This window comes from Rana temporaria, chromosome 2 (genome assembly GCF_905171775.1).
Source record: "Rana temporaria chromosome 2, aRanTem1.1, whole genome shotgun sequence".
NCBI lineage: Eukaryota > Metazoa > Chordata > Amphibia > Anura > Ranidae > Rana > Rana temporaria.
In genome coordinates this window covers 452568582-452712760 of record NC_053490.1, presented here as the reverse complement: position 1 = coordinate 452712760, position 144179 = coordinate 452568582, and the positions used below count along the sequence as shown (strand labels likewise).

Sequence of the window (144179 nt, the reverse complement as noted above, 5' to 3'; positions counted from 1 at the left end):
GCTGGGAGTCAACAGTGAGAACCACAATAACATATCGCCCGTGGGGGTCTGTCACAACATGTTCTATATTACATTGCAGTTTCTTGTGTAACAGGATGACCACACCCCTTGCATACGAGGAATAAGTGGAGTGTACCGCTCTCTGTATCCAGTTCCTATTCAGGGAAAGAGTTTTACTACCAATCAGGTGGGTCTCTTGCAGGAGAACAATATGTGGGTTTAGAGATTTAAGGTACTGTAGAACTAGGGATCTTTTGTATTTAGAGTTTAGACCGCGGACATTCCACGACACTAGCTTAATATCATTCATCAGGTGGGGGGAGGTAACATGTTAATGCAAGGTGAATCAAGCATACGAGGAGAGAGGAAGCTGGACACAGAGAGCCATTGAATAGCATATCACAGCAGTTCAACAGAGTGTGACACTTAGAGCATTGCACATTGTACAGTGTAGCACATATGGAGCGAGGCCCAAGGGCCAACAGGGGGTGGAGGCACAGAGTCAGATCCTCATATAGAAAGACAGGGGAAAGGCAAAAAATGCCTGGGAAAAAAAGGAAAAAAATTAACAACCAAAAGTTAAAACAAAAAAACGTCATTAAAATCCCAACGCCCTGTTTGCTCCAGGCGAACCAAACTAAAAAACGGTATTACCGCCGGAGAAACTTTATACCCAAAAACTTAGAAATCAGGTGTGAAACGTCTCAACAGTTCATCCACTCCAAGAGAAAAAGTAAATGAAAAACAAAAGTTCCCAGGGGTTCCAGGGAAACACAGAGAAATTTCAAACCGTGCTTAACAGTACCTGTTGCTCCTGTCAGGAACGGATGCTTGACCACGCAGAATAGTCCATCCATCATTAGTCTACAAAGTTCAGCAGCCAAGAGCAACCGGAGTGCAGTAAGGAGGTACTGCGACAAGGAACCACTGCTCCCAGCAAGGGCAATCTTGATGAGGTAAGTAACTTTTCCTCCCTAGGCCGACTGCGCCGTCACCCAGCCTCCACAGGCCTCTAGGCCATCGAATCCAGCCAATCCACCGCCTCCGCCGGAGAGTCAAAAAATTTTGCAGAGCCCCTATGGATCACCTTTAGGCGGCTAGGGTAGAGCATGCTATACACTAGGCCTTTTTCCCGCAGGCGACGACGGACATCCGTAAAGGAGCGCCTTCTCTTCTGCAGCTCCTGGGAGAAGTCAGGATACAAATGAATCGCCGCATTTTCATGCTTCAGCTCCGGGTGTTTTCGGGCCTCTGCCAGGATCATGTCCCGGTCCCTGAAATTCAGGAGGCGGACCAGGAACGCACGCGGCCATGCACCCACAGGCCTCTTGCCGGTGGGGACCCTGTGAGCGCGCTCCACTACGTAGACAGGGGACAGATTCCGCAGGCCCAGGAGTTCTTTAAAGAATGTCTCCGCAAATTCCACCGGGTTGGCTCCCTCTGCGCCCTCTGGGAGCCCAACCACCCTGACGTTGTTGCGGCGGAGGCGATTTTCGGCGTCTTCTGAACGGGCCATTAGGACCCTGACCTGCTGTTGCAGCTCCCCAACCGAGTGAGCGGTGGAGGCCACCGTGTCCTCCACCACAGATATGCGGTGTTCTGCCTCTGACATGCGGCCTCTAAATTTGTCCATGTCCTGCCTTATCAGCCCACATTCTATGGCCAGGGTGTCAATCTTACCCTCCACGGAGGACTTGCTGTCCGCAATGGCCGCCAGGATCGCGGCGGTGGACCGACCTCCCAACATCCCCGGCGGGTCCTTCTCTTCCATCTGCGGTCCCTCCAGGTCCAGCGACTCGAGGTCCGCCATCCAGGATTCTGTTTGCGCTGCCCCCGAGGCCGGGAAGGATGGTGAAGGCGGCAAGATGGCCGCCGCGCGCGTGTTTGGCGGTGGGCGCCGGGTAGAAGAACTCACCGCCTTCTTGGCCGAGCCGCGCTTTCCAGTCATCGGGAGGACCGGGGCTGTCCCCCGGACAGGAGGAAGAAGCTTGCTGAGCAGGATGGCACCCTAAGGTAAGGATGGAGACGGATTCAGATCACGGATGGCAGGAGCACAGGCAATGCACGTCCGTCTCGCTCTACATCCCGGCCACGCCCCCCCACATTTTTCTTTTTAAGTGTCAAATTAGAACATTTTAAATAAAATTAACAATAAAACTAATTTTAATTTTTTTTTAAAGTGCCCCTATTCCCTTATGCTCGCACGCAGAAGCAAAAGCATATGCATGTCCCTCCCACATACGAAAACGGTGTTGAAACCACACATGTGAGGTATCGCTGCAAACGTTAGAGCAAGAGCAATAATTGTAGCCCTAGATCCCCTCTGTAACTCAAAACATGTAACCAGTAAAAAAAATTAAAGCGTCGCCTATGGGGATTTTTAAGTACCGAAGTTTGGCACCATTCCACGAGCGTGTGCAATTTTGAAGCGTGACATGTTAGGTATCTATTTACTCGGCGCAACTTCATCTTTCACATTATGCAAAAAAATTGATTTTTACATGTAGGAGAGAAATGTCAGAATTGGCCTGGTAAGCAAGTGGTTAATCTGTTGTTGTTCCCTCAAAGAATGTCCCATCCATACTGCTTCCACCACTGGTCTGCGTGTAGAATGCGTGAAAAAAAGTAGGTAAAACATTTTTCTTTTAAATATCAAGGTAGGCTTCAGAAAAACATTGTGGGGGGGGGGGGGGGCAGGTTATGAAAAATGCTGGAGTAAAAACAGTGACATAAAGACCAACTGTAGAAATTCCAGGCGCTGCACAGGTCCATGTTATCTTTCTCTTTCTGGGTTAGGTCTGGCAATTACATAGGTCAGCTGTTTTATCTTAGGCAGGGATACTGTTGTGTCAGCAAGCCAAGTATGTAATCTTTCTTTCAGGAAAATTATATGGAAGTATCAATTGCAACTTGGAAAAAGATAGCAGAGGATGAGGGCAAATATAATAGGTTAGTTATTAGGAGAGTAATTGGTTTCTATAAGTCACCAAGGTCACTTCTAGTTTGGGAAATTTGGCCATAAGGAAGATTGAGATAAATTCATGTGCCATTGTACCGTATCCTATCATAATATGACTGCATCAAAATCAGTCAAACACACATACAGTAGCTGGCTATGCAGGCTAGATGGAAATAAGATAAAGTTCCTTTATTTCAAATTTTTCACAAATTCTGCCACGCTGTATGGGTGGAGAGCAGTGATGGGGGGCAGGCGGTGAGAGATGATCTCATCTCTCTGCTCCCCTGCCTCACCTCCAACAGTATAGCAGGCCCGCTGTGAGGGCAGAATAGCGGTGATGCGGGCGGGTGGCGTGAGATGGTGTCATCTCTCTGCTCACTTCGCCGCCGCACGTCAGACAGTGCAGCCTTCATGTCTGCTGTCTTCTGCCTCTGCCGGGTATTCTCCGCTGTCTTTTTGCTCCTTTGCCGGGTCTTCTCTGCTGTCTTCTCTCTCTTATTTTTTTATTTTTTGCCTTCAACTGGCTTTCAGAGATGCAAAGAGGATCAGTTTGCCCTTCTGCTACACCAATCCCCCTCTACTGGTCACATCTGATTCCTCTGGTGCTTGGCCCCCCGACTGGCCAGGGCCCAGCACAGGAGGACCGGTACTACCCCCTTGTCAGCGGCCATGGTCACAAGGAGTCACAGCCGGCTTCGTACAGTAAGCATGCCAGCCCCAGAGGCTTCATGACCGGTGAATAACTGGCCCTGGTGAGTACCCTGGACAGGTAAGTGTCCTTTTATTACAAATAAGCAACTACAGTATTGGTAGCTGCTGATTTTTTTATTTGTTTATTATTATTTTTTTGCATATATAAAAGAGAAATTTTAGCAGGCTATGTGAAAACAGATCTGCTTCATTAATTGTCCCCAGTATGGATATAGTGGAAACCTATAATGTATAACATGTCCAACAAATCAGTAAACAGTATATTTCACTAATCCAAGTTGTGCTATCTTCTCACTGTAAAACCTAACCATTTGTTACAAATAGAATTTAAACGTAAGCAGTCGTGGCGGTTATTGAGGCAATATGTTTTGGAGAGCAGACAATGAATCCTTGGTTCTGTTTAATAATGCATTCCAGTGAGACAAAAGGATGGGTCTTCCAAATATCTCCACACATAGCAGAGCTAATTGATGCCATATACAACTCACACAAGGACAATTTCTCTGGATATAAATGATGTCTGCTTATACTTCATTATCATAATTAGTCACTTTTCCTTCATGGTTTCTCCTATTTAGTATTGGAGCAATACACCAACCTTATTGTAGCAGAAATAAACATAAAACATTTAGATTTCAGTTGTACCTAACAGTATAAAAGGTTTGTTTACTCATCAAACAATATGTAATTGTGGGGGTGCACAAGATTGCGGCAAGCTGTGTTAAAAAAATTGCTAGATCCAGAAAGTGATGTACACAATTTAGTATTGTTTGGCTTGGTGCCATGGGGGTAGATTCAGGTAGAATGGCGCTTCTTTGTGCAGGCGTAACGTATCCTATTTACGTTACGTCTTCGCAACTTTTACAGGCAAGTGCCATATTCTTAAAAGAAAGTTGCGGCGGCGTAGCGTAAATAGGCCCACATAAGCCCGCCCAATTCAAATTGTGAAGAGGTGGGCGTGTGTTATGTAAATCAGGCTTGACCTGACGTGATTGACGTTTTTCCCGAACGGCGCATGCGCCGTCCGTGGAATTTCCCAGTGTGCATTGCTCCAAAGTACGCCGCTAGGACGTCGTTTCGACGTGAATGACGTCCAGCCCCATTCACGGACGACTTACGCAAACGACGTAACATTTTCAAAATTCGACGCGGGAACGACGGCCATACTTAACATAGGATACGCCTCATATAGCAGGGGTAACTTTACGCCGGGAAAAGCCTAGTGTAAACGGCGTAAATGTACTGCGTCGGCCGGGCGTACGTTCGTGAATAGGCGTATCTAGCTGATTTACATATTCTAGGCGTAAATCAGCGTACACGCCCCTAGCGGCCAGCGTAAATATGCAGTTAAGATCCGACGGCGTAAGAGACTTACGTCGGTCGGATCTTAGTCAAATCTATGTGTAACCGATTCTATGAATCAGGCGCATAGATATGACCGGCCGGACTCAGAGATACGACGGCGTATCAGGATATACGCCGTCGTATCTCCTATGTGAATCTACCCCATAGTGTTTACTATATTAGTTAAAGTTGAATCTGATATTTTTATGGTTTTTATTGCCCCAGTTGGATGGGTGGGCTGGGGTAGTCCTGCTTGACCCATTCCCTGGTCCTACAATGTTGACCTGCAATATGGCCCCATTTTGGTCTGAACCTTTTTTGGAAATATAGCTTCATATTAGCGTTATGCTACAGGGGCCTCTTCATGGTTGATCATTTTTAAAAGTAGCTTCTCCTACCTGATTATGGATTTTTTATGGGTCCATGCTTGGACCACCTCATTCTCCATATAAGTTATGGTCCCCACTGTTTGTAAATTGACTATGCTCACAGTTCTAGTTTGTACTTGACTTTATTTACAATGTCCTATTACTATTTGAAAGCTTAATAAAAAAAGATTGAAACAAAAATGTAATAATGTTACTAACCCCCTGCCATTACTTCATCCCTCCTTCCCAACTGTAAGGGCTGATAATGTGCCCATTGAAATACAATAGGGTTGCACTGATATCGATACTAGTATCAGTGACGATACCGAGCATTTGCACGAGTACTCGTGCAAATGCTCCGATGCTTAATCCGATACCTCCGAATGAAGAGGCGTTGCGCCCGGAAGTCAGTGGGAAGAGAGGGAGTCAACACGACATGCTGGCAGCAGTGGCAGGTAAGGTGGCTGGGGCATGGGGCACAACCGCTATGTTCCCAATGCCGGCTGTTCTATAAGAATCTGCGACCTGTCACATTCAGTAAAGGAAGTGACGTTCTGTCAGAACACTGCCACGCCCATCTTGGTACACCGTGCACTCGGCCGCAGTAAGCCTGCAGTCAGAAGGTGGCAGCGGACATCTTGTTACACCCAGCCCATATACTTCAATAACTTTATGGGCTGGGTATAACAAGATGTCTGCTGCCGCCTTCTAACTGCAGGCTTACTGCAGCCGAGTGCAGGGTAACTATATGGGCTGGGTGTAACAAGATGTCCGCTGCCGGCTTCTGACTGCAGGCTTACTGTGGTTGAGTGCAGGGTATACCAAGAAGAGCGTATCACTTCTGTTACCGAATATAATGGGTCGCCGGTTTGGACAGAACAGGCACTTTTCTGTGTTTAAATGGCTAGCAAAATTTAATATTAGGTCTCATCATTATGCCAGCCAATTGCCAATCAGTGCTGCCTTTCTGTGCCTGCCCATCAATTCCCATCAGTGCCACCTAAGAGGGCTGCTCATCAGAGCTACCTCATCAGTGCCACCTATCAGTGCCACTTATCAGTTCCCATCAGTGCCACCTATTAGTGCCCATCAGTCAGTGCCGCTCATCAGTGTTGCATATCAGTGTCATCTATCAGTTCATTGCCCATCAGTGCTGCATATTAGTGCCACTACATTTGTTCCCTTCAGTGCCGCCTCATTAGTGCCACCTAATTCTATCAGTGCCCATCAGTGCCACATTTTAGTGCCTCCTTATCAGTGCCACCCCATCAGTGCTGCCTCATCAGTGTCCAAGGGTGATGCTTCCACATGACATTAAAAAAAAAGTATCGGTAATCGGTATCAGCGATTACCTTAAAAAAGTATTGATACTTGTACTCTGTTTCTGAAGCCCCAGGCCAAGTTGTAAATTCCCTGCTTCTGTTCTGCCAAGGAAATCTAACACACACACACAAGAACTGAGTACTGCAATCACAACAAATGACATCATTAGAACATGCGCATGAAGCAAAATCTCAGTTGGATACTAAGTACCATTAAACTCTGAGGCCTCGTACACACGGCCGAGGAACTCGACGTGCCAAACACATCGAGTTCCTCGGCCAGTTCAGCTCTGAAGCCGCCGAGGAGCTCGGTGGGCCGAGAGCTCCCATAGAACAACGAGGAAATAGAGAACATGTTCTCTATTTCCTCGCCGAGGTCCTCGTCGGCTTCCTCGGCCGAAAGTGTACACACGGCCGGGTTTCTCGGCAGAATTCAGCCAGAAACTCGGTCGGAAGCTGAATTCTGCCGAGGAAACTGGTCGTACTGGTGTACGGGGCCTCAAACTAACATTCCAATTCTGTGTATATTTAGGATTTTGATTTGTCCTGCAATTAAAAAAAGATAGATGGCGGGAATATAGGAATGAATGAAGGTTGCGGAATGCATGTATGAGAGGACAAATCCTTTTGGAGAATAAGCTTTATGACACTCAGCAGGCAGAAGGCAAAGATGTCCCCAGTGGTTATACAGATAGCAAAAATAACCAAAGCAAGGATCTGCGCCTTGTCTACTATGATAATAATAATTTAAATATTACTGCTAATAATTACAAATAATAATTAAAAAATATTGTTAATTAAAAAATAACCACTTTAGAACCAGGCCTTTTCTGACACCCTGGCCCAGATTCTAAAAGGACTTACGACGGCGTAGCGCCGTCTTAGAATCAGTTACGCATAAATTCGGCTAAGATACGAGCGGCGTAAGTTTCTTACGCCGTCGTATCTTAGTTGCATATTTACGCTGGCCGCTAGGTGGCGCTTCTGTAGATTTACGCGTTGAATATGCTAATGAGCTAGATACGCCGATTCACGAACGTACGTGCGCCCGGCGTAGCAAGATACGTCGTTTATGTAAGACATATGCCGGCGTAAAGTTACCCCTCATAAAGTAGGGGTAAGTCATGTTAGGTATGGACGTCAGAAACGTACGAACAGCGTCGTGTTTTACGTCGTTTGCGTAAGTCGTCCGTGAATGGGGCTGGACGTAATTTACGTTCACGTCGAAAGCATTGACTATTTGCGGCGTAATTTTGAGCATGCGCACTGGGATACGTTCACATGCGCCGTTCGTTAAAAACGTCAATCACGTCGGGTCACGATACATTAACATAAAACAGGCCCACACTAGCCTACTTTGAATTGCGCGGGCTTACGCCGGCACAGTTACACTACGCCGCCGTAACTTTGGCCGCAAGTTCTTTGAGAATACGGGACCTGCCTCACTAAGTTACGGCGGCATAGTGTATCTGAGATACGCTACGCCCCGCCTATAGATAGGCGCGTTTTTGAGAATCTGGCCCTCTTTGTTTACATGTAAAAATCTGGATTTAAAAAAAAAAAATTACTTAGAACCCCCAAACATTATATATATATATATATATATATAAAGAAAAAGTTTGACTTCTATTACTATCTTTTTCTGCCATACAAAGTCCAGGGGGGCATCCTCCAATATATATATATATATAGAGAGAGAGAGAGAGAGAAAACATGTGAATGAACAAAGTGCATTGGAGGATGCCCCCCTGCAATTTTTTAAGTCACACAGTATTTGCGCTGCGGTTTTTTTAAACAACATTTTTTAGGGAAAAAATACACTTCTGTAAGATTTTAATTTACAAAAACACAATATCATACCCAATTGTTTAGTAAAAAATAAAAAAGATTATGTTACACTGAGTAAATAGATTAGATACCAAATATTTCACGCTTTAAAATTGCGCATGCCTGTGCATTTACGGCAAACTACGTACATTTTATTATCCATAGGCGGCGCTTTAAAACCTTTACAGGTTACCACTTTAGACTTTCACAGGAGGTGTGGTACTAGAATTACTGCCCTTGATCTGACATTCGGAGTGATACTTCACATGTGCAATCGTTGTTTGTGCATGTGCAAGACCGACGTGTTCTGTTCCGCCTTTGTGCAGACACGGGGGGACAGGGCGCTTTACTTTTTTTATTATTATTATTTATTTATTTTAACACTGTCCCTTTACTTTTTTTTTAAATCACTTTTATTGTTATTGATAATATATATAAATATCCTCTGTGATAGGAATAGGCATTTGATGGATTATATGTATATCTAGGTTTTGTCTGGCCATTTACATGAAAGGTCGCGGGTGTACGTCAATTTAATATTATGTTTAATATGTTCCATTTAATGTTTGGGGTATATATAGTATCGCATGTTAGCCAAATGGTGACCCCATGGATAGATGTGTCCAAATACGGCTGACGTGTTGCGCTGTTTTATTCGGATTTCCGGTTGCAGTCGGCCAAAACCGTTGTGACGCTCTCCATGGTTACCAGGATTGTATAAATAGATGCTGGGTGACGTACTAGCTCCACCCACTGATGACGAAGTCCATACCGGACATAACGTGCGTACGGGGGAGGAGCTTCTTGCCGTGACGTCACACGCGTCCTTTCCACTGCCGCTCGCGGCTGATTGCTCTTATTTGTTTTTATTGCTTAATGCTTATCACCATTTCGGCCAGCTGTCTCCTGGCGGACTATTTGTGCATATACCCAGATTGGACTGTGGCTTGGTGAAGCTTTGTTTTTACTACTCTTTTTTGGAATAAATACAGTCTACACTGAGATCTTGTTTATTACCTTTATTCCATATCTGACCGTACCATCTACCACTGTGCTGGATTCATCTGTACTATCTCCCTCATGGTGAGAACAAGGTGTTTTGACCACTTGTGAAAGCAAATGGTCCACCCCATCTGGTAAGGAGGCATTCCCTTTGTTGGTGGAGGATATCATCACTTTCGTTGAAGATTATGCTGTATCACTGGGTGTCATCTTGATTTCTTCATTGATGGACTTTATTGCGCTGCACTTACCGTATTTATCGCGGTATAACGCGCTCCCGCGTATACCGCGCACCCCTAATGTTGCCCCGAATCCTGTGGAAATTTTTTTTTTTGTACTTACAGTTTTGGTGTCTTGCGTGGCGTCCATCGGCAGCCTCGTCTGGTCCGGCGTCCGTCTGCGGCTTCGGGTGTCCTCTTCGTCAGGTACGGGTCCATCTGCGGCTTCCGGGGATCCTATTCGTTGGGTCCGGGGTCCGTCTGCGGCTTCGGGTGTCCTCTTTGTCGGGTCCGGCGTCCTTCTGCGGCGTCCTTGCGTCCTCCCTGCTCGTTTCCCGTGCCGAGTTTGAATACTGCGCCGACATATACCGAGCGCAGTACACTCGTGTATCGTCGGGCAGGCTCTGCAATTCTCGCGCTGACGTCCTGTACGCTCAGGACATCAGCGCGAGAAGTGCCAAGACTGCCCGAAGATACACGAGTGTACTGCTCTCGGTATATGCCGGCGCAGTATTCAAACTCGTGGCGGGAAAGCGGGTATCGACGTATACCGATTTTGCCCTGATTTTCAGGGCAAAATAGTGCGTGGTATACGCCGATAAATACAGTATATTAATTTTTTCACTTGTATCTTTTGAGGCATTTGTGATTGCCTCCTTTTGTGTTCAGCCTGCAACTGTTTTAGTTTAATACTTGTATCATTTATGCGCTGATTGCTGCTTTTATTATTTGATGGATTAACAGTTTGATTGAGGAATGTAACTGTTTTTTTAAACTGTTAAGCCAGTGGATTTAATTCCACTTTATGGTTTACTGCTGACCAGGGGCTCTGGGCTTCAGCAAAATGGCAGCCTCCAGCAAGAAGAAACATGAGTAATGCTGGAGGCAATTTACAGCACGCACTAATTTTGGTAGCATAATTATTAATGTAGAATGTATGTTCCTTGCTAAAGAACATTTTTTTTTTTATCAAGTTTTAATGGGTAAAGTTCCACTTTAACCCACTGTGCCTAAACCTGTTTTTTTTTTTAGTTCTTCAGATACTTTCCCCCCCGACCACTACCACGCACAGTGCCGCCCATTAGGTTTAGCTTCACTCCAGCGATTGTCACTGTGTGGCCCTGCTCAGCCACACAGCCTTTCCCCTGAAATTGTCGTCACATACTGCACATGCACCATGTATTCCTATAGAAAAAACTGTACTCTAAACACCCGGTTGAGGCCTTTGTGAGTACAGCCTTCCCATAGAAATAAATGGGGCTGTGGCAACCATGTGAAGTAGGAAAGAGCCATTTTCAGAGGAAAGGCGGTGTGGCTCTGAGCTGAGGTGGGTTTCATAGTGAAGATTACTGGATCAGGTTGCAGGTGGGCAGGACTCTGAGGGGTGAGTGCAAGTAATTAAACTGAAATAAAATGACAATTGTCCCTGTAAAGTTAGTATCAAATTGAAACAAACTGCACTTCTAACACACTTAAACGATATTTAATTATTAACAAGTTTTCCATCCAAAGGTGATTCAGATAAACTTTTTCCAAATATGACTCACAATAACCTCCACAATACATCAGCATTTGGTGTATCTTATGAGCCCAGTGGGTCTTATAATAACGGCTTTATAATAATGTTTATTATACAGCAATCATCTGTGCCAGTAATTCTGAACAATGTCTTCTACCAGGCATCAGCTGCTTTCACATATCTCAATGGGACCTTACAGGGAATGATATGACTCCTACATTAAAGCCAAATATGCTGGTGGTGTTAAGGGAAAGTTACCCTGGACACACAATGAAAAGCTGACATACACCAAAGCTTAGAAAAACTACTCAACATTTTCACACGGCTCAGCTTTGTTTCCTTTAAACCTTGTGTATTTTTCTCTCTGTCCTAAAAGCAACAAGCTGCTGGTTGTCAGCTCACATTTTCTGTTTACACTCATCAGATTTTTTGAAGCAGATCAGAGACAAAAGAAGAACCTAAGGTTATAGTATATGAGTAATAGCATTAAATAATGTCATATACAGAATAATTCTGTTTTGAAATTCTCTGTTGAGAAAAAGAAAACGACAAGAATATTGATGGTCTTACCTAGAAAACTATTTGTAGATCATCCCAATGTAAGCCGGCAGAACAAAATGGAGTCACACTAGCTAGTCCTACAAAGGCCAAATGGAAATAAGTTCTTTGCGAGGTAAAGCAGATAGGATTTGAGTTTCTGATGGAGCCATTAGACTGTAGTCCTGTGTAATAGTATTTGCTCTGCAAACAGCGAGGTGCCGGTAAGAGGAAGCAGACAGGAACTGCAGAGCTGTGAGCATGCAGATTTGGGGTTATTTATGATTTCAGCTATCATTTGCTCTCCAAATATATCTTTCTGTACACGTCAACGAGTTACTGGAGCAGAACTTGTACAGCAAAAATGTATGCTAGAAATGATAGCTTCAGGCTACAGGCAGAAATATAAAAAGGTATAAAAACATGTTGGAGGAAATGTGGACCGATATCAACTTTCCTTGATGACTTCTCTGCCTGGCTACCCTACTTTCTCTCTTTTGAAATTCCCACAATCATTCTTGGTGACTTCAACATCCCTGTTTTACTAACACTGCTGCTACTTCTAAACTTCTTAGTCTAACCTCCTCATTTGACCTGAAGCAATAGGTACAGGCTGATGGCCACACTCTTGACCTTGTATTCTCCTACCTATGCACCCCATACAACCGCTCCAACATTCCTTTTCCTCTTTCTGATCACCACCTTATTAGTTTCGCTCTCTCCCTGTCTTCCACCACATTTCACGCCAACCGCCTAACAATTACCCGTAGAACCCTTTGGCACTTTAACCCTTCTCTTCTCTATTCTGCTACTGACCACCTCTATAACAAAATCTCACCCCTGTCCTGCCCCATTCTAGCCGCTTCTATCTACAATAGATCCCTGTCCTCCACACTGGATGAGTTTGCCCCACCACACTACACACAGAATCAGGCCCCGTTCTCTACAACCTTGGCAAACAGATAACACCAGAGGCGACCTGCAATTACCACATGTCATGCTGTATAAGAGAACCTATTTCTACAAGCTAGTCTGCTTTAGCTCCAATTTGCTGAAGACATACCTACTTAGATATAACAACGCACCACCCATTTGGCCTAGGCTTACATGCTTTATCTGGATTGCATCTGTGGTATACAACATCTATCTGGTTCTTGCATCTTAAGTTTGGATTCTTACACCTGATAATCTTTACGGATGGGAGTGGGCATTGGAGTATTGGATTGTGTTTCTCATGGACCTGGCGGACTAGTTGTTATCAGTGTTCCATACATTCACCATACAGTACCATTTAGGAATCCAGGGACCCGATGAAGCGGGCAGTCCACGAAATGCGTTATCACATACTGTATACTGGATCCCAAGACCAAGACAGAGATCTATATGGCTACCGTCTGTGTGAATATGTTTTTAATATATGTTTTTTAACCCTTATAATATTGAATAAAATAAAAATGTTGTATATATCGTATGAGTGTGTGTGACTAATATACCCTAGAATGTACATCTAAAGTCTCATTTATTTCCAGGGGTCTGTACATATGTTTATTCGGGACAGTACCTTCTAGGGGTAGATTCAATTGCACATTTATTCCACACACCCCCATTTTTTTTACTCCACAGTACAACCATCTAGAGAGGTCAGAGAGGGCTTGTTTTTTTTTTTTTTTTGTTAACTGAAAAGTTTTTTGTTTTATAAAATAAAACAAAGAAAAACAAGCAGGCAAAGATGAGACATAGAGCAGTGATGACAATTGCAGTGAGTACACAAAATCTCAAACATAATACACAATTATATGATCATCCATGCAGAAATACCCTCTCAAAGGAACAATAAGCAAGTAGTTCACATCTTCATATTAAATTAGTTATTCGGTTGGGCAATAACACTCGAGAGTACCGTAATCCCCGCTACGTGAAGTATGGGGAGTGTGAACCGGCCAAGGAACAGTTGAAGGGTAAAGGAGGTAGGGAGGGGTTCCCATTCCAGAGCAAAAGGGAAGACCCCTACTGCAGCACCCAAGGGTGCAATACAGAAGGAGAGGGGCGGGGGGGGGTCGTACATCACCCAACACAGGGGGAATCATGGCCAGAGCTAAACCCTAAAGACCCCTACATGGCTCCCACATCAATCGACTACAATATTGACAAAGAAGAGAGGGCTTGTTTGAAAGCTTACTGCGTGTTAGACGGCGCATATATGCATTTGAGAAATAAATTAGCAATATTACTGGCATCCCCTCAATACAAATGTGTGTAAAGTTGGATCATGATGTCTACACTCTTCATATAATGCTGTTATTTATTGAAGAATGTGGAAACACATATTGTGGTATTTGTGTTAGACCTTTTGTGTTAAACAGAGCACAGTAACATTTTCATTATTCTGCAAGTTGTAAGAAGCCCACAAGATACAACATACATATAGAAATGTGAACCTCTGGACCGATTTAAGCAGAAGTAACCTTACCAAACAGCAATGGTATAACTGAACTTTCCAGGACCCCAGTGAAAACTGCAAAACCAGGCACCGTAAAGTCATTGTAATAACATCTAACATACATACATTACTTTATTTGAACTAATTCATAAGTAGAAGTAGAAGTTTCGATTGGTGGAATGAAGGGAATAGAGACAGGCAGTGATGATCACCCATTTACATACACCTGTTGGCAGGTTCAGTCCCCTTTTATTTGTTGCCACTCCCCTGGAGAGCTGTGGGTGAGGCCTGGCAGGTTGGGTATAAGAACAGGTCACCCTTGACCAACATCAAGGGAGAAGGTGAAAGAACCTTGTTACCTCTGACCTTCACCTACAAGGTCTGTGGCTCTTTTTAGGGTGGCCTTAGGCTTAGGACTGAGGAACACCTTGGGGTAGATCCACATACAAATACATTGGCGCAGCGTATGTGAGATACGCTACGCCGCTGTAACTTACATTATGCCATTCGAATCCCCAAAGAATTTGCGCCGTAAGTTACGGCGGCGTAGTGTATCTCAAGCGGCGTAACGGCGCGGAATTCAAATCAGCGATTAGGGGGCGTGTTTCATTTAAATGAAGCGCGTCCCCACACCAAATGAACTGCGCATGCTCCGTTTCTAAATTTCCCGCCGTGCATTGCGTGAAATGACGTCGCAAGGACGTCATTTTTTTAACTTAGACGTGAATTACGTCCATCCCGATTCACGGACGACTTACGCAAAAAAAATAATTCAAATTTCGACGCGGGAATGATGGCCATACTTAACATGGCAAGTCTAACTATACGCGATGAAATAGCAGCTTTAACTATACGCCGGAAAAAGCCGACTACAGACGGCGTAAGAGAATGCGACGGCCGCGCGTACGTTTGTGGATCGTCGGAAATAGCTAATTTGCATACCCGACGCGGAAAACGACGCAAAATCCACCCAGCGGACGCCAAAGTATTGCATCTTAGATCCGAAGGCGTACGAAGACGTACACCTGTCGGATCTAACCCAGAAGCCGTCGTATCTTGTTTTGAGGATTCAAAACAACGATACGACGCGGGAAATTTGAAAGTACGCCGGCGTATCAGTAGATACACCGGCGTACTCGCTCTGTGGATCTACCCCATTGTGTGTGTGGACCCACCTTTTGGGACCTAATGGAAACAACTGGGACAATGGCTAATAGTACTGTGTTCTGCACAATGTATTATGAAGAGGATGTATTGCTGTGTGTGTGTGTCCATATCTTCTCAAATTCCCCTTTTTTGTCCTTCACTACTTGAATCTACCTTTCGGCTTCCATTATCTGATTGACCTCCTTTTTCCAGTCTAATAGAGTTGGGCAGGCGATCTGTTTCCAAAATCTGGGGATTAATAATTTAGCTGCATTCAGTAAGTGTGGTATAATATTCTTCCTGTAGGCTTTAATGGAGCCGGGCGTTTAATGGAATAGGAAGCATAGGGGCGTAAACTCCATAGGTGTAGGGGTCAACCTCTCAATCAATGGTGCAATTGTTTCCTGGGGCATTCCCACCACAAGTGCTCACACCCTCTCCAACACCGGGCATTTGCCGCTGGGTACATCTGATTTAACCTTACTGGTGTCCTATACCATCTTGTCATGAATTTATAGGCCATTTCCTGAACATACAAACTTATAGATGTAAAATAAGTTAATTTAATCTTTTTTTTTAATTTGTTCATCTGACAATTCCTTATTTAATTCTCTTTCCCATTCCCTGATAAAGTATGGGACTGTACTCTTTTGGGAGCCTAATATCAAGCTATACATCTGAGACAGCAGATGCCTAGCATCCCTCAAGTGCACACACTGGCCCTCAAACACTGTAATTGAGTTTAATGATCTCAGTAGGGGTTTCATCTTATTAAAAAAGCCTGTCATTTGATAGTATCTCCATCCTGATGTGGGTATATTCCCTAAAGCTGTAACCAGGTCCGGATAGGTTGCTAGGGTTCCCCGTGGGGCGAATTTACCACATGTGGTATCTCCATCCCGACCCCATGCCCCCAGGAATCCCACCCTCCCCCGGTGGGAACCACTCCAGTAGAGCTGGGGGGGGGCACCTGGGGGGAGCACTCTCCTGTTTTATTCAACTTATCCCATATTAACAAAGAGTTCCAAGTCAGGGGAACTGTCCATTTCGAAAGTCCTCTTGATATACTCGGGATCCAAGGGGCCCCTGCAAGGTTCCTCCCCGCTATTGTTTTTTCTGGTGGGGCCCACATTTTATTAGAAGAGTCATGGCACCAGTTCAAAATTCGGACCAGCAACATTGCTTGTAGTATACTGATATATCTGGCAACCCCATTCCCCCTTCTACCTTACTTCTGTGCAGGATGTCGTAGGCCAACCTTGGTCGTTTGTCATTCCACACGAATGCTACAAATACCTTCCGTATCTGTTTAAAATAGGTTTCTGGTAATTTAATCCGGACTGTATGTAATATGTAGATAATTCTAGGTAGTATACACATTTTAATGACACTCACTCTTCCAAACCATGTTAGATATTGTCCTGTCCATTTCTTTAGTTCCCCCACTATCCTGGCCATTAGGGATGCATAATTAAGGTCATATACATTTTTTTGATCTGAGGTGATATGTACCCCCAAATAGAACAAGGAGTCCTTCTTCCATAAAAAGGGGTACTCCCTCCTCAGCATCCTCGCCATCTCTTGAGGTACATGGCTGGCTAAAAGTATTGATTTTTCAAAATTAATTTTAAAATTGGACAGATACCCATATCTGTCCACTTGCTGCATAAGGGCTGTTAAGGATGTGTGTGGTGTTGAAAGGTAGAATAATAAGTCATCAGCATAGGCCGATACTTTGTGTTCCACATCCCCAATACATGTCCCCAGAGCATTTTTTCTCAGAAAATAGGTGCAGGAACTCAACCACGACCCTGTTCAGATTTCACAAACAGTAGAAGGGCCTTAAAGGGGCATTAAATACCAGGATTGCATTACATACAGAATGCAGAGTTCAGGTGGTTACACACAGAGTGCAGAGCTGTCACTTGTAAACACAGAAACCAGACTTCTGTGTTACAAGTGATTGTGGTGAGCGGGCACCAAAGGGTCTGAGCCAGAGGTGGTGGAACTGAGTTCCCCCAAGTTCCCCCTGAAAAAAATCCCTGCATGTCCCTGATATCTCCCCATTACTTCTAATCTTACAAAGAAATGCCTCTAATATTAAAGCAAATATTAATAGTGAAAGTGGGCAGCCCTGTCTTGTTCCGTTTCGTATCGTATATTAAGATAGTCCGGTACTGTGCCATTTACTTTAACCCTTGCTCTTGGATCTGCATAAAGGGCCATTACCCATACCGTCATGCGGTCACCCAGGCCCACCCCCTCAAGACTTCACTCATAAAGCCCCAATTAACCCTATCGAAGGATTTTTTAGCATCCATTGATAGTACGATCTTTGGGGCTTTCTCTGGACCATATTGCATCCAATGAAGAAGGTGAAGTGCCCGGATGGTGTTATCCCTTGCCTCACGTCCTTTCATAAAACCTGTCTGGTCTGGGTGAACTAAATCCCTGATATGTTCTTGTAATCGCAGAGCTAGGATTTTGGCCAACAGTTTAGTATCTGAGTTGAGCAGAGAAATAGGCCCGTAGTTGGCACAGTTATGAGAGTCTTTCTCTTCCTTTGGAAGTACAGTAATGTACGCCAACAGGGCTTCTGGAGGCAACAGATAAGTTGCATTAATTGTGTTAAAATAATTGCACAGCGGTTTTATAAGCTTAGAGGAATTTTTTTTATAATAAGTATATGTCAATCTGTCCGGGCCAGGACTTTTTCCTGTCGACAAGGCTGCTATTGCTCTGCTCAACTCTTCTACTTCAACTTTGTGTTGATCCCAGTACTGCAATGATCTCCAGCAGCATGGCGAAAATCCTTATGTGAATGGCCAGCTTAGCAATGACACACAATACAACAAATACACCTTGCATACTATCACATTTTCTTAAGAATTCTCTTTAATAACAAGTGCAGTCACATCAATGGAAGCTTGACAGATTGGTGGCCTGTTGACAGCCCTTGTGCTCTGTTATGATAAACATGCCCTGCAGTGGTTTCATGGACCTCCTGGTGACATTGTCCCTGTCAACAAATTCCAGGTCACTTCTGTCACCTCCCACCTGTGAGCACCACACCCCTCTGGAGGCAGATGTCACCTTGTATAAATAACACATTCCAGTACTTTGTAATCATTACTCTGTGGACACATTATAATTACATACTTGTAAAAGGAGATTTCTCTTGATTTGTGTTTGCTTTGCATGAGGCAATAACTAAAGATGAATTTTAGAGTGTTTTACTCTTCTCTGAACTGTCATCAGATGGTTTACAATGTTTTCCAGAGCACAACGGATTCCATTTATATGCTGAACACATAATATGGCCTTTATTGGGCAATTATTTTAAAGCTGATCTCTGGCCAAAAATAATTTTTGGTTATTTGCAAAATAAATAAACGCTGATGAAGTGTGTACAATGTGTGACCACTTCTGTGTTATGTAATAAGCTGGCCATACACAATTAGATTTTCTCTTAAACATCCTTTGTCATTCTTGCCAACAGTGGCCCAGATTCAGGTAGATCCGCGCAATATTTGCGTGGGCAAAGAGCAAAGATTTTTCTCTGCGCCCACGCAAATATTTCGATTTGCCCCCGATTCACGGAGCAGTAGCTCCGTAAATTGCGCGGGCGCTATGCTAATTAGCCCTGCGTAAGGGCGCCTAATGTAAATGATCCCGCCGGGGGCGGGAATCATTTAAATTAGGCGCGCTCCCGCGCCGAGCGAACAGCGCATGCTCCGTCGGGAAACTTTCCCGACGTGCATTGCGGCAAATGACGTCACAAGGACGTCATTTACTTCTAAGTGAACGTGAATGGCATCCAGCGCCATTCACGAATCACTTACGTAAACGACGTGAAATTTAAATTTCACGAGCGGGAAGGGCGGCTATACTTTAGCATTGGCTGCCCCTGCTATAGCAGGAGCAACCTTGCGCTAAAGTCGCCGTACGGAAACTCCGTACCTTGCGTGCGCAGGGCCCGCGCAACTTTTGTGAATCGGTGGTAGTATGCAATTTGCATACTATACGCCGATCACAATGGCCGCGCCCCCTAGCGGACAACGCAAGAATGCAGCCTGAGATATGAAGGCATAAGGATGCTTATGCCTGTCATATCCTAGGCTGCAGTCCGCGTAGCGATGTTCCTGAATCAGGGGCATTCGCTACGCTGGAGCAAAACAGCTATTGCGCCGCGCAACCTATGGTTGCGCGGGCGCAATAGCTTCTTGAATCTGGGCCAGTGAATCAACTAATTAAGTTTGTAAGGTCTTAAAATTACACCTAGATCTTCAATTACCTCCCAGACATATTAAACAGGTTTCATCACAATGTCGATTTTTCCCAAACCAAAAAAACATTCAAAGTTACATATTAGTTAATTACAGAAAATTTTCAATCGTGCTCTTTAGAATTTTCTCATCACTGTGGTTGTAAACAAGCATTGATTTGACTTCACTCACCACTGGAAAATGTAATGAACGTTCTGAAAAATGAAAACTTTTCAACGAAATTCTCCTGGTGTATGTCCATCATTTTCAGAGGAGACATGTGTGATGTTCTGCAGAGCTGGGAGAGGGGAGACAGGTGTGATGTTCTGCAGAGCTGGGAGAGGGGAGATAGGTGTGATGTTCTGCAGGGCTGGGAGAGGGGAGACAGGTGTGATGTTCTGCAGGGCTGAATTTAGTGAGCGGTAATGATATGCTGTAACCTCTTGCAACCAATGAGTGAGCGGTAATGATAGGCAGTAACCTCTAGCAACCAATTGGTGAGCAGTAATGATGTATAGCAGGGGTAGGCAACCTCAGCCCTCCAGCTGTTTTGAAACTACAACTCCCATGAGACATTGCAAGACCCTAACATTCACAGGCATGACTCCTAGAGGCAGAGGCTGGAGGGCCGAGGTTGCCTACCTCTGATGTATAGTAATGTGTAGTAACAAATCAGTGAGCAATAATAATCTGCAGTAACCTCTAGCAACCAATCAGTGAGTGTGGACCAGCTCTTTGATCACAGTATTAGGCCTCGTACACACGGCAGAACATGTCCGCTGAAACTGGTCCGCGGACCAGTTTCCGCGGACATGTCCGACCGTGTGTACGGCCTAGCGACCAGGTTTCCAGTGGACAAAAGTTTCTTAGCATGCTAAGAAACTTGTCCACTGGGTAGCTGTCCATCAGACATGTCCGATGGTTAGTACGACTCATTGGACATGTCCGCTGGTTATGACGTATAACCAGCGGCCCGAAATCCTGCGCATGCGTCAAATTGATTCGACGCATGCGTGGAAGCATTGAACTTCCGCGTTAGAGAACGTCGGTGTCTTCTACGTCACCGCGTTCTCTGTCCGCGGGGATTTTGGTCTGATGGTGTGTACACACATCAGATCAAAACCTCCCAGCAGACATGTCCGATGAAAACGGTCCGCGCAAAAAAAAAGCGTGCCCAGGGTCTAATCAATTATTTCTAAAGACGGCCCAGTGTTGAAGCTTATGGTTCCAGCTACACTACACAGATCACAGCACATCTCTTTCTCTGCAGCACATCCATTCTGAAAACATATTGTATTATTTTCAGTGCATGCAGGGCATTCTGTGATTGAAGGATCGAAGATTGTGCAATTAATTTGCACCTCCTCCAATCAAAGTGCTCCTTGCATTCAGTGAAAAGAGTGCAAGAATATTTCAAAAGGAGCAGATTTTATCAGCCCGCTGCCAGTGTGCCTAATTAATTGCTGCCAGTGTGCCCATCAATTGCTGCCAGTGTGCCCATCAATTGGCGCTACTGTGCCCATTAATTGCTGCCAGTGTGCCCATCAAATGCTGCCAGTGTGCATCCCCCATCAGCCCTCCACTTACCTGTCTTGGTGGGGCAGCGATGTCCTCCACTCTCCTTGATGTCTTTTCCTGTCCTCTCTTCCCGTTCTCTGCTATGATTGGACGCCTGATAGGCATCCAATTACAGCGCCTGTTGTTTCAGCCAATCAGGTGATAGGTAACAGACCCGAGCACCTGATTGGGGGGTGGCACCTGTGCGCCCTTTATGGAGGCACCGCCACTGCCTCATTAGATACATTGATAGCAGCAGGAGCCATTGGCTGTCAATCAAATCCAGTGACACAAGAGTGAGGGGGCCGAGTCCTGCTGTCTGTATCAATGGACACAGCAGCCGGGACTCATGAGCCCGCCAGCACGGCTGCCCCCCCCCTGGAAAGCGTTTTTCCGTGGGGGCACCCGATGAAGAGGAGGGGCCAGGAGTGCTGCCGGGGAACTCTAGAGGAGGAGGATAGGCAGTGCAACTTTTACAATTACTTTAAATGCTTGCTTTGGGGTTTAGGTATGCTTAAACGATTTCAGTCATTCTACAAGTCTATTGTAAGAGGAATTTAAGAATAAAAAAAATCCTATTCGGTACTCAGTGAACCGGAGTCACTTCATTTTATTGCCATAACAGCATTTTTTTGTTGAGATATTCTCGGGTATTTTTCTTATGGTTTCTCTAATGGTAGGTTTCACCTCCTATGACCTTGCTCTGTTGATCAGCATCCATCTCTATGTGATTTCCTAAAACAGTAACCTGGCTGGGATTCAATAAATGATGTTAAAATGCCTACACCCATAATATCAAATATTTATCTCCTGTCTCTCTAGGTCAGCCAATTGAAACCAGTTATTGTTAAATCCACATTCCACGGAGTGGGAATTCATGTATAAAACAGCCGGTATACTAACGATTACTAGAGTGTAAACACCCAGATTAATACAACATGAAGGCAGATGCTCAAATACTAAATCAAATATATAATTAGGCCTTGTTCCTCACCAATGAGTTTATTTTAAGGCTGAACTTCAGGCTAATGGCTAAAAATGCAGATGAAATACACATATGAAAGCAGTTTTGTATTTCTGACCATCCAGTCTGGAGATTTACAGGGCTCTACTACACAGCACAGTCCTCTCTGCCAAGGGAGGGGCCTTAGAACTTTCTCGACAGCAGTTTTACGTTCAGCCACAGGTAGCATCCCCACCCTGCGATTGGACAGTGAAAAGAGAAGCAGCAACCTGGTGCTTATGTCACTCTGCTCTCTTCTCCTATCAGCACTGCAACATCTAGTTGGCTCCCTATGCTGCTTCTCTCCCCCCCCCCCCTAATTTAGGTTGTACAGAACATTGCAAGAGGCTGATGACAAGTTAAATGTAATGTATTAATGAATACAGAACATTAACATGTCTTTTAAATCTGTCTAAAGTTCAGATTTAAAATAAAATAAAAAAACAAGTACAACTGCTGAGAGTTAAACAATTATCATTTTTTTTTAATTTTAAATTTAAAAAGTTGCAGAAGGAAGACCCATTGTCACACATCTCTACATTCTCATGGCTCTACCCAAAACATCTCTGTTTCCTTTATTGATATTAGGACATTCAATGAGCAAGTAACAAGTTCTTTGGGATGACTACTTCAACAAATTCTTCTTACTGTACATATTCACATGCAATTCCATATCTGCATTTGTATACAGTAAAACCTTGGATTGTGAGCATAATTCGTTCCAGAAGCATGCTTGTAATTCAAAACATTTGTATATCAAAGCAAATTTAACCATAAGAAATCATGAAAACTCAAATGATTCGTTCCATAACCATTTATTCATAAGTCCTTCAGTTTATAGTCCATATAAAAAGATTATAGCAATGTGGAAGCCTCCACAAGGGGGTTAGAAGTAAAAATCCAGCAGGAGCTACAGAGTATAAAAGAGAAGAGAGGCGCCTCCAAGTGTAGCAATATGTTAATAAATGTTGTACCTTCATTAAAGTGGGAGTTCACCCGAAAAAAATTTTTTAACATTAGATTGATGCTCATTTTGTCAAGGGGAATCGGGTAGTTTTTTTCAAAATCAAAGCAGTACTTACCGTTTTAGAGAGCGATCTTCTCCGCCGCTTCTGGGTATGGTCTTCGGGACTGGGCGTTCCTATTTGATTGACAGGCTTCCGACGGTCGCATACATCGCGTCACGAGTAGCCGAAAGAAGCCGAACGTCGGTGCGGCTCTATACGGCGCCTGCGCACCGACGTTCGGCTACTTTCGGAAAATCGTGACGCGATGTATGCGACCGTCGGAAGCCTGTCAATCAAGTAGGAACGCCCAGTCCCGCAGCCCATACCCGGAAGCGGCGGAGAAGATCTATCTCTAAAACGGTAAGTACTGCTTCGATTGTAAAAAAAACACCCGATTCCTCTTGCCAAAACTTGTACTCAGTTGTGACATGACGCTACTCTTATATCAAGACATCGCTTGTATATCAAGTCAAAAGTTATTTAAAAATTTAGCTTGTCTTGAAAAACGCTCTCAAACCAAGGTTTTACTGTACCTTCTAAACGTCTGTATTGTAAAACACTCAATAAACATGCAGTGTTTTTCCTTTCCATAAACAATTTTTTTATTGACTTGTGCTTCTGACATTTTACACTTTCAGTAGCACAGCCCCCTCCTCTTCTGGGAGTGTCTCTTTGCTCTCTGTGCTGACCAAGCTCCTCTGCCCTCACCTCCCTACATAATCATGATACACTATATTGTCAAAAGAATTGGGGGCCTGCCTTTACACACATGAGAGGTTTAATGGAATCCCAGTCTCAAGCCTCGTACACACGACCGGTTTTCCCAGCAGGAAAACTGCCAGGAGAGCATGTGGCCGGGAATCCTGGCCGTGAGTATGCTCCCTAGCAGTTTCCCTGTCAGGAAAACAGCCGGGAATCCCGACGGGAAAATAGAGAACCTGGCTCTCTATTTTCTCGTCGGGATTCCTGGCAGAGTGTTTCCTGCCGAGAAAACCGGTCGTCTATATGCTTACCTGTCCATGGTAAACCCGCGTATACTCGACACGACTTTGACGCATGCACGGCAGCATACAACGATAGTGTGGGATGTAGCAAGATGGCGGCGACGGCATTGAATGTGACAAACGCCGGCTCGTCATTGTCGATGACTTCACTGCATTCTTGCCATTCAAAAGAACAGCGGTTCTTTTGAATTGCCGTCTGTATGCGTGGCTTGGCAAGCCAAGCTTGCCAGGAATCCCGTCAGGAAAACCAACGTTTTTTTCCTGACGGGATTCCCGGCCGTGTGTACAGGGCTTCAGTCCATAGGGTTTAATATTGAGTTGGCCCACCATTTGCAGCTATATCAGCTTTAACTCTTCTGGGAAGGCTGTCCACAAGGTTTAGGAGTGTGTCAATGGGAATGTTTGACCATTCTTGAAGAAGCGCATTTGTGAGGTCAGGCACTGAAGTTGAGAAGTCTTGGCTCACAATCTCCACTCCACAGTCTTCTATCAGGTTAACATTAGAACTCTGTGCAGGCCAGTCAAGTTCTGCCACCCCAAACTCGCTCATCCATGTCTTTATGGACCTTGCCTTGCGCACTGATGCTCAGTCATGTTGGAACAGGAAGGGGCCATCACCAAATAGTTCCCACAAAGTTGGGAGTATGAAATTGTCCAAAATGTCTTGGTATGCTGACGCCTTAATAGTTCCCTTCACTGGAACTAAGGGGCCAAGCCCAACCCCTGAAAAATAACCCTGCACCATAATCCCCCCTCCACCAAATGATTTTTGGACCAGTGCACAAAGCAAGGTCCATAAAGACATGGATGAGAGGGTTTAGGGTGAAAGAACTTGACTGGCCTGCAGTCCTGACATCAACCCGATAGAACAGCTTTGGGATGAATTAGAGCGTAGACTGTGAGCCAGGACTTCTCTCCAACATTAGTGCCTGACCTCACAAATGCGCTTTTGGAAGAATGGTCAAACATTACCATAGACACACTACTAAACCTTGTGAACAGCCTTCCCAGAAGAGTTGAAGCTGCTATAGCTGCAAAGGATGGACCAACTTATTATTTAATCCTGTTGGCTAAAACTGGAATGCCATTAAAGTTTATGTGTAAAGCCAGGCGTCCCAATACTTTTGACAATATAGTGTATGTAGAAGCTGGGAAAGGAGTGAGGCCTCATACACATGACCGAGGAACTTGTCGTAAATAAAACATAGTTTTCCTCGACGAGTTCCTTGTTAGGCTTGTCGAGAATCTTGACAAGCTTTCCTTGCATACACACTGTCAAGACAAAATCTCGTCATTCTCAAACGCGGTGAAGTTCAACGCGTACAACGGCACTATAAAGGGGAAGTTTGATTCCACTGGCACCACCCTTGGGGCTGCTTTTGCTAATCTCATGTTACTGCGTGTTAAGTAAAAGTTTGGTGAGAAACGATTCGCGCTTTTCAGTCTGTTACAGCGTGACAAATGTGCTATCTCCATTACGAACGCTACTTTTACCGAAGGCACACTCCCATCTCATACTTTATTCTGAGCATGCGCGGGTTTCTAAGCATACACACGAACGTGTTTCTCGTCGTAAACCAGGCCGACGAGAAACACGACGAGGAAATTGAGACTCCCGACGAGGAAAAAGAGAACTTGTTCTCTTTTGTTCTCGTCGAGTTCCACGACAGTTTTCTCGACGAAAAACATACACACAACCGTTTTCCTTGGCAAAAAAGCTCTGCCAGCAAGTTTCTTGATGGATTCTGTCAAGGAAAACGGTCGTGTGTACTAGGCCTGAGGCATAGAATAATATTGAGTGACAGTTCTCAGTCTGCTGGGACTGTTGACATCACATCCAAGATGGAATCCAGCAGCAGTCTTAAAGCTTTTGGATGTCTACACAAGAGAGGATTTTACAGGTAAATATGAAGCATTACATATATAAAATACACCTACTAATCTATGGGAAGATTGTTGTTGAAATAAATGGCCTGGTGACAGGGTCTTTTTAAAATAAAGAAAAAGCAGCAGTCTGGCTGACAAATGGGCTTCCCCTTGAAGGGAATGGAGTCTACAATTTCTATCATCTGTGATGTGAGGCAGATTTAATAACTTGTTGTTCAGTAAAAGAAACAAGGGAGGCTATAATTAGAAAACCAGGGGCTTTATATAGATTTAGAGCAGTAACATAGGTCTTTTTTTTTCTAAAATCCACTGGCAGTGTAAATTAAACGTTAGCCGCATTGGTCCAAACACACAAAGGACTTTAGTTCGACTCTTGAGAGAAGTAGGGAAAATAAACACAAAAAGTGCACTTCTTATGTCATGGAGAGTTACAGCAACTATATTAACCACTTATCCACCGCAAAATAATGGCGGCAGGGTGGTTCCTTAACTCTGGGAGGATGTTATAAAACGTCCTCCCAGAATCGCACTCCCGCGTGCCCCCTGGGGCACGCACACGGGAGTGTCCGTGACCGCTGGGTCCAGAGGACTCGTAGCATCACGGATCACGGTAAATTACCGCTGATAGCGAAAGTTTACCACGTGATCGCCCCGTCAAATGACGGAGCAATCACTTGTAAACAAACCAGTGTCATGTCATGATGCCGGTTTCTCTGTCCCCTCTCTGTACCGATCTGTGGGCTGGATCTGTGACAACTGCAGTCACAGATCCATCCATCCATGCTCTGCCATGCCTGCAATACTCTGCCATCCATGTCAAAAAAGTTAATAAAAACGCACAGTTTTTGACAAGCCCTTTATTAAAGAAAAAAAAAAAAACAATGTCCCTAATGTAGATCCATTGTCAATCCTGATGAATGCTACGTGCCGACGAAAAAAAAAGTCCGGTCTGCACCCGACGATGGCTCTTGCTATCTGACAGCTCCACCGCCCCCCCCGCCGCTAAACAAACTGGGGTCCTGGTAGATGAGGTCACAAGGGGCGGGGCTATACAGTGATGTAAAATATTAGTGTTTTTTTAACCAGCTTTAGCAGTTTTTAGCTTCAAGTGTGCATGAAGCCTTAAAAAGAGTTCACCTCACTTCCTGTCCCGCTGACAATGTTTTATTAGACAGGAAATGAGAGAAACTCTCCCAAAGCAACACAGGCAGAGTAGAGAAAGGCAAGAACCCCATCAGATCTATTTCTGTGTCCCTGTTGCAGATTTCCCCTCACTTCCTGTCTGGTGAAACTGTTGTCAGTAGGACAGGAAATGAGGATAAACCTCTTTAACAGTGACCTAGATAGCAGTAAAAACCCAAGAGGATCGAAAAGTACAAAAAAGATTTTGTCATGACATACACTTTAATTTAAATGTCAGACAGATTTAGTCTATAAATACAAATATCTGCAGTTTAGTAAGTTTAACAACTTGTAAATATAGGCACTACTGAGATATCTCTGTGCAATATATACTATTATATATACAATATACTGTACACTACTGAGATATACCTGCATATACACGCACAGGGGATTGACAGCATAGTAATGGGGATACAACTATTCCTTATAAGGTGAACTATATATTGGTAAACTGATGGAACAGTCAGTAAGACATAGGGATACAAAGTACTTTCTGTGTAGATGTAGAGCCAAAATAAGAAAAGTTTACTCATTTACCCTTCAGGTTCAACTGTGAGAGTCCTGACTGTGGTTTAGAATTACACTTGGGAAAATATCAAAACTAAAAAGTAAAGAAACCATGGCTGACAAGCAGACAAGCTAAAATAACACTGAGATCGCTGGAGGCTTTGAAAGAGATATGTGCTTACTAGGGAAAACCTGAGCTGTGAGCTGTTTTGAAGAAAGTATTACCGAAACAAAAAGAGGAAGACTATCCATGTGTGGCTACCTTAACTGGACTCTGTAATGGTTTGAATGTAATGTTATTTTAGTCATTTCATTTTTATTTTACACATAGTTAAACTGTTGTTTATATCTATTTGTTTTCACTTTCGCTTTACAATCTGTTTTACAAGTAAACATTTATTAGATGATAAGGACTCCCAGAGCACTATGGGTCAAAAGGTGTAAAAGGAGAGCGCAGCAGAACAACTTTCTTTGCAGCTCCCTTTTTCTAATTGAAACCTCTGACTCTGATTAGTCAGGAGTCACTGCTGTGATGGCATATTCCACTTCTGTAAACAATGGGCTTTTTCAGCCTAGTTGAAACTTTTAACAACTTGCCCTCCGGAAGGTTAAGGCCCCTTTCACACGGACGGATAGAATGGTGCTTTTAGCTGCGGATTTTACCGCAGCAAAAGCACACAATGCTTTACTATGTCACCCTTCACACACTACGCTTACCTGCCGTTTTGTTACCCGCGATTTTGTGCGGATAGAAAAAATAGAATTAAATGCGTCCAGCTATCGGCACATAACCGCAGGTAACCGTAGTGCACTGTGTTAGCTGCGTTTGGTATGAATCTTGAGAGGGAACTCCACGCCAAATTTCAAATAAAAAACCGGCATGGGTTCCCCGTTTAGGAGCATACCAGGCCCTTGGGTCTGCTATGGATTTTAAGGGGAACCCTCGTACGCTGAAAAAACGGCGTGGGGGTCCCCCCAAAATCCATATATACCAGACCCGTATCCGAGCAGCAGCCCAACCAGTCAGGAAGGGGGGTGGGGACTCTTATGACATCACAGTTCCATCATGCTTCGGGTAGTGACGATTTAAGGGGGCGGGGTCACTGGGTGATATCCAGTGATCAGTGCTTAAAAATATCACTGTACTAATGACACTGGCAAGGAAGAGGTTAACATCAGTGGCAAAAAAAGGGTTAAATGTGTTCCTAGGGAGTGCTTTCTAACTGTTAGGTTGGTGCTTAAACTGTGGGAGGAAATCTGTTTTCCAGTCAAGCAGAAACAAAGGATCTCTATCTTCCCTACTAACAGAACGGTGATCTGCCTTGTTTATTTGAGTATGTTTTACCTGCATTAGACAATCACGTTAGGAAAAAATGTAGCCACTTACATTGCTGAGGTATCAACAGGTAGATCATGGCACCTGGGGCAATCGATCTCCATCTAACTTCCATTGGTCTCATGCCTGCAGCTATTACAAAGAGTAGGAGTCCTACCTGCTTGTGTCTAGAGGAGCATAGCTGAAAAGGTAGGAGTTGCCGATCTTTAGGACAGACACAGAGATCCTTGTGCAATGTTCAGCCTCTGGCATTGGGAAGAGAGTATATTATAGGCTTCCTGTTTGGTACTGTGGGCCAAGCAGCAGACAGAGAGGTTGCCTGTTTACCTAGGAGCAAGCAATATCCAAGATGAAATGAGATAATTTGCGGCACCCGCAGAAAGTGAAAAGGTGGGGAGGAGAGGAAAAAAAAAGGAGAAATAAGAAGAAAAAAAGGATGTGAGTGCTGTTTAAAGTGGAAGTCCCCAACTTTTCTCTCTAGGCAGGGTACCCTAGGGTGTCCTACGTCTTTTTAGATGCGAGCTACAACAAATCTTTTCTCCACATATCAACCAAACCGTCTTCTCTGCACCTCCCAAGACCTCCTGCTCTCTAGCTCCCTTGTCTTCTCCTCACATGCTCGTCTCCAGGACTTTACCAGAGCCTCTCCCATTCTATGGAACTCACTACCCCAATCTGTCCAGTTATCTCCTACTCTGTCTCCACTTTTAGACGATCCCTGAAAACTCATCTCTTCAGGGAGGCCTAGTCATCCTTCATAGTTACTATCTTTTGTTTCACCAGACCCTTCCAAATAGATTGTAAGCTCACAGGAGCAGGGACCTTCTAACCCTCTTGCATTGAAATGTATTGTTGCTGTATCGTCTCCCTTTATTTTGTACAGCGCTGCGTAAACTCTTGTCGCTACATAAATCCTGTATAATAATAACAATAATCTTGCCGTATATAGTCATGTGATCATGCATATACTCCAAGAAGCTTCAGTTCTGTTAGCGTCAAGAACATAAATAGTAATTTTATATAGCCAACTAGTGTATCAGGGTTGATGTCCTAACTGACAGAACGCGTAGGTAGATGAATAAACTGTTAAGATAAATCCTGACATATTATACGGTAAGCTATCCTGACATTTCAGACTCGCGTCACACTGTCTAATTCTACACATCCTGCTCTTTACTGCAGTTTTGTGTTGTTTGTTTTGTAAAGTCAGACATACATGTTTAGCAACTTATTCACTGCAGGCAAAGAAACAAAGTCTCAGTTGTTTCTGCCATTAACTGTTCTCAGGGTGACAATATCTAATCTATTTCCCATAGAAATGTACACCGAGGGTGGAGCAAGGTGTACTTACCACAAGAATATGTCACAGACGGCTCTTCATAGATGCTATTGTATGTACACACCAGTCTGCTGCACCTTCCTGTTTATAGAGCATTTTGAGAGGTTCAGAGCATAACTTCCCAATGTGTCACCCGGTCATAAGGAATTAAATCATGAACAATAGTCTATATGCCATACCAGTTGCATATGAGTATTTTTCTAAATGTTTTCACTCAAGATTCACAAAACTTTCACACATTTTTTTCAACCGAACCCAATTAGGTCTCAAAACCCTAAAAATATTTTAGTGCTAAGAACATGTTTTTCAGAGACCTGGAACAGAATAGATGGATTCAGCTACATAGCTCAATAAGCACAATTGCTTGGTATAGCATTGGCTTCATTGGTTCCAATTCACTATGAAGTTGTAGAAATGAGTCAAGTTTGACAATGTAGTCAGGTGCAATTGGTTTGCTACTCTTGGCAGGCCATGAAAAGTGTGAACTGGGCAAACCAATGTGGTCCTAAACCCACACATGTGTGCATTTAGAGCAGCCTTTTTCAACCAGGGTGCCCAGCCACCATGAGGTGCTTTCAGGTTTCTTCTGAAGAAGACGCCGTTTATGGGTCGAAACACGTCAAGAATTTGTATACATACAGATGCATTTTGATATGTAACGCTGTGTAACAATCTTACATAGTTACAAAGTTAGTCAGGTTGAAAAAAGACACAAGTCCATCCAGTTCAACCATAAAAAAAATGAAAAATAAAATAACAATAATAATATCATACAATCCCATATACCCACAGTTGAAGGCGAAAAACCCCAGCAGAGCATGATCCAATTTGCTACAGCATAGGAAAAAATTCCTTCCTGATCCCCCGAGAGGCAATCGGATTTTACCTGGATAAATTTTACCTATAAATGTTAGTACCCACTACCCAGTTATATTATGTACATTTAGGAAAGAATCCAGGCCTTTCTTAAAGCAATCTTCTGAGATGGCCAGAACCACCTCTGGAGGGAATCTAGTCCACATTTTCACAGCCCTTACTGTGAAGAAACCTTTCCGTATTTGGAGGTGAAGTCTCTTTTCCTCTAAATTTTGTGTTTGCATTTTTTGTATATGTATTCATTTAATAATTTTCTCTGCCAGAGCTCATATTTGAACTGTTATGGCCATAATATACATCCACATTTAATAAAGCCAATACTTTTAACCTATAACATTTTTGGTTATTATACTCTGCTGCTAAAAAAAAAACATTGCCCAATTTAAATTACAGCCGATAAGATGGCAAAAGCTCACGCATCTCCAAAGACTAATCAATACGGGGGTTCTGAAAGGTCTTATCTCAGAATTATATGAACAGATCAGTGATCAGTTAATAGAAAAAGAGAAGCTGAGCAGGAACAAACAGAGATGGGAGGAGGATATTGGACCTTTAACGAACGACCAATGGGATAGGATACTGGAATTAGGGACAAGGGTCTCATTAGCCCCGTCACAACGTGTCTCCCATTTATTCCTCATACACAGGGTCTATTATACCCCAAAGAAACTATATGGATTTGGATGGAAGCTGGATGATAAATGTCCCAGATGTCAAAATACAGGGGACCTCATCCACATGATGTGGAAATGTCCAAAATTGCATAGATATTGGGTAAAAATCTTGGATATTATAAATGCAACCTTCAGTGTTACGTTGGAACCTGAAGCTAGGGTTTGCCTGTTAGGATGCATTGAGGAGAGAATGGGGCAGAGGGATACATTAGAAGCAGTTATAAGATGCCTGTTTCAGGCGAGGAAATTAATAGCATTAAAATGGCAAGCACAAAATCCACCCACAGTAGAGGAATGGGTCAATGTAATGAATAGCACAATTGGGAAGGAAAGGGGAACATGGATTAGAAGGGGTAACCTCAAAAAATTTAACGCAATATGGGAGCACTGGTTACGTAAAATAGGCCGCTCACTTTAAATCAGGGAAAATTGGCAAAGAAAAATCTAAGGAAAAGAATGGAATTAAAAACGTGTAAGCACTTTAAAAACAAGATAGGAGGGAGGGAGGGAGGTGAGGGGAGGGGTGGGAACGGGATGTATGGTTATTTTTTATTGTTGCAATAATTTTTTTCTTATATGCACATAAAATGCACTAAGTATATAAAAAGAATTGATCTGTAAATTTTTATTTGTAACTGTATGGAAATAAAAAAAAGTATTGAAGTCAAAAAAAAAAAAAAAAAAACATTGGGGGAACCTTCCCATTTTGCATTTCTCGGGGGTGTGCAGCACCTCTCACCACATGTGTCTTTCCCATTCCAGGTTTCTTTGGGGTGCCTTGGCAAAATGCCTAAAATTTTCCCACAAAATTGTATACAAACCAGCAATTGTATACAAGCCAGGAAGTCTGCCTTTTACTTACACAAACTCACAGGTTTTCATTGTGCACATTACAACCTTCCAGCTGCCAGTGTCCTAACATCCAATGTCGTCATCAGTTGATGAGGAGGACATTTAGTGCCTGCACAGCATCCTTGTTTGCCCCTCCCCTGCCCCTCTCTGTCAGCACTGGGGTTTACATTGGCAGGGTGTGGGAGAGAAATAGAGAGTAGAGAAACAATGGATTACTAGTCGGTACCAGTGTGTGAAGGTGTATTTGCTTTGGAAGAATAAATCACCTCTAATGTTGGGTGTCCTACGTGTGTGGATGTTATAGAAACATAGAAAAGTGACCGCAGAAAATGACCGAGTAGTCCATTGAGTCTGCCTATTTTTTATAAATTTTTTGGGTGGGGGGAGGGGGTTGTTTTTTTCGTTAACTTTGTTGTCTGACTATATATACATGTTTATGAAGAATGTTTGAATCTTTTTAGACCCCGTTTACACCTGAGCATAGCGTTTTCAGGCAGACAGTCGCGATTTTACAGTGTATTTTGCTGTGTTTTTTACCGTGTTTTGCCGCGATTTTGTACAGGTCACAGGGTCACTAATGTAAAAAGCAGAAAAATGCCCAAATCTCCCTTAAAAAAAGTCCAAGAACTTGTTTGAGCTTCAGGCGCTTTGGAGTGGAGATGTGAACCATCTCCATAGAGAATAATAGATTTTTTCCCCTCCAGCGTTTTGTAGCTTCAGGCTTCAAGCTACAAAACGCTCAGGTGTGAATGGGGTCTTACTGTTGACTGTCTCACTACCTCTGCTGGTAGTTTATTCCAAGCTTTAACTAACCTTTCAGTAAAATAAGACTTTCTAAGATTAGTTTTGAACTTTCCTCCATTTAGTTTGAAGTCATGTCCCCATGTTCTCGATTTTGGTTTCATATTGAAAAAACTGCCTTCCTAAAAACGTATTCACCCCCTTGATGTATTTAAAGGTTTCAACCATGTCTCCCCATTCTCTTCTTTCCTCCAGAATGTACAGTTCCTCAAGTCGCTCTCGATATGTTTAATCCCCCAAACCTTTCACCATTTTTGTTACAAGTCTCTGGACTCGTTCCATCCTAATATCTTTTAGTATGTTGTTGTGTTATGTAAAACTATTAGTTGGATTTTTTACATTTTAGAATTGGGTGCCTCGAGATTGTACATCATTTTAAAGGGTACCTTGACTGAACAAAGTTTGAAAAATACTGATTTAGAACAGTGGTGCCCAACATGTTGCCCACTACCCACATGCACCTCACCAGGTCCTTGGCTGGGCCGCCACCTGTTGGGCACCTCTGAACTGCAGAGTGGGAGAGGGGCTGTGGGTAATTTTTCAGCAGCTGGCACTGAATTAGACAGTACTGGGGACACACTACAAGTATAGTCCCATCCTCATTGGAGAGAGAATGTGACGAGGGAGCGTGTGAACACTAAAGAGATGGGTTAAATTGCACATCCTCTGCAATGAACACCAATTGGGGGGGGGGGGATTCATTAAATTTTACTTTAACTGTACTGACCACAAATGTGGCGATTATTTTTTTTTATGGTCACTGATACCAATGCTGGGGGTTATTACTGCTGCCACTGACACCAATGATGATTCCAGCTTCAGTGTGCATTGTGGTACATTGCAGCAGAGCCAACATTTCCAGGCATTGAGGAGCATCACATCCCATGTATAGAAGATATGGAAAGCAGCTTTATTGTATGTTAAAGCTGGAACAACTGTGACCCAGTGCCACTAGTGGGAGCAGTTACAGTGGATATAAAAACAGCTTTAATATCCATGGGAGAATATTTTGCAGTATGTTTGCACATATGATGGTCAGCTCAGGAATGGGTGGTGACTAGGGAATAGGAGTCACCATCCTGGCAGTAAGAGTTAACCCCTGTGTAGCATGGGCCCCAGGTGTTTAGTTGGACTCCTGGAACCCTAGCCTGGACTACATGAAATATAGACCTACAGGTAAAGTCTTCCGGGCATAAGGGGTTATTGTGGACAGTGACCAGGGTGATGTGATAGGAGGGTCTTGGACCAACATCTGTGCACATATATAGAGTGTGAGATTGGGCACTGGTACTAGCGGAGTGGCCCTGATGCTCTGTCTGAGAGACTGATGTGAATGTACAATATATATGTAAAGCACTGCATAAATTTAAGTACCTGTAGTCAATAATTACCACTGATGATACAGCATAATGTTTGTTGCCAATTCAGCACCTGTTAATGTACAAGCTTCTTGGTGGTCCACCTGTACTGGAGGGTTGATGCATTCCCTCATTTTTGCACCATTATTATAGCTGCCATATTAGGAGGGTAGTAGCCTGAAACCTGTCAGATAACTTTCCTGATACAGTGTTTCTTGTCACCAAAATAATGATTAATACAGTGCCATATGACAATTTTGGTTCCTTCCATAATCTGTGGAAGAACTAAATTTAGCCATAAACAGGTTTGTTTTTTGGTTCAACCAGCAGGCGGAATAGAACAAACTAACCTGAATTCTCCCTGCTGTGACCTTGTATTCTGACTTCCCCGCTGTCAGAATACATAGATACACTTTGCAGGACTGATCGAGAGGCTTTTTTCTATCAGGGACGTTAAACTGAAGTTGATTGGTAGATCGACTTTTGTTTAACCACCAAGGCCATACATGGATAGAAATTTAGCCGGTCCCTGCTGAACTGAATTTCAATCCATGTATTGGCAGCTAAAGAAGGAAATGTATGAACATTGGGCTATCAAGGACAATTCACTGTAGCAACCAGTATCCTTGTTTTAATTTCTAACAATGATTTGTTGAAATAATGGATTAGAAGCTGAATGGTTGCTATAGGCATCAAGAAAATGTCACATTTGGTGCACATTTCAAACACAAGTGCCTAAATGATTTAATGGTTTGGACACTTTCAGTATAGAAGATATTATAAAAGAAGCAAATGTTATATAAACTCTCTACTTAGTAACGTAGATAAAGCAAAGGTGGATAAAATAAAAAAAATAATGACATATTCACAGAATGAGCTGTCACACTGAGCTAACAATATCCACTTCCTCATTGTATGGGTTTGAGTGCATGCTGGAGGTGTAGGATCAGTGATCAGTAGACAAAACACACATTGTCCCTGCAGGTACCACAAATTCTCCATAGAAGCAAGCTGGCTCTCACTCCTAGTGAAACCAACAAGCCCAGAGGCAGCCTTTGTGCCTTTCTCTCCTTCAAGATTGTTGTGGCCTAAACATGCCTTGACTTGTTTCTTCAGTCCCCACTAAAAAAGCTATTGTTTCATATGCTTATGGCCTTTTCATAGTGCTGTTGACATTGACCTGATCTAAAGAATGCAGGTCAAGAGTGTCCTCAGTGATCAGAAACTTTGTGCATTTCAGAAAATGCTGAGAATTTCTCATTGATCCAGCTCTGATTTCCACTTGGGTGTAAATAAACTCATGGGTACTACAATGCAACTAAACCAAAACCCCAAAATAATCCCTAATATATATGTAAATGTCTCACACAATTCTCCAAAATCATGAAGCATTATCTGTTGAATCATGAAAAGTGTTTATTGAAATTTTCAAAGAAGAAAAGTCGCAAGCCAATATCAAAAGACAACGGTGTCAGGTAACAGGTGCCAATGAGGCAGTAGAGACAAGGGAAACAAAGGTAGTATAAAGGCAAATGGGTGGTGTAATAACAACCACCAACGGTATCTTACGGGATGCAACCGTAGGTCCATCACATCAGTGACGTCACATGGAGAGCAAGGAGCAGTCCAGGTTCAAGCCGGGCCTTACGGCGCTAGGGAACAGGGCGGAAAATTGACAGTGTCACTGTGTCAGTGTCTCTCTCGTCTCTGCGAGTCCCAGGATTACACACAGCAGGCATCTCCCGCTGTGTGTATTGGAGCTTAGTGTGTTAACTTTGGCCGCGCTGTGAGAAAAGTCCCGCCCTCCTCCTAGATCAGCTGGTGTGATAGGCAGAACAATGCGTCTATCACACAAGCTGATCTAGGAGGAGGGCGGTACTTTTCTCACAGCGTGGCCAAAGTTTTTACACTAAGCTCCGATACACACAACGGGAGATGCCTGCTGTGTGTGAAGTGTAGAGGAGGAGCGAGGAAGGGTAGCGCTGCAGCCACACTGGCAGTGTGTGTGATGAATTCTCTCTCATGTCACGCTGCCCCGGCGGCCCCTCCTCTCTTTTCGTCCATCCCCATTTGCTTGTGACATCATCTGGGATGGACGAGAAGAGAGGAGAGGCCGCCGGGGCAGCGTGACATGAGAGAGAACTTATCACAGATGCTTCCTGCATACTGGCTGCCAGGTAAACGCTGTGCCCCAATATGCCCCGATGTGTGCCAATATGCCCTGATGTGCACCAAGTGCCCTGATGTGCCATGTGTCCTGATGTCCCGTGCCCTGATGTCCTGTGTCCCAGTCTGCTGTCCCTCAATGTCGTGTGCCCTGATGTACTTTGACCTGTGCCCTGATGTGCTGTGCCCTTTACCCTGATGTGGCCTGGTGTGCTGTACCCTGATGTGCTATGCCCTGATGTTCACTGTGCCCTCATGTGCCCTGATGTGCACTGTACTCTCGTGTGTTGTGCCCTGTCCGTGCGTATGCGCCAGGGGGGCAGCAAAATGAATTTTTGCCTGAGTTGGCAAAAATCCTTGCACCGGCCCTGGGTTCAAGTGTTCATTATAGGCCACCCATGGTTCCCACACCTTCAGGAATTGGGTGTGTGTGACATTCAGAATAGAGGTGAGCTTCTGATGGTCCCCATAAAGCGATGTTTACCTCAGAAGAAGAAATTGCTGATGCCAGGCTTTAGCCAGTGTCTGGCGGGTCACCTAGCCGACAAAGTCCACCCACTTCCGTTGGTGTTTAGATAGAGACATAGAGATAGAGACATAATAGGCTTATGTAACAAAGCCTCCCATGGATTATGCACCAAAGAAAATTTCTGTATGATTCTAATCAATGTACATATTTTGGTCCAATATGGACAAGTCCACCAGATGTGGAGCAAAGTGCCCAATTCTCTACACCCTAAAAGCACATTGGAGAAACATTAGGGAAGAATCAAGTTATGTGATTGGGGTCATATACCAGCGAGAGAGCAATTTTAATGCATTTTCTTGGGTGAATATGTTTTAAGAGCACTAAGAGGAGATTTTCCAGATACTGGTCCGGAGACCTATCCAGAACAGCCTGCTATTTCAACACATAAGACAACTGACCCGAGCTTCCCAAGTAGGAATCTCTCTGGCACCGATTCCTACAGAGGTGTTTTGGGAGAATGGAGCAGTGCTTAAGGAGACCGCGGATGGGATGAGCAATCTGGAGTTGGCAATAGGCTTCTGAGGCTGGTACCTGCCAATGCTCCCGAAGATAGCTAAAGGGTTTTTTACGCTATCTCATGATAAAAGCTCATAGACATATTTAACCCCTCTCTCTTGTCACCTGAGAGCATGAGGCCATTTTATTAGCTCCCTATGAACCAAATCCCTCTTTCTTGCTTAGTTGTCCCTTTTTTAGTCTGATCTATAGAACTTGAAACAAAAATGTATGATTTAAGTACCAATAGTGTTATACCACCCCAAACCTTTCATCAAGCAACTAGATTATTGTATTTGTTATTTTGAAAAGCCAGATAAAAAGTAGGGGTGATAAAAAGCACTTGTGGGTTTAACCAATCATTCTTTGTGTATTAAAGTAGAACTTAATTAAAAAATGTATGTGCAGCAGCCCTAAATTATAAGTGCATCTGCACTTATGCCGCGTACACACGATCAGTCCATCCGATGAGAACGGACCGATGGACCGTTTTCATCGGTTAACCTATGAAGCTGACTGATGGTCAGTCGTGCCTACACACCATCGGTTAAAAAACCGATCGTGTCAGAACGCGGTGACGTAAAACACAACGACGTGCTGAAAAAAACGAAGTTCAATGCTTCCAAGCATGCGTCGACTTGATTCTGAGCATGCGTGGATTTTTAACCGATGGTCGTGCCTACTAACGATCGGTTTTGTCCTATCGGTTAGGAATCCATTGGTTAATTTTAAAACAAGTTGCCTTTTTTTTAACCGATGGTTAACTAACCAATGGCGCCCACACACGATCGGTTTTGACCGATGAAAACGGTCCATCAGACCGTTCTCATCGGTTTAACCGATCGTGTGTACGCGGCATTACAGTTTTCTCTTAGTCCCCATGCAAAGTTGCACAAATACCTGTTGATCCTGACAGTTAAAGGGTCACTAAAGGAAAAAAATTTTTTAGCTGAAATGACTGATTACAGGGTATAGAGACATAATAGTTAACTGATTCCCTTTGATGTACAGAGCCAATAGAGGGCAGTGATGCTTTGTAAAACTAAACTGGATTGGTGCTGAGGGGTTATAGACACATAGTAATCACACTTCCTTGATTAGTCACCACAGTGCGAAATCTCCCAGTACTGTGGTGATCAGGAAACAGACAACCAGGAAGTGTCCAGAACAGAGAGGAATTACAGCAACATCAAAGCAAAAACGAACAATGAGGACATGAAACCAGGACTGTAGTAAGGTAAAAAAAAAAAAATTCCTTTAGTGACCCTTTAAGTTCATCTAATGCAATGTCAGAAACAGCGTGGCAACAATGTTGCACTGCTCCTAAATTCAGAGCAGAGTTACCACTCCCATGTAGACTGGGACATCTAGCAGTACTTCTAGCAGACTTCTAGTGGTGTGATATAAAATGTTTCATGGTGGCTATCAGCATTGCCCCTGTAGATTCACAAGTCTGTAGCTTGTCAATTAGCACCTAGTTCTGCCCACTGCTTTCTGGACTCATAGCACTGCCTCTGTTGCTAGAGGCTCCATTGTAAGCTGCAGTGTTTGGGGAAGTGAGGAGAGCATGTGTGACCAAACTAAATGAGGATTCAGCTAGGAAAGTGAAGTAAAATACGTTTTTTGTTTACTTTATGAGGCTTGTACAATATATGGTAGCTAGATTTGTTACTTGTTTATACTGTCACGAACAAGACTTTAGTTGTATTTTTATTACTTGTGTTTTGTTTAACAGGCAGTGTGACAGGGTGTTTCCTTTGTCTACATACTTTATACTTAACGGTGTCCCTCCTCATCTCAGAATTACATTTTTAGATATACTGTATGTGTCTTGATTGGGATAAGAACAAGTACTGCATTTTAAGGCAAAGACATTTAGGGCCCTTTCACATGGTGAAATCAGTGTCAGTTTTTCTGGCGGACCCGATCCTGTCCGCTAAGAAGAGACGGAGTGGGCTGTGTCTGTGTCGGCTCTGCATAAGCAGGGTGGACATGAACCAGCCATCCGCCTGATCCAAACAGATTCCACACTGAGCAGTAGTGTTAAGTGGAATACGCCATATTCGATTTCGCGATATATCACGAATATATAGCCGAATATTCGTGAAATATTCGCTAAAATCGAATATTCGTGATATTTAAAAAAAAAAAAAAAATTGCGAAATTTCGCTAATGCGAATTTATTGCGAACATTTTGTGAATTTTTTTTTTTTTTCTGATTGGCTCTGATGCAAAAGAAGGGCTGAGAAAGTATTCTCGAATATTCGGAAATCGAATATTCGGAATATTTTATCAAAAAAAAAAATGTTGTGAAATATTTTGACAACTGTGGTAGGAGAACTCTGATTGGCTATGATGCAAAAGAAGGGTGGAGAAAGTATTTGCGAATATTCGGAAATCTAATATTCGCGAATACTTTCTCCACCCTTTTTTTGCATCAGAGCCAATCAGAGTTGTCAAAATCTCGCAATCAATTTCGCATTCGCATTAGCGAAATTTCGATAAAATATCACCAATATTCGATTTCCGAATATTCGCAAATACTTTCTCCGCCCTTCTATTGCAGCAGAGCCAATCAGAGTTCTCCTACCACAGTTGTCAAAATATTTCACAACATTTTTTTTTTGATAAAATATTCCGAATATTCGATTTCCGAATATTCGAGAATACTTTCTCCGCCCTTCTTTTGCATCAGAGCCAATCAGAAAAAAAAAAAAATTCGCAAAATGTTCGCAATAAATTCGCATTAGCGAAATTTGGCAATTTTTTTTTTATATTCGGAATAGCGAATATTGGCCGCGAAATTCGAGATATTCGCGAATACTCGAATATGCCATATTCGAGCCGAATATTCGCAATACGAATATTCGTGAGCAACACTACTGAGCAGGCGGACTCCTATGGATCCTGCCCTATGTGTAAGGGGCCTTATGGAGAGGCACAATATGTGGCTGTATTTCTGTGTCACATTTTCTTCTATTGCTATAGGACATACTTGGCTGGAGTTTAACATTACTGCTTTTAAACTACAGTGGAACCTCGAATTGCGAGTAACACGGTTAACGAGCGTTTCGCAATACGAGCACTGTATTTAAAAAAATCCTAAATCGGTTTGCGAGTGTTGTCTCGCAAAACGAGCATGATTCAAGCCAAAGTGGTGTGCAGTACCGCGTTTGGCCTGAGGTGGGGGCGCCCATCACAGCTGATCGGCGCTGTTCGTAAATGCACAGGAAAGGCCCGAGGACAGCTCGGCTGACCTCGGCAAACCTCGGGAACAGAGTCTTTCCGAGGTTTGCCAAGGTCAGTCGAAGTGTCCTCGGGCTTTTCTGCCCATTTCTGAGGCTCTCCGGCGCCCCCCCCCCCCCACCTCTGGCTGCATGCTGTATTGCATGCCATTGAAGTCAATGCGGAACGAATAATTTTTGTTTCCATTGACTTCAATGGAGAAACTCGCTTTGATATGCGAGTACTTTGGATTACGAGCATACTCCTGGAACGGATTATGCTTGTAATCCGAGGTTCCACTGTATAAAGATGTTTAAGTAACAATAATACTGATGAACATAATGTTATTTGAGCTAGAGTTATTTGTTTTTTTTAATGTTATGTATAGTACTATAATATTTTGCTGAATTAAAATGACAGAAAACCCAAAATGCAGGAAAAAGGCAGTTTTTCATAGTATAATTCCATACACAATTCTTTAGGTCTGCAAATGAACCTTTCTTTGGAATGTCAAAACAGCGCGTGCACGATATTTATGCCATAACATCATCCACAAACAATTCTCACAAGAATACTAGCATGGGGACACAGACAAAACATGAAAGTTTCTGTTATATGGGCATGAAAATAAAAAAAAAACTTAGAGAAAGAAAGAAAATGAAAGGCAAAATGCATTTCAAGTCACTTCCCGATTTGTGGTACATATATCTTTGGTTTGAGCGCAATTAATGTTTTTTTATTTTTTTTTTCCAGAAAAAAAGCATTAAAATAACTGCCTGAAAGAATCAAAATTCACACTGTTTTATATATTGATATCTGGGAGGCAAAAATGAGAACCAGCCAATCAAAAGTACAAGTTTAATCATGAAAAATGTGTCTCCCCTAAAAAAAACTGTTGTTCTGATCATTAAATATATTTCTGGATGGCTATTACTGGCCTCCTTCTGAAAACCAATGGACATCGGTCTATGGCTGGCTTCAATACTATATAATAGTTCCACTAATTTTTGTGTAGCTGCTGACTCTTAATAAACACACACACCTGTCCCACAGTCCGGCGATGCGGCTGCCCGAAACCCTGGCCGGGTGCGCTCTGCGCACGTGCGAGTCACGTAGCACCTCCCCATTGGTCGGAAAATCCTCTGGGACCTGCGACGTGTCCCAGAAGTATGAAAGGAGGGGAGGGGGAGACTTCTGCTCAAGCTGCCTAGGCGACCCGAGCTGAAATGGGAGCAGGTACCTGTTAAAACTGGGTACCTGCCCCCCCCCCCAAAAAAAAATTATATGCCAAATGTGCTTTAAGCGTAACTTCCCCTTTTGGGTGGCGCTACACTTTAATGATAGATGCTGGGGATTTGTTTTCTCCCCAGCCCGCAGTTGAAAAATATGTAAACCTAACAATTCATATTCCTAATATGTGCCTGCTGTACCATGTACTTGTATGAAAAAGTATCTTGTTCTCTTTGTATTACTTCCTTTGTGGGAAATCCCTGTAGTTTCTGCTAGTCACTCTGCTTTTCAATTAAAAGCTGACCACACTCTAAGCAAGAGAACACAGAGTGGTCAGTTCTCTTGCTAAGCGGGGAATTCAGCCTCCCCCTCCCACATACACACACACAGCCTTTCACTGGGAATTTCAGTGTGCCGTTGTCTACCCCCCCCCCCCCCAGTTCTGATGCAGCTGAGAACAGATCACTTAAAAAAAAAAAAGGGGGAAAAAAGGTACCGTATTTATCGGCGTATACCGCTCACTTTTTTGCCCTGAAAATCAGGGCAAAATCGTGGGTGCGCTATATACGCCGATACCCGCTTTCCCGCGCCGAGTTTGAATACTGCGCCGTACAGGACGTCAGCGTGAGAGAGGAGCCGAGCCTGCCCGACTATACACGAGTGTACTGCGCTCTGTATATGTCGGCGTAGTATTCAAACTCGGCACGTGAAACGAGCGGGGAGGACGCGAGGACGCCGCACCTGACGAAGAGGGCACCCGAAGCCGCAGACGGACGCCGGACCAGACGAGGCAGCCGATGAACGCCGGGCAAGACACCAAAACTGTAAGTACAACAAATCTTTTTTCCACAGGAATTTCGGGCAACTTTAGGGGTGTGCGCTATACCCCAATAAATACGGTATTTATACTGTGTTTTTTTTTTCATATCTATACAAAAATGTTTTAAATACATTTTTTTTTTTTACAAGGTGAGGGTTTACAATCACTTTAACTGAATTTCAATTCTCCATGTGCCCAAGAACCACCTTAATCTGGTATGAAATAGGGGGGGTTTGCATATGGCAAAAAAACCTGATATAAAGAGCCATAGGATGCAACATCAGCACACTCAACATCAGGCATTTTCAACTAGGGTTCCTCCTGAAGTTGCCAAGGGTTCCTTGATCTGAGGCTTATTGACCTCCAATTTGATGGATCCTGCATAGTTCCAGGGCCAATACCACTTGGCAAAGCCAACAGCATGACACAAATAATCTTCTTAGCTGTCTGTTAGGCCCTGTACACACGGGCGGATATCTGATGAAAACGATCCGCCAGACCGTTTCCATCTGATAATTTCTGCTCCGGATTTTGATCTGATGGCTGTACACACCATCAGATCAAAATCCCCGCGGAAAACATCCGCGGTGACGTGTCGCGACGTGGCCGTGCCGTCGCCGCGACGATGACTCGGCGACGTGCGCGACCCTGGAAGGTAAATACTTCCACGCATGCGTCGAATCACTTCGACGCATGCGAGGGATGGGGATCGGTCGGATTTATCCGGTGAGTCTGTACAGACGACCGGATAAGTCTGACGGACAGGTTTCCAGCGGATAGATTTCTTAGCATGCCACGAAATTTTTATCCGCTGGAAAACGATCGGCTGGACAAATGTCCGCCGAAAATTGTCCGCTCGGCCCTACACACGACCGGATCTGTCCGCTGGAACTGATCCGCGGATAAATCCCAGCGGACAGATCCGGTCGTGTGTACGGGGCCTAAGGGTGGCATTCTGATTGCCACTGTAAGAGGGGCATTCTTCCTACTGACCATTTATGTAGGGGGCATTTTTCCATTGAACCCTGATGAATTGGTTTCTAGAAAGGGTTCCCAAGACCTGAAAATTATTTCAGGGTTCCTCTGGGGTAAAAATGTTGTGAAAGCTGCTCTATGTGGTAAACCAGATTTGATAGGCTCGTGGAGTTTGGAGAGTAATTTCCTCTTTATCCCCAATCCTCCTTTGTACCCACACAGGCTTCTATAGCAGTTGTTTTGTTGTTGCCATAAAAAAAAAAAAAAAAATCATATATAAATGTAAAAATGTTGTTACAGTGTATTTTTAGTTTAAATTGTGTAAATTTCCTTCTATTCAAAAAATAAATAAAAAATACGAAGGGAGACAGTCACTTTAAGTGGATGTCCAGCTAAAAAGGCAGAGGGTAACCATCTAATTCTGTACCCACCTCTCCTGGAGGAAAGTTCCTTCAACTGAACTCATCTGTCAAAACTCACTGACCTAGTTCTTTTATTGTTTGGCTCTTTCATCTTGGGATTATCAAACAATTCAATTTTATAATGCCGTGGTTATGATGACCTTCTATAAAATGAATACCCTTTCACAATGCCATCTCTGTGTTCCCCTGCTTACTGGTGTGAGTTCTCTTCCTTTGTGATAAAGAAATTAGGAGTGAGGACAGTCATTTTTATGTTCAATTCGTTTAGGTTTTTTTTTGTATAAGGGTAGCTCCAGACAATATTTTTTTTACATTTTGAATGGAGTTGGAAGGAGATAAAACAATAGTGATGTATGGGCAGTGGCAGAAATCTATTATAAAAAAATTTCTTTATTAAAATTGTAAATTTTCTCAGGGTAACCTGGACCATTTTGTTGTTAAATGACCAGGCCACTTTTTGCGATTCGGCGCGGCGTCGCTTTTACTGACATTGTGCGATGTTGCGTCCTTTTTTCCCCACAAATAGACCTTTCTTTTGGTGGTATTTGATCACCTCTGCGGTTTTTATTTTTTGTGCTATAAACAAAAATAGAGCGACAATTTTGGAAAAAAAAGCAATATTTTTTTACTTTTTGCTTTAATAAATATCCCCAAAAAATACATAAAAAAAACATTTTTTTTCCTCAGTTTAGGCCGATACGTATTCTTCTACATATTTTTGGTAAAAAAAATCGCAATAAGCATTTATTGATCGGTTTGCACAAAAGTTATAGCGTCTACAAAATAGTGCATAGTTTTATGGCATTTTTATAAAAAAAATTAAAATGTTTACTAATAGCGGCGATCAGCGATTTTTATTGTGACTGCGACATTATGGCGGACACATCATAAACTTTTGACCCATTTTTAGGACCATTGTCATTTTTACAGCGATCAGTGCTATAAAAATGCACTGGTTACTGGGAAAATGACACTGGCAGTGAAGGGGTTAACCACTAGGTGGGGCTGTAGGGGTTGAGTGTGCCCTAGTGAGTGATTCTTACTGTAGGGGGGATGGGCTACATGTCACAAGACAGTGATCACTGCTTCCGATTACAGAAAGCGGTGATCACTGTCATTGTCCCGTTCTTACTTACCGTGAGACAATCGCGGGTGTCCCCGCGGCGGGGCTCACGGAGCTTGTGGTGGGCACGCACGCCCGCAATGCCGCGATCTGTCCGTGCCATGCTGCCGATGTATATAGTCGTGCGCTGGTCGGCAAGCAGTTAAACATTTGATATGTTTTCTATTTTATGTCGTGAATAAAATATGGGCTTATAAGTTTTGCAAGTTGTTGCATTCTGTTTTTATGTAGATTTTACACGGTGTCCCAACTTTTTTGGAATTGGGATTGTTGTAATTGTGCAATTATTTGTTTATAGGTGCTGTGTTTAATTAGTTCTTGTACAATTATTATCTTTTTTAAAGTAATTGTAAATGATTTTTTTTTTAACCATTTGACCTCAGGAAGATTTACACCCTTCATGACCAGGCCATTTTTTGCGATACGGACACTGCGTTACTTTAACTGACAATTACATGGTAATGCGACACTGTACCCAAATTACATTTTGTCTATTTTTTTTTACCACAAATAAAGCTTTCTTTTGGTGGTATTTGATTGCCACTACATTTTTAATGAAAAAAAAGAAAAAAAAAAGAAGACAAACAATGTTGAGGAAAAAAAACAATATTTTTCACTTTATGCTATAAAACATATCCAATAAAGCCATTTAAAAAAAATCGAATATCTTCTATATATCTATAAAATTTGGCCAAAATTTATTCTGCTACAAGTTATTGATAAAATAAAAATCCCATAATGCCACGTACACACGATCGGTCAAACAGATGAGAACGGTCTGATGGACCGTTTTCATCGGACCAAACCGATCGTGTGTGGGCCCCATCGGTTATTTATCCATAGGTTAAAAAAAAGCAATCTTGCTTTAAATTTAACCGATGGATACCTAACCGATAGAAAAAAAAACGATCGTTTGTAGGCACGTCCATCGGTTAAAAATCCACACATGCTCAGAATCAAGTCGACGCATGCTTGGAAGCATTGAACTTCATTTTTTTCAGCACGTCGTTGTGTTTTACGTCACCGCGTTCTGACACGATCGTTTTTTTAGCCGATGGTGTGTAGGCACGACTGACCATCAGTCAGCTTCATCGAATAACCGATGAAAACGGTCCATCAGACCGTTCTCATCGGATGGACCGATCGTGTGTACAGGGCTTTAGTGTATATCAATTGGTTTGTGTGATCGTTATAGCGCCTACAAACTCTGGAATATATGCAGGAATTTTAATTTTGGGGGGAAAAAAAAAACGATTTTGGTTTACTTTCTGCTATAAAAGATATCCAATAAGAAATAAAACAAACTTTTATAGATTTAGGCCAATATGTATTCTACTACATGTTTTTGATTATAAAAAAATCCCAATAGGCATATATAGATTGTAGGGTTGTCCCGATACCGATACTAGTATCGGTATCGGGACCGATTCCGAGTATTTGCTGGAGTACTCGTACTCCCGCAAATACCTCCGATACCGAAATAGAATACTTCCCCCCCCCTGCCGACGGACATGGCTGGATATGGGGGGGGGGACATGGCTGGATATGGGGGGGGACATGGCTGCATATGGGGGGGACATGGCTGGATATGGGGGGGACATGGCTGGATATGGGGGGGACATGGCTGCATATATGGGGGGGACATGGCTGCATCTGTGGGGGGACATGGCTGCATATATGGGGGGGACATGGCTGCATTTGTGGGGGGACATGGCTGCATTTGGGGACACATTTAAAAAAAAGTATCGGTATTCGGTATCGGCGAGTACTTGAAAAAAAGTATCGGTACTTGTACTCAGTCCTAAAAAAGTGGTATCGGGACAACCCTAATAGATTGGTTTACACAAATGTTTTAGTGTCCACAAACTATAGGATACATTAATGGATTTATTTTTCTACATACTAATAAAAGCAGAGATCAGTGACTTATAGCAGGGCTACGTTATTGCGGTGGACAATTGGACACAGACACTTTGTGGGAACCAGTGACACTAATAAAGTGATCAGTGCTAAAAATATGCACTGTCACAGTACTAATGACACTGGCTGGGAAGGGGGTTAAACATCTAGGGCAATCAAAGGGTTAACTGTGTGGCTGCAAGTGTTTTGCATACTGTATGTGCTGCTTTCACTAAGGGAAGAGAATGATTGTAGTCCCTGCTTTGCAGGAATACAGAATCCATCCCTTCCATTCTGTCTGAACTGAGATCTGCCTTGTTTACACAGGCAGATCCCCATTCTATGTAGTTTACTGTCGATCAATGCCGGAGGACATTGAGTGCCCGGCACCTGCAGATCGACTTCTGCCGTTAATATTTACAGCAGAGGTGTCCCGTGCACACCCCCTGCAGGCAGAAGTGCAGAATCACATATATATACGTACAGTATATATAAAACTGCTATGGGATGGGTGGCAAGTGGTTAAATAATGAACAGGTTTATACTTACCTGCTCTTTGCAATGATGATGCCTAAACATTTTTTTACCTTAATGCAATTACCCCCTTCATGACCAGGCCATTTTTTGTTATTCGGCACTGCGCTATTTTAACTGGTAATTGCTTGGTCATGCAATGTTGTACGCAAAATTGATATTTCTTTTGGTGGTATTTGATCAACAATGGGCTTTTTATTTTTTGTGATATAAACATAAACGTTATGCTATAAAACATATCCAATAAAGAAATTTAAAAAATCAAATTTCTTCATAAATTTTGGCCAAAATGTATTCTTCTACATGTCTTTGATAACAAAAAAAAAAATCCCAATAAGTTTGTATTAATTGGTTTGCAAAAAAGTTATAGCCTCTACAAACTCTGGTATATATGCTGGAATTTGTCTTTTGTTATACTACTAATGGCGGTCATCAGCGACCTATAATGGGACTGTGATAGTCCGGCAGGAAATCTGACACTTATTGCCACTGACATCACCAGTGACATTAATACAGTGATCAGTGATAATACTTTACACTCTTACTGTACTAATGACACTGGGTTAAGGGTGGTTAAGGAATTAGATGTGTGCTTAACTATTTGTACAGTGTGCTGCTTTTACTACTATATCCCTCAGTTTCTCATCCCTGCTATGCAGGGATGAGAAACTGACAGATCGCTCCCTCTGTACAGAGCTCTGTGTCGTTTACCAACAGAGTTCTGGGCTGTGCCCAGGTAGTAAGCAATACTGCTGCAAGTTTGAAAATGACTTGCTAAACTATTGCTAGACTTGCCAGGCTTCACAAGTTTGTTGCACAATTACAGCAAGTCCGCATTGCATGATTCGAGATCAATTTTCTTTTAGTTTCCAATATTTTTTTATTGAGTTTTCAAAGAAAGAAAATAGGGTATACAAAAAAAAAGGGGGGGGAGCCAGGGGAAGAAAAACACTTGTAGTCATCATCTGGAGGACTAACATACAGATACAAATTATTGCAAGTATACACATAACATTTGCATATCTTATGTCTTTGAGTGCTCCCTCTAGAACTATCTCTAAACAGGGATAACTTCGAACCCAGCTCGGGCTCGCCCATTTGGAGCACTATCTAGACCCGGAGGGCCAACAGACAACAACCAACTGTAGCTGATTTAGTATCGTAACAATGGGAAGTAACAATAGTGAAGCAGAGAAGAAGGAAGAAAAGGAGGAAAAAAAAAAGATAGAAGAAGAGGCAAGAAAAGAAAGGGAGAGAGGGAAAAAAGAATGGTGCATCCCTACCTTAACCCAAAAAGGGAAAGCCCTTGCGTTGATGCGGATCAATTTACATTCGTGAGATAGGTGATCCAGGGATCCCACACCTTGTCAAAAACCCTGACCTTATCGTTCAGAATGGCCGACAACCTCTCGTTCACCATAATCCATGACAGTTTAGACTTCAGAAGACAAAAGGGAACAGTGGGGGTTCTCCAAGACTTAGCAATGGAGATTCTGGCTGCCACAAATATAAAAGCTATCAGTTTTCTCAAGTGCTTTGAATTTCCCTCTGCCGGACGTCCCAGCAGTGCATGCAGAGGCGACTTAACAAGATTAACTTGGGTTAAAGAATAAATAAAGTTATAAGTGCGCATCCAAAATCGTCTCACCTTTGGACATGTCCACCAAATGTGGTACATGGTGCCATCCTCATTGCACCCTCTAAAGCACCGTGGGGACGCCCCCGGAACAAAAGTGGCTATTCGTGCAGGGACCATGTACCATCGCATCAACACTTTATAATTAGCCTATATTAGAGGGGTATTAATATAAGACCTAGAAGCCCCCAGTACCAGTTTACTCCATTCCGCAATGTCCAATTCCATGCCAAGATCATGTTCCCACTTTTGCATGTAAACCATCTTTTGAGTATTGGAGGACAACAAGCTATAGATTAATGATATTTTCTTTTCAAACATTCTGCAAGTCTGCTTCAAGTTCTGGTTCAGTTATGTTGTGCAATAGTCGTCCCACTGAATTTTTAAGCTGTAGAGTTGCTAGAGACTTGCCACGCAGATTTGCTACAATTAGGAAAAGTGTCAGCTAGAACCTGTGCTACAAGTGTGCTGCAAGTGTACAACTTGTCAGTGAAATTGTGCAGCAAGTTAACAAACTTACAATTCAACACTGCCACAAATTTCATTGTACACAGCCGATCAGCAGGTCCCAGTCGTGAATCATTGACTTGCATACAGACTCCCGGAGTGAACAATCCCAGCGAGTGTCGGGCCTGGGTGCACACGTGTGCGCCCTCATCCCAGAATTAGGCAGCGACGTACAGGTACGTTGCTTTGCCTACAATGGGCGCTCGCCCACAGTACATTGCGGGCAGGAATAAGTTCAGATAATAAATGTTTAGGCTTTATAACCATTTTAAGATCCAAGAAAGACTGATGTCCATGGACCATGCCACAATAGTGATCCTGTTGCTGGCAAGATTCACCAGCAACAATGCTTTGCTTGTCTCAGCTGTGCACTAAATACAGTAACAACATATCAACAGGAGACGTAACATATTTACGGTGTGTAGGACTTTTATCACCCCAGCATATTCTTCAATTGATACCTGGGTCCTGGTTGCCAGTCCAGTGTGTTATGCAGCAAGTCATCTGTGAACATGCCTGAGCATTCAGAGCAAATACAGATACATCTCAGGGGGCTCAGCCAGCATGAGGTCAACTGAGGCAACACAACCAATACGCAAACTGTGAAAACAGATGGGAGTATTTATTTCCTCAATAAAATAAATATACATAAAAGTTTTTAAAAACACAGCACAGTGATTTGTTTATAAATATCATATATAAAAGGCAAACTGTATACAGCACCAGACCAGGGTTATTGGATTTTTCCCCAAAAAGCGGCTTTCATTTCAGCAGCTCCATTTTCCAACCAGAATATTTGCGTTCTTCTATTTGTAAAAACAAGCACAACATAACACAGAGCAACTGGCTGTGCATGGTTTGATCTAGCCATGGAATCATAAGATTCCACAGCTATGAGACTCACCAATCTTCCTTGTATAATTAGTACTTAGTATGCTAACATTTTATAAAGTGTACAAGGAGAAGTCCAAAAGTTTTATTCGCACTTCTGGATTTTTCAGCAGGGGACCCCTGGTGCCAAAAAAAATATACACTAAAAATCCTAACATTTACAAAAAAGAACCAGAAATCAGATAAAGCTAGAAATTATTTTGGATTGCAAGCTCTAAAGACAGCCTTTTTCAGCCAGGGTGCCCAGGCACCCTGGGGTGTCTTGAGGTTTCTTTAGGGGTGCCTTTGGCAAAATGCCTAAAAATGTATAAAAAATGTTATACAAAACACAAAGCCATGGGTTTTCATTAACTAGTTACCGACCGCCCACCGTCGTTATACGTCATCACTTTAAAGATGAATATCTCGGTAACGGCAGCAGCTGCTGCCACAATCGAGATATTCATCTCTTCAGTGGGCGGTCCGGTACACGATAACGGCGGTCTCCGCGGCGGATTCGCCGCGAGAATGCCGTTATCGGTGGCGGGAGAGGGCCCCCCCTCCCGCGCCCTCTGCCACTTACCGTAGCCGTCGGTAGCGGCGGAGGCGATCAGGACCGTTCGGCAGCTGAGCGGGGACGAGACTGAAGGAAAAATCTCCTTCGCCCGTCCCCCATAGCTCTGCTGGGCGGAAGTGACGTCAAAACATCAGTCCCGCCCAGCGTCTTAAAGCAACATTTTTTTTTTTTGTCATTTGAAAAAATGACATTTCCAAATTTTTTTTTTTTTTTTGCATTTAAGCCTAAATATGAGATCTGAGGTCTTTTTGACCCCAGATCTCATATTTAAGAGGACCTGTCATGCTTTTTTCTATTACAAGGGATGTTTACATTCCTTGTAATAGGAATAAAAGTGATAATTTTTTTAATTTTTTTATTTCAGTGTTAAAAATTGTAAAATAAATAAAAATAAATGCGAAAACCAAAAAATTTTTTTTTTAAAGCGCCCCGTCCCGACGAGCTCGTGTGTAGAAGCGAACGTATACGCGAGTAGCGCCCGCATATGAAAACGGTGTTCAAACCACACAAGTGAGGTATCGCCGCGATCGTTAGAGCGAGAGCAATAATTTTAGCCTTAGGCCTACTCTGTAACTCAAAAAATGCAACCTGTAGAATTTTTTAAACGTCGCCTATCGAGATTTTTTTGGGTAAAAGTTTGACGCCATGCCACGAGCGGGCGCAATTTTTAAGCGTGACATGTTGGGTATCATTTTACTCGGCGTAACATTATCTTTCACAATATATAAAACAATTGGGCCAAATTTATTGTTGTCTTATTTTTTAATTTAAAAAAGTGAATTTTTTCCAAAAAAAAGTGCGCTTGTAAGACCGCTGCGCAAATACGGTGTGACAAAAAGTATTGCAATGACTGCCATTTTATTCTCTAGGGTGTTCGAAAAAAAATATATAATGTTTTGGGGTTTTAAGTAATTTTCTAGCAAAAAAAAAATGTTTTAGTCTCGTAAACACCAACTCTGAAAAACAGGCCCGGGGCTAAAGTGGTTAAGCACCATTACGACTTTCTAGACACTGGCATCCTAACAAACCATGACATCATCAGTTAATAAGGAGGATGTCTGTTGCCTCCGCAGCATCCTTGTTTGACCCTCCTGTGCCCCTCTCCCTCAGCACTGGGGTCACATTAGCTGATTGATAGAGATTGAGGGAGAAGAGAAACATTGGAATACTAGTCACTACCAGTGTGCAAAAGTATTTTTGATGGAAGAATGAATCACCTCTAACCAGGGGTGTATTCAGGTTTTGTGCTGCCCTAGGCCTGACTAAACTCGTGCACCCCCTAATATAAATATGACCCACCCCTTCCTGTCAAGGCCACACCCCTTGCGGTTTAAGACCCACCCTGAAATTTTCAAGTGGGGACACTAGTTCTGATGGCCTGGGGGGGGGGGGGCAATGGATTCCCTTAATTTGCATAGATTTCCTCTCACTTCCTGTTTGGCTATGGGACATGAAGTGAGATCTCTGCAATGGGACAAGGATGGTAAAAAATTAGAAGCGACGCCCCCCCCCCCCCCACAGTTGCAGAATGCCAACCGCCCGCAAACTGGAAGCAGTGCGGCCGATTTACGGGGGGGCTAAACTAATTTGCCCAACAGTGTAGCGCAAGCTGGCGGGGACACTGTCCGTGCTGCCACCCTGCAAAGTGCTGGCCTAGGCCTGGGCCTTGTTGGCCTAGGCCAGGATACAGCATTGCCTCTAACGTTGGGGGTTCTATGTGAGGATGTTAATGCATTATGTAAAACTTTTAGAATAGTATTTTACATGTTAGAATGGGGTGCCTGGAGACTGTCCACGATTTTTAAGGGTGCCTTACAGATTTTCCTGTATTGAATTGTATACAGGATTCAAACACTTAAGTTCAGTGGCATCGATGTCCAATAATTACATGGAGCACAATGCCTGAGCCACTATTGCTTTGCCTGTTGGCCTACACAAGAAATGTTAGGGGCACTTTGGTCCAGCAAATACAGATTTAAAAAAAAGAATAATAGAATAATTCTAATATATAATAATTATAAATACTACTATTAATCACTTCACACTCGGAAGAATTAAAAAAAAAAATGCAATAAGCGTATATTGATTGGTTTGTGCAAAAGCTATAGTGTCTACAAAATAGGGGATAGATTTATGGCATTTTTGTTATTATTATTTTTATTAGTAATGGCCACGATCTGTGATTTTTATTGTGTAAATGACACTGGCAGGGAAGGGGTTAAACACTAGGGAGCGATCAAGGGTTAAGTTTGTCCTAGGGAGTGATTCTAACTGTAGGGGAGATGGTCTCACAACAACATGACAGGTAGCAGCAGATTGGATTGGAGTTCAATTTTTTTTTATTTCTGTTCGTTATCCCATCAGATAGATTTTTCCTAATTTTCTGTCTCTTTGATGTGCATGCATGACATGTGGATATGGCTATAAGGGGATACTGTAGGTTTTAATCTTTCCTAACTTTACTAAAAATGTGTTTTTGTCTATATCCTTCAAAAAGCATTCACAAACACATTAACTAGATCCCAGATTTGTACACTATAACACTGACGTGAGGCTTACCACGGCCTATTCTTCAAGTCATTTTAGGCCAAAACCAGAATCGACAAAGGCTGCCCACCATTATTTCATTGGTTTACTCAGTTGTTTCAAACATGAGTTTGCTTTTCCTCTTCAGTTCTGAAGATATATGTCTGCCAGTGCATCTCATGTCTCTTTAATATCATCCAAGTTGTAGATCAGGCCTACAGGCCCTTTAGGGCATTTCCACAGATCTGAAGAGTTTGTTCTTTGCCTTGCAACAAAGTGTGTGTGACACAAATGGTAGTGATATCTGGCACAAAGTGTTATGTCATCAGGCTCCTGTGTGGAAGTGGTGTGTCAGAGGGAGTCTGCTGGGGACACCTATTTGATATTTACAGCTCATGATGTCCGTCTTGACGTCCGCCTCTCACACAGAGACATCTTCTATGCCCGCTGTAAATGTAATTGAAACAGTTAGTTCATGATGACACACAGAGAAGATGAGATATCTCCCACTGTGACTGAGGTAATAGCACATCGGTATCACTGACAAGCAGACTGATAGGAGGATAATTCCTTGTATTGACCCTGTCTCTCCCTGCAAGACTTGTTGTCTACATGTGACAAAGCAGCACTAATTCTCTGTGTGATGGATTTTTTTTTTAAATCTCAGACATAAAGCCCAAAATGAGAAAAGAGTTAATGTATGTCCTCTCTGTCCTCTATGAAAGCTGTAAATGTATTTACCTCTTGTACTTATTTGTACCTTTTTTGTAAAATAAATTTCACACATCATTTTTCACTTGATAAGCAGTCAGGCACATCTCATCTAATACCGTATTTTCTATCAACAACCAAGGTTTTTGTTTTAATATTTTACAATAACGAAAGAATATATACCACTAAAATCCAAGTACAAAGCTATACCTAGGTAATACACAAGACTTGGAATACCTTCTGTATGTATAGATTTGAATTTATGGATGAAAGTATATCACTTACTGCAAGAGTGTGATAATTATTTTCTGCAGTTATACAATATATATATATACACAGTAATGTGAATAGGTTTGTACACCCCATGGGAATTGTTGGCTTTTTCAATACATTTGAACAGGCAAACAGTATATCTTCATTCAAATACTGCCTACGGATAAGGTGATATTCCTGTATAAAAACACATGGAAAATTGGTCTTCTCAATCATTTATTCAACAAAAATATCAAAAGATGTAATGGAGTACTGTGTCAAGTCTAATTACCCCCCTTGGTTTTTATAAGCTGAGATTGCCTTCTTTTGCTGGAAATTACTTCTTCTGGGCGATTTGCATTATTGTTCACCAGTCTCTGACATCTGGCCATTTTTTACTGCAAAATTCCTTCAGCTGCAAGAGGTTTACGGGTCTCCTTGACCATGAACTGCCTGTTTTAGATCTATATTGATTAAAACCAGGGCTCTATATAGGCCAGTCCATAACACTTCATTTTTTCTTTTTGAGCCGCTCCTTAGTGGATTTACTAGTGTGATTTTCCTTGTTATTGTTTTGAAAGACCCATTTTGGGTTCAACTTCAAACTTCAGAGAGTTGGCTTCCCATTCTCATCAAGCACACATTACATTATTTAATTATGAGTTTTTATCATTACAGAACAAAAAACCCAAATGGTACAACCTATTACAGAATAGCCTAGGTATCTCATAGATTGATCAGACCGTAGAAAATACCTTGAGGCTGGATGGGGGTAGGCTTGAAAAGTTGAAAAGAATTAGGTTGAAAAGAAGTGACAGTGGATGTCATCAAGCACAATTTGATATGATGCAGAATTCATAGATGATTCAATGACTGCAAGATGCCCTGGCTTCGAAACAACAAAGCTACCCTAAACTATAACATGTCAACCACCATGCTTCACAGTTGGTATGCGGTTTTCTGAAATGCTGTCTTTTGTTTCTGCCAAACATGTTTGGTGTTACCGTGGTCAAACGCATCTATCTTTGGTCCATCAATCCACAGCACATTGTTCCAGAAGGCCTAGTCTTTGTTTATAAGTTCAATGGTGAACTGCGGTCTTACCCTTATGTTTTTTTTTTAGACAGCAACCAGGCCACATCCCATTCAGGTTAAACTGGTGCAATTTTTATCCAATTGTAGATGCATGCATTTTCACACCAATTGTTGCTAAAGTTACCTGCAGATTCTGAAATTAAACGTTGGGGTTCTTGGAGGCTTATTTTAGCATTAGGCAGACATCTTTTGGGCTGAATTTGATGGGCAGAGCAGCCCTGGACAAATTAGCAGGTCTTTGAAATTTATGCCGCTCGTAAATAATTTTCAGTACAGACAGGTCTTTTCTTTAAACACAGGTTCTCCCCGCATACTCTCTAAGGAGATTCTAATCTGGAACACAGACTCTAATTAATGGCTTTGAAGTGGTGGTAAATGTATGAGTGTACTTACTTGTTCCATTTGACGTATCTGCATTTTGATTCATTTGAATTATTAGAATAAATACATTGTATCGATTTTATGACTCATTAGTTCAAGTTATTTCCCTTTATGCATAGCGACTGTTTAAATGAAGATCTAATGTCTGCCGTTTTAAATATGTTGAAAAAGACAACAATTTCAGTGGGGTGTTCTTACTTTTTCTCATGACTATATGGTAATATTTGCTTATCTGAATGCTGTATTCACATTACCGAATCCCTATTGTTTCTAAATGCCACTCCTTATACATATCTTATGGAAAGTCTAATACAAATGTGTTGCAATGTAATACATTTCTATTAAAATTAAAAGTATATAAAAGACTAAACCCCCGTACACACGATTGGACCTTTGTCTGACTAAAATCACATCGGAATGCCGTCAGAATTCCATCGAAGTAAAAGAGAACATGTTCTTTATCTAAACTTCCGATGGGGCATACACTTGGTCGAAATTTCCGTCTGACTTTTTCCATCGGAAATTCCGATCGTGTGTAGGGGGATTAACATGTCAATGGTTTGAATGAAAACTGTTTTATTTTTGCTCCCACTTTTTATATGACTGGCAGACTACCAGGTGTAAATAGAGCGTATGACAGTAGGCAATAAAAAGGAAACTGGACATGAGCAGGAATTGAATTTACTCAGTTCTTTATAATAAGAAAGGGGGCACAATAGGAGCCCACTTAAGTGGGATTGTGGCCACCACATGTGTGAAGTGGTTTAAGGTTTAAAATGTAATGTTTGTAGGTATGCAGTGAGATGTATAGGATGTTTTAAATTTAGGTACTGTGGCTTTAAATTTGGGATCAACAGCCAGTCAATGGGATGCAGCGGAAGGTACTGGTAGCCAGGAAGGCTTTATAAGGATTGGCTGGGAATCTCCCTCTTTTCCTGTCAGCAAGCACCGGTGGAAGAACTCCCTCCCTCCCCAGTCGCGGCAATTTTATGTGGTCGGTGTCACCCTGGATGTCTAGGGGGGACGTGTTATTTCATGATATAATGAGGTAATGCTGCTTGAGTTCCGAAAACTAAGCAGTTGCACAGTTGGTTGGTTTTCATTAAAGTATGATGTTTGATGTTGAGTAATAAAAGTTTATATGGTTGATTTAATTTATTGTGTTTAAACCAATAAAAAATGCCGCAGCCATTATTTGCCAAACTTGGGTCAGTAAATTTATTTTGATTATACCTGGAGTAAGGTTTTATGGGGAATATGTGTGGCCTACAGTCCCATGCATTTGTGTGAACTCTAGGAGAGCCAAACACGTGATGATCAATGTGCAAGTTGAAACAAAGTATTCCCAACCAATTCATAAAATAATGCGTAACATACTTTTCTGAACACTGTGCACAATTTCCCCTGCACCTCCTTTCCTTATCTATTATGTTACTGAGACATGGAGAACTCCAAAACACTTATTTTATAGACACTACTGAGAAAAACACACAGCTTTGAACATAATGTTAACCAATAGCTATCTAAGAACACCTTCATATTTTTTTAACACGATCCCTTTAAAGGCAAAGTTCACCTTTACAGATTTTTTTTTAATAAATGCACATTTTTTTTGCAGAAAAAAAGTGATTTTATATTTTTTTCCTGCAGGAGCCTGGAAAGCACTGCACCCACAATCTGTAGATCACAAGTGCAATGTAGTCTTCTGCAGAAATATCCTGCGACTTTCAGTCTATTCCTCTAGAAGAGCTTTCTGTTTGAAATCCAGAGGACATGTCAGTAGGACTATAAAATAGGGCTGTTTCTGGGGGCAGTCCCGGGATTGAGAACACTGTCCCCGGACCAAGTCTGTCCCCGGATTGGATTTGAACAGGGGCTGGGGCAATTTCAAAGACAGTCAGTGTAGAATGGAAAATACAAATTCCTACTAGTTTAGGGGGGTGTATTTTTTCCATTATATGTGCCCCTTCCTGATGATCATGTACTGGTCGGAGCGGAGGGAATATTTATTTTGGGTGCATGCCCATTCAGCTTTGCTCGCTTGTTCTTCTGCCTTGGCTCAAGTCCCAGGAAGCCGCTTGCTTATCTCCTTGCCTTCCCAGGCGGAGTGATCTTTCTCCGCTCCCCACCAGTAGTAGCCGGGGCCCGGAGTGTAAGACTTGACAGGCTGTGAGGTGGGCGGCGGTGACAGGCAGAGAGTTGCTGATTACTGCCATTACTAGTATAAAAAAAATATGTCCCCGGATTTCATTTAAAAAATCTGGTCACCTTTTTATAAAAGCACTCATCAGCACCTCTGCAGCCCATAGACGCTACAAGTCCATCTGCTGTGATTGCAGACTGTACTTGCAGTTTATTCATTCACAGGAATCTTTGAATGAATTAGTGGCTGTGTGGGCGGAGCCTGCTGTCAAAGTGGGGGTCCGGGGGGAGAAGCTGGAACATGTTACGTTTCACCCTATATGTTCCAAAGGTGAACATATCCTTTAAACAAAATGGCTACCAAGTATGTGTGTATTTTTCTAAATAGAAGTGATGCCCTGTACACACGGTCGGTCCATCCGATGAATACGGTCCGATGGACCGTTTTCATTGGTTAACCGATGAAGCTGACTGAAGGTCAGTCGTGCCTACACACCATCAGTTAAAAACACGATCGTGTCAGAACGCGGTGACGTAAAACACAACGACGTGCTGAAAAAAACGAAGTTCAATGCTTCCAAGCATGCGTCGACTTGATTCTGAGCATGCATGGATTTTCAACCGATGGACGTGCCTACTAACGATCGTTTTTTTTCTATCGGTTAGGTATCCATCGGTTAAATTTAAAACAAGATTGCTTTTTTTTAACCTATGGATAAATAACCGATGGGGCCCACACACTATCGGTTTGGTCTGATGAAAACGGTCCATCAGACCGTTCTCATCGGTTAGACCGATCGTGTGTACGTGACATTAGACTTTACCAGACTGATCATAAATATTTAGATACAAAGAGAAGCATATTAGAAATATGCAAAACCAAAATTGATTTGTGTTGCACAGCACTTAAAAATTTAGAAAATCTTTGACACGTGTGCTAAAAAGATGGCCTGTGGGAATCGATGCACCTTTCACCTATCAAACGAGGAATATAAATCACAGCAAGGGAGTCGTGTCTGAGAATCTGTGTACAGATCTCCCACCAGAGGAAAGAGATGAAATATCTGAGATGTCAGTGTAAAACCCCATCCATTCTTTACATAGTTTTTGACATTCTCTCTTGGACTCAGGCCAACAATCCTCTTGGCTGCCAGTTCCACCCGCAGATAATGGCATAGGATTATGATTACAGGATTTATAGACGGAGCACATATATAATGGCTTTCAGGGCTTATTGCAATCAGTATTATTGACAGGAAACCTGGCATAGCTGAAATGTCCCTGAAGGAACTTGCTCATACATATTAATATTCACATGCATACTTACGTTTTACCGATAGGAGAGTGTTACCATGGCAACATGCCACTGAAGTTACTGTATAGGGGTGGCTCTCCTCCAGTTGAACCATTTTAGGTACCCCGATCCCCTCGTCTCTGCGTCCTAGTCGTCCTCTGGCTCCTTTCCCCCATGTGGAGACTTGGCCATCTGCACAGAAATGGTCTATAGGAGTTAGTGGAAATCACCGTACTGCAACATAATGCAAACAGACAGTGCTGCTCCCATGTTGTCCCCATAAAAGCCTTACAGTCACAAAACTCTGCAGTAACACACTTGTCCAAACACTGTATTGGTTTGTTTTTCGTGCATCTTCCAGGGACTGTCCACACACATTTCACAGATTAAAACAACATTTAGAAAAATAAAAAATTGCTTTTCTAAGGGCTAAAAAAAAAAATGCCTTTACAGGCACTGGAGCTTTTATATTTCTGCCTAAATAGCTTGAAGAAGCTTGTGTTTTTTTGTGCTCTTATGAGTGTTTTTATTGATCTTCTTTTAGCTTTATTGAGCACAAGCGTTTTTTTTTTCACAAACCCTTCCCTCGGCTCATTTTATCCTTTTTTTGTGCATTATGGAGCTTTTTCATGCATTTTTGAGCACTTGGGCGTATTTTCTTCTCTAAAGCGCCTCTCAAAAACATGAGTTTGGCAGGGGGGTTTTCTGCCTGTAAGAGCATATGCCCGTAAACTCCAGAAAAAGTCATAGGCCCGGATTCACATACATCGGCACATATTTATGCGGGCGTAGCGTATCTAATATACGCTACGCCGACGCAACGCAGAGAGGCAAGCACTGGATTCACAAAGCACTTGCTCCCACTCGCTCTTAAAGATACGCTGGGTTTCCTCGGCGTAAGCTGTCGTAGGTGGAAGTGGGAGTGAGCCATGCTAATGAGGCGTGACCCCATGCAAATGATGGGCCAAGCGTCATAGAAGTACTTAAAATGAACGGCGCATGCACCGTCCCGTGGCCGCATCCCAGTGCGCATGCTCAGAATCACGTCGAAACAACTGCCTAAGATACGTCGAATCACTGCCTACGACATGAACGTAACCTACGCCTAGCCTTATTCACTTACAACGTAAACAACATAAAATACGACGGCTCTGTTCCCTGGTCCATACCTTTGCATGAGTTGCGCCTCCTATATGGGGAATAACTTTACGCCGGACGTACGACTTACGCAAACCGCGTATTTTATGCACCGGGCGCAACTACGTTCGTGAATCGGCGTATCTCCCTCATTTACATATGTGCATAGAAAATCAATGGGAGCGGCAAATGCGCCCAGCGTAAATATGCGCCCACGATACGACGGCGTAGGCAAGTTACGTCGGTCGTAGGAAGCCTATTTTTAGGCGTATCTCAGATTGTGGCACGGCGCACAGATACGACGGCGCATAGTTACACATTTACGCGGTGTATCTCGAGATACGTCGGCGTAAGTGCTTTGTGAATCCGGGCCATAGTGTGCATGGACACATTGGCTAACATGGACGGGAGTTTAATGAGAGCTCAAAAAAGCTCAAAAGCTTGTAGGAGTAGTTTCTTTGAGCTTCGGTAATGACACCGTCCTAAACTGTGCGACGGCGCATCTGCGGTGCTGCACAGATTTCAAAAATAGTTTCTGTACCGATGTCTCTGTAATCGCGACCAAAATCGGCCGCGAGCTGTATTTACTTAGAACAACTTATAATATCCAAATGAAAGATATCACACCAACATGTCAGAAAAAATATAATCAAAAACAGAATCACTGAGTTGGAAAAAGGATTACCCCTTTGTGTCAGTATTTTGTTGGACCATGTTTTGCTTTAAATACAGCCTTTAGTCTATTGGGATATGTCTCTACTAACTTTGCACATCTAGACTTTGCAATATTTGCCCTCTCTTCTTTGCAGAACTTCAGTTAAATTTGATGGTTACTGTTTGTGGACTGCAGTCTTCAAGTAATTCCACAGATTTTCAATGGGGTTTAAGTCTGGGCTCTGACCAGGCCATGCAAGGACATTCACTTGTTTCTCCTTTAAAAACTGTGTGATCATTTATGCTGTGTGATTTGGGTCATTGTCATGTTGGAAGGTAAACCTTATTCCCATTGATAAGCAGAGGGCAGCAGATTTACCTCAAGAATTTGATGGTATTTTGCCCCATCCACATTTCTTCCATCCTGATAAGTGCTCCAGTCCCTGCTACAGAGAAACACCCCCATAACAGGATATTACCACCTCCATGCTTTACTGTAGAAATGGTGAGCAGTATTGGATTTTTGCCAGACATATTGTTTGGTGTTGAGGCCAAACAATACAATTTCATTCTCATCTGATGACCTTAAAAACGTACCTTGAAGATTCACAGGCCACATGGTTATGGTCAGGTGAGACTAAAATTGAACTATTCAGCCTCAACACCAAACAATATGTCTGGCGGAAATCCAATACCACTCATCATCCAAATAACACCATTCCTACAGTAAAGGAATGATAAAACAAAAACAGTGGCTGTCTTCATTTCAGTCTGCAAAGCAACAAAATTTGACTTTTAAAGGGGGTGATTCTTTTCTATACCCAAAGTAGTAGAGCTCGGTGTCTACATAGCATACACAGCACAGCACTTAGGCCCCGTACACACCAGAGGATATCCGCTGGAAACGGTCTGCTGGACCGTTTCCAGCGGATACATCCTCTGAGGGATTAGGATCTGATGGCTGTACACACCATCAGATCGAAATCCGCGCGGAATACATCCACGGTGACGTGTCGCGCCGTTGCCGTGGCGATGACGCGGCGACGTGCGCGACGCTGGAAGGTAAATACTTCCACGCATGCGTCGAATCATTACGACGCATGCGAGGGAGGGGAGCGGACAGACTGATCCGGTGAGTCTGTACAGACGACCGGATCAGTCCGCTGGACAGGATTCAAGCGGATAGATTTCTTAGCATGCTAAGAAATTTTTATCCGCTTGAAATCCGTCGGCCGGATTTTAATCCGCGGGGAAATGTCCGCTAGGCCGTACACACGACCGGATCTATCTGCTGGAACTGATCCGCGGATCAATCCCAGCGGATAGATCCGGTCGTCTGTAAGAGGCCTTACACAGCACACAACATAACTAGGGGTGGCACATAGTGCACACACAGGTCACAGCAAATAGAGCACAAAGACTACAGAAAATGCTACTTACAGTTTGGCAAGCAAACAATATGAAGCTTTTTCAAAGGCCATATATACAAGGGAACAAGCTATTATGAAATATTTGCTAACTTGGCATCTTGCAAAATATTATTTACTATCGGGAAGACGTCTATTAAAGGGCATGTGACGCCAACACTTTTTTTTGTGTTGGAAAGAGTAAGAATGGGTTAAAATACCTTATTGTTTTGTTTTGTGCCCCACTGGGATGATTTTTTTACTTCCCGTTCTGGGGACACAACAGGAAGTAGGGGGAAATCTCTACAAACCTGTGAATTTCCGTGGTAGACAGTTGTTCTCCCCAATGAAAAATGTACCCTTGCCTGCTGCTTTGGTGACAACTGTAAAATTTTGGATTTACCACCACTTTTTGTCTTTCTGACAATGGTCAACAAGACAGATAGAGTGAATCTACCCAAAGGGAAAGACAGCAACAAAAACCTTATAATGATTCTAGCCCTTGCCGACTCAATCCAAAAGTAAAAAAAAAAAAACAATGTTGGTTTGAGTAAGGTGGACATAAGCATGGCCTGAAAGATGTCACAAAACAATGTGGCTTTTCTATACTCATAGAGCCAACTTTGATGAGCTATTTAATAAAACTGCCATATAAATGGCTAATGTACTGTGGTCTACATGGGTAAAATGTACCTGAGCCCGATCCTGATCCAGTGGTGTGCTCGAGAGCTGAGGCTCTCTCCCTCCTCATTGGCTCAGATACAGCAGCAGATACACAGCCATGGCAAGGGAGCGGAGAGGGCGGGGCCGAACTATACTTTGTGTGTTGTATGAAAACACAGATCGGGAATTGTAAGCCAGCACGCACGAGTGCTCCCCTAGCAAACAAACGCCTTGCTATGGGAGCCCTATAGGGGGAGGGGGACAGGAGAGCTGGTGGGGGAGCCGAGAAGAGGAGGATCGGGGGTTCTCTGTGCAAAACCATTACACAGAGCAGTTAAGTATAACATTTGTTTGTCATTTTAATAGAAACTGAAGTATTATATAACACTATATATAAGTATTATAACTAATGACACATAAACTGGACCTTAACAAAAGAGTGAAAAGTAAGACTCCTCCCCCCTCCTCCCCTCTGCCTCTAATAAACATACATTTTCTTCTTTTTTTTAGGGAGCGGGTACCTTTTTGTGACAGGTACATGCTCTCATTCCCTCAAGTCTCACCCAGAAGTGGTATTAAGCCTCGAGGGCTTTCACACTGGAGCGTTGCAATAGCAGGACGGTAAAAAAAGCCCTGCTAGCAGCATCTTTGGAGCGGTGAAGGAGCGGTGTGTATACCGCTCCTGCCCATTTAAATCAATGGGCACCGTGGCTATACCGCCGTCAAAGCGCCTCAGCAGAGGCGTTTTGCGTTGGTTTTAACCATTTCTCGCCCGCTAGCGGGGGGTAAACGCGCCCCACTAGTGGCCAAATAGCACAGACGCCGCCCCCCACCCCAGTGTGAAAGGGGCTTTTGGGATAAAGGTCTAACATAAATAAATAGAAGCTCATTTTAAGCACCACTGCCAGTGTAAATGTCTCACCCCTGTATCGGCAAGAGACCGTTTCTGTTGATAAACAACAGATTTACTGGCTGGATCACCAGAGGAAAATATAAGAAAGAAAAGCCTAAAATGGAAACTAATGCAGCCATTACATCTAAGAATTGGCAAGCTGTAATATAGTAAAATGTTGACTTTTGGATTTAGCACTGCTTTAAGCCAGCTTGGCGCCCCCTCCCTTCATACTTGCAGCCTCCTGGGATGGAGCACATGTTCCAGAAGGTTGCAGGACCAGTCTTAAAATGCTGCCATGCCTTGACATGTGCAGTGGGGAGCCAGCTGTGAGACTTCAGGAAGTCACAGCCAGCTCCGATACCCAAGGCGGTGTTGCTTGATAGCTGAAAGTGGTTGTAAACCCTTGTGTTTTTTCACCTTAATGCATCCTATGCATTAAGGTGAAAAAACACCTGGCAGTCACCGGCCCCCTAGCCCCCCCATTTTATTTACATGAGCCCCTTCATCTCCTCGCACCGTCCTTCTCGTCCTGGAGTCCTGCCTTTGATTATATAAACTGATAGCAGCGCAGCCATTGGCTCCCCCTGCTGTCAATCAAATCCAATGATGCGGGTGCTGGGGGGGCGGGTCCAAATCATACACTTGGCGTCTATGGATGCAAAATGAATGACTCAGGAGCGTGCCCACAAGGTAACCCTTCTCCTAGGGGGTTACCTAATGGTGGGAGGAGCCACAAGAGCCGCCGAGGGACCCGAGAAGAGGATGTTCGTGGCCACTCTGTGCAAAACAAGCTGGTAAGTATAACATGTTTTTTTTTTTTTTTTAACTAAGCTTTAGTATCACTTGAAGCCCATCAAAAAAATTGGCTCTGGAGAAGACAGTGCTGAACGCCATGGTCTGTTAAGTGTCTATTTCTTTAACCCCCTTAGCGGTATCCCCGAGCGTGACTCGGGGTTGTTTTTCTATGCTACTATCGGTATCCCCGAGTCACGCTCGGGGTAGATGTGCAGAGTGTGCAGCGGCGCGGCTTACCTTTCGCAGCATCCACAGACAAGTTACTTACCTTGTCCCTGGATCCTGCGATGCATCCCCACTGCGTGAGAGAGCGGGTCCTCGCTCGATTCACAGTGTCCCCGTGTGCCGCCGATCTCCGTTCCCTGCGACGTTACGACGCACGGGGGCGGAGAACGGCGCCAAATTCAAAAAAGTAAACAAACACATTACATACAGTATACTGTAATCTTATAGATTACAGTACTGTATGTAAAAAATACACACCCCTTGTCCCTAGTGGTCTGCCCAGTGCCCTACATGTACTTTTATATAATAAAAACTGTTCTTTCTCCCTGCAAACTGTAGATTGTCCAAAAGTGTCCCTTTATGTCAAAAATGGTTTTAGATCAGCTAGAAAACAGCGATAATAAATTATAATTACTTGCAGAATTGTGTGATAGCGATTTGTGGGGAAATTCGTCATAAAAAAATAAAAGTATTGACAGCGACAATTCTGCAACTGAGCAAATTTCAGTGATTTTGAGTTGATTACATTATTGAATAATTTTTATTATAATTATATTATTATTTGTTATAATTATTTATTATATTATAATTTATAATTTTGTTTTTAAAAAAAAATCATACCCGGGATGCCTACTAGACTCTTGTTTGGTCAGATTTAAATAAGTTATTCCTAAGAATTGCAGGCCTACAGTATAAATCGCCAAATTTCCTTGCAAAATAATTGTACTGCTTTTGGTACGTAATTCCAGACAGAATCATACCGCCAGGGAGGTTAAAGTCATAAGTTATAATATTTTTAGATTCTGATTTTTATTTTAAAGAGTAAAGTTTTTCTTTAAATAAACCATTCGAAGAATGAACACACTTTGCTAGTAACAAGAATGTCTAAGTCACATCTAGCACTGCAGTTGCTAACCACAGCATATAAGGCATACATACATAAGAATAAACATGAATAAAACCTGTGGTTTTCCAAAACAGAAATAATCTGAAGTGCATCAGTGCTGATTTTCTCACCAGTAATGACTAATGTGAGTTTGTTGGTACACAGTACTGCACGTCATCAGCTACACTCTACATGAAATTTCAGAACTGCATGACTGTATTTAGAGTGGAATAATTGTATTTACATATAGTGAGTGATTCAATAGTGAAGCTGGAAAATAATAAGTTACTAGAGTTTAATGTCACATCAAAGCCTTATGCCCCGTACACACCATCACTTTATGTGATGAAAAAAAACAACGTTTTTAAAAACGTCACTTTAATTGACCGTGTGTGGGGGAAAACGTTGTTTTATTTCTTGTAAAAAACGACCAAAAAAAATTGAAGCATGTTTCAATTTTATGTACCGTTTTTCAAAACGTCGTTTTTTACTTCACAGAAATTGACCGTGTGTAGCAAAAAACGTTGTTTAAAAAGACGTTTTTACACCCGCGCATGCCCAGAAGCTAGTTATGAAGCGAGCTTCAATGGAAAAACGTGGTGAACGTAACCTCGCTTTGCTAGAGCACTGTGAGAAAAGCGATGGTGTAGGCAACTTCGTCTTTGAAAATTGAAGTTTCAAAAAGGTCATTTTTTACTTCACAGAAAATGTCGTTTTTTTTCATCACATAAAGTGATGGTGTGTATGCGGCATTACAGTATGAGTATACTACACTGCAACTATAAAGTGATTAATCTCGAATCTCATGTACCCTTGTGCAACATTTAATTGTTTTTTTAACTGTTTAGTTAAAAAAAAAGTACCAGACAGGAGAGCGGCTTTTAAATACCAATTTAGAAATGATAAAAATCAATTATTGTTAATATCTGTTCCAATAAAGTGCATACAGAAGAAGAGCATATGGTAAACAAACATAACACATAGAAATCTGGGTACGGATGTGATCTCAATAAAGAAATTTTCATACATTAACAAACAAAAGTTGGTGGTCATAAACCTCTTCTTTTTGCTTCCTATGTAAAAATGCAATCAATGTTACCTCATACCTGCTAGCTTATCTCCCTTGTACATTCTGATTTGTGCCTTCAGGTAACATTGATGATGAGTGGTTTTGTATACTGAACTTCAAGCCATACCTTAAAGCTGAACTCCAGGGAAAAAAAGAATTAAAAAAATTGCTGTTTGCTTGGTTCAGCTTAGTTACCTTAAATTTTTGGTATGTTACATCCAGAGGGTTGCTGTGGATGCTAAAAAGTTCCGTTGTTCATACAGTGATGATATGGGATCGCTTGCTCTTTAACTCGTCCATTCAGAAGACATCTTGTATTCTTTTCAATGACTACAAGGCTTTCTGAATGGAGCGGATGATGAACATCAGGATCTCACCTTGTCCATTTAGAGAAAGCCTTGTATTCAGTGAAAAATTGAAAAATACTGTACAAGAAGTGCCCTGGATGGAGCAGCTGAGAAGGGAGCAACCCCCTAATCATCACTGTATAAGTGGTACTTACAGTAACCGAAGCAGAAAATCAAAAAGGATGTTAGGAGGCTCCTTACAACGTCCTTTTGATAATCAAACACATGGAGTAATGCCCTGTACACACGATCGGAAAATTCCGCCAGCAAAAGTCCGATGTGAGCTTTTGATTGGGAATTCCGACCGTGTGTATGCTCCATCGGACATTTCCTGTCGGAATTTCCGCCATCAAAAGATTGAGAGCTGGTTCTCAAATTTTCCAATGGAAAAAAATCCTATCGGAAAAATCCGATCGTCTGTAGCAATTCCGACGCGCGAAATTCTGACGAATGCTCAGATAAAAAATTTTACGCATGCTCGGAAGCATTGAATTTCTTTTTCTCGGCTCGTCGTAGTGTTGTATTTCACCGCGTTCTTGACGGACGAAAGGTCAGAGAACTTTTGTGTGACCGTGTGTATGCAAGCCAAGCTTGAGCGGAATTCCGTCGGAAAAAACATCCAAGGTTTTTCCGACGGAAAATCCGATTGAGTGTATGGTTTGGACTGTGACACAGTTTTCATTCTTTGGATTGCACAGGGAAAGTAAAAACCTGTGGAGCATTTTATACAGAGCGTAATCGGCACATCTTGGTTCTAGGCACAGTGCTGAGCGAGTACATTTTTATATACTGTATGTTTTTAATTTCTAATAAATGGTTTTACACTATGGGAGTCTCTTTGTTTCATTCTGGTGCTTACTTATCTGGGCAGTTATGAGGAATAATCTATGAAGGTGATTATAAAGATCAGTTCATAATAAAGGGTCAGACACTCCTATGGAGAACCCAGAGAGGAGGGGAAAGAGAGAAGAACCCACGATTGACTGCAAAATCAACAGCTTTTAGACCAATAACCACTGGAGGGTCTAAAAATCTGGTGAGCGTATTCTCCTAAGGGGTACGGAAAAGGAATTACACTTAAATGGTTAAGTTGTCAGCCACAGAATGTTACTTTTTCATTTTTAAGGTATTAATGATTGAATATTTATGAATAGTATAGTAAAATACAAGCACTATTTTGCACATAACTTTAATTCAGACCTCACTCAAAACAAGCATTTAACTCTTTATTTAGTGCTACATATAACTTAAAATAGAGTAATTTTGAATATCAGGGAGATATTCTTCAGATATTCAGTTTGTTTTCATCAACAGGAACCCCTTACCTACATTTTTTTTTTTTTTTTGTAAAGGGTAACTCGACTTTTGTGGGGAAATAAATTAGCAAATAACAAGAAATATATATATATTATAGTGTATACAATTGTGACTGAATCGTATTGTAATTAAATGTTATTAAAAATGACCTTTCCTTTTCAATATGCAGAGCTGTACTTTTCTGTAAAATGCAATGCAATTTGGCTACCTGGTTGTGTTCTGTACCTAGACTGTGTACAGAACTCCCCCTGAAAATGGAATTTCCTGCTTCTGTGATTGGCTTACTGATTTTACCAGATGTCTACATTAAGATAAAAAGTCAGATTTTTGGCAAAATTTTATTTTTAGTGAGATACTTAAGAAATTGCATCTCAAGAGACACAGACTCTGCTAATTTCTTCATAAGGCTGCATTCACACCTGAGCGTTTTGTCGCCTGAAGCATGAAGCTCCAAAACGCTAGAGGGGAAAAAATACATTATTCTCTATGGAGATGGTTCACATCTCCACTCCAAAACGCCTGAAGCCGAACGCCTGAAGCTCAAACAAGTTCCGGACCCTTTTTTGTTGGGCAGATTTGGGCGTTTTAGAACATTTGTATTCCCATGGAAACTCTCGATTCAAGCGTCTAGCGCGACAACGAGCGTTTCTACGGGTGTTTTGTCGCTTTAATCTGTTCTGTGAAATAGAACATTTCACCCAGGCAGAAGATAAAAAAATCTACAAACATAGCAACAAGTGATAAAAGAGATGATCATTTTTCCTATTGGATAAAATAAAAAACGGTGAAGTTCAAAAACGTCAACGACAACGCTGCATGCAAACGCGCGAATACGTGTGAATACGTGCGACAAAACGTCGGAAAAAACTACCAAAAACACTACGCTCAGGTGTGAATACAGCCTTAGAGCCCTGCAGGAGCAGCAACTGATCAATAATTATAAAACCACCCCCATACATATTCACCCGGAACATGGACACAGACAAACAAACAGCTATTCCTTTAGAATAACAAAAGGTAGGAATCTGCAACAAAGTTTGTTAACCCCCTTAGCGGTAAACCCGAGCGTGACTCGGGGTGGATTTCCAATGTTAGGATCGGTATCCCCGAATCACGCTCGGGGTGGACGTGCAGAGTGTGCAGCGGCGCGGCTTACCTGCTCGCTGAATCCACAGGCAAGTTACTTACCTTGTCCTTGGATCCAGCGATGCCTCCCTGCTGTGTGAGCGAGCGGGTCCTCCTCGCTCGATTCACAGTGTCCCTGTGTGCCGCCGATCTCCGTTCCCTGCGACGTTACGACGCACGGGAGCGGAGAACGGCGCCAAATTCAAAAAAGTAAACAAACACATCACATACAGTATACTGTAATCTTATAGATTACAGTACTGTATGTAAAAAATACACACCCCCCCTTGTCCCTAGTGGTCTGCCCAGTGTCCTACATGTACTTTTATATAATAAAAACTGTTCTTTCTCCCTGCAAACTGTAGATTGTCCATAGCAACCAAAAGTGTCCCTTTATGTCAAAAATGGTTTTAGATCAGCTAGAAAACAGCGATAATAAATTATAATCACTTGCAGAATTGTGCGATAGCGATTTGTGGGGAAATACGTCATAAAAAAATAAAAGTAATGACAGCGACAATTCTGCAACTGAGCAAATTTCAGTGATTTTGAGTTGATTACATTATTGAATAATTTTTATTATAATTATATTATTATTTGTTATAATTATTTATAATTATTTATTATATTCTAATTTATAATTTTGTTTTTAAAAAAAAATCATACACGGGATGCCTACAAGACTCTTGTTTGGTCAGATTTAAGTGAGTTATTCCTAAAAATTACAGACCTACAGTATAAAACGCCAAATTTCCTTGCAAAATAATTGTACCGCTTTTGGTACGTAATTCCAGACAGAATCATACCGCCAGGGAGGTTAAAATCATTGTAATGTACATAGATCACCCAGAGAGAAGGTTTTTCTTCTCGACAAAAGTGGAGTTACTCTTTAGAGGTTTAATAACATCTATTTAACATCTCTAACCGTGAATTTTTTTTTTTTTGAGAAACTGTTAAATTGGTGGGTTTAATCCCGATTTAAACGGTTTGTTGCACCTCAAACTGAAATTTTGCTAAATGGCTTGGTTTTTAAAGGAAGTTGAAAAACGATGGATCTTCCAGCCAGGTCAACAGGTTATAAAAATATGCTGCAAGGGGACTTCGGTGTTGATGATATTGACAGACTGCATTTTATTTTATTTGCTGATTACATTTTAAAGATGAACTTTAGGCGAAAAAAAAAAGAAAAAGACACTCATTAAAGCCCAACTCCATGTTTTTGTCCTTTTTAAATAGTTCATTTTGACCAAGCTGGCCCAGACAAACTATTTACTGCACTAACAGGTGTGCCTTCTGGGCACACTGTACTCTGTATAAAGAATCAGCCACTCCAGGAACAAAAGAGAGTTGGCCTGAGTGCTAATCATCCATTATACAAGAAGCACTATATTCTATTTATGAATACAAAGCTTCCTCTGAATGGCTGAGACTGAGAGGCGGACGGATGACGTACAATCTTCGCCTCAGCCAAACAAAGAAAGTTTTGTATTGATTCATAGAATACAAACTCTCTGTGAATGGCTGAGCAGCGTTCAGTCTGACTCTTTTTTGTCCTGGGAGTGAGATGGGAATATTTGCTTATTTAGTTGAAGGCATGAAGAAATAATAAAAAACTGTTGGGCTGTTTGGTAAAGGGGACTGTAAGAACACAAAGTCAGACATTCTGCTACATACTAAGTGGTCATAATTAAAATGATGGCATTCTGAGTAATCATGATCACAATCTAGAAGCAGTATCACAAAAAATGGCTGATAACCTTTAGCTGGAATTGAACTTAAAGTGGAACTTCAGTCATTTTTCATCTGTCCATCTATTAAATCTTCTGCCCTTGTTGTTTAACTTTGGATAGTAAAACATTTTTTTTCTGCAGTAAATAACTTATACAGCCCACTTTCTGTTTCTTGTCTGATAAAAGCCTAGGCTTAAGACATAATGCACAGCACGCTCTCTCACTCTTGTGAGAGTTTGCCAGGAAGGGAGGGGTGATGCATAAGAGGGCCAATGAGAGCTGCAGAGCTAAAGGTGTGCCTCTGTGTGTCTGTATAAATCCAAGAAGTGAACAGTCAGCAGCCTCAGCTGCCCACAGTTAAAATGGATGCAGCCAGACTCAGCGGAGGGAGATTTTTCAGCATATTTGCCAAGTACAGAATCACAGTATATATAAAATAATATGCAAAGTGGTTGGAGGGAAGCTTCAGAATGGCAAAGATTTTTTTTATTACAAATTATGTGAGCGGACTGCAGTTCCTCTTTAAATCTCTAGTTATTCCAAATGGGCTTACCCTAGGTATTTTTGTTAGACCTTGATCTACATCAGTCTACATTCTGATTATAACCACTCGCTTTATTTTTTTTATTTTTTTAGCTGAATCTCCTGTGGTCATAAAGAAGCTGTAAATGTAATGGTTGTAATGTGTACAATATACAATATAAGACTCACCTGCACAAACAGCGACAGTGAAGGCATCACCACATGCCACCATTGTCACCTTTAACCCTTGTGGTGCACTGATGAGATAGGGCACTCTACTGTTTCGGTGAGCACTGGTGCCTAGCTGCCCATGTTGATTGCTGCCAAAGGTGTAACACTGACCCCGACCTTTCATGGAGAAAGTAAAAAAAAAAAAAATACAAAAAAAAGGTAAGGGAATGAGAGTAATCTTTGCAAAGTTTCCACCCTCGTCTTTCATGTCTCTGTGTATTTGCACATACAACAGCTTGTCACCACAAATGTTAGCTTTAGAATGTCAAAGTGAAAAAAACTTTCCTAGTCATTCACAAAAGCAGAGAACTATTGGTCATTCAGTTCAACACAAACACAAAATCCCATTGTAAACATGCTGTTCTCTCACTTTTCCTACACATTCTACACATTGTATGTTCTCTTGTCTCCCTACTGACCTGTTACTACAGCGGAGTGGGAAGTGCCCACATCTGCGCACAGAATGGCCTCCAGATGCAGAGGTGCCGATTGGACTGGACTGAAGGTGTAGACCTCTTCCACTTGATCCTCAGAAGGTGGTTCACTAACAGTCGTTATCTTATCTAAGCCAAGCTTGTTAAACCTGAGAAAACCAAAGTAGTGCTTCAAGTTTATATTTATTAGAAAAAGTAAGCCAGATATTTCACACAAACATATGTAAGATTCAAAAAATATATCATTATACAATCACAGATCATACAAGTGCAGCTCTCATAGAACATAACACAAACACTGACAAATCAACATTTAAAAATGCATATGAATAAAAATACATATTTAAAAATAAATCACATCACCCTATCCTAACTATTTAACTTACTGAACTTAAAGTGGAACTTTACCCATAATAACTTGATAAAAATAATGTTCTTTAGCAAGGAACATACATTCCACAATAATAATTATGCTACCAGAATTAGTGTGTGCTGTAAATTGCCTCCAGCATTGTTCTGTTTCTTCTTGCAGGAGGCGGCCATTTTGCTGAAGCCCAGAGCCCCTGAACAGTAATTCTTTAGGCTGTCAGCAGATCGGCCTCTACAAATTTGACAGTGCCTAAAAACAGAGGGGTGGATTCAGGTAGGGGCGCGCAAAACTGCGGCGGCGTAACGTATGACATTTACGTTACGCCGCCGCAAGTTTTACGGGCAAGTGCTTGATTCACAAAGCACTTGCCTGTAAAGTTGCGGCGGCGTAGCGTAAAAGGGGCCGGCGTAGGCGCGCGTAATTCAAATGATCCCGTAGGGGGCGTGGATAATTTAAATTAGGCGCGTTCCCGCGCCGAACGTACTGCGCATGCGCCGTCCCTAAAATTTCCCGACGTGCATTGCGGTAAATGACGTCGCAAGGACGTCATTGGTTTCGACGTGAACGTTAATGGCGTCTAGCGCCATTCACGGATGACTTACGCAAACGTGGTAAAAATTTCAAAACGCGACGCGGGAACGACGTCCATACGTAACATTGGCTGCGCCTCCTAATAGCAGGAGCAGCCTTACGCCGAATACGACGTACGCAAACAACGTAAAAAATGACCGCCGGGCGCACGTACGTTTGTGAATCGGCGTAAGTATGCAATTTGCATACTCTACGCTGACAACTACGGGAGCGCCACCTAGCGGCCAGCGTCAGAATGCACCCTAAGATACGACGGTGTAAGAGACTTATGCCAGTCGTATCTTAGGCTACAGTCGGCGTATCTAGCTTTCTGAATACAGAAAGTAGATACACTGGCGCAACTTAGCAATTATGCGGCATATCTATGGATACGCCGGCGTAATTGCTCTCTGAATCTACCCCAGAGAGCACCTGAGAATGTGAAAAGCAGGGTGAGGCAATGGGGTAGATTTACTAAAACTGGAGCACTCAGAATCTGCTGCAGTTGGTACCAATCAGCTTCTAACCTTGGTTTCTATGCAGGGTTGCACCAGATTCTGCACACTCCGGTTTTTGTAAATCAGTCCCAATGTATTACTGCATTTAAAACAGTATAGGCACTTATTTTTACATAGCTATACCTGAAAAAGAGGCAAGCAATAATTTAGCAGGACTTCATTTTCTGACTAAAGTTCCACTTTAAATGCTGCAACGGCTGAGTGTAAAAAAAATGTAAAACTATTTGGAGGAGCCCCAATGGCCCTATAACACTTCCCCAACTGCAGCATCTCAAAAAAAAGAGTATATTTAACCACTTGCTGACCGCTGCACACCGATATACGTTGGCACAATGGCCGCGGTGGGCAAACGGGCGTACAGGTACGTCCCCTTTAAATTGCCGTGGCGGGTGCGCGCCGTGGGCCCCGCAAACTCGATGTTCGTCAATGGCCCTCAATCGTGACACGGAGAGGCAGAACGGGGAGATGCCTATGTAAACAAGGCATTTCCCTGTTCTGCCTAGTGACATGACAGGGATCTACTGCTTCCTGTCATCGGGAGCAGTGATCCCTGTCATGTCAGTGGTAGCCCATCCCCCCACATTTAGAATCACTCCCTAGGACACACTTAACCCCTTGATTGCCCCCTAGTGTTTAACCCCTTCCCTGTCAGTGCTATTTACACAGTAATCAGTGCATTTTTATAGCACTGATCTCTGTATAAATGACAATGGTTGCAAAATAGTGTCTGATGTGTCCGCCATAATGTCGCAGTCACGATAAAAATCGCAGATCGCCGCCAAAAAAAAAAATCCTAATAAAAATGCCATAAATGTATCCCCTATTTTGTAGACGCTATAACTTTTACGCAAACCAATCAATATACGCTTATTGCGTTTTTTTTGTATACCAAAAATATGTAGAAGAATACATATCGGCCTAAACTGAGAAAAAAAAATGTTTTTTTTATATATATTTTTGGAGGATATTTATTATAGCAAAAAGTCAAAAATATAGGGCCAGATTCACATACAAATGCGTTACGCTGCGGCAGCGTAACGTATCCCATTTACGTTACACCGCCGCAAGTTTACAGTGTAAGTGCTTGATTCACAAAGCACTTACCTGTAAACTTGCGGCGGCGTAGCGCAATTCCGCCCGGCGCAAGCCCGCCTAATTCAAATGGGACGGGGACCATTTAAATTAGGCGCGTTCCCACGCCGAACGTACTGCGCATGCTCCGTCCCTAAAATTTCCCGACGTGCATTGCGCTAAATGACGTCGCAAGGACGTCATTGGTTTCGACGATAACGTAAATGGCGTCCAGCACCATTCACGGACGACTTACGCAAACGACGTGAAATTTCAAATTTCGACGCGGGAACGACAGCCATACTTAACATTGGTTAGACCACCTAAGGGCAGCTTTAGTTTTATGCGACGTATCTCTACGGAAGCGGACGTTCGTGAATCGGCGTAACTAGTCATTTGCATATTCTACGCCGACCGCAATGGAATCGCCACCTAGCGGCCGGCCTAGAATTGCAGCCTAAGATCCGACGGTGTAAGTCACTTACACCTGTCGGATCTTAGGGCTATCTATGCGTAACCTGATTCTATGAATCAGGCGCATAGATACGACAATCCTATCTCAGAGATCAGGAGATACGCCGTCGTATCTCTTTTGTGAATCTGGCCCATAGCTTTTTTCAACATTGAGGCTTTTTTTTTGTTTATAGGGCAAAAAATAAAAAACGCAGAGGTGATCAAATACCACCAAAAGAAAGCTCTATTTGTGGGAAAAAAGGACGTAAATGTTGTTTGGGTGCAACGTTGCACAACCGCGCAATCGTCAGTTAAAGCGACGCAGTGCCGTATCGCAAAAAGTGCTCTAGTCAGGAAGGGGGTAAATTCTTCTGGGCTGAAGTGGTTAAACAATGCCATTTGCAGTCTTTACCCAAGAAGCAATGTCCTGCACAGCACCATACAAAAAAAGATAAAGCTGTAAAGACATTAAACAGTCCAGTAAACCCAGTAGTGTGCATGCATGAAACCCGGAACACTGGAATGAATCGAAGGATTATCTACAATCAGGTGAGCTCTGTCAAAGCATTTGAAAACTGTATGGCTGTATCCTTTTTGATGGGAGTTTTATTATTATTATACAGGATATAAATAGTGCAGACAGTTTACAGCATAAGGGCAGACAGTACAATTACAGTACAGTTTAATAAAGTAGAAATCAGAGAGCCCTGCTTGTAAAAGCTTAATGGAGTGTTTAGAGGTGGGGGGTAAATATACACGAGAGTCTTTAAATTGCCCTTGATATGAAGCACAATGCATGAAAACTATTGGAAGGCAGAGATCTCGATTAGGTTGTGTTCTCTATACAGACTAGATTGTCAGAACACAAGTGGTGAAGGTGAATGAAAAAAAGTTTTGCTTGAGACATGGGTGCTCAGCCTGTGGTCCTCCACTCCAGCTATTGCTGCAACAGTTGGAGGGCCAAGGTTGAGCACCCATGCATTAGGAGTTAAATAGAAAAAAGCACTTACCTGGATGTGCCTAAAATGACTGGCATATAAAAAATAAACAAACACGAATGAATATTATTGTATATAAAGTGCACCATCAAACCTGTTCTATAAATGTTTCAAGACAAACACTGCTGATTCTGCAAAGTAGGGTAGGGACCGATACCGAGTGTTTGCGGGAGTACTTGTACTCCCGCAAATACCCCCGATACCTAAATAGAATACTTGGCCCATAAACGAATGCCGCCGCCTACCCCGTCGCATACCGCAAGAACGCCGCCGCCGCATGGGTTAAACAGTGTGCGGGGAATATCACAGCTTTCATTTGAATAGCTGTAGTATTTCCCGCCAGGCGCCTCGTATAGACACTCCCCCTTGCTCGGGATCTGTCCAATCCCGAGCAAGGGGGAGTGTCTATACGCGGCGCAGCGGGGAATACTACAGCTATTCAAATGAAAGCTGTGATGTTCCCCGCACGCTGTTTAACCCATGCGGCGGCGGCATCTAGGTATGGGGGGACATGGCTGCATATAGGGGGGACATGGCTGGATTTATGGGGGACATGGCTGCATATAGGGGGGACATGGCTGGATTTATGGGGGACATGGCTGGATATAGGGGGGACATGGCTGCATATAGGGGGGACATGGCTGCATATAGGGGGGACATGGCTGCATATGTGAGGGGACATGGCTGCATATGTGGGGGGACATGGCTGCATATATGGGGGACATTGCTGCATATGTGGGGGGACATTGCTGCATATGTGGGGGGACATGGCTGCATATGTGGGGGGACATGGCTGCATATGTGGGGGGACATGGCTGCATATGTGGGGGGACATGGCTGCATATGTGGGGTAACATGGCTGCATATGTGGGGGGACATGGCTGCATATGTGGGGGACATGGCTGCATATGTGGGGGTACATGGCTGCATATGTGGGGGGACATGGCTGCATATGTGGGGGGACATGGCTGCATTTGGGGACACATTTAAAAAAAAGTATCGGTATTCGGTATCGGCGAGTACTTGAAAAAAAGTATCGGTACTTGTACTCGGTCCTAAAAAAGTGGTATCGGGACAACCCTACTGCAAAGAACTGAATATTATCATGAGCAGCAGAACTAAAACTGGAGAGTGTGAAATCTGGTGCAGTTGTGCATGGTAGCCAATCAGCTTCTAACTTCAGCTTGTTCAATAAAGCTTTGACAAAAAAAAAAACTGGAAGCTGATCAGTTTCTATGCAGAGCTGCACCAGATTTTTCACCCTCCAGTTTTAGAAAATAGCCCCTTAATGTTCTACATAATGTGACCCAAATAAAGCTAAATAAAGGCAACCAATTAAAGTGTTCCTAAACCCACAACAGTAAAATCAGTCTGTATATGCAGTAAAGCACGTTTGTTATACTCACTGTGGAACCTAAGGGGTTAATCCTCTGCATTGTGTAAAAAGGCTGTTTGATCCTGTATGCATAGATCCTCCTCTTCTTGCATTGTCCCCAAAATATTTCCAGATAAGACAGTTAGTGGAGTCAGTCTGCACATGCTCAGTTTGGTGTGTATTGCTAGAGAGTTTTTTTTTGGGAGAGTGCGTGTGATCTGCACAAGGCCAATCAGCACTGTCCAAACAGATAGTCAGAGGTCCTGCATCCTGATAAAACAGCCAGTGCCGTATGAAAACTCCTCCTACAAGCTTTAACCAGGCACCGATAGAAGCCACAAGGCTTCTATATACTGCTGATGATAAAAGGTATTTATCAGTTGATATTTACTAATAGTTGCATTTCCATGTTCTGTGTACTGTGAGAGACCAGATATAGTAAATGCAGGGTTCTGGGTTAAGTAACACTTTAAAAAAAGACAAACCCAACCCCTTTAACTGATCACAGGCCATCCTGTATCTTCTCCTAGTCCCTGCAATAAGCTGGGTGCCAAAGCCCCGAAGTCCACTCTTTCTCCACAGCAATCCACCATCTAAATAATGGGGCTGCACAGTGAAGATATTCAACTCCAGCCAGAGTTCCTGCCATGACAGCACACTGCTCACTTCCACACTTTGGGTGGAAATGAGTGGTGTGCTGTAATTAAAATAAGCCTTGGCCAGAGTCGAATGTCTTCGATGACCAATAATGATAACATGAACATGCACTACAGTAAGATCAGGAAAAGATGTTGGCACCAGTGAGGACACTTGTGGCATGGCATTGCCGGAAGGGAGGCGAGTGAAGTAGAATTTAGTTCTTCTTTAATTCCCCCCTCTCAAACATCATATACTGATTGGGGATGCAATGATACCCTTTTTTTATTGGCGAGTACGAGCAACAAAACTTTGCTGTGCGATTTGCGTCCATACAAAATAAATGGGCGCAAATTACACTGCAAAGAATTGCATGCGAATTAAACAAGAATGCGGTGCAATTCCTGTCCGAAACGTTTACAACTTCCCCAGCGCTCCTGTACGAACCCAGGCTTGTCATAGTGATTTTGAGTCTAAGGCCGCTGTGTGTGTGGACCCCATCGGTCAGTTATCCTTCGGTCAAAAAAATTAGAACTTGCTTTAAAATTGAACCGATGGACGCCTAACCGATAGGTCAAAACCGATCGTTAGTAGGCACAACCATCGGTTAAAAACCCGCACATGCTCAGAATCAAGTCGACGCATGCTTGGAAGCATTGAACTTAGTTTTTTTCAGCACGTCGTTGTGTTTTACGTCACCGTGTTCTGACACGATCGGTTCATCAGACCATCAGTCAGCTTCATCGGTTAACCGATGACAATGGTCCTTCGGACCGTTCTCATCGGATGGACTGATCGTGTGTACGCGGCCTCAGTTCACAAAGGAGTGGGGAAACCACCTGACTGAGGACATCTGCGGCTCCCCCTGCCTTTCCCATGGCTTTGTCCTCCACAGCAGCTCTCTCGCCCCAGCCTCCAGCGGCTCTCTTCCCAGCCCCCATTGGTTTGAGCCATCCACTGGACCATCTCCCCATCCCCCCTTCCCGCTGTACCAGATTGCAGATCCCACGCTGTCAAAAAATCTGTTTCACCAGTCCAGGGATTTGAAATCCATGTGGCTTTCTCTCCTATCCTGGCAGTAGAGGCTAGACAGCTTCTGATTGGTCAGCGCCATCCATGTCAGCACTAGAAGGCGATGGCTCAAACCGCTGGAGGCTGGGGGTACAAAGTCAGGGGCCAGGCAGGAAGAGCCGCAACCGAAGATGTCCTCAGGCCTCGTACAGACGAGCGGACATGTCCAATGAAAACGGTCCGCGGACCGTTTTCATCGGACATGTCTGCTGGGATCATTTGGTCTGATGGCTGTACACACCATCAGACCAAATTCCCCGCGGACAGACGACGCGGTGACGATGCGGTGACAAGGCTGCGACGATGACGCAGCGACGTGCGCGAACCCAGAAGTTCAATGCTTCCATGCATGCGTCGAATCACTTCGACGCCATGCGTGGGTTCTCGGGCCAGCGGACATGTCCGATGAGTCGTACTGACCATCGGACATGTCCGACGGACAGGCTTCCAGCGGACATGTTTCTTAGCATGCTAAGAAACATTTGTCCGCTGGAAACCTGTCCGGTCGGCCGGAAAATTGTCCGGTCGGCCCTACACACGACCGAACATGTCTGCTGAAACTGGCCCGCGGACCAGTTTCAGCAGACATGTTCGGTCGTGTGTACGAGGTCTCAGTTGAATGGGAGCCTGAGATGGTGGAACCCGTCATGCCAGGAGGTTTCCCGCACCGCTCCTGTATGAACTTCTGTATGACAAGCATTGGCTTCACACAGGAATGGTGGGAAAACTACATGCGATTCTGACAGAAATTGCACCGCAATCCTGTTCAAATTGCATGTAATTCTTTGCAGTGTGATTTGCGCCCCTTCATTTTGTATGGAGCAATTCACACTGAAAAGTTTTGTTATGGTATCGAGAGCATGTTTACGAGTGAAATTACTGGTATCGGTGCATCCCTAATACTGACCTTTTCATTTTTTCAAACCTTCCTCCATTCATCCGCCAGTAGCAAAGAATAAAAGGCTGATGTAAGCTCCAAAGTACCTAGATGCAAGTTATTTCCTTCACTCCCAGCAAAGGCAAAACACAGGTTTGCTTTAACACGAGACACATCAATTCAATATCAAACTTTCATTTTCAAAAGTTATTTTTAAAGAGAATTTCACGATATACATTTTGGTGAAAAGAGGTCCTGTGGCCTCAAAAAAGTGCACCCACACGATTTGTGATGTGATCATTTGAAATAAACAATTGGACTAATGTTGTGCTGGTGACATGTTATTATTCTTTTGTTTTTTTATGGGATAAAAATAAGCTGACATTTGTACAATGTTTGGGGCAGATGGATAATATTAGGACACAAAAATCATTCTGCAGACATTATGCAAATGTGGTATTGCAAAACCTCCATTCTTATGCAAGATTTGTCTGAAGTGTTGAAATTCATAACATTTATATTCAAATAAGAATTTGTTACATTGTTATCAATCTTTAAGGGGTTGTAAAGGTACAATTTTTTCCCCTAAATAGCTTCCTTTACCTTAGTGCAGTCCTCCTTCACTTACCTCATCCTTCCATGTTGCTTTTAAATGTCCTTATTTCTTCTGAGAAATCCTCACTTGCTGTTCTTCTGTCTGTAACTACACACAGTAATGTGAGGCTTTCTCCCTGGTGTGGAGTGTCATGCGCGTCCCCTCCCTTGGACTACAGGAGAGTCAGGACGCCCACTAACACACAGCTCCTTTCTCTATCTGCAACGTAGAGAGCGTCCTGACTCTCCTGTAGTACAAGGGAGGGGGCAAGCATGAAACTCCACACCAGGGAGAAAGCCTTGCATTACAGTGTGTAGTTACAGACAGAAGAACAGGAAGTGAGGATTTCTCAGAAGAAATAAGGACATTTAAAAGCAAAATGGAAGGATGAGGTAAGTGAAGGAGGACTGCACTAAGGTAAAGGAAGCTATTTAGGGAAAAAAGTGTAACTTTACAACCCCTTTAATGCCCTTTGTGTGCTATGTTTAAAACATACAAACCTGTTACTGCCACAGGCCAAGAGCTGATTGCCCACAGTCAGAATCATAGAACTGTCAATGCCACATACAACTTTCTGGGGTTCGTAGTCCTGAGGGATTACCACCTGCTGAGGGGAATTATGAGAATCCTGGCTACCTAAACCCAGTCTTCCTGCAGTGAGGAAAGAAATAAGATCAGTAAAAAAGGAAAACATTGGATTGGATTGGTGAAAAATGAAAATTCCCGCCCTCCTCCCCACTGTATATGCATCAATAACATAAAAAACATATGATATGCACCTATTGCTAAAAATCCAAAACTAGGGGTTTACTAGCTTTACTTTATGTGCAGAGAATTTTTTTTATTGATTTTTTAAATTACAGTAACGTGATTGAGTATATGCATGAAAACCTAAAACAAGCAATTTATACAATATAATAATACAATTAATATTCTGTTATATACGTCTTATTAGCTCTCATCAGTGCAAGATTTGAACTGCAATGTACTATGGCATACAGCTTAGAGCTATCAATAATTAAAAAAACAATCATGCAGGGACTTTTCATTCGAGGTCTGTCGGTGGTGTTGGCCTCCCACAGCCGCATTTCTGCTGAATTATGCCGCGTACACACGATCGGAATTTCCGCCAAGAAAAGTTTGATGTGAGCTTTTGATCGAAAATTCTGAGGCCCCATCAGACATTTCCGACAGCAAAAATTTGAGAGCTGGTTCTCAAATTTTCCAACGGCAAAAGTTCTTGTCGGAAATTCCGATCGTCTGTATGCAATTCCGACGGCCAAAAATCCTACCCAAGCTCGGAATCATTAAACTTAATTTTTCTCGTTCTTGACGTTCTGAATTTCCGACAACATTTGTGTGACCGTGTGTATGCAACACAAGTTTGAGCCAACATTCCGTCTGAAAAAAATCCACGGTTTTCTTCTCAGAAATTCCGATCTGGAAAAATTTGAGCTGTGTATGGTTAGATTAAGGATTTCCAACTCACTATGTCACCGGCGCTTCCCTATTCCATTAACCGCTTAAAGGACCCAACCTTTTTCTGACATTTGTTGTTTACAAGTACAAGTCTGTACTGTATTTTTCTGCTGGAAAATTACTTAGAACCCCCAAATATATATATATTTATTTAGCAGAGACCCCAAATCTCTCCTCTACTCTTAAAGCAAGAAGGAAAAACATTTTTTTTTTTTAATCTTTTGCTTGAAGAAAATAAAATATGTTTACATGGGTCAAGAACCAGGAGTGACATCATGAAGTCACTCTGGTCCTCCAAGGGCATAGAGATGAGCGGTGGCCATCTAGACATCGCTCATCTCTCTAGGAAAACACTGCCGACGCCGGACGGTTCCCGGGCTCACCGATCGGTATGTAAGCCGAGGAACCACTGGGATGGGGCGGGAATTGGGGGGGCACGTGATCCTGCATCGAATTTGCCTCTGGGATACATTTTTATCTGAAAGCAGGTCGCTTGAGGGAAAATAAAATACTGGGGTTATGGCATCTAGCTACAGCCACAACCCTGGTATTGAACGTCAAAGTAATGATGTAAATTCCCAGTTAGGCGGTCGGCAAGTGGTTAGGGAAAATGGCAGCTGTTTTTTCAGTGAATCACTAGTGTGGCGTGGCTTATAGTGCAGCAAGTAGGTTTAATTTTACCGCTCTTATAAAATCCTAGAGTACGTTTTAGGGTCTAAGGCAATAGGTAAGCTTAGTACACTTGTAATATAATGCATCTTGCATTAAATTTTTCTATTTATTTTTTGCAAAGGGTACAATAGAGTTTAAAATAAGCATTAACAGGAAACCTCTAGGAAAGGATACGTCAAACCTAAAATGCATTTTTGTGTTAGGAAATCTGACATTGCTTTTACATAACCTATAAACATAGGTGTGTGCGCAGGGTGTGCCAGGTGTGCCTGGGCACACCCTAATCACGCTGTGCTGCACAGATTCCCCCTGCTGCTTGGCTGCAGAAGAAGGGACTGGTGAATCTCTGTGAGACATCAGGGGTCTGTTTAGATCTCTGATATCTCACCAAAGCCCCCCAATGGAGCTTTAAAAAAAATTGGATACAAAAAAATTATAATAATAAAATATTATTAAATAAAATTAAAAAAAAGTTATGATAAAAAAATAAAAAAAATAAACTACTGACATCAATTTCTTCCCTACTGACCTACCGTCCACTGCTCTACTGAGATATATATACATATATATATATATATCTCAATATATCATATATATATATATATATATATATATAGATAGATATATATATATAGAAATAGATATATCTATATATATATCTATATCTATATAGATACACACACACACACATGTGTGTGTGAGCTTTGGGTACACACTCTATAGGTATAGGTGTGCGCAGACCATGGCATTAAAGCTATGTGTCGACTATTATTCAATGGTATCACCTATTCCAAGTTATCAAGGTTGTATTCAGCTGGATTTTGGTCAGCTTTATGCAAGAAAACCCTAAACCAGAATTCAATCTTATTCTAGGTAACTACCTGCAATGTTTATATAAATCTGGGTGAACATTTTAAACTGTTCCTTTATATTAGCAACAGCATTTTACATATAGTAGCACTTTAAATTAAATGATAATACCACTACATAGAACAACTTAGAAGGTAATGATATATTCTCTATTAACCAGCAGTAAGTTGTTTACAGGCCCTTTAAAGTAAATGATAATGCCACTATTCTGAACAATTGTGTGAGATAATGATATATATTTGTAAAGTATACAAACACAATGGGAAAACTCTGTAATCAGTAACTATGATAAAATCTAAGGGTCACCACTGTACACCAGACCTGGATGTTCTGGTTCTACCTGTATATAGCTCACAGCCCTTGCACTCTTGTTTGGTGTACTATAAAACTGTCAGAGTCTAAAGAACTGATGTTAAATGTATCTTAAAGACCAGAATGTAATAGAAATGTCAGTTTTCAATCACAGAGGTGCTTGTCATACAGATTTATGCAGGCGGAGGTCAAAACAAGCCTTACCATTGTCCCCACGGCCCCAGGAAAACACTTCTTTCTCATTAGAAACAGCAAGGACGTGTGAAGCCCCGCAGGACACATGAACTATCTCATAACCCAGAAGAGCTTCTACAATCTTAGGCTGTAAAAAAAAGCACAGCCTTAAGTTTCATAAAGCCAATTATAATAATAGATGCAATACTTTATAGCCATTGCCCATTGGACAGTCAGTGAGCAAGGGCCACAGGAAGCAAGCCAGAAACTGACATTGCAATACACAATTAACATATAGGACAAGTATATGCATGGTGGGAATTAAAACAATGAGAGACTGGGGGGTCTGTAGTGGCTGCAAAATTTGTCATGACTGTGGCTTGTTGGCCACACTCAGCATGAATCGGGGAGGGGGGGGGGGGGTATATACAGGGGTCTCAATTGCGACCCAGTGCAATGATTCAGAGGGCCTTGTACACATGGATAGGAGGGATGATGGGGGCCTTGCTCACTGCAAGTGGAAAATGGAGGGGAACAGTTCCTTTACATGCTATCCCGATGCCCCTCCTATCCACCTTCTGCTGTGATGGGGCCCCTGTATGATCCCCTGGCCCCCCATCTGTCAGCATGAAGCGCAGGGAAGGGGCCAGTAAATGTGTCATTTACTGTCACCTTCCTTGTCCTAATGAATAGGTGTTTAATATGCTTCTGTTTGTGAATGAATGGAAAGCTCTGTACAGAGCTATTCCTGTCCATACATTCTGTGCTGCTAAAGCTGCAGAGAAGGAGATTGAGGGTTGTGTCCTTAATCTTCTTTCTCTGTCTCAAAGGTGAAACATGAGAGTCTTTTTAGACCCCTGAAATATCACTTAATCCCCTTAACAGGGCTACTAAAAAAAAAGTAAAAAAAAAAGAAAAGGCACAAAATAATAATAATAAAAAAAAAAAAGAACAAAACTAAAAAACGACTACCATTAGTGGCGGAACTACCAGGGTCGCAAAGATCACACTTGCGACTGGGCCCTGGCGTTCTGCCACTGTGGGGGGCCTTTATGGTTTCTTGCACCGGGACACCTGAAGGTTCTAGTTGCCCCTCTGACAAGTATATATTACACTCAATCTCACCTAACAGAAGTATAAGAGGCTGCTACAAAAGAAGCAGTGTGAACATCAACATCAAATGGCTGTACTACACTTTCAATGGTCCATTCTGGTCAGCTTGAATGAACAGAGGCCTTAGAGGGTATTTAAAAAAATCGAATTAAACAATTAAATTGGACCGACTGTAGGGACTTTTGTGTACTGGGGGCTTTGCTTTGTTGTCTGGAGTTCTTAGCAAGACTAATTAGACAGCACTGAATCGCTTATAGAAAGCTGATCCATTTGGCAGTGACAGCAATATAACATATGTAAATGCAGACCTATGTGTCTGAGCAATATTTATTTGCCTAAACAAGCAGACAAATGGGAATCAATGCCAAGGAGAGCATGTTCTTTTTTTCATCGTTATTAATTAGATGTCACAGCTTTGCAAATATTTCTGCCCATGTTGTGCAATAGGAACATATGCTGTTCTTTTGCTAATGTGGTATCCCTGGAAAAATACAGCTTTACGGCATTAATTAAATAGAAGTATATGTTATATAAAACCAGATACTGATATTTTTAAAGCAGAACGCCAGTCAGGAAAAAACAATTATGTACACTCTGCACTTTGTCTCTCTAGCTGTGAGCTAAAGAAATGCATGTAATGAATTCTGCAAAGTATGGTGGAGGATTCTGTAACAGAATGCAATCTGTCTAATTGCTACTATGAACAGAAAAAAAAAAATACTTGCTGCCCAAAACTTTATGGAAAATTCTGTCAAAACTTAAAACAGTATTAAACCCCAAACCAAAAAGGTAAGATATTTCAAATTACTAATCATTAGATGTGGTGGCTGCATTTGTTTTAGCCTTTCCCCCCACCTGTTTTCAGCTGGTGATCTGGCAATTATCACACCTGCTTTATTAGAGAGCCTCCACTCTGTATGAATGAGTACAGGGGGCACCTTTGGATAGCAGCATTGTCAGTCTGGGGGAGGGGGGTGTTAGGCCTCGTACACACGATAGGTTAAACAGAGGACAACGGTCTGATGGACCGTTTTCATCGGTCATAACCTATCGTGTGTGGGCCCCATAGGTTATTTAACCATCGGTTAAAAAAAAGCCAACTTGCTTTAAATTTAACCGATGGATTCCTAACCGATGGGAAAAAAAACGATCGTTAGTAGGCACAACCATCAGTTAAAAACCTGCGCATGCTCAGAATCAAGTCGACGCATGCTTGGAAGCATTGAACTTCGTTTTTTTAAGCACGTTGTTGTGTTTTACGTCACCGCGTTCTGACACGATCGTTTTTTTAACCGATGGTGTGTAGGCGCGACGGACCATCAGTCAGCTTCATCGGTTAACCGATGACAACAGTCCTTCAGACCGTTCTCATCGGATGGACTGATCGTGTGTACGAGGCTTTAGATGTACCTACAGATTTAGCTACACTAACACATTGAAGACAAACTCCAGCTCTTTTTTTTTTCCTTTTGGGATAAAGGTTTTACATGAATAAATAAAAGCTGTTCATTGTAAGCACTCCTGTCAGTGGTAAATGGTTTGTCTCAACACTCTAACTGCTACATCTGGAGGAAGACTTTTCAGCTGAAAAACAAGAGAGACTTTTTTGGCTGGATCACCAGATAAGTAAATGTTTTTGGGCTTAAAACCGCTTTAGTGGAAGACACAGGAAAATAGATGTTCACTTCACATAGTCATACCTGAACATGGTGTCATATCTGGTGTCCTCCTTTAGGATTACACAATCCTGTTTTAAAGCATATCTTTTCATCAAATAGAACTATGGTCTCCAATAAAAAAAAGTGTTTCAGCACTTTATTATAAGTACTAGAAGTTATTGCTTAGTTAGGAAGTCTTTTGTTTTCTTTATGAGGCTTGTGCAACACATAGGGCGTTATTTACGAAAGGTAAATTCACTTTGCACTACACGCGCACTTGAAATTGTACTGAAAGTGCAGTCGCTGTAAATCTGAGGGGAAGATCTGAAATGAGGGGAAGCTCTGCTGATTTCATTATCCAATCATGTACAAGCTAAAATGCTGTTTTTTATTTTCCTTGCATGTCCCCCTCGGATCTACAGCGACTGCACTTCCAAGTGCACTTTCAGTGCAATTTCAAGTGCACTTTGCACTTGTAGTGCAAAGTGAATTTGCCTTTAGTAAATAACCCCCATAATAACTGTAAGGCAGGTCATATATTATAATTTTTCTTCCATTCAACCATTGGGTTGAAAAAAAGAAAGAAAATTACTGATTCCCCCATCCACACATTCGTTGTGGATGTGGGAATCGCTTTCGCTTAGCTATTTTATTCCACCAGCAGAATACAATGATCAGTGTTGCTGGCTATAGCCGCTTGGACTGATCATTTAGGTAAAACCTGACAAGCTGGTTGTACAACAATATAGCCAATACATGGATTGAAATACACTCAGCCCCTGCTGAACCAGCAAAATATCGATCCATGTATGGCCAGCTTAAGGGGGACTTTCTGATTTTTCCTTACTTCATAGCTAAACTTCATCAATTGCCACTCCTCTTCCTAATGAGAGTCCTACTACAGGCCACTGATGTCAGTGTGTATAGGGTGAGGAGTACCTGTTGTAAAGAATCATGTAAATCTGTGGTCTGGTTCACATGCAATCTGGGTGCAGTGTGATTTCAGCCCATTTATTTAAATGGGCTGAAATCACACCAGACCGAACCAAAAGTAGTGTATGCACTACCTTTTAAAACACACAGCAACCGAATCTGGGACAGGCAAGCGCACTGCATTTGCGACCTGTGTTTTGGCGTGTCATTAAGTTAATGACACATCTTGCAGATCGCAAGTGCACTGCGTTTTGAACTCGCTGCGGGAAATGCACATGGAACGCGGGTTTCCTGCACCGTGTTCTGGTGTGAACTGGCACTTACTACAGCGATCACTGTGATCTGCCAGGTCCTGTGCCAATCAGCTGCCCCAATGTGTCCGGGTCCATGTACTTGTCTGTGCATACTAGTCAAACAAGGCTGTGCAGGTGAGCCTGTACAGCCAATGTGAACCCATTTACTTTATACGGGCTGCGTGCACGATGCTAAGTGATAGTGAAAAAAATAAAACAAACAGGTCAGCGTGCTGCATGGGGCTGAGTATCTGAGTAAATGAACTGATGAACTTACCTGTGTGACATCATTAAAATTAGCATGTCCCAAGCAACCGTTGCTGCCACTGCCAAAGGTCATAATTATGCCTCTGTCTAGAGAAAACCAAAAACAATGTCATAAAAACATTTATAATTTAAAGTATACGTATAGCCACAATATTTTATTTTAGCTTCATGGCCCGTTCACAGGGGCAGACCCGATGTCAGTTTTTCAGGCAGAATCCGCTGACATCCAGTCCCCATATGGATGGGATGTGTTCCCAATTCGTCTGGCGGAATAAGATCGGATGGCAGTCGGGTGTAAACTGACAGGCGGTCCTTTTACATCCGACCGCCCATAGGAGGTAGAGCGGGGTGTGTCTGTGTTCGCTCTGCATCTGTGAAGCGGACACGGACCAGCTCGCTGGGGTTCACCGGACAGATTCGCGTGGTAGAGGCCTAATGCTGCGTACACACGGTCACTTTTTGTGATGAAAAAAAACTACATTTTTAAAAACGTCATTTAAAATGACCGTGTGTGGGGAAAACTTTGTTTTATGTCTTCTGAAAAACGACAAAAAAAAAATTCGAACATGCTTCAATTTTTTATGTCGTTTTTCAAAACGTCGTTTTCATAAAAAATGATCGTGTGTGGGCTAAAACGTCATTTAAAACTACGTTTTTAAACCCGCGCATGCGCAGAAGCAAGTTATGACGCAAGCTTAAATGGAACAGAGAGCCGCTGAACGTAACCGCGCTTTGCTAGAGCATTTTGAAAAAACGATGGTGTGTAGGCAACGTCGTTTTTTAAAATGAAGTTTGAAAAACGTCGTTTTTTTTCATGAGAAAAACAACGTTTTTTTTACAAGACAAAAAAACAACCGTGTGTACGCGGCATTAGAGTAGGCAAGGATTCAAATTTGCTATCAGTTTTTTTTTTTTGTGGTCTGTGTTGTCATTGGAACAGGTGTCTTATCTTCCCAGTGAGAACTATCTTAAAGGGGAATTCTAGTTACTTTGTAGAGATTGCCTTTCACTTTCTGTTGCATTTTCAGTAAAGGAAGTGAAGGGTAATCTCCCAAACAGGATGCACAAAGAAAAAAAAACGCTCAAAGGTATGTGTGAACCCTTCCATACTAAAATAAAACGTTTTGGCCCCCTCCATCCTGCAGATCCTGGGTTATTTCAGAATTTAGAATTTAGTAAAAATCTCTCTTAGGCCGCGTACACACGGCCGGACATGTCCGCTGAAACTGGTCCGCTGACCAGTTTCCGCGGACATGTCCGACCGTGTGTACGGCCTAGCGGACAGGTTTCCAGCGGACAAAAGTTTCTTAGCATGCTAAGAAACTTGTCCGGTGGAAACCTGTCCGTCGGACATGTCCGATGGTTAGTACACCTAACCATCGGACCAAAATCCCCCGCATGCGTGGAAGCATTGAACTTCCTGGTTCGCGCACGTCGCCGCCACGTCGCTGCCACATCACTGCGTTTTCTGTCCGCGGGGAATTTGGTCCGATGGTGTGTACACACATCAGACCAAAAGCTCCCAGCAGACATGTCCGATGAAAACGGTCCGCGGACCGTTTTCATCGGACATGTCTGATCGTGTGTACAGGGCCTTAGAGGGGGGGGGAGAGAGAGAAGAGAGAGAAAGAGAAAGAAAAAGAGAGAGAGATACGGTCTGCTTGAATCTGATTAATTCCTGAGTGGCGGCTTCAAGGGAGGGAGGGAGAGAGAGAGAGAGAAAAAAGAGAGAAAGAGATGTGGTCTGCTTGAATCTGATTCATTCCTGAGTGGCGGCTTCAAGGTTTACATGCAGTGGCTCTCTATTACATGCAGTGTGGAGCGTTTTTAATATCTACCGGTATTTATGCCAAGTTCTTTCTATTTGTATACGAGTGCATATCTTTTAAATTAAGAACATTTTCAGTGACCACTATGACGTTTTTTCTTTCTTGAGCTTGGTGGCATCCAGCTCTTCTTACAGCCTGGGTTCATGGAGATCAAATGCTTTCTGGAGATGCATTGATGTTTTGTTTGATTGCCTGGATTAACCTTGTCAGTCTACATGGGAGAATCCATCTAAGAAAACCTGTCTGTTCATAGTTCTTTCAATATTAAAATTTGACCTTTGTAATGGGGGAGTCGGTGGAGGTTGTCATTGATTGGAGAACATCACTATTAAGCACAGATGTTTTATGTTTACTATATTTGGACTGTAGTTTCATAATTCACTAATATTATTAGCATCACTATTAGGCCCTGTACACACGAGCGGATATCCGATGAAAACGGTCCGCCGGACCGTTTCCAGCAGACATTTCTGCTCCGGATTTTGATCTGATTGGCTGTACACACCATCAGATCAAAATCCCCGCGGAAAACATACGCGGTGACGTGGCCGTGCCGTCGCCGCGACGATGACGCGGCGACCCTTGAAGGTAAATACTTCCACGCATGCATCGAATCACTTCGATGCATGAGAGGGATGGGGATCGGTTGGACTTATCCGGTGAGTCTGTACAGACGACCGGATAAGTCCGACGGACAGGTTTCCAGCGGATAGATTTCTTAGCATGCTAAGAAATTTTTATCCGCTTAAAAAAACGGTCGGCTGGAAAAATGTCCGCCGAAAAATGTCCGCTAGGCCGTACACACGACCGGATTTGTCTGCTGGAACTGATCCACGGATAAATCCCAACGGACAGATCCGGTCGTGTGTACAGGGCCTTAGGGTGTAATGTCGCGTACACACAACCGTTTTTCATGAAGAGAAAACTGCCATTTTTTAGATTGGTCGTGAAAACCGGCCGTGCGTATGCTCCATAGCAGTTTTCTCGTCGTTTTTCCCGTCGTTCTTTTTCTCGTCACGAAAACCGCTCGTGTGTATGCTTTTCCAAGGGGAAAAAAACGTGCATGCTCAGAATCAAGTATGAGACGGGAGCGCTCGTTCTGGTAAAACTAGCATTCGTAATGGAGATGGCACATTCGTTACGCTGTAACGGACTGAAAACCACGAAGACTGAAAGGCGCGAATCGTCTCTCACCAAACTTTTACTAACACACGGTAACATGAAATTAGCAAAAGTGTCCCAAAGGGTGGCGCCATTCGAATGGAACTTCCCCTTTATAGTGCCGTCGTACGTGTTGTCAGACTTGTACATCACCGTGCTTTGCTTGAGCGTTTTTTTTTCATGAACGTGTGTATGCAAGGCAGGCTTGAGAGGAATCACGACGAATCACGTCAAGAAAAACGTTTTTTTTGGATGACAGGAAAAACGGTTGTGTGTACGGGGCATTAGGTATTATCAATAAAACCCCATAACCACCGTGCCACTACCATCAATATACATCTAACAAATAACAATCTGTGTGTTTTATATTAAAGCAATTATAGTGCAAAAAAACACCATTGGGCTTTGCTGGGATCGCGGCATTTGTTATTGCAGCCGGAGCTGATTGACATATATAGGCTTATGCATTTGTTACCTAGTGTTGACACTTGAATAATGTGAGTGCTTTTAACAAATTGTAATAAACAAGCATCTTTTAGATTTTAACAAAAAGTTTGCATTATATTTTGTTAGTGTGTATTACATTTTTTTTTTTCGTATTATGTCCTGAAAAAATACATTTGGTAAGAAGCTGCGCAAGTATTATGCAGCACTAAAAAATTGTAATGGCCACCATTTTATTATCCAAAGCCTCAGCTTTCAGAAAATGTCTAACGTTTAGGGGTTCTACGTTTTTTTTTTAGCAAATATGCAGATTTTAACAATAATTTAAAAAATGAAAAAAATTGCCCCGGACAGCAAGCGGTTAAGGGAATTTTCCATTTTCATAAAACTTTTGCCAGACTCTGGCTATACCTGTTAGGCAAGCAGTAAAGAGGTCTCCACAGGACACATGTTGGATGGTAACACCAGACTGACCCTCCAGAAATCGTGAGATAAACTGAGGCTGAGCATGTTCTACAGCACCAGGAAGTGAGGGTGCACCAGTTCCTATGGGAGGCGCCTAGAAAATAAAAAATAAATAATATATCTAATCCAAGTAACACAACAAATACAATTATTTGAATGTTAAACATCTCATATCTCATTTCCAAAAAAGCACAGAGGAGGAACAGGCAGACAGCAAAGATCAGAGTAATGGGCAGAGGGACACAAGAGTATTAAGCCTCTTCTTTGGCAGGTTGTTACTCCAAACTATGCATATGGTAAATATGTATTCAGTTAACATTTTATAGTATTTTCCATTGCAAAGCCTGGAGATGCTTAAAAACTAAGGCTCCTTTCATACGGACGGACCGTTCAGGTCCGCCTGTCAGTTTTGTCGGCGGACGTGAACGGCCGCTCCGTGCAATCCTATGGAGCGGAGACATGTCCACTGACATCCAACCCAATCCGATCCGCCAAAATCAGACGTATGGTGATATATCCCCATCCGTCCATGGCGGATCGGATCGGTGAGATCTGATGAAAACGAAATCTGATGCTGTCTGTTTTTATCAGATCTCTCCATAGGAGACAGCGGCGCTGCACAAGCCCCTCCCCGCTCTGTGAGCAGAGAGGGACTTGTCATCCACCGGCTCAGAGGAGATCAGCGGAGAAATCTCCCGCTGAGTCGTGTGAAAGAAGTCTACGGGCCCCCGTACACACGATACGAAAATCGTAAGTAAACTTTCATCTGACGAACGATCTGCCAAATTTTGGATCGTTAGTATGGTACTTTCGACAGCCGGTTTTTCGTCTGACTAAAGCTGGATGTGCAGACTATAACATTTTTGTCGTACGTGGACTCAACATCCAATTTTTATTTAATTTGTATGGTTTTCATCTGAAAAAAATCGTAAGAGCAAGACTACACATGCTCAGAAAGAAAGAAATACATACAAAACTAGTCAACACATTACATCACTTCTGAAGTTGTATTCTGTCCTACGAGAATTTTTGTATGGGGAGTAACCTCTTCACTTTTGACATGAGACTAGCATGCAACAAAAAATGGACAAACGGGCATCTGAAAATCTGATCGTTTGTACGAGGCTTAAGGGTTCTTTCACATGGGCTTGTCAATTTGACCGAAATAGATCCGTTGATCCCCGCTGAGCAGGTGGATGACAGGTCCGTCTCCGCTCACTGTGCTGAGACGGACCTGTCAGAGTCCCGCTCTCCTCTATGGGAGATAAGTGGTTTGTTTCATCCGATCCGCCAGATGGATGGAAAATAGGGTCACCATCCATCTGGATTTGGTGGACGGGATTGGATCGGATAGCAACGGGTGTCAGCGTACATGTCACCACTGACATCCGCTGCCCCATAGGGGTGAATGAATGTCCGATCAGGTCCGCCTGAAAAACTGACAGGCAGACCTAATCGGAACACCAGTGTGAAGGGGCCCTAAAGCCCCTTTCACATGGGCCTCATCTGTTCAGTCTTGCTTTTTGCCCCAAAAAAAAAAAAAACGAAAATGGATTCAGATTACATCAGTTTGCACTTCCAATTTCGGTTCAGTTCAGTTTACTTCAGTACTGTATACATCTGTTTTTGCATCCATATTTTTAGTTGTTGCAAAAACCAATCAGAGGTGACAACTGTATAAACCAAAAACTGTTCCTTGCCTAAAAACAGATATAAACATACTGAATGTAAATGGACGTCATCCGTTTGCATCCATTCCATTTCAACGGATCTGGACGTTGGCTGTTCCATTTTAAAAAAAATGGAACTGAACAGACGAGGATGTAAACAGATATAAACAGACAGATAGTGGGTCGGATTCGGCCTGCGGACCTTGTGTTAGACATATGTCCTCTAAAATGTTCATATTACCATTAGTAGATGGAACTACATTTTGCATTATTTCTCTAAACTTCAGGAGGTACAGGCGGGCAGGGCTTACAAACATACATTAGCCCTAAGTCACTTTTTATTTACCGATGGGGGCAGGCCTTAGATCATTACCGAAGCACAGCTGCTTAGTGGTTAGCACTTCTACATTACAGTACTAGGGTCATCAGCTTGAATCCCAACCACAGCCCTACCTGCACAAAGTTTGCATGTTTTCCCTGTGCTTGCATGGGTTTCATCACACACTCTAAAGACATGCTAGTAGGTTTATTTGCTCCTGTCTAAATTGGCTTAATAATGTGTTTGTATGCATGTAAGGTAAAGAACTTAGATTGTATGCTCCTCTGGGGACTGATGTAAGTGTACAATATAAATGTAAAGCTCTGCGTAAATTGTCAGTAAAATGCCTGTAATAAAATAAAATAAAAATAACAGGGCCTACTGGAATGCTTCACATCAATAAAATAATGCACGATGTCTGTGCACATTACCTATCATTGTTAATTGTACCTCACTGACCTACAGTATATAAACAATTTCCATGTTTTAAGTAAAACATTTTTAAGAAACTGTTCTTTAAAAGAATGGGCCTGATGAACCATCATAGTTGGCTACCTTGGCAATCCTTAACATTCCCAAATCACAGTTACAACACTTATTCAACTAGGGATAATATACTATACATGTATCCCAGGTCATATGAATGTAGCCCACCACTGTGAAAAATAATTGTAGAATTCCTTATATTACTCTTTATGATGTGCTTGCACATGCTTGAGATACTTAAGAATTACATATTTCTCTTGGCGGATGCCTAGCGGTAGAAACCTGGGTCAGAGTTTTCTGATGCTCACCTCCCACATGATGAGCCTTCCAGACTTGGTGACTCCAGCTTTCTGTGTCCTTCCAGCTGATACCTGGACTACCTCTGTATTCAGCATAGGCAGTCGGAGAGGGGAGGTGATCCCACTACCCCATGTGTACACCGAGGACAGTGGGGGAGGAATGCCTGTTTTCGCAGAATACCCAACACGGCCACCTGATTGTAACAAATCAACACAAATATGACAGTTAGCCGGAGCTCTCAATATAACATTCCACAAAAACATGCTGTGGCTAAACCCTGGTGATAATAAGAGGAAATAAAGGAATGCATTAAAGAAAACTCCCTCTGGCTTGCTAATAGGCACCTGTCATGTTAAATAAATGGACAGGAACTCTAGAGAAGTATTTCATTAGCGCAAAGATGGGATGTTTATACTGGTGACAAATGATATTCATATATCTCCTCAGGAAATAGTGCATAATTCTTCAGATATTCATTAGGAGGTTTACAACACAGGATCAAGCATGAGCTGGTAACTCACTAAATTATGTACGACTTCAGTGTTGTATTCCAGCAGAAGGAAGTAGAGCAAATTACTATATCAACCACTGTTGATAGCAAACTAATTTATGGGACTAGCGCACTGCACCTAATGGCATGAATTATCAAGTGCATTACCCTACAGTTCAAATCGGCTCACCTCGGGATCTGGCGCTGGGGATCCGTCCAGCCGGTCGGCCACGATTCACTGCAGGCATTGCTGCCATAGGCTTCTCTAGCCTGCAGAGAAGAAATATTTGGTTATTAAACTAAGTGAAAATGAGAAAAAATGCAAAATGTAATCAACAATAGGTTGGACTACCATTACATAATACAAAATCTGCCCCATAAACAACTATTGAGGATATAAAATAAAAGTATATGATTGACAGGAGGTTTAAGGTACACTGTTGTCTGCCCAAAACATTGCCAGACATTTAAAAAAAGAAGATAGATACAATTTGTGATAAGATTGTCATGGTTTTGTCATTTATCTCCCTCAATTATTATACTATCTCTACCACCACATTTAACACTTTTCTCTTTCGACCCTGTCACTGGAGAGGCAGTTATTTTCTGGTACTTACCTCACCACCTGCCCCCTAGACCCAGTTCACTTACTAGGGTCACCCTCTTGCTCTATTCTACGCGCTCTTATTCACAGCTTCATTTTCTACATCTATAATGGCTTCATTCCCTCCCCTCTAAAACATGTACTGGTTACCCCCTTAAATAAAATGCCCACACTGGACCCCACCAGTCTGAACAGCCTAAGACCTATCCTTTTACACCTCATTACCTTAAAGTAGAACTATAGGCAAAACTTTTTTTTTACATGTTGGATAGAGTAAGGGAGGGTTATAACCCCTGTCAGATTTTTTTTTTTCACTATCTGTGTACCATTGCGGAGATTTCCCTTCACTGCCTGTCCCATAGCCAAACAGGAAGTGAGAGGAAATCCCTGCAAATTAAGGGAATTCCTTGGAGAGCCCCGGTCACCAGAACTTATATCCCCCATTGGAAGATTTCCCCACCATTACTTTTCCGGGGACAACCGAAAATGTGTGATTTTTCTTTTACTTTCACTTTCAATGATAATTGTGAACAGGACACATAGAGGGGGGAATCTCCTTAACGGGGGCACAGATAGCAATAAAAACTGATAAGCGTTCTAATCCCCCTGCACTCTATCCAAAACTTAAAAAAGGGTTTAGTTATACTTTAAGCTGCTAGAACACCTAGTTTACAACCATCTGAGCTGCTACCTCACTGACAACAATCTTCTCAGGCACTTATAGTGTGGCTTTTAACCACAACACTCCTCAAAAATTGCCCTTATAAAACTTACCAACAACTTACTAACTACTAAAACTAAATGCCACTACTCGGTGCTCCTACTTTATGACCTTTCTGCTGCCTACGACACAATTGACCACAGGCTCCTCCTACAAAAAATGAATTTCCTTGACCTCTAATAGTCTGCTCTTTTTTGGTTCTCTTCCCACTTACCTAAGCGTTCCTTCAGTGTCACCTACAACTCTCTCTCCTCCTCTTTTCATTTTCTTTAATAGGGATCCCTGAGGCTCTGTACTCAGAGCCCTTCTGTTCTTTATCTACACCTCTTCCCTTGGACAGTTAAGCATCTCGTATGGATCCCAATATCATCTCTACGCACCCAAATCTATCTTTCTACTTCTCAGCTCACCACTTCGAGCTTCTTGCACATCACTAAATTACTAACTGACATTCCGGTATGGTTGGCAAACCACTTACTAAAACAACTTTCCCATCATACCAGGGTGTTAGATGTCACCTTCACCTCTGCATTACTTCCAAAACGCGCCAATTCCTAACCAACAACACAACCAAGCCTCTATTTCACTTACTTGATATCACTTATCTCTACTACTGTACTACAAACTGCCTCATCACTGACCTACCTCTATACATGCTCTCTCTTCAGTTGATCATGATTGCTGATAACTGCTCAGTGTCTGCAATCCTTCTATGCCAACCCTGGTTTCTATTAGCCCAACAATTAAAATTCAAAATATTAACAACTTACAAAGCCATCCACATCTCTGCCTCTACATCACCAACCTCATCCTAAACTATCAACCAAATCATTCTCTTTGCTTCTCCCAAGACCCCCTGCTCTCTAGCTTCCTAGCCACCTCCTCCTATTCTCGTGTGCGGCACATCTTCAGAGCCTCTCCTATCCTCTGGAACTCCCTACCCTAATCTGTTCAGCTGTCTCCTACTCTGATTGTCTTTAGACAACCCTTAAATATCATCACTTCAGGCAAGCCTATCCCGCCTCAAGTAAATTTTACTTTCCCCAACAGCTCATCCCCATACAGTTACTACCACTTGCTCTTACCTTTTGATTGTAAGCGATCATGAACAGGGACCTCTTAACTTTCTTGTCTTGAATTGTAACTTTACTGTCTTTATTTTGTAAAATGTAAAATGGAGCTATATAAATCCAGAATAATAGTAACAATAATAATACTCATTTAATTTGGGCATTGATCTGCTACTGCTTTTTGGTAGTTATTAGCTGGTATCATTTTGCTTCTAAATGACCATGAATCTGACCCCGTAAAAGGGCAGGTCAAAAAGTTCCAAATTTACAACACTAAATCTATATTGCTCCAGTCCACACATACTGAACCACTTGGGAGAAGGTTGCAATCTGCCCACATAAACACTAAAACACAGGGTGGCTACAGCCCTGTTAACACACACTGGAGCACAAAAGGGTTCATGCGGCCTTTCCCACACACAGTGGAGCATGAGAGGGAGGCGGCCAACTTGCACACACAAACTGTGGCACAAAGGGTAAATATAGAGTGACACACCTGTGTGTCAGAAGTATTGCAGAGGACATGAGAATAGGGTGCAAGACAAACGTAATGCATTAAAATCATAAACACTTTATGAAGGGAAGTCTGTTCCTTTTGGCTTGAAAAAGGGAGAGGAACAAAAAACTCAATAAAAAAGTATTTAAAAAAAAAAAAAAAAGGGGAGAGGAACCTCTCCCGGCACATAGCCATAGCAGCCCCACTGTCTTTCCCCAACTCAGTAGTGTGCGTTTTTTAAAAGCTGTGATGCTCAACCCTTAACATGTTTTATAATACGAAAATCAAAAAAGATAAACAGGTTTTTTTTCATCAAAAGTTTTAGTTTTTAATTTTTTTCTCCTTTAATTTCACCTGGTAATTCTGTGAATAGCTTACTTCCACTCCCCAGGTACGCTAACTCCTCTACAGTATCTAAAGATGGGGTCATGGTTGCCACCCAAGCTGGACTTCAAACAGGCCTGTCTTTGTCCATCTCCATTACATGGGGTATGTTGGAATTAGTCATTTATATTACATAGAAGACTTTTGGCCCTCTATATGATGCAAAATGTTTTGTTAAAAAGCTTTTTAAACCCTCACAAATTTTTTTTTTAAAGCTCCCCCCCATGTACTTGCAAATATACATGTAGACATGCACCTTGTGGGTGCCTACATGTCAACACGTCTCCTTTGCTACACATGTTACATATCTCCATGAATGTTGGAGTGAGGGCAATAATTCTAGGCCCATTATTCATGGTTACATCTATAAACAGTAGGGGATTTTAAAGTGTCGACTATGAAATTTTTTATAATAAACCACCTGCACTAGTTGCCATAGGACAATGACCTCAGAGAGCCATGCAATAATATTGCAAATCATTTGGGGTTGGTCTAATTATCATTAAAAATCATTCCCATCATAATGAAAATCAACTTCCATGTTCATTCTGCAATGAGCAAAGAAACACCACCTCTGTAAATGATAACAGCTCATGCTTGGAAAGCAGCAAGTGATTAAATCTGGAATCAGTAGTTTACCTTGTGTAAAATAGAAGGGTATTTATGGTGTGTAAATGGAAACATGTAAAAAACTATAGTAATCAATCAAATGTTCATATTTTTGCTTGCATTGTAGCTGATTAATCTACAACCTTTACACTAAGTGCAGTTTAGGCTCAATAAGGTATTTTTTAGATACATTAGGCAATGCTCTATTTCTGTACTATTTCAAGCATTTAGAAGTAATCCACAAAACACACTTACAGACTAGAAGCAGAAGAGACTTTAATTATACTGACCTCATTTTGACGCTGCCAATGTCACTGTACAGATTAAGAAGTGCAGGTACACAGATATGATGAGCCATAATCTCATTTAGCTGGGGTCGTTTGGAAGGGTCTAGGTTCAGCATGCTAAGTATAAGCTGTCGGAGTTCAGGACTGTATCGGTCAGAAATAGGCGCAAAAGTCCCACTCATGATCTTCAGCACTAAAGCAGGCAAGTTCTACACATAAAAGGAAGAGCACACACAATATTATGAGGTTGTAAGCACGAGGAACATTGTACATTTACACCACAATTTACATTAACATCACATCTATTTATGCTTTGTGACTGTTTTAAGACTTTAGTATGTCTTAGACTTGCTACTCACAACTAGTCTGCTCACCCACTATTCTACACTCTCCAAGGCTGGCCATAGATGGATTTTTTTCCCGATCTAGCAGGCCAATCACAAAAACAAAATCCTCTCTGCTGTGCTCAAATTACAGTACACTGATCAGCGCTGGTTAAATATTTTCCAACATTCCTGTTCGACAGAAATCAACCGGTTGTGTGGAAAAGACCATAGATTAACCACTTAAGCCCCGGACCAAAATGCTGCCTAAAGACCCAAGGGGTTTTTACAGTTCGGGACTGCGTCGCTTTAACAGACAATTGCGCGGTCGTGCGACGTGGCTCCCAAACAAAATTGGCGTCTTTTTTTCCCCACAAATAGAGCTTTCTTTTGGTGGTATTTGATCACCTCTGCGGTTTTTATTTTTTGCGCTATAAACAAAAATAGAGCGACAATTTTGAAAAAAATGCAATATTTTTTACTTTTTGCTATAATAAATATCCCCCAAAAACATATATAACATTTTTTTTTTCCTCAGTTTAGGCCGATACGTATTCTTCTACCTATTTTTGGTAAAAAAAATCGCAATAATCTTTTATCGGTTGGTTTGCGCAAAATTTATAGTGTTTACAAAATAGGGGATAGTTTTTTTGCATTTTTATTTATTTTATTTTTTTTACTACTAATGGCGGCGATCAGCGATTTTTTTCGTGACTGCGACATTATGGCGGACACTTCGGACAATTTTGACACATTTTTGGGACAATTGTCATTTTCACAGCAAAAAATGCATTTAAATTGCATTCTTTATTGTGAAAATGACAGTTGCAGTTTGGGAGTTAAACACAGGGGGCGCTGTAACATTTAGGGATCACTGTGTATGTGTTTAGTAGTGTAGGGGGGTGTGGCTGTAGGAATGACGTCATCGATCGTGTCTTCCCTATATAAGGGATGACGCGATCGATGCGCCGACACACGGCTCTCCCCGTTCTTCAGCTCCGGGGAGCGATCGCGACGAAGCGGCTATAAACGAATAGCCGCGCCGTCGTCCCGGATCGCTCCTGAAGCCACGGGGACCTCCGCATGTACCGGGGGGGGGTCCCGATCGGACCCCCGACCCACGTCAAGCAGGGCACGTATATATACGTTGATGTGCCTGCCTGTGCCATTCTGCTGACGTATATGTACATGAGGCGGTCCTTAAGTGGTTAACTGAAATTTGTCCGATCCCTGCTGAATCTGACAAATTTCAATCCATTTATGGCCACCTTAACTCACATCTTTTAACTCTCCCTCTCTACTAGACTTGTTCCCACTTATAAAACTGTACTGATCACCCCCCGAACTTAAAAAGCTCTTGCTGGACCCCAATAGTGTAAAGAAAAAACAAAATCAAACTTAAAAAATGCCTACAACTGTCTGAACTACCACCTCAATGATAAAAACCTTTGTGACCCCTTGAAGCCCGACTTTCGCCTGCAACACTTCACACAAACTGCCCTCTTAAAATTCCCTAATGGCTTACTATCTGCTAAAACCAATGGGCTTACTCTGTACACTAAAGCTGAGTATACACGTTCAGTTTTTTTCATAGTTACATAGTTGGTATGGTTGAGGACAACGGTCCATCCAGTTCAAAATGTGTGGGCCTGTGTGTTCAGCGGGTTGAACGAAAAAAACCTGACAGATCCCTGCATCCACACAATGAGGGCAGTTGTTACTGAACCGGCCAATTTTCGGTATGTGTATATCGAGCTACTATGTCCTAAAACCAAGGGTGCTACTTCATACCACTTAGTTTCAAACATTTTTGATGCCTTTAATACAGTTGACCACCACTCTGCCTCAAAAAACTCTACTCTCTTTATCTCTGAGACTCTTTTCTGATTCTTTTATCTCTCTACACCTGTTGTATCACCTAAAACTCTACCTCTTCCTCCTCTCCTCTTTAAGGTTTCCCCCAAGGCTTTGTTCCTGGACCCCTTTTATTCTCTATCTACATCTCCTCCCTGGGTCAGCTGGTAGCCACCCATGACACCAAACAAAACAACCCAAGTGGTGAATTTTGGATGGTTCTTCATGAACATTTACAATGTATGACCAGTAATCCAGTAAAGTAACCCAGCACAGTTAAATTCCACCATGCACATGTATGCACCCTCAGGTTATAAAATGATTTTGAACAGTGCAATGTCCACCACCAAGGTAATTCTAAATATTAGGGTAGTTAGTCTTACTACAGCTATGCATTATATGAACAACAGAAGCCTTATAAAAAAAAACAACATGTTCTCATTTGGCATTTTTAAGCTTGGTTTTATATTTTGACCAGAATGTTCCTTTTGCACTGTAGATTGCAGAAAGATTAAAAACTAATATAAAGCCATACATGCCACAAGTTAAAATTAGTAGCCCCTTGGAAAGCTATGCTAAGCGATATTGCCCAGAACAATATGATTTTTCATCTGACATAATAACTGGATAGACAACAAATTTGCCAGAGCACAGACCAGATGGCTTTAGATTGGCCCTAGATGTGTAAATTGGTAAGCTCAACTCAAAAAGTCCTCTAATTGAATTTCCTAATAGTGATGAACCATAAATACACTCATAAGGCCCTCAGATGATAAACACTTGCTGTACCTGCCTACCAAAGTTGATAAATACCAGTTTTGGGGTGACCCAATTGCAGCTTTTACTAGGTAAAGGTGGCAGCTAATAAAGGAGCTGGATAACAACGTAATGGGCTCAATAATGGGATGCATAGTGGCACATTTAGATGCCATTTAATGTCACACAAGCCTACGGGGTAGATCCACGTACAACGGCGCATTATTATTATGCCGGGCGTAGCGTATCTAAGATACACTACGCCGTCGTAACTTACCTTTTTTTTTTCGAATCCTCAAAGAATTCGCTCCGTAAATTACGGCGGCGTAGTGTATCTTTGGCAGGGTAATGGCACGGCATTCAAATCTCTGTGATGGGGGCGTGTTTTATGTAAATACGTCGTAACCCGATGTAAACAAAGTTTTTTTTAAACTGCGCATGCGCCGTCCGTGGGGGTATCCCAGTGCGCATGCTCGAAATTAACCCGGAAAAAGCCAATGCTTCCGACGGTGACGTCATTCTACGCAAATCCCTATTCGCGAACGACTTACACAAACGACGTAAAAATTTCAAATTTCTATGCGGGAACGACGTCCATACTTAACATTGAGTACGCCACCATATAGCAGCTCTAACTATACGCCGGAAAAAGCCGAACGCAAACGACGTAAAAAATGCGCCGGCCGGACGTACGTTCGTGGATCGCCGTAACTAGCTAATTTGCATACTCGACGCGTAATTCGACGGAAACGCCACCTAGCGGCCGCCGAAAAATTGCATCTTAGATCCGACGGCGTACTAAGACGTACGCCTGTCGGATCGACCTGAGATGCCGTCGTATCTTGTTTTGTGGATACAAAACAAAGATACGAGGCGAGAAATTTAAAATTAAGCCGGCGTATCAATAGATACGTTGGCGTAATTCTTTTGTGGATCTGCCCCCGTTTTTCTACTGCACTGTCAAATTAAAATGGTATTTTATCATCTAGAATAGATTATAGTAGGGGCTCACAGAAGAATTAGGGAGTCAATAAGGGCCTCAGTTTTAAAAAATCCTATAATTATACTGCACCTCAAATAAAATGTGCCAATTGGCCATGTCACAATATATGGTAGTTCTCAGAAACACCGAGTCAAAAGGTGACCAGATAACATCACTGTCTGGAAGTTATGATATTTCACAGAAAAATAAAGGTTCAGGTATCAGGTGTGAACCTGTCACTGAGATACTTTTTAAAGATAAGTTATTTCCTGCGCTAAAAAAAAAGAATGCCACAGGGTTGTTTGGCTGCACTTGCATGAAACTGTCACCCGGACCTTACCCTTGTAGAAAGGAGTCTTGGTTTCGTGTCGCAAACAAAAAATGTAGAGTATTAAAAAGGTTAAACAGTAACCCAGTTCATTAGCTTTAGTAAACATTATGTACCTGAAATATGTTATCCACTTGCAGACTGCTTCATTTTTCTTGCCTTTTACATCCTACAAAGTACTCATAACAACTGTTCAGACACCTCTAAGCAGAGCAATTTTGCAGAAAGAATTACCCGTTATCCATTTTCCTGGTAAAATCACTACTGTTTTTCTAAAATGAGGCTGTTGCTATGATGTCTGCAAAAGTCATAACCACAAAAAAATCAACTGATGTGATCATCCACTTAGTACCCCAATCATTCTACAGAACAATCATGAGGTGGTCAGACCTATCTTATGTATAAGGGACCTTATACTGCAACATTTATAAATACATTGCTTTGTATTTCTGGTAATTTTCACAGGATTTTTTAATGGGTCCACACAGATTCTATGCCTGGCTTTTCCCTTAGATCAGTGGTTCTCAACTCGGGGGTCAAATGACGATTTGCCAGGGGTCACCGAATCCTGGGCGGTTTCTGAAGCCCGCACCACTCTCCCAGCCTTTTCGTGGCCGCCCAGCAGGGCTGTCCCTGGAGCCTGTGGCTGCCCAGCTGGGCTGTTCGTGGAGCCCATGGCTGCCCACTCATCCTCTTCGCAGCCACCCATTCAGTTCATGGCATGGCTGAGGTGAAGAGACTAGAAGACAGCTGACTGGTGAGGAATGTGAAGTGGGTGGGGCTGAAATCTTCTGATTTCGGCATAGGTGTCACTGCTGCGAGAGGCCACAAAGTCGGAGACACAGTGTATTACACTACCTGTGATTATAGTTTCCATTAAAAGTCCCCACTACAGTTCTCAGAACAGCAGATGACCTTGATCAAGAGCACCCAAGTTGGTCTCACCCCCCCCCCCCCCACCAAAGAGTAAGAGAAGGAATAAAAATAGAGAATACACGGAAGGGAGAGGAAAAGAGAGGGAGGAACAAAGAAAAAGGGGGAGAAAGAATAAGAGAAAGAACAAGATGGACAGCTAGAGAGAGGGGTGGAGGAAAAAAAAAGAAATGAGGACAGAGAGAGATAAAAGGGAAAGAAAGGAGAACAAAGAGGGAGTGTGGTACATCCTAAAATGTACCATAAGGGGTTTTAATACTGTACGAGTGGAAGGGACTCAGGGAGCGCTAAATATCCGTGGGTTAGGGGTACAAATTACTTGTCTTGCCTTGGGTACTGACAACCAACGCTACGAAAATAATTTTACTGTTAGGGGTCCCCACAACTTGGAACATTTTATCAAGGGGTCACAGCACTGGAGGGTTGAGAACCACTGCCTTAAGCCTCGTACACACGGCCGGTTTTCCGACAGGAAAACTGCCCATAAACTGCCCGACAAAAAAAGAGGACCAGCTCTCTTTTTTCCCGCCGGGAAAACCGGCGGACTTTTGCCTGGCGGTTTTTGGCAGTTTTCCTATGGTGATGGAGTATACACGCGGCCGGGATTCCCGACCAAAGCTCCATCGCAGTTTTCCTGTCGGGAAAAACGGCCGTGTGTAAGGGGAAAGGCTGACCGAGCAGGTTCTCGGCTTTCCCCTCGGGATTTTCATCAAGAACTTTTCCCTGTCGGAAATCCGCACGTGTGTACGGGCATGAGAAGATCCCCCTGCTCTTTGTCTTGTGAGTCTCTAACCCCTAACCAGAGGGTAGCTACAAGTTCCAACATGCTCTCTGATACGTAAAGTTCTAAAACAGCTTTGTCTGCTCTAAATGAAGACAGGGGGTGACACCATAAGGCATAGTTAATCGAGATTTGCTCTTACTGGTGCCTCAAATGCCCTCTTAAGACTTGCAAGTTCATAGAGGACACATCCGAGTGCCCAGATGTCACTTTTCTGGTTGTAGGGCTTTCCTTCACATAGTTCTGGAGAGATATAACATGGAGTTCCCACAACCTGCAGGAAAACAAAGTAATTAGTATGATTTTACATACAATTAGAGGGCAATCAAAAATCCTTACTAAAATGATAAAATAATAATTTGTGACATCAATAGCTAATCAATAATGTAAAGCAGCTTTTCTCAATATCTTTAACATGGATGAACCCTCAAAGTAACTTTCAAGTCTCATGGAACCCCTGATGAAAATTACTATTTCTAAAGCTCAGGGTACACTGGTGTGACAGGGGAGTTAACATAAAAATAAATAAAAGAATAAGAATACCGTAGGGCTGTTGTATATGCCAAAATCAGGTGCTATGCAGGGCTCAATTGAAAAGCCTGTGGCATGCATAACACAACCCAAAAACTTCACCCGGTGCAGGAAAAAATGTGCACACACATAAAGAGTGAAACACAAAAAAAACTGACGGGTGCATCGTCAAGTGGCCCTCCGAAAAGGGCCCAGCTCTGATCCCCCGGGGCGTTAGGCTCCTGGCAGGGAAAAGAGTAAACTGCGGTCCATGCAGCCGAAGCCACATGGACCCACCTTGGCCCAAGCAGCCGAAGCCACAAGGACCCAACATCCTCGTAGGGACTGCCGAAACCGAACCCTCCTCGGTGAGGCTCCCCCGAAGGGAGACCCCATGAGAGCAGGCGAACTAAGCCAGAAGGCCATGTCCACCCACTCCCAAGACTTTCAGAGCAGGCCCGAGGACCAGCACCCTACTCATCACACTAAAAGTGCAGTGCACCAAACAAAAAGAAGACAAAATGTGACAAACGGGGGTAAAATAAAAAAGAAAGTGGGGGAAAAGGAAGGTGGGAATTGTGAGTGGAAAGTGGCCACCGTGCAATACGATGGCTCTTGTAGACTGTGAAAGCTGTCTGCTCATACTTCATACAGGTAGACAGTTACACACTGACAAGAAGCATCAACAGCACCCTGGCAGTTCATTGAGAACCGCTATTGGTAAAGGCTGATGTAAGGACACAAAGCAATTGCATAAAATAAATATGTAACATAGTTGTAGTCACATGATCCTGTGTCCAACTCTCATCAAAGACATTGAGTTTTCATGATCGCCTAATATTTGTGTGTACTCCTCCCAGAGGTTCTAGTTTGCTCTTACAAGAAAATGCTGGTTGGTTAACTGGCATCTACTCAATTTAGCCCTGGGGTGTGCGTGTTTGTGTGACTGTGGCAGGTACATTAGATAGTAAGCTAATTCTTGGGCAGGGACTGATGCAAAGTGCTCAGTGTTCTCTGCACTGGGCTGAAGGTTAGGTTGGACCCGATATCAATGAGTAAAAACTATAAAAATAGCTCAGGTTTAAATTACCACTAAGACTAATGCCACATACACACGACGAGAAAAATGCAATTTTTTAAACTGGTCGTGAAAAACGGTCGGCGAGAAAAATGGGCATTAAAAATTTAGAACCTGCTCTATTTTTTCTCGTTGTTTTTCACGCCATGAAAAAACGGCTTTTGTAGGCTTTAACGACGGGGAAAAAAAGTGCATGCTCGGAAGCAAGTTATAGGAAGGGAAATTTGCATAATCAGCCCAAAGGGTGGCGCCATTCCAATGAAACTTCCCCTTTATAGTGCCGTCGTACGTGTTGTAAGTCACCGTGCTTTGCTCGAGCATTTTTTATCACAATCTGTGTATGCAAGGCAGGCTTGAGAGGAATCACGTTGAGATAATAATAATTTTATTTTTGTTTCACGTCGAGAAAAACTTCGTTTTTTTCCATGACATGAATAACGGTCGTGTGTACGCGGCATTAGAATTACATTTCAGGGATAGTGAGGGTGAATGAATATATATATATATATATATATATATATATATATATATATATATATATATATATATATATATATATATATATACACACACACATACATACGTACATACACACACTGTAATATATATATATATTAGGGCTGTTACTGATCAAAATTTTTCTGTTCGATTAATCGTTTTGTTTTTTAATCGATTAATCGACTAATTTCGATTAATTATAACGCACATACAGATCCAACTACTTTTAGCTGATCTCCTTGCAGGCTGATTCCCAGTGCAGCTACCAACCACTGGAAAAATGGATAGAAGGATACAAAAACCACACAAAGGCTGCGCTCGATAGGAATAGCATTAAAACTTTTATAGTCTTCAAGTAGGTAACCAAATAAATATTGCACTGGAGATAAAATCGATGTAGCTACATAAACTGTAAAAATGGTGCGCATAATACCAAACGGTACCAAAAGCAGTCATAAAAACATGTAGCTAAGTATGATACTGGTATAAAAATGTGTACAACGATGCCACTTCTGAATCCAGATGAGGATAGGTTAACATCAGTCCGTCGGCATGTAGATGTCCCATGAAGGGAACTATCACAACTCCCAGTGGATGGTTGTAGAATCCCAGGTTGATATAGGGAAGTGATAGAGGGAAGTGTAACAGCCCTTGCGTGTGGCAGATAGTAAGGTCCCGCCGGCATGCAGATATGAAGGCACAGCAAAGGAGCCCTTCAGATGGACACGGCAAGATTAATCGATTAATTAAAAGTTAATTTGCACAGCCCTAATTTATATATATATATATATATATATATATATATATATATATATATATATATATATATATATATATATATACACACACACACATACTGTACATATAAGTCCATCAACAAATAATAACAAAAACTGCGCACACCCTAATGGCCAACACTTTTTTAAATGTATGATAGAGTGAAAAAGGGGTTAAAGACACCCACTTTGAAAAACACCCCCTAGCATTTCCGGCAGATGATTTATGTAACATTTACTTATTGGAATCCATCTGCCCTTAGCTCAGGCATACAGACAGAAGGGTTTGAATAGATAAGAAAACCCCTCCCCAAGGTTCCTGGGATGTATGACATTATTTGCCTAGGCCTGGAAACCAGGAAGTAACTTAAGAAATAAATAAAAAAATTAAAAAAGTTTAAAACAAGTAAATATGATATACTTTTCTATCTTCCGTATTTATCGGTGTATAACGCTCACTTTTTTCCCCTTAAAAACAGGGGAAATTCGTGGGTGCACGTTATACGCCGATTCCCTGTCTCTGAGCGCCGCCGCCGACATATACCGAGCGCAGTAAACTCGGGTACACTCGGCCACGCTCGCGGTCACGCCCTGCGGGAGGAGCCGAGCCTAGCCGAGTGTACCCGAGTGTACTGCGCTCGGTATATGTCGGCGGCGGTGCTCCGAGACAGCGCCGGAGAACACCACGAAGTCCGAAGACGGACGCCGGACCAGACAAGGCCGCCGATGGACGCCGGGCAAGACACCGAAGAGGGACATTTAAACTGTAAGTACATTTTTTTTTTCCAGGAAATTTCCCTCCTAGAACTGGGTGCGCGTTATACGCCGGTGCGCGCTATACCCAGATAAATACGGTATTTATTCACTAATGCTAGCAGCATAAGGATTAAAAATAGTCAATGTTGATTGAGAGAGTGAAGTTCCACTTTATGAGATACATAAAGCCGTGTACACACGATCATTTTTCGGCATGAAAAAAGCGTAGTTTTAAAAAAAATCATTTAAAATGATCGTGTGTGGGCTTCACATCATTTTTCGGGTTCTGAAAAACGACAAAAAAAAGTTCCTAACATGCTGCATTTTTTAACAACGTTTTAAACTATGTCGTTTTTGGGTTGTAAAAAATGATCGTGTGTGGGCTAAAACGACGTTAAAAACCTGCGCATGCTCAGAAGCAAGTTATGAGATGGGAGCACTCGTTCTGGTAAAACTACCGTTCATAATGGAGTAAGCACATTCATCACGCTGTAACAGACAGAAAAGCGCGTATCGTCGTTTACCAACACGGAATCAGCTAAAGCAGCCTCAAGGGTGGCGTCATCCGCATGGAACTTCCCCTTTATAGTGCCGTCGTACGTGTTGTACGTCACCGCGCTTTGCTAGACTATTTTTAAAAAACGATGGTGTGTGGGCAACGTCGTTTTAATGATGAAGTTGGAAAAAAGTTTTTTCTAAATGCCGAAAAACATAGTTTTTTTTCATGCCGAAAAATGATCGTGTGTACGTGGCATTAGAAGTTTAATTTGACTTGCAGAAAAGATTACATTTTACAGAGCATGAAAAATCAGGAGCCTTTCCAAGGGCAAAGTGTTCAAATCTGGGACAGATCCCTAGAAAGCGGAGACAGCTGACAGCTGTGACACTGAAATGTCAGAAAACATATTTCCAGTATACATCGTGGGCCAGATTCAGAAAGATCAGCGTATCTTTCTGCTGGCGTAACGTATCGCATTTACGTTACGCCGCCGCAAGTTTTTCAGGCAAGTGCTGTATTCACAAAGTTGAGCCGGCATAACGTAAATCCCCCGGCGGAATTCAAATTCCGAGGGTAGGGGGCGTGTAACATTTAAATCAAGCGCGTCCCCGCGCCGAACGAACTGCGCATGCGACGGCCGCGACTGAATCCCAGTGCACATGCTCCAAATGACGTTGGCAACTCGTCATGCTTTCGACGTGAACGTAAATTACGTCCATCCGTATTCGCGAACGACTTACGCAAACGACGTAAAAAATTCAAAACTCGGCGGGGGAACGACGGCCATACTTAACATTAGCTACCGCTCATATAGCAGGGGTAACTATACGCCGGAAAAAGCCGAACGCAAACGACGTAAAAAAAAAGCGCCGGGCGGTCTTTCGTTTCTGAATCGGCGTAACTCCTCATTTGCATATTCCTCGCGTAATAATACGGAAGCGCCACCTAGCGGCCGGCCTGGAATTGCAGCCCAAGATCCGACGGTGTAAGTCACTTACACCTGTCGGATCTTAGGGATATCTATGCGTAACTGATTCTCTGAATCAGTCGCATAGATACGACCGGCGGAACTCAGAGATACGACGGCGTATCAGGAGATACGCCGTCGTATCTCTTTCTGAATCCGGACCCATGTGTCTAACCTACAGATGTCTCTGGTTCTCCTAGTTCCAAGTGAACATCAATTTATAACTTTTTTTTAAATGCTTTTCTTCTTGATTTTTTGTTGTTATTCTGTCTCTCTCTGTTAAAATAAACCTACCATTAAAATTATAGACTGATCATTTCTTTGTCAGTGAGCAAACACACAAAATCAGTAGGGGATCAAATACTTTTTTTTCCTCACTGTACCTGCCTAAAGACAGTGTCACTGATTTAGGCCGGGTTCACACTGGTGCGACACGATACTAGTACTACTTTAGATCCAACTTTGCCCTGCGACTTGAAGCCAACATACGTCCGACTTTCAATGAACGGGGATCCGACTTGGATCCCTGCCAATACCAGGCACTGTGTTTGATATGAATCTTGAGGGCGAACTCAATGCCAAATTTTAAATAAAAAAACAGCATGGGTTCCCCCTCCAAGAGCATACCAGGCCCTTGGGTCTGGTACGGATTTAAAGGGGAACCCCTATGCCGAAAAAATCCACACAAGACCCTTATCCGAGCAAGCAGCCTGGCTGGTCAGGAAAGGGGGTGGGGACGAGCGAACGCCCCCCTCCTGAACCGTACTGGGCCACATGCCCTCAACATCGGGGGGTGAGTGATTTGGGGCAGGGGGGCACACTGTGGCCCCCCCAACCCAAAGCACCCTGCCCATGTTGATGAGGACAGGGCCTCTTCCCGACACCCCTGGTTGTTGGGGTCTGCAGGCAGGGGGGCTTATCGGAATCTGGAAGCCCCCTTTAACAAGGGGGCCCCCACATACCGGCCCCCCACCCTATGTGAATGAGTATGGGGTACATCGTACCCCTACCCATTCACCTGGGGGAAAAGTGTCAAGAAAAAAATACTACACAGGTTTTTAAAGTAATTTATTAGGCAGCTCCGGGGTCTTCTTCCAACTTCGGGGGTCTTCTTCAAACTTCGGGGGTCTCTTCCGACTTCTGGGGCCCGGTCTTCTCCGCCGTCTTCTTCCCTCTTTCTCCTGTCCCGATGTTGACTCAACAAGCTCTCCCGCTGTAATGCCGTATGAGGGGTGCACAGACATCACCCGGTGACCACGCCCCATGCCTATATAAATGGTTGCGCACCGCTCACACGGCATTACAGCGGGAGACCTTGAGTCAACATCGGGACAGGAGAAAGAGGGAAGAAGACGACAGAGAAGACCGGGCCCCCCGCTAGTAAAACAGCTGCAAGAAGATAGTGGAGGGGCCCGACAGAAAGCACTGGAGAGTGCGGAGAAGAGAGCGGAGAGTCGGAAGAGACCCCCCGGAGTCGGAAGAAGACCCCCGGAGCTGCCTAATAAATGACTTTAAAAACCTGTGTAGTGTTTTTTTTTTCTTGACAATTTCCCCCCCAGGTGAATGGGTAGTGGTACGATGTACCACATACTCATTCACATAGGGTGGGGGGCCGGTATCTGGGGGCCCCCTTATTAAAGGGGGCTCCCAGATTCCGATAAGCCCCCCCCGCAGACCCCGACAACCAACGTCCAGGGTTGTCGGGAAGAGGCCCTGTTCTCATCAACATGGGGACAGGGTGCTTTGGGGTGGGGGGCTCGCTCGTCCCCACCCCCTTTCCTGACTGGCCGGGCTGCATGCTCGGATAAGGGTCTGGTGTGGATTTTGGGGGGACCCCCACGCCGTTTTTTTGGCATAGGGGTTCCCCTTTAAATCCGTACCAGACCCAAGGGCCTGGTATGCTCTTGGAGGGGGAACCCATGCTGTTTTTTATTTAAAATTTGGCGTGGAGTTCCCCCCTTAAGATCAGCAGAGCACAAGTCGAAGCCTAAAAATTCACTCCATAAACTGATCAGTACTGACCCAATACATTCCAACCACACTGCTCCAGCCAAGGTTGCCAAACTCTCTCTGGCCTCGTCTTCTACAGACACAAACAAGAAAAGAAACAAGACAGGACTCCTCCCTACACAAATATATCTCAGGAAAACGTGTCAGAAGTGACTCATGCTGATAATAGAGGAATGAAGCACCAGAGAGAAACTGCACTTAGAGCTTTGGAGAGAGATAAGTAAACAATACAGATATAAGTGCTTTGTTTAGATTCCATTACTGAGGTTTACAACCACTTTAAGGCTAGCCTCTGTTTTGAAAGAAACATGCTATAGCAGAAATGAGAAGGTTGAGACCAACTACCACATCCAGCATAAACTATAATCCAGCAGTGTAGATAGTATAGAGTAGGATAACCAGCTGTTTATCTTGATGGTGGCGCCACTGACATGACAGTATCCTAGTGCAGCAGGAAACATGTTGTGGTATTCCACAAAAGGTAAGTAGTGTCAAGGTATTCAAGTCAGCAACAAAAAGTTACATAGTTGATAATACCTGCACACAATTTTATCATGGTTTGTGGCCGTTAGGATGACAAGTTGAGCTTTACCAAAAGAGGTTTTGCAGCAATTTGCTTTTTTTATGCTTTTTTTGGGGGGGGGGATTTGTTGCTGGGCAGATTTAAAAACGCAAATTACAGTAAAAACGCACTACATGCTTTTCTGCAGCTTCTCCATTAACTCCTACAGATCTGCGCTATAGCCAAATGACAGCTACAATGCGGATCGGCTTTGCCGGGTAGCCGTCCTTTTCTTTGCACGCTCCCCGCGCCCCCTGCAGGGCTCGTGCGGCGTGCGCTCGTTATCATCGAGTCACCGCCCCCTTACCACGTGATCAGCTGTCAGCCAATGAGCTGTGCAAGGGACATCGGCTCCGAAGAGGAAGAGGCACATCCGCCTCATCTGTGCCCACAGGCACCGCCTGCCAGTGCCACCTGCCAGTGCCCACAGTGCAACAAATCAGTGCCACAGAGTGCAAATCAGTGCCACTTATCAATGCCCACAAATGGTGCCAATCAGTGCCTCATCAGTGCCACCTAGCAGAGCTGCCTATCAGTGTCACCTACCAGTGCCGATCATTACCACCCATCAGTGCCCATTACTGCCACCCATCAGTGCCACTTCTCAGTGCCCACCAGTGCCACCCAACAATACCCTTCAGTGCCACCTTTTCGGTGCCCATCAATGCAGCCCAAAACCGCAGAGGTGATCAAATAGATTAAGGCTTACCTGAAGGTGTTTGCAATATCTCCTAAACCTACACAGTTTAGGAGACATTTGCCAAAAAGTGTACACCGATATCTACGGCGCAGGTGCACTGTAAATGCCGCTTTTAATAACAGATAATGCCGTCTTTTACAGCTCCTGCGCGCATGCGCGGAGTGACGTCATCGCCGCTCCGGCCAATCACAGCTCCGGAGCGGCGATACCTGGAAGTAACCTCCGGAAGAGATGGCTGCGGCTGGAGGGGGAGACGAGGACGGCATCGGCGGCTTCGATCTAAGGTAAGTAATGCATAATGAGCTAGTATTTTCTTATTACGTCATCTTGTATCCAGCTTGCTGCCGTCTAATATGTAAACATAAAACATGCAGAAATAAACAACTATATCTGTCAATATGTAACAGACGACCTGGAGAAGCTTTCATAATATGAATATATTGGCATGAAGTTCAGATGACAGCCCCTACATATTCACTAACATGAGGGTCAAAGTCCACACAGCGCAGGCTGGCTGAATAAGAACACGGGGAAAGTAAATATATGCAAGCTTGACAAAGAATTCTGGAGTCATCAACATCAATGATGAACAACTGACAGGAATAAGGGAGCGAGAGGTGAAGGCAAGGCCATGCACATACAGAATCCACAATTACTATATTAAAGTAAATCATGACAAGGTTTTTGTTTTTATTTATTTTGTTTTTATCCCATGATTCTTTGAAATGTTTAATGAAATAATTAAAAAAATATCAAGAATGCATTTTCTAAAGAAAATAAAGGTACCGTATATACTCGAGTATAAGCCGAGTTTTTCATCACATTTTTTTTGTGCTAAAAATGCCCCCCTCGGCTTATACTCAAGTCACCTTTTTGCGCCTGATCTCCCGGACTTTGGGGACCCGGTACCGGCCGGCCCTGGACCCCAAACTTGGCACACATGTAGCCCCACTCTTCCTCTACAAGTGTGCAGCGTTTTTTGTCTGGGGGACCTACGGCCGGTAGCACTGATTTTTCAAAGCCAGGCACCCCTTTCATAGACTCCCATGTTAAAAATCAGTCTAGTCATGGGCACAGTGAGGCATGCACATGGACACAGTGAGGCATGGGCAGAATGAGGCATGGGCAGAATGAGGCATACACATGGACACAGTGAGGCACAGTGAGGCATACAGATGGACTCAACTTCTTTGGTGGACCATGGCGAGGCCTGTTCTGAGTGGAACCCGTGCTGTTAAACCGCTGCTGCTGCAGCTCAGTTTCAGGGTCTTTGTAATCTTCTTATAGCCTAGGTCATCTTTATGTAGAGCAAAAATGTTTTCCGATCCTCAGAGAGTTCTTTGCAATGAGGGGCCATGTTGAACTTCCAGTGGCCAGAGTGAGAGCGATAACACCAAATTTAACACACCCGCTCCCCATTCACACCTTAGATCTTGTAACACTAATGAGTCACATAACACCGGGGAGAGATAATGGCTAATTGGGTCCAATTTGGATATTTTCACTTAGGGGTGTACTCACTTTTGTTGCCAACAGTTTAGACATTAATGGTGTGTTGAGTTATTTTGAGGGGACAGCAAATTTACACTGTTATACAAGCTGTACACTCACTACTTTACATTGTAGCAAAGTGTCATTTCTTCAGTGTTGTCACATGAAAAGATATAATGAAATATTTACAAAATTGTGAGGGGTGTACTCACTTTTGCGAGATACTGTATATAACTCCCAATGGTCCAACCAATACCAGGAGATTTGTTTATAGTATCAGTATACAAAAATCTACGTTTTAGTAGTCAATGGAAACTAAATTTCACACTCTTCTTGGGTTTCTTGCTTTAGTATTTGCCATGGGAATGCCTGGTATAGATATATACTGGTACTTGCAAAAGTTACATTATATTATATTTTCTCTAAATATAATAGTGATGATCTCAGTTTGCATGTGGTGAACAAATGAAACTGTAGTGTTTGGTTTCTGCAGAATAGGGTGAGACAAAGAGGAATCCCAGGAATGGATAATTATGTGAGAAAACCTATGTAAGTCACCAATAAAATATGTAGAAAAATAATGTTTAAAGGAAATAGTATGCTAACATCATAAGAAGTGGCTATAAAGGCATAAAGTTATTTTGCTAAAAATATCAAGTTACCAGAAAAACAGCTGCGCTCACTGCAAAAGAGGACTCAGGATAAATATGTCATGAGAGAATTAAAGCCTACCTAAACCCAAAAACAACAAAAATGTCATATATTACAGCTTACCAGTCCCAGTGTTAAGACGTGGTGTTTTTTTCAGGCTTTCTTGCTTTATTTTCACCAGTTAATCCTTAAGATAACACACTACCTGTCTCTAGGAAAGTGTTTCTCAACCAGGGTACCATCTAAGTTCCCCCAGGGTACCTTGAGCACAGGACACAGTATGCCCTCGATCAGCATTGTATTTAGCATTGTGTGTGTGTGGGTTGGGTGCCAGCACCATAAGAACCTATGATGCTTGAGAGCTAGGACGCATGGCGTCATTCATTGCTATGCTCACCAACACCACGGCAGTGGATGACTCTGATCCAGGGCAAGGAACAAGTAGGACTGCTCCCAGCAATCAGAAGAAGACAGAAGTTGGCCCTCTTCCCCTGCCACGATGCTGGAGCCAAAAGGTAGGGCTTTGATGTGAAAAGGGGACTGTGTGATTGGGGGGGGGATTCTGTAATGGAGGGGGCCTGTGTGACCAGGAAGCTTTGTGATGGGGGGGATTTCATGTAATGTTGGACTCTTTGGAGATTGGAGGGACTTTGGTGTTGCAAGTCAACAATATGGTCCTCCTAGAACACCTTCATTACGCTTTATTAGGTGAACCCGGTTCAGCTCATGACAGCAAAATTCTGAGAAATTGTTGTGCAGGAGCATACTCTAGGGTGGCACACACTGAGAAAAATCAGAGGAAAAAAATCTGTTTGAGGAGCGATCGTTCGATTTTCGTATAGTGCAGGGATCCTGAAATTATGGCCCTCCAGCTGTTGTGGAACTACACATCCCATGAGGCATTGTAAACCTCTGACATTCACAGACATGACTAGGCGTGATGGGAATTGTAGTTCCTGAACAACTGGAGGGCCGTAGTTTGAAGATCCCTGGTATAGTGTGTACACAACTTTTGACATTCGATTCAGATACAAATTTCCGAAGGGGACAAACCCCAAATTTTTTCTCATAAGTGAACAGAACAAACGATATCTGTTTAACCACTTCCATACCGGGCACTTACGCACCTTCCCGCCCAAGCCAATTTTTAGCTTTCAGCACTGTCGCACTTTGAATGGCAATTGCGCGGTCATGCTACAATGTACCCAAACAAAATTGGCGTCCTTTTTTCCCCACAAATAGAGCTTTCTTTTGGTGGTATTTGATCACCTCTGCGATTTTTTTTTTTTGCGCAACAACTAAAAAAAGACTGAATATTTTGAAAAAAAATTATGTTTTTATTTTTTTCTGTTAAATTTTTTGTAAATAAGTAAGTTTTCTCTTTCAATTACGGGCACTGATATGGCGGCACTGATGGGCACCGATGAGATGTCACTGATGGACATCGATGAGGTAGTACTGACGGGCACAGATGAGGTGGCACTGATTGGCGGCGCTGGTATGCGGCACTGATGGGCACACATAGGCGGCACTGATGGGCACACATAGGCGGCACTGATGGGCACACATAGGCGGCACTGATGGGCACTCATGGGCGGCACTGATGGGCACTCATGGGCGGCACTGATGGGCGGCACTGATGGGCACTCATGGGCGGCACTGATGGGCACTGATGGGCGGCACTGATGGGCACTCATGGGCGGCACTTATGGGTGGCACTGATGGATACTTATGGGTGGCACAGATGGGCACTGATAGGTGGGCACTGGGCATGGATGGGTACTGTGGGGTGGCACTGATGGACACTGTGGGGTGGCACTGATGGACACTGTGGGGTGGTACTGATGGACACTGTGGGGCGGCACTGATTTACCCATGTTGCCAATCAGTGCCCATTTGTGGGCACTGATTGGCATCTTTTTTTTTTTTTAATGCTTTTTTTTTTTTGCCCCCTTTTTTTTTTTTTTTTGCCCTTCCCTGGTCCAGGGTGGGCTTCCCTGGTGGTCCAGTGTGGCGATCCGAGGGGGGGCTGCGCTGATAAACAATCAGCGCGAACCCCCCCTGTCAGGAGAGCCGCCGATCGGCTCTCCTCTACTCGCGTCTGTCAGACACGAGTGAGGAAGAGCCATCAACGGCTCTTCCTGTTTACATCGTGATTAGCCGTGGTTGGACACGGCTGATCACGTGGTAAAGAGTCTCCTTGATCGGTGTTGCGGGGTGTCAGACCGACACCCTGCAACAACGATCGCCGCGATGCGCGCCCCCGGGGGCGCGCAGAGGCTCAGAATCCTGAGGACGTCATATGACGTCCAGTCAGGATTCTACAACCACTTTGCCGACGTCAATGTGTCATTGGCGGGCGGCAAGTGGTTAATGTGTACCGTTTTTGTAGAAAACGAGAAAAGTCAAAAAATGAAAGACTGCACATGATCAGAAACAATAAACAAACAAAACCAAAACTTTGTCGAACGAGAATTTTCGTACATTATTGCTTTCCTCAGTTCCGACTTGTTGTGAAACAATAAGGAAAATTGGACAATCGTTCACCTGATTTTCTCATAGTGTGTACCACTATGATACTAAAGTGTTTTTTTTTTTCATTAAAAATAACAAACATGTTACTTACCTTCTTTGTGTAATGGTTTTGCACAGAGCAACCCAGATCCTCCTCTTCTCAGGCCCCTCTTCGGTGCTCCTGACCCCTCCCTCCAGTTGAGTGCCCCCACAGCAAGCAGCTTGCTATGGGGGCACCTGAGCTGAGCCACAGCTCCATGCGGCCATTCAGACACAGAGCCGTGATCCGGCTTCGACCCTCCTCTCTCCTCATTGGTTCACTGACTTTGATCGAAAGCAGCGGGAGCCAATGCGCTGTGCTGCTGTCTCAGCCAATGAGGAGGGGAGTCACGGACAGCCGACTCTCTGGCAACATCACTGGATCTAGATGGGGCTCAGGTAAGTATTAGGGAGGCTGAGTGGGCTGCTGCACCCAGAATGTTTTTTATCCCCCACTGGGCGAAGGCAATGGGCCGGCAGGAGGAATTCCCGCAGTGTCTGTGTCGATGGGGGAATCAAGCTAATTTCTTTCCTGCAACTCGTGGCTGCAGGAAAGAAATTAGCGCCTTTTTTTGGCCGGTCTTATAGTTTTCCACTCTTAACAGCTTTTCTAAACAAAGCATCTATTTAAAGGCATGTGTTCTCATTCATGGAGATCAGCCATTTAGATAACATTTCATACTTTTACACCATGGAGCCATTTCATACATATCTGTACGCTTATCAGTGACTCTGGATTATTGTCCTTTACTTACTGTATAAGCCTTGCTCTTGCTACTGAGAATTTTTGAAATGCCAAAGTCTCCAATCTTGACAATCATCTGATGTTTATCCAGCAGGATGTTCTGGGTTTTCAGGTCCCGATGAAGAATAAGCTTATTGTGCACATGATGGAGAGCAAGGAGGATCTGGACGAAGAAGTGCAGAATAGTGTCTTCGTCTAGAAGGGAATTACAGCGTTTCTGGATAAATTCAGCTAAAGTGCCACCTGCAAACCAAGAATGCCATATTACTCTGTGAGTTTTTTTTTATCTGCTAAAGCAAGTTTTAAAAGCCACATCTTCATGATCATAATCTATACACAGATCTCTAGGTTCCTTCGCCCTCTTGTTCAGTCAGCATAATTACCGTATATATACTCGAGTATAAGCCAAGTTTATCAGCACATTTTTTTGTGCTGAAAATGCCCCCCTCGGCTTACACTCGAGTCACCTTTTTGCTCCAGATCTCCTGGACTTTGGGGACCCGGTACCGGCCAGACGTAGGTTGGCACATATGTAGCCCCACTCTTCCTCTACAAGTGTGCAAAGTTTGTTGTCTGGGGGACCTACGGCCGGGGAGCACTGATTTTTCAAAGCCGGGCACCCCTTCCATAGACTCCCATATTGAATGGTAATTTCTCCGGTGACTTTGTGGACCCGGTACCGGCCGGTCGTAGGTCCCCTGGACCCCAAACCTGGCACACATGTAGCCCAACTCTTCCTCTACAAGTGTGCAAAGTTTGTTGTTTGGGGGGACCTACGGCCGGGGAGCACCGATTTTTCAAAGCCAGGCACCCCTTCTATAGATTCCCATGTTAAACGTTAGTCTAGTCATGGACACAGTGAGGCATGGGCACAGTGAGGCATGGGCACACTGAGGCATGGACACACTGAGGCATGGACACACTGAGGCATGGACACACTGAGGCATGGACACACTGAGGCATGGGCACAGTGAGGCATGGGCACAGTGAGGCATGCACATGGACACAGTGAGGCACAATAAGGCATGCAGATGGACACCCTAGGCTTATACTCGTGTCAATAAGTTTTCCCATTTTTTTGTGGTAAAATGAGGTGCCTCGGCTTATATTTGGGTCGGCTTATACTCGAGTATATACGGTATATGTTTGTTATTTGTTTCCATTCACACAGCACACCTAAAAAATGGGAATGGATGGGGGAATTGGGTCTTTTTTTTTTTTTCATTCAACCTATTGGATGAAAAAAAAAACTAGTGTAGAGGACCCAGAAGAGTTGGCAGCCTCCCAATGATGTCACACAACAACATGGCAGTAACCACTCTGGATGAAGCCAATTACATTATAAGCTACATAGATATTGTATTGTTTTCAATTAGTCTGAGTAGACAGACTTGTGCTGAGAGAAAGGATCAGTAAAGTACAATCACTCCACGCCACTACTTAACTGAAATAACTCGTAATGAGTATATATGCTTACTGCTTACATGTACATATGCATATATGAATACAACAGATAGAAATAATTCCAAAATGAAAATATAACCACACAATAATAACATTGTTTATTTTGCATTGTCATTGTGCACTTTTAATGCACTTGCAATTAAAGGCTCGTACACACGATAGGTTAAACCGATGAAAACGGTCTGATGGACCGTTTTCAGCGGTCCAAACCGATCGTGTGTGGGCGCCATAGGTTATTTAACCTTCGGTTAAAAAAAAGCCAACTTGCTTTCAAATTTAACCGATGGATTGCTAATCGATAGGTCAAAACCGATCGTTAGTAGGCAAAACCATCGGTTAAAAATCCACGCATGCTCAGAATCAAGTCGACGCATGCTTGGAAGCATTGAACTTCGTTTTTTCAGCACGTCTTTGTGTTTTACGTCACCGCGTTCTGACACGATAGGTTTTTTAACCAATGGTGTGTAGGTGCGACGGACCATCAGTCAGCTTCATCGGTTAACCTAGGACAACTGTCCTTCAGACCGTTTTCATCGGATGGATGGATTTGATCGTGTGTACAAGGCTTAACTTCACACATTGCGTAAAAACTATGAATGTCAGAAATGTTGACCTATACAAACAGAAATTAATTATTTTTCAATTGTTAATCGTGGAAAGGAAACTTGAGCCCTGGTTCACATTGATGCGATTTGGCATGCAATTTGACATGTCAAATTGGCAGCTATTGCCCGCAATGGAACCGTCCGAATCGATGCGACTCCGACTTTGCGGTGCCGCACAAATTCCCAAAAGTCGTTTCTGTACAACTTTTGCCAAATTCAGGTGCGATTTCAATAGACATCTGTGCAAGAAAACGCATAGATGTCTCTGAAATCGTCGGACTGACATGAGAGAATAAAATTGTGTAAGTTCAGCTGAATCCTGCAGCTCAGTGTGAACCTGGGCTTAGTGTTAAACTAGATCCCAAAATAAGTGTCATTTAACTTACTAAAGCAATGAGCATCGTAAACAGGCCCCATGGGTTTTTTTCTAATGGATGAGATTTACTAAAACTGGTGCAGCTGTGCACAGTAACCAATCAGCTTCCAGGTTTAAGCCCTTGTTCACACGGAGGGCAGGTTTCTCACACGATTTCACCCCCGTGCAGGTTTATGCACAGATGACTATTAAAATAGCCCCTGAAGTTGCCAAAAGTAGTGCAGGAACTACTTTTGGAAACCGGTGTGGTGTCGCACCCATTCGGACGGTGCTATTGCCGGCAATAGGCTCTGATTTGGCATGCGATTTGGCATGTCAAATTGGCCCGATGTGAACAGGGGCTCACCGTCAAAAGATTAATTGAACAAGCTGAAGTTAGAAGCTGATTAGTTACTATGACTATGCACAGATTAAATAGATAGATTCCGTGTGCACTAATTTTAGTCTCTTTCAGCCACTTCCTGTCCACAGGTGGCCCTCCAGCATTGGTAGCACATCATTGCTCTGGACTGGCTTCCTGATAGCGACAACAGGGGACTATGCTTGGGCATTGTGTGCCAGCACAGCCATCAGGGGTGTATATGATAGGGTCGCAACTCAGAATATGAGCTGTAAAACAGAGTCAACTCATAATAGAAAGTACCATATTTATCGGCGTATACCGCGCACTTTTTTCCCTGAAAATCAGGGCAAAATCGTGGGTGCGCGGTATACGCCGATACCCGCTTTCCCGCGCGGAGTTTTGAATACTGCGCCAACATATACCGAGCGCAGTACACTCGGGTATAGTCGGCCAGTCTCGGCTCCTTCCGCGCTCACGTCCTGGACGTACAGGACGTGAGCGCGAGTGTTGCCGAGCCTGCCCGACAATACACGAGTGTACTGCGCTCTGTATATGTCGGCGCAGTATTCAAACTCGGCGCGGGAAACGAGCGGGGAGGACGCCGCAGAAGGACGCCGGACCCGACGAAGAGGACACCTGAAGCCCGCAGACGGACCCCAGACCCGACGAAGAGGACACCCGAAGCCCGCAGACGGACCCCGGACCCGACGAAGAGGACACCCGAAGCCGCAGAAGGACGCCGGACCCGACGAAGAGGACACCCGAAGCCGCAGACGGACGCCGGACCCGACGAGGCCGCCGCGCAAGACACCAAAACTGTAAGTACAAAAAAAACTTTTTTTCCACAGGATTCAGGGCCACTTTAGGGGTGCGCGGTATACGCGAGAGCGCGTTATACCGCAATAAATACGGTACTTGAACAGGGACCATCATGGCAAAATCTAAAGCTGGGTACACACGGCCCGAATGTTGCCGGTTCAAGAAAAAACGCCCGACATTCGGCCCGTGTGTATGTTGGTCTGTCTGACATGCTTGACATGCCTAAACGATACTTAGAGATAACTACAGGCATTTTATTCTTTGCATATCTTTTTTTCTTCTTTTCCTCTATATTCTTCTCATGGCGGCCAATTTCACTAAGAAGAATTCATCGCCCATTACTTCCCATAACTCCGGATATGCCTCCTGGGCCTTGTGACTATGAGGGGGAGGCACTGGTGATGTAGTCTTCCCAGGATGCATCTGTAAGACTCTTGCTACATCACCAGTGTCTCACTTAACCAGGAAGTGGATAAACTGTAATTGTAAGCAAAAGCAAAAAACTGTAAAAATGGTTTCATATCAGAAAGCAGAGCTGAATGCTGATGTGATTTTTAGTGAAAGTTTTGCTTTAATATTATCAGTACTTATGAACTAAATCATAAAAGGTGGAGCTGTTTTGACTGAAACAAGGACATGAGAGTGGCAAGGCCCGATCTGTCACTAATAGACAAGATGAACTTGGAGCCACATTCCTGAATCAGTGAAGAATCTGTATGACGAAACAATGACCGTCCTTATGTCAACAATCTGAGTCACTCTGTTTTCTGACCTGAATTTACATAAGCAGCTGGTTTCGGTCCTGTTATCAGATTACAATAAAAGTAACAAAGCAGCATAAAAAGTAAAAGAAAACAAGTCAGATACTTTCAGCTGGGTGTAACCAATACATAAATGAAGAAATTAGAATTATACACAGAAAATGACCCAATTTTATTACGGATTATTAACTAGGATAGCATTATTTTTTCACAGGATTTCAGTGTTATTTTTTAGGCTTTGGGCTTGTGTCAATACTTTGATATCGGTTTGAGACATTTCTGTGATCATTCGGAATTCAATTACAGGGGCATATGACCTGGAGTTGGCCTCCTTCTGACTTGCTACAAGTGGGTTTTGTATTCTCATGGATTTTAACCACTTAAGACTCGGACCAAAATGCAGCTAAAGGACCTTGCCCCTTTTTCGTTTCGGCACTGCGTCGCTTTAACTGACAATTGCGCGGTCGTGCGACGTGGCTCCCAAACAAAATTGGCATCCTTTTTTCCCACAAATAGAGCTTTCTTTTGGTGGTATTTTATCACCTCTGTGGTTTTTATTTTTTGCGCTATAAACAAAAATAGAGCGACAATTTTGAAAAAATGCAATATTTTTTACTTTTTGCTATAATAAATATCCCCCCAAAATATATATATATATATATATATATATATATATATATATATATATAAAAATTTCCTCAGTTTAGGCCGATACGTATTCTTCTACATATTTTTGGTAAAAAAATCGCAATAAGCGTTTATCGGTTGGTTTGCGCAAAATTTATAGCGTTTACAAAATAGGGGATAGTTTTATTGCATTTTTACCAATTATTTTTTTTTTTACTACTAATGGCGGCGATCAGCAATTTTTTTCGTGACTGCGACATTATGACACATTTTTGGGACCATTGTAATTTTCACAGCAAAAAATGCATTTAAAATGCATTGTTTATTGTGAAAATGACAGTTGCAGTTTGGGAGTTAACCACTAGGGGGCGCTGTTGAGGTTATGTGTTTCCCGAAGTGTGTTTACAACTGTAGGGGGGTGTGGCTGTAGGAGTGATGTCATTGATTGTGTCCCCCTATAAAAGGGGTGACACGATTGATGCAGCCGCCACAGTGAAGAACGGGGAAGCCGTGTTTACACACGGCTCTCCCCCCGTTCTTCAGCTCCGGGGACCGATCGCGGGACTCCAGCGGCGATCGGGTCTGCGGGTCCCAGTCACGGAGCTTCGGACCGGGTCACGGGTCACGCGCCCGCGACCCACGGCTGGGTACTAGTACAGGACGTACCTGTATGTACATGTGCCCAGCCGTGCCATTCTGACGACGTATATGTGCAGGAGGCGGTCCTTAAGTGGTTAATGCGAAACCCATTGGAAGCGAACAAAAGCTGCTAACACTGTTTCTATGGCTAAGTTCACATGACCGGCCGGGGGAGGCAGCAAAAACAGGTGGTGGATCTGCTTTTTTACCACCCCCGACTGTCTACCTACAATATGACATGGCAGCCACTCTGTCTGTTTGTATTGCTGAAATTGTGATGATTTGATTCTCTGATTAATTCAGCATGCATAGTAAGAACACATGGGATCTAAATGGCTGCATTTACAGAAAAAAATTCAATTAATTACAAATATAAAATTGCCAAAAACTGCAAACCAGCCACTGTGGGAACAAGGGGTAGAGTCAACACATTTTACGACAACTAGCACTTACTCCTAACACTAGTTACTATGAAATCAGCCACTGTGGGAGCAAGGGATAAAGTCAACGCATTTTGCACCAACTAGCGCTTACTCCTGTTTTCAATTTATTTTTATTGATCTTTTTCTCATATACAAAAAAATATACATTAAAACAAGATTCTATCACATTATACATTTATTTCTATTCAATATACCGAATCGTATTCAATGTTCATAAATCGCATTGCCTTCTAAAAGACGGTTTCCTACATCATATACCAGGGATATGCAATTAGCGGACCTCCAGCTGTTGCAGAACTACAATTCCCATGAGGCATAGCAAGACTCTGACAACCACAAGCATGACACCCAGAGGCAGAGGCATGATGGGACTTGTAGTTTTGCAACAGCTGGAGGTCCGCTAATTGCATATCCCTGTCATATACCCTCCATTTACTCACTATCATACATTCTCATTCATCCTCCCAACCAAAAAAAATAAAAATATATGTCCCTTATATTTTCTCTCTTTCCATCCAATCATTCTATATTTCCCTTTTCATAATTTTTCTTTATTATATATATTCTTTCATTCCTTTTGAGAGCCGAAATTCATCCCATTTTTTCCATATATCTGGCATTGGACTATTTATATATTATTCTCCTATCTGTCTTTCCGTATATTGTATTTCGTTCATTTCACATATCCATTCTGCTATATTTGGACTTTTGTTTCATTTCCATTTGCGGGCTACTCATAAGTCATGAGTAAGCGCTAGTTAGGGTGAAATGCGTCAACTTTATTCCTTGCTCCCACAGGGTCTGGTTTTCTGTTTTTGGTATTTTTAACATTTGTAATAAAATGGATAATTTTTTTCTAAAGTGTTTTCACTAAGCTTGGCTCGATGAGCAGAGGTGGCACCTGATGAAACAAGAGGTAGAGAAGATTGCAGTGGCATACCCACCTGGAATAGCAGCATATGTATTGCACATATTTTATTCAGCATGTTGAGTTTGATAGGCAGCTTTGCCTGCCAAACAAGCCCACTTAAATCAATTGGACTGTGCTGCAACCGCATGCCAAACACAGCTATGTAGGTTGCAGCAAGGAGATTCCACGTAATGTGTTTACAACGCAAATGCACAAAAAATGAATACAAAAAAAAATAAAAAAAGAAAGCTTAGAAAGTGTTTAAAGCTGTGTAATATTGCCTCCTACAGTATAAGCTGTGAGTAAACGTTATTACACTTGGCTGGCACTGCTAAATGAATTGAACAATTAGGTTTATGAGGCAATAAGGAAAATCTGTGTTCTTACAACAATTAGCATACAGATAACATTAACAAAGTCCAAATCAGGAAAAAAAGTATTACTGGTAGCTATTTTCCCATTTGGAGAAATGTTTAAGTCTTTCAGCATATGGTTTTTCATCCATAAACATCCCAAATGTAGAGTAGTGGTAAGTAAGGAGCAGGGACGTTCAATCAGGGGAGGCAGAGCCTCACCTGCCATGAAAAAATATAAATAAAAATGATCGAGCTACGAGGGTCGTAGCTCATCGACTTGGGGTAGCCAAAGTCCTACCCCGCCACTGGTCAAAATTTGGGGCTCCTGGGACCTTTGGTTCCAGAGATATAGGGCTCCTTGTGCAGCCTGTCCGAACTTACATACAGAGCGGCCAGTTTAAATACAAGCTGGCACACTCTTAGGTAGATTCACAAAGAGTTAGGCCGGCTTATCAGTAGATAAGCCGACCTAACTCTGAATCTACGCCGGCGTTTGTTTAAGTGTATTCTCAAACAGAGATACACTTAAACAAAGCTAAGATAGGCCGGCTTGCGCTGTTCTATCTTAGCTTGCAATGTTTCTGTTGGCCACTAGATGGCGCTTCCATTGCGGCCGGCGTAGATTATGTAAATGAGGGGATACGCCGATTCACGAACGAACGACAGGCCTACACCATCGCATTACGTCGTTTCCGTAAGGGATAGGCCGCCTAAAGTTATTCCATCTATGAGGTGGAATAACAATGTTAAGTATGGCCGCCGTTCCCGCCGCGAGGTTTGAATTTTTTACGTCGTTTGCGCAAGTCGTCCGCGAATCGGGATTTACGTCGTTTACGTACACGTGGAAATCAATAGGCCCGTACGGCGTACTTAGCCGCAATGCGCACTGGGAAATGTAGTCGCCCAGCGCATGCGCAGTGTCAAAAAACTTCAAAAAACGTGAGGTCAAGCCTCATTTCCATACAACACGCCCCCCTCCAAGCAATTTGAATTAGGCGCGCTTACGCCCGCTCGTTTTAGGCTACACCGCCGTAGATTAGCAGGTAAGTGGTTTGTGAATCACTACTAGCCTAAAAAATTTACGGCGGTGTAGCCTAAAAAGGCTAGGCTAGGCCGTCCTAATTTTAGGCCAAGGTACGTGAATCTACCTATCAGTTTGCAGCATACTGAGAGGATGAGCTCTCAGTGCCTCTCCTCACTTCTTGTCAGAGGCACTGAGCTCAATGGACAGCTTGGATCCTTGGACCAATGGCAAAGCACTATTGGTCCAAGATTTAAAAATCATAATTTATTGGCTAGAAAATTACTCAGAACCCTCAAACATTATATATATTGTTTTAGGAGACCCTACGGCAGTGATCGCGAACCTTGGCACCCCAGAGGTTTTGAAACTACATTTCCCATGATGCTCCAGCACTCTGCATTGTAGTTGAGCATCAAGGGAAATGTAGTTCCAAAAACATCTAGGGTGCCAAGGTTTGCCATCACTGACCTAGGGTATAAAATGGTGGTTGTTGCAACTTTTTTATGTTACAAAGTATTTGCGCAGCAATTTTTCCAAATTTTTTTTTTTGGAAAGAAACTATTTCACGAATACAAAAAAAACAAAAAAACACTAAAATGAGACAGATTTTTTTGTATACAATGAAAGATGATGTTACACCGAGTAAAAAGATACCTAACATGTCACACTTTAAAATTGTGCACACTTGTGGAATGGAGCCAAACTTCAGCACTTAAAAATCTCCATAGGCGACGCTTTAATTTTTTTTTTACAGGTTACCTGTTTAGAATTACAGAGGGGGTCTAGTGCTAGAATTTTTGCTCTTGTTCTAACGTTTGTGGTGTATGTAACCTGTCTGTATCTGGCTCTGATACAAGCCCGTGCCTCACCAGCCACTAACCTCACTGCACTATGGCTGGCTTTAGGTCTTAATAGAGCATTAAAAACGTTTGTGGTTAGTCTGTCTGACTGTCATCAGTTAATAGTCACAAAGTTAAAAATGTAATGCGCTGCGAAAATAATAGGTACAGGTATTTTGGCTGCAATTTTTAGAGATTAATGTATATTGTATAACTGCAGGTATGTCATCAGAAATTTCCAGTATTATACAGATGACCACATCTGCAGTGGTAAAACCTTTTTACTCACCAGGAGCATACTCCATTGCAATCATAAGGGCCTTGTCTTCTAAGAAATTCTCATAGTATTCAATGATGTTTGGATGATTTAATAGTTTCAGCACTTGACATTCATTCTGAGCTGCAAGTCGCTCATCTTTGGTCATCTGCTCCACAGGTATTTGTTTGATGATCACCAGCTTCTGGTCTGCTTTTCTCAGGCAGAGGTGCACAATCCTGCAAATACACAAATATCAATTACCTGCTAGAAGAGACCCCAAAGATCATTGAAGAACTACAGCAAATCAACTTTAGGACATTGGTCATGTGCTACTTCCATTAAACATCAGATTTTATGTCATGAGTCTAGTATGTTATCATTAGGGTTGAGCGAACCCGAACTGTAAAGTTCGGGTTCGGTACAGACTTTGGGTTTTTCCCGAACCTGAATAATTGCTGAAAGTTCGGGTCCGGGTTCGGAGTTCGGGAAAAAAAAAATACGCGGAGGTCCCTCCAAATTCAATAACCAGACCCTTTAGGTCTGGTATGGATACGCAAGGGCTGTCCCAGTGACGTAGCAGAGTGTGCGTCAGAGGGGGACGGGGTCACGTGACGCGCAGCCCGCCTCCCCTATAAAAGAAACGTCAAAGCATCGGCGCGTCATTCGCTGAGCTGTGCTCTGAATGGATGGATGTTCTCATCGCTGGACCAATCGCTGGAGACATCACCCGGCGCTGGAGACATCACCCGGCGCTGGATAGAGACAACGATGGAGCGGCGAGCAGCACCGATCGTCTATTATCACCGCTGGATTTTTATTTGGTTTAATTAATAAAGTAATTTGTTCTACGGTGTGTGTGTTTTTTTTTCTGAAAACTACTATTTACACTTCCTTCGTGAAATGGTAGGGGTACAGTGTACCCCATTACTATTTCACACAGGGGGGGCCAGGATCTGGGGGTCCCCTTTGTTAAAGGGGTCTTCCAGATTCTGATAAGCCCCCTGCCCGCATACCCCCACAGCCACTGGGCAAGGGTTGTGGGGATGAGACCCTTGTCCCCATCAACATGGGGACAAGGTGCTTTGGGGGGGCACCCCAAAGCACCCTCCCAAAGTTGAGGGCATGTGGCCTGGTGCGGTTCAGGAGAGGGGGGGGGGCGCACTCTGTCCCCCCTTCTTTTCTGCGGCCAGCCAGGTCAACGTGCTCGGATGAGGGGTCTGGTGTGGATTTTAGGGGGAACTCCACGCCATTTTTTTTTAAAATTTGGGGTGGAGTTACCCTTAAAATCCACACCAGACCTGAAGGGTCTGGTTATGGATATTTAGGGGGAACCCCACGTCATTTTTTTTTTTTTAATTGACGGTGGGGTTCCCCTTAATATCCATACCAGACCTAAAGGGTCTGGTTATTGAATTTGGGGGGACCTCCGTGCATTTTTTTTTTTTTTACTAAAAGTCTGTGTCCCATTGACTTCAATGGGGTTCGGAGTTCGGGTTCTTTTTTTTTAAAGTTCGGGTTCGGGTCCGAACATCCAGGTGTCCGCTCAACTCTAGTTATCATAAATGAATGCAAACTAAATTGGTACTGGAAGCACTAGCAATGGAGCATTGCCATGTAATGCCACGTACACACGATCGGTTCATCCGATGAAAACGGTCTGATGGATTTTTTCATCAGATATCCGATGAAGCTGACTTTCATCAGTCTTGCCTACACACCATCAGTTAAAAAAACGATTGTGTCAAAACGCGGTGACGTAAAACACAACGACGTGCTGAGAAAAATGAAGTTCAATGCTTCCGAGCATGCGTCGACTTGATTCTGAGCATGCGTGGATTTTTAACCGATGGACGTGCCCCACAGACGATCGTTTTTTTCTACCGGTTAGTTAACCATCAGATTTTAAAACAAGTTCCTAGTTTTTTAACCGATGGATAAAAAAACGATGGGGCCCACACACGATCGGTTAGTCTGATAAAAATGGTCCATCCAGTGACCCCGCACCCATGCCAATATAAGTAGTGGCAGCGGGAGAGAGAGTTGCGTCAACATCGGAAGAAGAACAGAGGGAGAAGACACAGCAAAAGACAGTGGACAGAGTTAGAAGAACTGGAGAGGGCTAAAAGACATCAGCAGAGAAAACCCGGAGAGGGGAGAAGAAGTCGGAAGAGACCCCCGGAGCTGCCATAATAAATTAATTTAACACCCTGTGTACTGTGTTTTATTTTCAAAACGTTTTTTTTTTTTAGGTGAATGGGTAGTAGGACGTACCCCATACTCATTCACATAGGGTGGGGGGCTGGGATCTGGGGCTCCCTTGTTAAAGGGGGCTTCCAGATTCTGATAAGCCCCCGCCCGCAGACCCCGACAACCAACGGCCAGGGTTGTCCGAAAGAAGCCCTTGTCATTATCAACATGGGGACAAGGTGCTTTGGGTGGGGGGCGCAGGACCTGCCTGCCCCAAAGAACCCCCCCCCCAGGTTGAGGGCATGCGGCCTGGCCTGGTACGGTTCAGGAGGGCGCTCGCTCATCCCCGCCCCCTTTCCTGACCTGCCGGGCTGTGTGTTCAGATAAGGGTCTGGTATGGATTTTGGGGGACCCTCCCATGCTGTTTTGCCCCAGAAACAATTAGCAATTATCAGATGGGGGCAGGGATTCAAAGATAATCTGAACCTTAGAGGAGCATTAACAACTCTGGTTGTGAAGATGCTGTGCTGGATTATTTTAGGAATTGTGCTGTAGCTGTCCATGCTGAGCTGCTGATTGCATGTGTTTCCATGCCAAGGGCACCCACACATGCGCAGATGAGCGCAATGATATAACTGCATCCAATCCGCACCTTTTTTAAAACCACTACAGCGGTGTTTCATTCCAGTCATGGGAACACTGGGTGACTGACACATTTTCCACATACAGAGGCGCTCGCCATTCCTTGCCACAACACCAAAAGGCACAATCTTCACCTCTCACAGCAGGCGTGCCCCACAGGGCCTTCAAGGTCTAAACTCGCCAAGGAGATCACTACCCTGGACCTTCACAGCACCTTGTCAGTGAGGTAATCAGTTACTGGGTACCCCGAGATCGCTGCCTGCAAGATCCAGCGCCAAAGGGCAACATCTTCAGAGAGACCTCATAGGCACACCCATTACCTAAGGACACTAGCTAAAGACTGAGGCTGAGCTGAGCTGGGAGGGGTTATGCTTGTGTGTGGAATTGTTTTTTTGCCCAGTGTCCTGCAGGTAGCAGCATAACCCAAGAAGTCATGAATATGAAGCTCCTTATGTCCTCTGAGGTACGAATAGGAACATCCATTTACAATAAAGTTCATCTACCAGTATCAAAAAAGAGAAGTGGCGGCGGAGGACTGTGTCTGTGTCCCAACTCCCAAATTAATGGAAGCAAGCAAACGTTCATTGATGGGTGCTGGTGAGGCTGCATTGATGGGTGCTGGTGAGGCTGCATTTTATGGGCGCTGGTGAGGCTGCATTTGATGGGCACTGGTGAGGCTGCATTTGATGGGCACTGGTGAGGCTGCATTTGATGGGCGCTGGTGAGGCTGCATTTGATGGGCGCTGGTGAGGCTGCATTTGATGGGCGCTGGTGAGGCTGCATTTGATGGGCGCTGGGGAGGCTGCATTTGATGGGCGCTGGTGAGGCTGCATTGGTTGAGCACTGGGGAGGCTGCATTGGATGGGCGCTTCATTAAAAAGGTGGGTTGTATACATGGGCAGGGCAAAGGGGGTGGAGCCAAGGGGGTGCAGCAAAATTAGGTTTTGCCTAGGGTGTCAAAAAACCTTGCACCAGCCCTGTATACCACATGTACCTTCATAAATGTATAGCACCAAGCTTGGATTATGCCCATGCTCCTGTTCTCCCACAATCAGCAACGCATGGTGTCACTCATTCCCTTTCTTACCATCAGCATCCAGACAACATAAATGTAAAGAGGAAGTGCGGGCACGTAATTCTCAGTCTATTGACAGGCACACGAGTATGCCGCTGGGTATACATTAGGTAGGCGCAGAAATACAAAGGGACGCTGGGATGCAAGCTGGCATGCATGCTTATGGACTGTTATTAGTGGTGGGCGTCCGTTTAGGAGAGAGCCTTTGATGTCATGTGCCCGCCTACTGATATCTGAAAACAAAGCAGAGCTGACTGCAGGCTCCTATTCGCAATGCTGCCAAACAAAGATAAGTGTAGGAATCAATATATTGAATATGTTTATTTTTATCGGTCTGAATAACTTGACGCTTGTCTATTGATTTGGTGACTGTGGAACTTTATTTCCCCTTTCACACAGGTTGCCAGAGGGCAGAAAAAAAATAGGTTTGGCCTACAGATACACAAGAAATTTGGCAACGCACCGAGTATCATAAACAGCTGCCAAATTCTTATATTTATAGCTGAACTGAAAGTAACAATCCTCCCCTGTAGTGGGGCTGCCCCTTCACTGCAAAGGTTAAATGCTTGTCTAGGGGCCACAAAAAGTACTTTCGTTACCTGATCCTCCTCTCCTGTAGGCTCCCTCCGCACTGCTAGACTGCAGCCGCTTCTCCCCCATGCTGTGGGGGTCGCAGGTTGTCATCAAGACCAATGCAGAGCCCATAGCCTTACATTGGATGTGAGGACACCGCCACAGTGTAGGAGAGGAGAGGTGAGCCGGGGAGAAGAGCATCAAGTAAGAAACTGCTTTACAAAGTCCCCTAAACCTAACTAAGCATTTAAACTATAACTAAAAGCAAAATGTATTTTTAGTATTGGAGAGCGTGGAGAAGGATTAGAACCCCTGTCAAGTTTTTTTATTTATTATTGCAGTCTCCATTAGGAAGATTCATCCTCTACCGTATATACTCGAGTATAAGCCGAGTTTTTCAGCCCTTTTTTTAGGGCTGAAAATACCCCCTCGGCTTATACTCGAGTCAGTACCTGAAGGGCCGCGAGCGTCCATTGTTTAAAAGTCGCGGCTTCCCCCTGGTCCCTTCCATCATTGGCGTTTCCCAGCAGACACTGTGTTCAGTGTTCTGCCTATCACGGACGTCTTTTCATCCTCGGACAAGAGAACGTCCATGATAGGCGGATCACTGAACACAGTGTCTGCTGGGAAACTGAGTCCGAGGATGAGAAGACGTCCGTGATAGGCTGCTGGGAAACGCCTATCACGGAACGGGACCAGGAGGAGACCGCGACTTTTAAACAATGAATGGACGTCCGCAGCCTGTAAAAATTTCAGGTACACTGACTCGGACACAGGGAGGCTGCAATGGGCACAGTGAGGTCGCAATGCGCACAGTGAGGTGGCAATGCGCACAGTGAGGTGGCAATGGGCACAGTGAGGTGGCAATGGGCACAGTGTGGTCGCAATGGGCACAGTGAGGTCACAATGGCTACAGTGAGGTCGAAATGGGCACAGTGAGGTCGCAATGGGCACAGTGAGGTCGCAATGGGCACAGTGATGTCGCAATGGGCACAGTGGCAATGGGCACAGTGAGGCGTGCAAATGGACATTGTTGACCCTCTTTTCTGCTTACAGTGGCTGCTGCATTCTCACCCTAGGCTTATACTCGAGGCAATAGCGCCTGCAAACCGACCCTAAACAGTTGCTGTTTCTCCAGTGTGAAAGCCCGAGGCGCTTTACAGGTGCTTTTTTTAACGCTAAAGCGCCAGAAAAACGCCCCAGTGTGAAAGGGGTCTTAGGGCCCATTCACACTTAGGCAACTTTGGACATCAAAAGCCGCAGCCCATGACTTAACCCCTTAAGGACCTCCTAACGCTGATATACGTTGGCAGAATGGCACGGCTGGGCACAGGCACGTACAGCTACAGGTATGTTGCTGGGTCGCGATTGAGCCGCCGGGCCCGAAGCTCCGTGACCGCGCCCGCGGGACCCGATCGCCGCCGGTGTCCAGCGATCGGTCACAGGAGCTGAAGAACGGGGTGAGGTGAGTGTAAACAAACCTTCCCCGTTCTTCTCTGTGGCAGTGACACTGATCGTCTGTTCCCTGATATAGGGAACAACGATCAGTGACGTCACACGTCCAGCCCCGCCCCCCTACAGTAAGAATCACTCCCTTAGGGCACACTTAACCCCTTAGCGCCCCCTAGTGGTTAACCCCATCACTGGCATTGTCATTTTCACAGTAAACAATGCATTTTTATAGCACTTTTATAGCACTGTGAAAATTACAATGGTCCCAAAAATGTGTCAAAAGTGTCCGATGTGTACGCCGTAATGTCGCAGTCACGAAAAAAAATCAAAGTCATGTGCCCCCTCACAGGCTCCACCCAGTAGCCTGGAATTTCTGATTGGCCCATAAAGCACAGACTGCAGTGTAACTCTGCAGTGCTGAACGGATGGTGACATCTGAACTCTGCCAGGAATCCCTCCAGCCCTGACTACTCACCATTAGAACGGCTCCCTAATAGTGACAACGGTGGAGCCGAGCGCGCCTGCACAATGTGCATCAACCGAGGGGTGACAACACAGGTGTATGTGTGACAGACAGTTGTCACCCCATAACAGGAAGTGATTACCAGGCATTACTTTAAACCAAGCTGAAGCTTTTAAAAGATTGAAAACATTTTATGAATAAAACTTCTGAATAAAACTGAGATTTTTGTGATTGTTATTTATTCTAATATCAAATGTGCACTTACTGGTTACATAATATACATAAAACAAGAGAGAAGAAGGTGTGAGTGTGGATAGCTGGAAGATCTGACAGGAAAGGTAACCCCACACCGAGCATGCTGGGATTAGTAGTTCCACAACGGCTGGACAAGCCATGACTAAAACCCTCCATTACCCACACACTGTGCTCCCGAGGACACCCTTCCTATATCCTAACAAGCTCACCCAAATGCCCCTCGGCCGACCACCCGGATTCTCTGGTATTTCTCCATCTTGCAGACCCCGGGCACAAACTTCCCTTCGTCTCCATGGGAACAGTTCCGACAGAGCCTACGGCGGCTCCGGGGGGACAAACAGCTGCAAAACCTCTGCAATCGCAGAGATGTGATTGGAGTGGGGCTGGGTCACGTGACTGCTGGGGGTCGCTGCTGTGCGGACAGTGCGGGTTCGGATCTCCGTGTCTGTAGACTAAAGATCTGTATATAATGAAGAGTTGTCCTGTAATAGAGATCTGTATATAATAAACGTGTGTATTAACTATCTTTACCTATATATAATAAAGAGTTGTCCTATAATAAAGATCTGGATATAATAAAGAGTCATCCTGTAATAAAGATCCATGTATAATAAATGTCTGTGTATAATAAAGATCTGTATATAAGAGTCTTATAATTCAGTGGCGGCTGGTGCTCAAAATTTTTGGGGGGCGCAAAAGAAAAAAAAATGCAGCCTCACTGTGCCCATCAAATGCAGCCACTGTGCCATCAATTGTCACCACTGTGCCATGCCATCAAACGCAGCCACTGTGCCATCAATTGTCACCACTGTGCCATGCCATCAAACGCAGCCACTGTGCCATCAATTGTCACCACTGTGCCATGCCATCAAATGCAGTCACTGTGCCATGCCATCAAACACAGCCACTGTGGCATCAATTATGACCATTGTGCCATGCCATCAAATGCAGTCACTATGCCATCAATTCGCACCAATGTGCCATGCCATCAAACGCAGTCACTGTGCCATGCCATCAAACGCAGCCACTGTGCCATGCCATCAAACGCAGCCACTGTGCCATCAATTGTCACCACTGTGCCATGCCATCAAACGCAGCCACTGTGCCCCTCAATTGTCGCCACTGTGCCAATTGTCACCACTGTGCCCTTTAATTGTCGCCACTGTGCCAATTGTCACCACTGTGCCCTTTAATTGTTGCCACTGTGCCCATTGATGCCACTGTGCATGTCACTGTACCCTTTAATTGTTGCCACTGTGCCCATTTTTGCCACTGTGCATGTCACTGTGCCCTTTAATTGTTGCCACTGTGCCCATTGTTTTTTTTTGTGACTACAGGAGGGGGGGGGGATATCTGGGATGTAGAGGGGTCAGAGTGCTGGGGAGATATATGGGGTGTAGAGGGGTCAGAGTGCTGGGGGGATATCTGGGTTGTAGAGGGGTCAGAGTGCTGGGGGGATATCTGGGTTGTAGAGGGGTCAGAGTGCTGGGGGGATATCTGGGGTGTAGAGGGGTCTGAATGCTGGTGGAATATCTGGGGTGTAGAGGGGTCAGAGTGCTGGGGAGGCATCAATCTAGCAGATATATTACAGTATATGCACAGCTTTGGTACTTTAAGTATGTAGTTTTTTCCCACTGTTTATTTTCTGTACAGAATGATTGTTCATGTAGTTAATGCGGAGCTCCACCCAAAAGGGGAAGCTCTGCTTGTCTGCCTTCTACCTACTTATGTCTGTTTACCTGCACTGTCTCCATTATAGGGGCCCCAGAGCATTACTTTACCCAGGGGCCCATGATGCTATTAAGACGGCCCTATGTATGGGTGTCCCAGTGGTTGTTCTTCGTTTCTGTTATAACATTTTGTAAATAAGTAGGTTTTCTCCTTCACTGATGTGCACTGATGAAGCTGCACTAATGAGGAGCCACCAATATGCAGCACTGATGGGCACTGATAGGTGGCACTGATGGGCAGCCTTTATGGGCACTGATGCCCAGAGCTGCGATGCGCTCTGGGCGCCGCCTCTTTGTCATCCTTTCCTCAGCCCCCTCCTAGGGCGGACGGGGGTGTTAGGGTTTGCGTACACAGCACATCCGCGCCACGCAGCACCTACGTCAGCACTCCTCCTAGTTTGTGCCGTGCCCGCGTGACGCTGGTGATTGTCAGCGTGCACCTGTGCGGGGCGTTGATATTGAGGTCCTCCCCAGACACAGACTTGCCTGTCACTCTTTGGAGACACCACGCCAGACCATCTCACTCCATTCTGTTCCCCTGTATCCCGGGGTTCTCGGTACGCCAGCACAAGGTTATTCCTGCTATCACTATATTTGGGGTATCTGTCCTCCATTTGGCTTAAATATAGTCTGACATCATGTCATTGTATCATCTTTTAGATTTCCTTTGGCTGTCACCATCGGTTTTACCACTTTGTGTCATCATATATGCCAGCATACCAGCTTCTGTGTCTGTGGAGGGTTTCCTCTGCGCGCCTTGCCGGTGTGCGGCCAGACATCACCTCAGCTCCTGTGGAGGAACAATTTTTCGGCCTCGGCTCCATGCTCACCACACCTACCGCCTAGATTTCTTGTAAGTACTCAAGGTGGACCTTTTTGTTTCATCTTTTATTTGTTTTGATCACCACCAGATCAAGTAACTATACCCTACATTACTTATTTTGTAGATATCCCAAGCATCAGCCCCTGATGAGTGTCATCGACACGAAACACATCGGTCACCAGAGATGTGGATATATGTCCTTATCGTATTATTTAAGTCGATGAACATTATTTTCAACCCTTGATGGTTCCACTTGTTTTAACAATTTTTATCTTCCTCGTTATTGCTGTTAATGTGATATCTGTACATATGTTAATTCATATAATGCACTCATCGATCAATACAGACCACTGTGTGGCACCAGGTTATGCACTGTTGTACTCTCGTTGCCTATTTTGCACATACTATATGTGTGTGTTGGCACTATGAAATGACATTTACACAAAATGATTGTTTCCTCTATGTCAGTGGTTCTCAACCTGGGGTCGGGACCCCCTCGGGGGTCAAATGATGATTTACCAGGGGGTCTCCAAATCCTGGGCTGTTCCTGAAGCCTGTATGGCCCCATGCACACGAGAAGCAAATGCAAACACATGTAAACTCAAGTTTTCAAAGGCAAAAACCAGCGTTTAAAACGCCTGTTTTTGCTGCAAATTTCGCTGCGTTTTGCCGCGTTTGCGGCTATCAGCTTTTACAACAAAGACATTGTAGACCCTCCCAAAGCTTTGAAATGCAAAAACTTTTGCGTCTGAACCCAAAATTTTGCTTCTGAAAAAACGAGCCTAAACCCAACTGCTTTAAAACGCAAAAAAACGTGAATGTGTGCATGGGCACATAGGATAACATTAAATGTGCTCAGGGGCAGTTGAAAAAAATGCCCAAATGCCTCTGAACTCGAGTTTACCAGCGTCTCGTGTGCATGGGGCCCATCACTCTCCCAGCATTTTTGGAGCCCCCCAACAGTGCTATCCCTGGAGCATGTGGCCACCCATCTGGGCTGTTCCTGGAGCCCGCAGCTGCCCACTCAGCCTCTTCGCAGGCACCCATTCAGTTTACGGCATGGCTGGGGGGCAAAGACTAGAGGTCAGCTGACTGGTGAGGAATGTGAAGTGGGAGGGGCTGGAGGAGACCCTGTCTCCTGATTTCGGCATAGGTGTCACTGCTACGAGACACCACAGAGCTGGAGACACAGTGAAGCTGGAGACATTGAGTGACACTACCTGCGATTATAGTTGCCATTACAAGGACTCAGGGAGCGCTAAATGTCTGTGGGTTAGGGGCGTAAATTACTTGTCTTGCCTTGGATGCTGACAACCCGCGCTACGAAAATAATTTTACTGTTAGGGGTCCCCACAAGTTGTGAAATTTTATCAAGGGGTCACGGTCCTAGAAGGTTGAGAACCACTGCTCTATGTGTTTTCTGTTTTTGAGACATGTCATGCAATTTTTTCTTCCCTTTATCACCCACACCATGTCTGCAGCCTCATTTAAAGTCCCAAATTTCCTTTTTTCAAATCTTGTTTTAGCTTTAGACAGATTTTAGTCGCTTGACTAAAATGCCATTTTAGTTTTAAGTCATATTTTAGTTATCTCAATTGTTTTAGTTTTAGTTGTATTTTAGTTATCTCAATTGTTTTAGTTTTAACCGTATTTTAGTCAACTAAAATGGTATTAAGCCTCTGGGTTGTGATCCTGTTCAAATTGTTGAATGTGCATAGTATGTGAACTATGTGATGTCTTGTTCTGTATGGCATTATTCTTGTCTGACAAATTGTCTATTGCTGTTATATTATGTATTCTGTTTTCCTTCAATAAAGCACTCCTGATCGTTAAAAAAAAAAAAAAAAATGGTATTAAGCCAACGTGTCAAAAGTCTCTGGTTTTCCAGCCAGGACTAGACTGAAAATGTAAACTTTAGTTTTCATGCTTTTTTTTCTTATTGAGTTTTCCTGACAGAACTGATGACCCTTGTATGAAGGGACCCTAACTGATACATTAAACGAGGTGTCCTTCCATGTGATCTTCACACAGGATAATCATGTGGACTCCAGTCTTAGTTTAAGACAAAATCCTTTATGCTAGATACAATGTACATTATTGAAGACGACATTATTTATTTGACCTCTAAGTGCTTACTCCATGAGATTGTGAAATGCTGTGTTTTGTTTTGTGCTTCATATCAATGCTATTTGTGCTGTTATTATGTGACACAGAGAATTAAATTGGCTTCCACTGATGTGTACACAAGATCAACCGATACCGGAGCCACAGACAAAATTCCAACACTGGCTGCACAGCAACACCCAACACAACCATTGTAAATGGAGAGTATGACAAACAGCTACTTCCGTGTTGTGCTCTGTGAACCGGGAACATTATTTTAGTTGGTTTATATTGCTCCCAACAGGACAGGCAGAGTAGAAAGTTATGTGCCAGTCAGTAAAGAAAAACAAAACCGATCTCCTATAAATGCTGGGCCTGTACTAAAAATTGAAGCCTTTCTCAGAGAACCTAGAGGTAGGTGCAGTCTACTTTCTCCACTGCAGGTGGTGCTCATTCATAGCAGCCCTGTAGCTGGAGAGGTAGTCAAGAGGAACACAGTTGCTCTATGGTTTCCTGGGTCACTGGGTCCAGCTCGATGCTGCCGCCCCATGTAACTCTGGCAGCCATCTGGGGTCAGGGAGAGCCTATTTAACCTCCCTGTTGGTGTGATTCTGTCTGGAATTACGTGCCAAAAGCGGTACAAGTATTTTGCAAGGAAATTTGGCGTTTTATACTGTAGGCCTGCAATTCTTAGGAATAACTCATTTAAATTTGACCAAACAAGAGTCTAGTAGGCATCCCGGGTATGAATTTGTTTTAAAAACAAAATTATAAATTATAATATAATAAATAATTATAAATAATTATAACAAATAATAATATAATTATAATAAAAATTATTCAATAATGTAATCAACTCAAAATCACTGAAATTTGCTCAGTTGCAGAATTGTCACTGTCATTACTTTTATTTTTTTGATGACGAATTTCCCCACAAATCGCTATCGCACAATTCTGCAAGTGATTATAATTTATTATCGCTGTTTTCTAGCTGCTCTAAAACCATTTTTGACATAAAGGGACACTATTGGTTGCTATGGACAATCTACAGTTTGCAGTCAGAAAGAACAGTTTTTATTATATAAAATGTAGGACACTGGGCAGACCACTAGGGACAAGGGGGGTGTGTATTTTTTACATACAGTACTGTAATCTATAAGATTACAGTATACTGTTTGTAAAGTGTTTGTTTACATTTTTGAATTTTGCGTCGTTCTCCGCCCCCGTGCGTTGTAACGTCGCAGGGAACGGAGATCGGCAGCACACCGGGACACTAGGAATCGAGCGAGGACCCGCTCGCTCACACAGCGGGGATGCATCGCAGGATCCAGGGACAAGGTAAGTAACTTTGTCTGTGGATGCTGCGAGGTAAGCCGCGCCGCTGCACGCTCTGCACATCTACCCCAAGCGTGACTCAGGGATACCGATCCTAGCATGAAAAAAACACCCCGAGTCACGCTCGGGGATACCGCTAAGGGGGTTAAGGCCCTAGAAGTAAGGGTTAATAAAGCGCTATCATCAACCTTAATTATTGCACAGTGATCCAATATGTAGACAATTATTTTGATACAATATGTAAACAATTATATTAATATCCAGTGAACCTCCACTAAAATAAATAAATAAATAAAGTGGTTCCGAAAATAAATGAAAGTGCTTTCCGAATATCTATTAATGTTAAAGAAAAAAAAATCAGACACCACTCCTTGGTGAAAATAGAAATCAGGAGGACAACGATACCCAGGTTATCAGGATTGGAGTCTCCAATGATGTGATGGATTGTTTTCAAACCTTCATTACTTTCAATCCTTCATAGACCCACGTTGCTCAAAAAGAAAAGAGTGACAAAACTCATTGCGCAAATAAATGAACTGGGATCCCTAATCCATCCAGACACAGAGTGGCGGTTCGGCCCCACCCCCTCTCTCTCATGATTGGCTAACCGACTTTGATTGACAGCAGCGGAAGCCAATGACGGCACTGCTGTGTCTCAGCCAATCAGGAGGGAGAGTCCCGGATGACCGAGGCATTCATGCACATCGCTGGATAGAGAGGGGGCTTAGGTAAGTATTAGGGGGGGCCGAGGGGGGGGGGGGTGCTGCACACAGGAGGTTTTTTATCTTAATGCA

General features: G+C 43.2%; 1 protein-coding gene across 1 annotated transcript; it reads right to left on the bottom strand.

Moving 5' to 3' along the window:
• Positions 1-54261: 54261 nt before the first annotated feature.
• Positions 54262-137748, bottom strand: NEK8 (NIMA related kinase 8). Its single transcript, XM_040338526.1, has 15 exons — positions 137604-137748; positions 130778-130983; positions 121293-121525; positions 107629-107760; positions 101533-101738; positions 97549-97628; positions 96877-97061; positions 94040-94187; positions 90205-90281; positions 85961-86078; positions 82924-83074; positions 73875-74038; positions 73414-73572; positions 60487-60645; positions 54262-55025 (listed from the first exon to the last, which is right to left on the bottom strand). Exons 1-15 carry the CDS (start codon positions 137648-137650, stop codon positions 55000-55002), a joined length of 2091 nt encoding a protein of 696 aa, XP_040194460.1. The 5' UTR covers positions 137651-137748; the 3' UTR covers positions 54262-54999.
• Between the last annotated feature and the right edge of the window lie 6431 nt (positions 137749-144179).

Coding starts and splice junctions, on each gene's coding strand:
- NEK8 (XM_040338526.1), bottom strand. CDS start 137,650: ATGGAGAAATACCAGAGAATCCGGGTGGTCGGCCGAGGGGCATTTGG. Junction 97,062..97,548: donor CCCCAGCGCCAGATCCCGAG/GTGAGCCGATTT, acceptor TGTTACAATCAG/GTGGCCGTGTTGGGTATTCT. Junction 90,282..94,039: donor CTTTACTGCTTGCCTAACAG/GTATAGCCAGAG, acceptor GGTTTTCTCTAG/ACAGAGGCATAATTATGACC.